Below are 143,249 nucleotides of genomic sequence, written 5' to 3'. Positions count from 1 at the left end.
ACAAACAAGAGTTCATCTGATTCTGAACACCTTAATGGTGTTCAGAGTATGTGTAAGGCAGTGCAGCATAAGCAGAAATTGGTAGTACTGAGGACCCAGTGCTCATGTCAGAATGGGAAACAAACTGAGAAGCCTCAGACCAGCACCCAGCACCTCTGCTGTGCAGTAGACTTCTGTGAGTCGTCAGAGTGCTCTGTGGTCTCTGGAGGAGAACTTTTGGTTTGATTTAACCAAAAATGATCCATGTTTTGTGATGATGCAGCACTCATGGGAAACGTGAAGCAAAATGTCTCTCTTCAGTCCTTGGTTCTATTGGTGCTTCCTAATCATCAGATTACAACTCTCCACAGAAACACAGAACAACTCTGAGGTTGCCTATGCCCTAATGCTGTGTTCGCACCAATGCTGCTTGCTAATTCAATAAGGAGACATAGCCTGATGGGCATTTCCAGATTCCTAATCTTCATTAACAGGGTCAGGAAACCTCATCTCCTCCATCACTTCATAGAATCACAGATTGGCCAAGGTGGGAAGGGATTTTTGTGTCCATCAGGTCCAACCCCTGCTCATGCAGGGATGCCCAGAGCAAGGTGCCCAGGTGGCTTTTGGAGATCTCCAGGGAGGAAACCACAGCCTCTCTGCACAGCCTGTGTCTGTGCTCTGTTACCTGCACAGCTCAGAAGCGTTTCCTCATGGTCAGGCAGAAGATCCTAGCTTATGCCCATTGTTCCATGTTCTGGCACTAGGTAAAACTGAAAAGAGTATTAGCAGTCAGCAGGGCTGCAAGGGACATTTCCACAGGCTTTTAGCATCCCCAGCTGAGGAGGAAACCAGCTCTGGCTCTCTCTTTCTCTGGTTAAATGCTCTAGCTACTAAACACCTATACAAAAAGACAGGCACCCCCATTCCTCCACCAGCAGCTGGGTTTTAAAAGGGAAGACAGATTAACACAGTGCATAGATGAAGTACAAACCTCTGACAAGTACTTGGATCAGAGGGTTTCCTCACAGGAAAAACAGTAGACTTTCTCCTCCTGAGGAATAATTGGAGGCCTGGCAGGTGTGCCTGGTGCTTAAAATAAAATAAAAAATTCCATGACTGCACTTCTCAGTGAAGTCCTCTTTTCCTGGATGAAAATCAATTAACTCTTCACTGTGCCTTGAGGCTAACAGACAGGAAAGAGATTAACAACCGGAAAAGAGACTTCAGATTTATTGTACAGCAGCATAAGGCTCCCCATACTCCATCCACTCCACAAGTCGTCTAAGCCAGGCTCCTGTCTGTACCATGAAAGTCCAAGGAATTTAAGCACATGCTTAACTTCAGGCGTGGGAAGATTTTCAACAACCTGTAAGTCTGGCACTCAGCTCTCCTCCTCCCCTCCCCGTGGCTTTGAATGGGAGTTCCACACCTCGTTGTTTTCTACCCCTTTGAAAATTTCCACTCAATGTGTTTTCCTAAAGAGCATCAAACTGCTGGGCTTACAGAATAACTGCTACAATAGAGAAACTGCTTGTTAGACCTCTGTCATCTAGTGCCTGGCTGGCTTTTGCCTTTGGGTATGAAGGTTTATTTCCATGCTTAAGAACTTAATATTATTATTTCCATTTTAAGGTGATACTTGCCATTCTTTTAGGCTATATCTCCCCTTCTTGGCTAAAATAAGTGTCCATGTCTTGTACACACATGCACACACACACAAAGTTGCCCTTTAATTTTATTGACTACTTTTCATTTTTTAATTAAGACTGATGGTAGACAAAAAGTATCCCACCTTCTTTATACTAGACATGATGCTATATCCTATTATAAGGTGTTAAATAATTCATCTTCTCCAGTCAGAGAGTGGTAAAGCACTCGAACAGGTTGCCCAAGGAGGTTGTGGATGCCCCATCCCTGGAGGCATTCAAGGCCAGGCTGGATGTGGCTTTGGGCAGCCTGGTCTGGTGACCCTGAACATAGCAGGAGGGGTGAGACTAGATGATAATTGAGGTCCTTTTCAACCCAGGCAATTCTATGATTCTATGATTCCATGATTCTATGATTCTGCGATTCTATGATTCTATGATAAAACCTCTCAAAATAAGAAGCTTTTACATACTTATCATTCTTACCATCCTTAGATGTTCCTAAGCTCTCCAGTTTCTGTTATGCCATCTTTGAAATAGGAAAACAAAAGAATCCTGGTAAGATTTATATCATGCCATAGTTCCAGGCTCAGTCTCTATCATTTTTTTGTGGTTTTTTTTTCCTTATACTTCAGGTGGTGATTACTCGGTATTACAGAATAGCTACAGTAAAATCAGATCCAGATAAGTTTGAGTAGTTCAAATTAATCCTTCCTATATGGATTACTTCATATTTTATCACTTTGAATTATTATCAGCATATTGCATTTTCATCTGATTTGGGTAGGGCCTTATGTCTTATTCCTAAATCTTGCAGTCATTTCTGCAGCATTGCTACTTTAATCCTCACCCTTACAAAGAGGGACATTTCTTCCTTCTCTACCTCTGTATAATATCATATGTAGGGAAATATGGTCTTCTACCTTCTCTTTGGTTTCATACTTGATAAGATCGGCTTCCCCAAATAAATGCTGACAAAGCCTGATCCATTATGTGCCCTCATGGTCTTCTTTTGATATACTGATAAACAGTGAAGATTGGAGCAATAAAACATCATCTTAATGAGCTGTTTGCACAGATTTTAGATCCTCACACAGTGATAGGTTGTCTTGGTTCAACTAAAGCACAAATTTTAGTGGACAATCTGATCTCAATTTAGAAACATCAGGTGGTAGGAAACTTCTTCCTCTATTGTTAGCCTGCTGTAGGAGTGCGCTTGTTCACCTCCAAATCTGCACATTTCTAAGTTTCACTTCTGCTTTTGGCTTCTGCAAGTTGGATCTTGATGTGCTTTTATTAACTGAGAAGTGTTATTACTTAGAAATTCTTTCTTTTGATGGATATTAATAAAAATCAGGTTTGAACTTAAATTTTAGCTTCATAAACTAAGTACAACAAATTCCATTTGTAAATCAATCTTTCCAGCTTCAAACTGTTCTTAAAGATGTTCTCTTAACCAATCCTCTAGTATTCTTATTGAGGAAAGACACTAGAAAAGAAACATAGCATAATACAGCTGAACTGATACCATATTTATAGACAATATCACACTCTTATTCTCAGTTATATATCAAAAGAGCACAATCTTATGCTGATAGTTTATACTGAGAAATCACATTTAATTATCTGTCTGCTGTGACCTCTCAGTTCTTTCCAAAACCACATTTCCCAGTGTTAAGACCATATTTTCTCTTTGTGATTTCTTCCTATATATATGACCTTGCAAATGACTATGCTATACTGCATACTTTTGCACTGTTCCAATTCACCACATTATCAGGATCACAAAAGTACCTGACTGCCCATGTCACAGTAAATGAATTCCTCCATCCTCATCAAAGATGCTTCACGATAGTACTTTCTGCATTAAATTAAAAACACAAGTTTCTAGCATACACCCAGTTCCCACAGAACTCTGCCAGAAATGCTCTCATGTGTTCTTCATAATTGAAATAAATTTCTACTTCGAGATAGAACAGTTACATAATATTTAACATGAGATCCACTTTCAAATGTCAAGACTGCAAGAAATGCGGATGGCCTGTATCAAAAAGGTAAAGAAACATATAATGAATTTTTAAAAGGCTGGAATGGGAGGGAAAAGTCGGAAAAGGTACAATAGCAAAAATGTATTGTTTGAGATAAAGTCAGTTTAATAAGAAAGAGAAAATAAATGAAAAGGAATTAAAAGTAAAAAAGTGATTCACAACTCACTACATCACTCACTACCAGCCAGAGAAATCCCAGCCAGTCCCTAAGCAGTAGCAGCCCCCAGCCAACCCCCTCCTTTATTGTTTATTGAACTTTATTGTTCAGCATGACACTATGTGGGATGGGCATGCACAGCCATACTCCACTCTTTCTCTTTCACAGGTGATCCCATGTTGCCATGGAGCCATGAGTTGGACTCAATGATCCTTGTGGGTACCTTCCATCTTGGGATGTTCTATGATTTCATGATTCTTGTCTCTCTTTGCTGCTCCACTCCTGCTTAATGTATTTCCCTCCAGTTTTTTCAAATGGCCTAATTGAGGCAACCTCTTCTTCATCATCTTTATGGTCTATCAAGACACAAAAGCACAGAGATCTTATTTAGTGTAGAATTGGTTTAGATTTACCTTTTCAAAATGTCACCCTGCTTTCTGATGAGAACGGGATGCTTAGACAACCACATCTATCTTAGTTGAACCATTTATCTTTTCATTAAGAAGTATTAGACCACAATCTGTGTGATTGCTTCTAACAACTGCAAGAGAGGTTTGAGGTTTGAGGTGGTTTCCCACTTTGCAACTGGCACTTTATCTTTTGTCTAATAGGCAAAACATCTCATTGCAAAGGCAAATATACTTTCTTGGTATGCACAAGATAATTTGAACCCTGATACCATCTTTTGTGAAACCAGTTTTACAGCCAACACTGTTCAACTGATTGCATATCTCTTTTGTAGTTCCATTCCTCTTAACTGACACAGAATCCAGGCTTAACTAATGTGAAAAGGTAATTTATTGGGGCAAGATCGTTTACTGGTATCTGTCGAGAGGACACTGGGGGTATTGGACCAGGATCAGTGCTGGGAAGGGTGGTTCATCCCCCATGCCTGAGGAATCTCTTCAAGTCTGTGCAAGTAGCACAAGTGCCCATGTTGTGCCCTTCCGGATTTATCTGAACATCATCTGTCTCTTTTCACATACAGAGTGCGTAATTTATACAACATACTGCTTAGCATTACAGTATTTTCTCATTGAAGAGGAAGGTTATATTCAAAACTTTGGTGTGAATGAAAAGTGCGTAATGAATTTCAGTAAGTTGAAAGTTACAGGGAAGAAAAACAACATTTGGCATGTTTCATGAGCTACGAAGGGACAGAGGGACAAGGTGCAAGCTTCCATGCAAAACATTAGTGAACATCATCAGTCTCTGACCTAGAAAAAGGAAGGGCTGCTGACAGAATATCCAAAACTAGAATGTCTCAGAGTCAAAATGTGGTGGCATCTCTAGACTTAGCTCCTGATTTGATCTCACAGTTGCATTTCACCTGTTCACAAAAGGCTTTTTCCTAATCTTTCATGAGACTTCCATCCAACCGTGTATCCTACTCTTATATAATAAAATACAAGTCACATTCTTTAAATGATTTCTAAATTATGCCTCCTTCACTTTGAATTATTAGGCAACACTAGTTACAATATAAAATTTCTTAAGAAAACCCTTATAATATAATTTGACCTCGAATTTTTACATAGCTTACTATTTAACTAGCCCAATTCAAAAAGAATGTGGGAGCAGTATTATTTACAAATGCATATCTTTCTGTTCTGAGATTGGTGCTGCCCATGATCTCTATAGCTGCTCACCATGCTGGGGAAGATCTGTGCCTGCAAACAACTCAGCCAGCCTGGAAAGTTCAGAGTTTACATTTATGTATTCTGAGCTTCTAACTGCACAGCAAGTTGCTTCAGTTGGCTATTTATGAGTAATGAGAAGTCGTTACTCCTTACTGCTTGTCTTTTTCTAACATTGGGTGCCTAGAACAAGAGAGGTCAGAAGTGACTCTTCTCCCTTTAGATCTCCTACAACCTTTGGTTGCATGGGTTACTTACTGTGGCAGATGAAGATCAATTAAAGTGTCATAACCAAGAGGTCAGAGAGAAAAGGTCCCTGAAGAATAAGGACAAAAATTGTTTCTTGGACACATACAGCATATTATAAAAACAGCAATACAACCAGTGTGACCAATATATATACTCCATTATGATAGAGAGCCAGGATTAATATCTGAGGCAATCACTGCAGTGTCTATTCCTGCAATTATTTGTGTATGCATATGTGTAGGAGATAGATCAGGGATAGTGCTGAAATGATGTGCTATGCCTCTTTGCTTCCATAGCTATGTCACACTTGAAATATGAAGCACTCTCAGAGCTGATGGCTTCCTTGTGCTACTTATACATTATCCTGCCTGTGCAACAACCAAGTTCTGTGCAACAGTACTTCATTATTTTAATTAAGCTTATTGCAAGAGTAATCATCATTGCCATCAGTATCAATCACCAGTAATATTTCCAGTGATGTCTGAAAGTGATGAAGGTCCTAATTGACAAAAAATAATAATGTGCCTGGCTTGAGCTGACACCTCATTGGACTTTGCTGAGTTGCACTAAATACTCTAGGGCTTGCTACAAAAAGAACTATTTATCTATGACAAAAGCCTGGTCTACATTATATTTGTTTTGACTTCTCACAGGATGTGTTCTTAAAGTCTGCAGTATTTATCCTTTTGATTATGCCAGCTACCATGTCTAAAACACGTTTTAGAAGGAATTAGAGAGGCCTCACTCCTCTGCTGCAAGCTCCTTTCACATACAGCTTTAATTAATATTAATTCAATTACTTTATTTATTTTCTTGGAGGAAGACAGAATATGAAGTTGTTTGAATTACAAAAATGCTTTTCCAACTGTTAGGGAGAAGTCTGAAGAGATCTTTCCACTCACATCTAAATAATCCCACAACATCAAGATCTGATTGAAATGTGCTGCTTAAATATTTATTGCACACTATCAGTACACTTGCTGATTTTTGTCATTATTCTGCTTTGGTTTAAGCACTCCTCTGGTTTGTGCTATAAATTTTCTTAGTTGGAATAAGATGTTTCCGACATTTTAAAAATGGTTTTCTTATTCTCATTTCTTTGAGTCCTTTTTAATGCTCTGAGGCTGATCATCTGGAATTCTGAAGGAGATACATACAATTGTTCCAGAAACACAGACCTTCAAATGCCAACATAATATTTCCAAGAAGTATCAAAATATTAATATCATGGACAATAAGACCAGATTATCTTTTTATTATCACTCGTTAAAAAGGAAAGAGAAAAAAAAAAATGGAAAAAGAAAACGAAATCAAGGGCTATTCCAGAATGTCCATCTATTTCAGCAATAGCCAAAATCATCTGTAAAGTCGATACCAAGCAGTCCACCCTTCTTTTTTTTCTCTCTATCCTTCTTTCTCTTCTCTATCTTACAAAAGGCAGATGTCACTGGAGTCTGTGCTGGATTTAATGCACCAAGCATTAGGTGAGACTGGCATTATTTCAAATCAGATTCTCAGAAAGTTGAAAGCTTTATAATTTGCACATATTGATGGGTAGCACAGTGTAGAAAGTCTCTTTAATGACGCAAAGCAGCTTTGAACACTATGCAGGCATTTGCAGGACAAGAGACTCCTGTAAATACCCAACTCACAGACTGTGGGGTGGGAAGTAATTATTCAATAAGCTCTAAAATAAAACCTGTTGGAAGCAGTCGCCCAATAGGTCATGTTATACAGCACATAGAGCACAGCCATGGAGCCATCCTCCAGGCAGGGCTGCAGGGGTTCTCCATTCTAATCATACGAACATAATTTCACAAGCTATGTTATGTGAAGCCAAAGATTTCAATGATTTTCAGCATACTTCATGGAAGTAGCTAAGCCAGAGTAGTTCTGAAAAAAAGCTTTTTGAAAGAACAAATAGTATAGAAACAGGAGGTAGACCAATTTAAAGGAATATTATCTTTCCCCTGGATAAAGTGATCTCTTCTTTCTCTGTCACTGCCAAGGGATACATGTTTGCATGAAACATTTACAGCACTGAAAGCAATTCCCACATGTATTCCTCACTCCAACGCTCATTTCATGTATATTTTCCTATGTATATTTTCCTCATCCATTTTTTCTAATGTCAATATTGTGTACCTGGTTAGGAGTCACATCTCTCTGTCTGTCTGTCTGTCTGTCTATCTATCTATCTATCTATCTATCTATCTGTCTGTCTATCTATCTATTCGTCTATCTTTCTCTGTCTGCCCATCTATCTATCCATCTTTCCATCTGTTTATTCACCTTCCTCCTTCCTTCCCTTCCTCCCTACCTATCCATAGCTCTCTCCTTACTGAGTCATTTGAAAACCCCATGTAAAAGTACAAACAGAACTGTTTTACACGGACCTATCTTCACTGCTCTGAATGGGAGTTGCTCCCTTTCTCTCACTCCTGCCTTAGTGCTGCATCCCACCTTCACAAAGATATCACACTCTTCCAGTTTCTTCTCCTTACAGGTGCTAGATACGCCATGAATCACCTTCTATATATCATGTTACGGTAAGCCACGCTCCTAGTGCTTTGGGCTCTTTTTAAAATTACATTTTACACATCAGTAAACTTGTAATGTAGGAATCGCTTTCTTAGTGTTATTTATATCCCTGAATAGCAAAAGAATTTGTCAGGGAGTAATATGAATGTTATTTATCTGGCGGCTCAGCTTTATTGACTGCTACATTTCACATCCTTTGGTACTTTTTGGCAGAAGAGTAAATAACAGTGCTATTAACCTCTAGCACTGGTGTAAAAATAGGCAGTTATTAAGGGGTAAATATTACTTTGATCATTATTGTCCCAGTCTACTTTCTCGGTAAAAAATGAAATCCCTTAACAGATCTAAAAGAAATCCCAAATTTTATTTAAGATGTAGACAGCTATCTGACCACTTGGTTTGGATAGTTTCTGGTACCTTCACTGTTAAATAAGAGTTATATCATGCCTCAACCACCTGACTGGTAGTAGTGAAGTAAGGATATGAGAACAGTGAGAACTGGGCAAGTTAAACCAATGCGCTTAGGGATGTGCTGACATATGTAATGCCTCAGCAGCTGCCTCAAACAAATGCATCTAACCTCAGAAAATTACCATGTAGGTTTAGGAAGGGCCTGGGCTTATTATAATTTAAACAGCAAATGTCCCATACCATATCAGTGGAAAATGAGTTAAGTTCTAAACCCTCAGCCCTTCCAGGAAGAGTTTAAAGACACACAGAGCTCACATCTTCAGCAGTCTTTCTGTATCAAGCTCCCATTGATTTTGGAAATTGGTGGATGTGATATATCTAAATATGCTGGGGATCATGGTCCCAGCACCTCACCACAGGCGTTCAGCACCTGGCAGGATCAAGGCCTTTGCATGTGACCCTCTAAATCCCCCCAGGTGGTAATATTTCATCGCAGACAAGGCAGAACAGTGTAAGTGGCATTTCTGTTTCTATGGCAATTGCAGCAGCAGGAAGCATGGGGTATGTTACCCTAGAGAACTCCATCTTCTGTTGCTTGATGCAACTTTCCTCCTTAAAATCTTGTCTGCTTCACCCACAGAAAAAATAATGACTGGTAGCATTAAGACACTTTCAAATATCTAGTAAATTATGGATTTTGCATATAAAGTATAGACACAAATATTGGGCTATGTTGAAACAACATAAAGAATTGGTGTACATGGTAACCCCTTGATGTCTAGTCTCTATCTCTTCTACTGCTAAGCTTAACTCTTATGCATAAGAGATCAATGCCAAATTGAAAATGCTGTTATTTGAAAGTACAGAACATGCTGGAATTCATCTCAGGGAGAATCTTCAGGTTGATACTTTCATTGTCTTGATTTAATTCCTTATGATTCTTGGGTTACTGACAGTTAAAGACAGTATCTGCCTGGCAGTATGAATCAGCATTGGAAGGCAATTTGGAAATGGTGATTTTGAAAATAACAACATACATAGAATTCTGAAAACTTTAAGGGAGCCCTAAACAGTTGGCTCTACTAACTGACTTTTCTCAAAGAAGTGGAGAAATTTCTGCTCCATGCCCTTCACACAGCCTTTCTCATCATGCAGTTGCTGATCAGATAAAAAGCAGATGGAAAAACAAAATGAACCTTAAGGAAGAAGCAGATAACGCAGAGTGTTCTTTGTACACAAACTTGCTTAATGAGATTATATCTATTATGAGTTTAATTACTAAAAATCAGATCTTCATGCATTCAAAAAAATATTAGTCACCACTAATAAAAGGGTATGAAGTTTGCAGTCTTGCCGAGCCTGTCTCCAGAAACACTTTAGATTTGTTGTCATCCATTTAATCCATTCCAGTTTGCCAGATTATTCTGAAAGGTGATTCCAAGTTTAATTCATATACATTGCTTTAAAAGCACAACATGTTTTTCTCAATGTTAAAAAATAAATAAATAAAAAGAATAATTTTTAAAAATCTATACTAATAAGAATGCAGGAATGCATTCTACAGGATTTATAATGGAAGTCACAATGAAACATACTGTGTCTTCAAACCTGATTTAACTTCTTATTTTTAGACAGGGATCAATAATTCCAGAGTTATATCTGAAATAAAATCAACATCTGTTTCCTAAATAACTGAATCCCTACCAAAATAGATTACAGTGATGATCTGGATAACTGGATTGAGTATAAGGTGTCCCATGTGTGATATTTTTTAATGTTTATAGGTTGGCATACATAGTATAATCCATATTATAATCCAATATTTTTTGTTGTAAATAAATGATGAGATCACACTGAGTGGGGATAGTTTAAAAGCTTAAGAGAACTTTAATTCTTGTAGACTTACAATTATGTGTTTCTCCCTCCCTCTCTCTGTTCCTCTCTGCTTTTTTCTCTCATTTTCAGTGAGATTCAAATCCCAAATGCTACGCATTCTGTATTTTTCTCACTTGCTGCTTATCAGTTATGGTTTTACTCTCAACCCTCTGAATGCTGACTTTTTCAGAAATAATAGGTCATGCAGAATGAGTTACTATGCATGAGCTCATCTCCTGAACAATGGCAAAGAACTGCAGAAGCTCGTATTCAGGAACAGATCACTTTCAGCTCAGGGGACTGCTATGCCCTGACCTCAGGGAAAAGAAAAAAAAACAACAAAAAATAAACCAAAAAGAAGTTACATGTTTTCAGTGCTATGGAAGTCACAGTTTTCCCAAAAGCTTTTTTACCCACATGAAACAATCTGGTGGTTTCCAGTGTCTCACAGATGGATTTTGTGTTCCCATCAAGTTTGAATCTCTCTGTCTGCACTCAGAGAGGCCGTGGCACTGCTGCAGCTGACCCCACTGCCAGCTCCTGTTGCTAGAAATTATTCAGTTTTCTAGCAAGGCAGAGCCAAGCAAAACAACCCTGAAAAGAGACAAAAATCCAATGGTGCAGGAGCTCAGATAAAAGAAATAAGTGACAACTGGGAGTACTGACGGAAGGTATGTGAAAACTTGAGCAACTACTGCAGCTCTATTTCTAAGCATGACAGGTATTCAGAAGAACATCAAACTATGGTCTTGTACACTTTAATGGCCCCCCAATAATACTAATATTCCCCTAAGAGTTTTGACTGTTTATGAAACGCTTTCTAAGAACCTGACAACCCATTTTTGCTCTCCGGAGGCAGCTACAGTCATAGTCTGTCTGGGAGTGTACTGCAAGGACAAGGAGTAACACTTCTTAACTGAAGGAGGGTAGGTTTCACTAAGATACTGGAAAGAGATTCTTAACTATGAAGGTAGAGAAGTTCTGAAGCAGACTGCCCAGAAAAGTTGTGGATATGCCAGATGTTCAAGGCCAGGTTGGAAGGGGCTTTGAGCAACCTGATTTAGTGGCCTATAGCAGGGGAGCTGGGAGTTTATGGTCTTCCTGGTCTCTTACAACTCAAATTATTCTATGTTTTTATGATTCTGGGGCAAGAATGGTTATGGGTGCAGTAGACTCAGCCCTGCATAGAGATTATGGATCTGTGGGTACCAACCACATCTTTGACTCTCAACTCTTCATGGTCAGGGCAAGGAAAACATATACAGGAAAAGTAATTGGGAAGAAAACTTAGTAAGAGGGAGAAATCAAAATAGGGCTAGTGAAGGAATTAGAACAGATTAGAGGCTTTTCTGTACTCAATTATTTTATTATATGGAATTGAGATTTGGTAGTGAAAAGCATCACAGTCTGGATCCAGCAGAGAAAGAGAGATGAAAGGAATTCACAACGGCAGGCAGCTATGCAGAAAATGACCACAGCTTACCTACTAAGCAGAAGGAACATTTCATAAAAATTTATCATATCAGCAAATTAGCCAACAGAAAAGCAAACAAATTTCATAATCACCAATTTCCCAAATGCTCCCTAGTATGTCAGATAAATGAGTTCTTTACATCCCGTCTTACAGTGTGAATAATTTATCTTTTTATCTCAGGAAGCATTGGTTCTAAGAAATGTTCATTTTATTTAAAGGAAAAAGCATCCATCAGCTGCAGGCTTCCCAAGTGCCAAGAGCTCTTCAGAACGATCTTCTCTTTTCAGAGTGCTCTTTTTAGGTATAAATGTAGTGTATAGATACAGGAAATACATCTAATGAAGAATAATGTAGAAGCACATTACTTAAATTTGTATATTGCTTCTACTCTTTTCCTCTTTGCAATTTTATTATTCCCTTTTTTTTATGATACAGACATAGCTACACAACCAGGCCAGTCATTCAGGAAATAAAGTACTGATTGTATTGATACAGTTGATTCAATCTTCAGAATTTTCCATAATAACACAGTCTACACGATGTATTACTTGTGATGAGCAGAGAAAACAATTTAGGCAGTTCATTGTAATTTTAAACTTCTGCATTTATCTGTATTGAAATAGAAAGGTAACCAGCAACGCAATAAAAATACATCATTTACATCTTCCTACATTTAAATATATTATACACGCTGAAAGTAGACATTTATTAAGAGCAAGTTATTTATTTCATACTCAGGGTTTCTGAAGCCTGCAAAATCAGCAGTATGTAAATTAGTAATTTTTGCTCATCTTACATTGTTTAATAGGTTAAACTGAGCATAAACTCTATGGCAGCATTGTGATTTACATCTAAACTAGGCTTTGTTTCTGTTTTGGTGTACTCTTTATTCCTTAAGGGCGTCTCCAATTCCCACTGAAGTCAAAGAGAGCGTTTCCCTTGATGCAAGATTACTGCATGAGATTCTGTACATACATTGTCTGTGATCTCTATTATGGATGTATGTGCCACAGCCCACAGATCTAGGATATGCTTTATTGTCTACTGATTTCAGAAACAAAGGCAAAGGTAGAAACTCCATATGTGGTTATAACTGAAGTATTTTTGTTCTCTGAACTGTGTTGAGTAATTTTGCATCTTTTTAAAAACAGAATAATGTCATTATTTACTTCATTATTTCCGTGTTTTCTAAACTGCTAAGAAATTGATCACTTCAGAAAACATTTTTCATCAAGTGAGTCATTCCTAATGTGAACAAGCCGCTTTGTTTTTGTAAATTACATTAATTGCTGTATTTATTTTCCCTTTGGAAGCTGTAAATACATGTATAATTACTTGAAATGGGTTTGTTTTTCAGTTAGTAGGGAATTACAGCTGGTTCTGCAAGAGGATTTAGTTGCCACAGCTACATTTGGTGCCTCCAGTGCTTTGAGCCCAAGAGGCTGTGAATACATATTATACAAGGACATTTCCTATCTGTCTGTTGACTCTTACAGGGCTCCAGGGTGGGAAAGCTGTTCTTTCTCCTGTTGGGGCTGATTTACATTGCATTTGAATTATATATTATCTAGGATAATAAACTTCAGTCTTCTCCCTACCAGTAAAAGCTGTAATCATCTGTAAACACCTTGGGCTGGTGTCCAGGCAGACTAGAACAGTCTTTCTCCTTCCTTCCTCACCATGCAGATTTGACCATCCTATGCACATCAGAACAGCTTCAACAGAAATGGATGAACTTCTCTCATAGCCTGGGTCAATAGGGATTTTCAGAGAGGACGGATATGCATGGCCCAGGGATCAGGGGAAGGCTTTGGTCCAAAGTCTTTCACTTCTCAGAGGAAAGATGGGTTCCTGAGCAGAAGGGAAGAGCATTATTGCTGGCAGCCCTTGCTGGCTGCACTGGACATACTCAGAAAAATAAATAAATAAATAAATAAATATTTAAAAAAATAAAAATCTGTCTGTATATATGTTGAAGCTTCTCTTCAATTGCAACAGATTTTTTTAATACAGTTTTTCACCCCAATCTAAGCATTATTCTGCTTCATATAGTTTGAATCGCTTCTACATTCTCTTTCTCTTAAAACATGAATCTTACTGTCTTTAACTAGCTGTAAGAAATATCATTACTGAAGAGTGCAATGGATTTCTTCAGAGTTTGCCTCTTTGTATACAAAACCTTTCCACCGAAATAATGGCTCCTTTTTCTACAAATGCAAAGGCAAAAAAGTGGTTCTTTAGATGGATAATCTTTTGAGTATGTATGAACAATGTTAGGAGTTCTGTCTTTCCCTATCTTCTCCACTTCCCTCTTGGTGAGAGTTCAATAACAGAAAAGCTTTTTTTCTTTCCATTGGAGAGTGTAAAGTCAATCATGTCTTTAGTACGGCTATACTTAAATTTAAGCCATGAGTTTTCAGAAAACATAAAAGCAAAAGTTGCAAATTAGCTTTCCCCCCCCCCCCCCCCAGATAAGCCCCTTGGACTTGTTTCTATCCTCTTTTCTTTGTTCACTTCTTCTTTCTTATCTCTGACAGTTAATAATAGGACAAGTAAGAGAAACATCACTCAATGAGGATTTGTTGTTGGGTTTATTTATTGTTTACAGAACTGAGATATGTGGTTAGGAAGAAAAAAAAACAGCTCATCAACATTTAACCTTTCCCACTGCTTTGATATTTTTTAAGCCAGCTTCCTAGAAGCAAATCTAGCTTTTTCTTACCTTCCTGCCTCATGTGAAATGATACCACAGAAAAAGAACACAACACTTTGGTGTCTTATTTTGGTGACAGAATATGAAGGTACAGTGAGGGCTGTCACGTGGGACATAACAGCAAAGGAGAAGACAGCGAATTAAAAAGATGGACACTTGTCTGAGAGTTCATCTTTACTTTTAGCAGCTTGCAGGGTACTAATGCAAGGTTACTGGTTTGGAGAAGACTCAGAAGCCTCAGTATACTTCTAAAGGTGGAACCTTAAATTTCTGTGCAGAATGTAGTAAGTGGTATAAGCCCAACAGCTATAAGTCTACACCACAAGATAGTCAAAAGCAGTGTTACCACAACTTAGTGGTAATATACCTTTCTCTCAGAAGGATTTAATTAGCTAGGGCACTACCCTCCCTGCAGCTACATGGCTGGCAGTCAGCTAAGAAGCTGTTCAGAATGAGCTGACAATGGCTTGTAACACAACAGAGAAATGTGTAGGTGCTTCCTGTAGATGTTCCAAGATCTGTTGGCCAGCAGACTTGAAAGAGATAAACACACAGGCTTTGTCTCGGAGGTGGATCCTTTCTTTCTCATGATCATCAACACTAAAGAACTTTGAGGTCTTGTACTCTGTAGGGTTGTGCGTGTAACCCTTATGATGCTTACACCTAAAAAGCAAATACCCCCATTCCTGCCTTTCGTTTGCAAAGCATGAATGGTGTATTCTTTCTTATGAGCAGTTGAATATAGGAGGCTTTCTGAAAATGAGCACCTGTAGCCACACCATGCTGAGTCACCTTGCAAGGCACAGCCACGTACACAAGAAATGTTAGGCTCATAGCTCTCCCTCAGGCCCCACATCTTGATCCTATTTTTCTAACAATCCAAATCTAAACATCTAAAATCTGGGAAAGTTCAAATCTGGATTCAGATTTTATGTTACAGCCATAAAAAACTAATAATAACGGAGTCATCAGAAACAGGCTGCCTTCCAGAGACCTGGCATAGTGAAAACATTCACAAAATACAAAAGGAACAATTAGAAGATAATCTAAATGAATCCTTTGCATTTGCACTCACTAATTGGAGATCAGTGATGTTCTAACAATAAAGCTGTTCTATGAATTTAAAGATTATTTTTACATTCTGGAGTTAATGACCCAGGCTACAGGAAACTCAATAAATTGAGCAGCAAGAAATTGCCAAAGTCAGACAATATTTAAACAGGAGGTCTAAATGAACTTCAGTATGAAAACTGCTTTAATAATTATTGTACAGGTAACTTACTGATCACGCATACCAAATGGCATCAAGGTCACAAATGTGATGTTAGGAAGGACTGTTGGGTTCATCGTGGGAATTACAGGTTAGCGAGCCTGACTTAATCTGCCAGTCACCCTGTTAAAGATTAGAATCATAGAATCATAGAAAGGCTTAGGTTGAAAGGGACTTCAAAGATTATCTAGTTCCAAACCCCTGCCATGGGAAGAGCTGCCACCCACCAGCTCAGGCTGCCCAGGGCCCCATCCAACCCAGCCTTGAGCATCTCCACAGCTCCTCTGGGCAGCCTGTGCCAGTGCCTCACTACCCTCTGAATAAAAATATTCCTCCTAATTTCTAACCTAAATCTTCCCTCTTTTTGTTTAGTACCATTCTGCCTTGTTCTATAACTATTAGACCGTCGGCATCCCTCCTGTTTATAAGCTCCTTTTAGGTACTGGAAGGCCAGAATGAGGTCTCCCTGGAACTTTCTGTTCTCCAGATTGATTACACCCAACTCTTTCAGCCTGTCTTTGAAGGAGAGATGCTCCAGCCCTCTGATCATCTTCATAGCCATCCTCTGCACCCCCTACAGCAGTTCTAAATCTTTCTTGTGCCAAGGGCTACGGGCCTGGATGAAGTACTCCACATGGGGCCTCGAAACAGCAGAGTAGAGGAGAACAAAGAGATTTTGCTGAAGAAGAGCTGTTAGTATATACTGTGCAGGGGTAAACAAGTATAGGAACTCCATATTTATGTCTGTTTTCAGGACCTACTTGTTTGGAAGTTTTAGCATATCTTCTGTCACTAATGCTCTATTAAACTTCCTCCTCTCCTTCAGTCTCAATCTAGACACGAGGAAAAAGAAAGATGCTTTTAAAATTATGAAGAAAGGAGAAGGATGCTGAAATATAACATGTGTGGTTGTAGACTGTTTGAAGACACCAAGTTTCTGATAAAAATTAAAGTACAAGTATATGCTGGATATTAGCAGAATCCAAAGATGGGCAGTTAGGGTGAGGAAAAATGGGGGGGGAAAATAGATCAACATTTAAACATAAGGAAATAAATAGCAGCATCTCAGAAATTAGTCCTTAAACAATGGATTTAGTAAATTATTCATTTTTCAATCAAAATCCATTCTTTTTAAATTGCTATTTGCAGTCTTTTACAATTTTCTATGAAAAAATACTTTGTGTTTCTGATCAACGGCATTAAATATGAAGTATTCATATAACATAATATGATGTATCCTGCATGGCATTTGTGGTCTCTCCACTTTATTGAAGTTCTAATCAAGACTACGTTTGCTTTATTTAGTTTAACAATATGCTACACACTATTTGCCCTCCAATTACAGTGACACCATGCACAGTTTTTGTACTGGTTTAGGCGCCTGACCCCTTCTCATGCATACACATCACGTCCTCTATTTCTAGAGCCAGACCAAATACAAGTACTTGAGAGTACGCCCACTCTCAAGTGGTGTGGGAGATCATAGAATTGTAGAATCACTTGAGTTGGAAGGGAACTTTAAAGATGATCTACTCCAACAGCTCTGCAATGAACTGGGGTAGCTACAGCCAGATCATGTTGCCCAGAGCTCCACCCAGACTGACCCTGAATGTCTCCAGCAATGGGGCATCCACCACCTCTCCAATTTGTTGCAGTGCTTCACTAAATAAAGGCTCCCAAGCTGGAGATGATGGCTCTTGGGCTGGATTCTGTGTGGGAATGCAGCTCCATGATTATTGCTTCAGCCCACGACTGCTGTGCCTATTCTTTGCTGAAAGATTGGATCAGTAATCACAGACCCGTATGTCCTGACCTGGCACAGTTCCCCTGCTCACATTAGAGCAAACAGTCCCCAACAGGGGTGTATTCTGTGGTTTGTGGGTTACACTGCATGTCTTTTTCTCTCATAGCTGACTTGCCCTTCCTCAAGACTCTTTGCCCCATCACATGATTTGCCCATATGTGCTGGTTCTAAGATCATGTGCAGAATTTATAGTTCTGATGAACATGCACTGTGCTTCCTCCCTCTGAGCTGCCTGCTTTTCAGAGAGGAGAGAAGTGATCTGTTTATATTTATGGGCTGTTACCTTGCCAAAAATATCACAGCAATGAAGGGCAGTTTTAACAGATCCTGAGCCTGTTGATTTGGCACATGAACGCTCCCGCCACTGAACTCGGTGGTTTCACATGGTTCTTTTTTGACTCAAAGCTCTTTTGCTGCCACTGATAGACAGTGAATGCACACACTTGGCCTGTCAGGCAGTGGCCAGATTTTTTGGCCATGGTTTGGGACGTGGTGGGTTACCCGCTTTGTGGCTGTATTTGAGGTGTGCGCAGCACACATCGCACCCCCACCCACCATGAAACTCAAGCTGAGGCCTTTATGATTTGTAAGCAGTAATTCTAGGAGCTGAGCAGCTATCAGCAAGCTAGCCCGAGCTGCGTTAAGCTTTCCTCAGTTGGAAGTTGTTCTATGTTATATATCACTCAACAAATCTATACGCTGTGGAGCTTTAAAGAACAGAGCTCTGCCTTAACTTGTAATCATTTTCTTTGAACTCAGATACTGTGAGAAATGCCAATAAACCCAGCAGAGACTATTTCTTACCGAGAAAGTGGGGTTGTACAGGAATGTGGATTTGAACAACAGCCGTACAGATCCTGTGAGCAGTGGGGTTGCTGGATGAGGTAAAGGGGCACACGCAGCGTTTCAGTGAGAAGCAGACTAATTGCTCTTATCCAGATCACTGGCACTGTGTAAAACAGACATGTAAAAATGGAAATGTGTAACCACTGTGTCGTTGCATTGTGCGAACCTGCCCTCAAATTCTTGGCACAAGGGTATCTACCTGGGAGACACAGAGCGCTATTATATCTATGTCTGGTCTGGTGATACATTTCACCAACAGCACAAGATCGCTGAAGGTTACAAGAAAACCATAGCAGAAGGGATTGGAGAAGTCTAAGCTGCTCTGATTTGCAGATTTGAATGGAAGCACACACGGTGGCAAAGCTGTGCAACTTCAAGAATGGAGAAAAGCCCTGACCTCTGGCTTCATTCCCCCCCTGTATCTCCACTGGATCCCAGCCAGAAACATTACCTCTGATTCTCCTGCAGTCTTTAAAGGGTTTTCTGACTGAACGCAAGTCCAAATGTTGCTTTTCTTGCCTACATTAACGTATGGCTATGCGTGTTTATAGTAAAGCTGCATAGCTGTTCATATTCACATGAGCAATGCCTCTTAGCTGGCTGACAATTTAATGAGACATTCTGAATTTTACCTAAGGCATTCTCACCAGTAGGAAATCCTGTTAGATTTACAAGTGTCCATCTGTTAAAATCCTCCAGAGTCATTTTAGATGCTACGCTGTTTGCTGGGTTTTGACCTCCTTTGCTGTGATTGTTCAATTAGTTCTGTAGTGTTCGCAGCACATTTGTGCTGTGCATCTCAGAAAGCACGGTAGGGAAAGAACAGCCATTTTTAAAGCTCAGCTTTGATGAGATTAAAATGCCAGCCAGGATGTGGCATAAATTCCTGCTTACATTTTTTTTTCTGAGGAAATTCAAACTAATGCTTCCTTATTTTTCATTATGTGGATAGTTTTGTAAGCAGAAAGCTACAGTTGCTAAACTGAGTTTGATAATTTTTTATTACTCTTCTTTCTGTCCCATTAATGCATCTTGTAAACATTAAGTGGAATCAAGTGGATTGAGGTTTCAGGAGTCTTTGAATCTATTCATAGACCTGCGATGGGCTCTATTGACTGTTCACCCTCTGGTTCAGTTAACTTATCCATAAAATGGGCGTCATATGTTGAAGCATGTGGAAAAAAAAACCAACAGTGCAATATTTGAAAATCTTTGAGTGAAACAAATGTCAGATTCCAAAGCTGTCTCCCTTAAAACCTATTCCATTTTCCTTACACATTATTGATACCTACTCCCTTCCTCAGCTTTCCTTGCCTCTGAAAGCACAGGAATGAAATCAAAACCCTGCTCTCCTTTGGCAAAAAACCTCAAGCCTTGCCAACACAAGGCCAAAATGTCTCTGCCTTGTCCTTCGAGGGACCTCTCTGCTACTCTTATCTGCACAGCTCAAGCAAACGCTGAAGCCATAAAATACACCCCTTTTGTATGTTCAGCATGCTCTGCCCAAAAAGTATATTGAGCAAGGGATACAACAATTGCATCATAAGGTCATAAACTTATAATTAACTGTAACTAAATACACAGAGCTGGTTCTTCTCCTTCCCTCTTCTCCGCAGCTGCCGTGCGGTGGCCCAGCAACGCGGCAAGACTCTGGGTCTGGCATGTAATTTTAAATCTTGTGGAAGATGCCTGTGGCTTTTGAGGAAGATATTGTTACGTGCAGTTTTTGTGGGTGGAACAATGAGGCCAGTCCCATGGTGCAAGGAGCTGTACAAGCAGTCCTGCTGATGGCAAAAAATGGGCAGACACAAGTGGGGGAGAAGGAACATACAACGCAGCTGTGTAGAGCATGCCTCAAGACAGCATTTGGCTGCAGAGAATGAAGTGGTTTGGTAAGGATTTAGTGGAGCATCTTCTGTACCTGGAGAAAAATCAGTGAGAAAAGACTGTGGGAAATGTATCCCAATGGGAAGTGGGAATAGGGAGTGCTAGAAAGTGATGTGAAAAAGTGAGCATGTCTTGTGAGGGGGTCTGAAAATGAAAACAGGCAGTGAGTGGGAGGTGGCATAGAAAAGCACAGTGAGCTGTGGAAAAGAACCCGGCAACAGTGTTCTTGATGGCCAGCAACCAGCTACAAATCTGCTGGCCATGGCCAGAAAACAGGACAATCCTGCTTCGGCATCCATGCCCATAGTGTGCATGGAGAGTGTTCAGGACTGAATCAACAACACTGCTGTAATACTCACAAGATATGGATTATAAAGACTGTTGCTTAGATTTTCTCTGCATATAATCTGGATGCAAACACCCAGAGAAATACCTGGTAAGAGTGTCTGAGTCACATTAGAGTGAAGGGTAATGATGTTCGTCACGGTAATTCAGTAAGGAAATGTGGATTCTGGAAATGTACTCAATATTTCTAGGATCCAGGGGTTCTTTTCAGATTGAGAACAGGTTTTCTAGTGGGATACTTCATGATGAGTTTCATATAGGTCATCACAGTGTTGTTTAGCCTTTAAATTACTGTAATATCTGCATGTTCTATTGTGCAAAGCTTTCTTGAGCGTGCTAGGAGTCTGCTCTTGGTCAGTATCTCCTTGCACTGAGAGATACCTCAGATCCAAGACCAATTTATGCTATTTAAAAGGGGCTGGAGACACAATGCCATGCTCAAACTAAGCTCACTGAAAATTAGTGGGGGTGATGGGAGGGATCTTACCAACCTCGATCTTTTTATAAACAATGACACTCTCTCTAGACTTTCTTAAACATATTACCTTTAATCCAGACTACCCTGCCAGCTGTGAACTCTGCTTAGATCTCTGGATATGTGATCTCTGAATTTGGTCCAGTGAATTTAAAAGAGCCTAAGTAGTTACCCAGGCGCCAAAATAGAAGAGTTAAGCAATAAAATACATTAGTAAGTGAACATTAATGCCAATAAGTAACAGGCTACATTTTTATTTCAGATGCAGTCCCCAAGGGAGCACGTTACATAGCCATGCCATTGCAGCAGCAGCCCCCTGAGGCACAGTAACTCAGAGGCACACCTTCTCCTCTCCTATTCCCTCAGGCAGTCATTTACCTCTAACCAAAGCCAGAAATAAAATAATACTCCCCCTTCCTCCCTCAGCCACCTCGAGTGCTGAGCAGCACATTTGAACTGGCAAGGGAGAATGGACCTGAGGCTCTGCTCATTTCCCACCCTCCAATTTCTAATCCCCGGAGAGGAAATAAGCAGATGTGTGGCCCTGCTTGTTTCATGCACCTGGACAGAGGCTGGGTAATCCACGTGGGGCTGTAAGTAGGTTCTCACTCCCTCAGGCAGCAGCATTCTACACATGTGTAAAGCAGAGCATTTGGGTTTTGCCTTCTTCTGGCTCTCTCGCCAGGTTATTCCCTTTCTCCTGTAGCCAAGAGAGGTTTTTTACATATGAATCTGGGTACAACAACTCTTGCTTAAAGATCTTAATCCACAACCCACTATATCACCATCCATGGAATAGTGGGCTTTCCTTCTCCCTCCCCAAATATTTCACTCTGACGCTATGTCCAGGCTCCAAACTGGTCATGTGGCTGCTAAGAAAAGTACTGTCTGCCTGATCTAGGATGCAAGTCCCAGCTGAGAGGGAGTCGCATTCCTGAGGAAACAATAGAAATAATTTGAGCAAAAATAACTCAGTATTAGAAGGAATTTATTGTGGAGGGCAGGTGGAAGGTGGAATTTGATGGAAGTCTCAGGACACCCGTAACAGTAGGGAGGCAGGTGGCAGTGGCCCAGGGCAGCTGGAGCAAAGCTCCCACTCTGGTTAACCGAATTTTTCTTTACTCCTTTCTGATCTGCTCCTTTACCTCTGTGGTGCTTACCCACACTTGGGTCTGGTGTTTGACTCAGGGCATTAGTGCATCAGTTTTGTTATGGCATTTCATTCTGGTACCAGCCCTCACAGGGAAGCACTAATGGCCACAGAGTGCTTTGGTACTCTACCTTGTATCTTCCAGGAAACCTGTATGGGCTGTGCCAGCAAAATAACTCTTCTGTTCGTGTGAGTGGTAGCTCCTGTAAGAACCTCTCTGGGGATGTCAGCATGAGGAAGTTTACTGTGGATAGCTAAAGACGGGAATGAGCCAAAACACATCCAGGAGTAACCTGACTTCAAATGCACTTCCTCTTACCCTAAAAAGCATTAATATGCTTTGTCATCTCATAATTTGTAATCAGGGAAAGCCACTGCAAGGAGAGACTACAGCACACCTAATGGGGAAAAAAAGGCATATTTCTGTCCTCTCGCTGCTCCAGCTGTGACCAGATCTCCCCTTCCTCCCCCACCATACCGTCAAAAGGATACAAGCATTGACTCATAAACTTGGAATCATAGAATCATAGAACAGCTTGGTTTGGAAGGGACTTCAAAGATCATCTAGTTCCAAACACCCTGCCACAGTACAGTAGTACTATGGACCTGCAAGGAAGCCACAATCCTGGGGTGGAGAACTTCTCTTCCTGGGGTCATAGGGAAAGGTAGTGACTGTGTGCCCTGCAACTCTGGCCTCGTAGTAAAATTATAACAAAAAGCTAGTGTGAGCAGTTAAAAATAAATCTTATAAATGTTGTAGGTCTGATTCATGACTCATGGGGTGCTTTGGAGGGCACAGTAAGCCAATGGCTTGTATGAAATCTCAAAACAAGCTTTGCAGTATTTACCGATGGCAAAACTTTAAAGCCAAAATCCATTGGCTGTAGAGCAACTACCCTGGCTTCCACTGGCCGGTGAAGTGGTCATAAGAATTGTTATAAACTTGTATAAAGCCACAATCTTACTGTGATCACTGGAATACCCATTAACTATGATACCTCAATCAGCTTTGCTCTGAAAATGGATTTAACTAACATTAAAAATTAGGCTGATCACTGAAGCAATTTCATTTTAGTTTTAAGAATAACACCGACTGATCCATGCTCAGAAAACCCATTCAATTAATTCATGCCTTTAAATAAACAAGTGAAAATGTCAAAGAAGTGTAATTGACTGATGAAACAAAGATGGTTGCGGATAAATAGCAAATTACAAATGTTCGCTGAAGTTGGAAAAAAAAATACACATGGGGAAAGTCTCTGTAGGTGAAATATAAAAAGAAAATGCAAAATAGGAAACTATCAAAAACATGGGAGAGTAGCTGGTCAATTAAGTACCGTGTAAAGATTTCCAATTTTCTTGTAGTAAATTATTTATTTAGCCCTCGCATGCCATCAATATATTTTACAAGTTTAATACCCAAATTATAGCTACACACCCATTTATGGCCCTGTAAATGAGTCCCGACTTATCAATGTGAATTCTTGTTCTAGGGACTGTCAAATTTAGATTGGATTTGGATGTATTGCTTTTACCCTTATCAAGAAGGTTTGCTAGTGTGGTATTTTATTGCTATATTTAAAATGGAAAGTGCTTTTAAATAGACTTGCCTGGATAGCACAACTGATCACAGCTCAGATATGTCATTTCCCAACCTAAAACCCTGCTCTAATCTAAGCAGGAGGCTTGGAGATGCAGCAGAACCCATTTATACTGAGTGCGTCCCTCTGCAAACGCAATTCTTTTCTATGAAGTGGAAGAGCTATTGTGGCAACAATGATTTTAATCTTAAGTAAGGGTGGCTGAAGCTCTTAAGTAATAAAACGAAATGGTAATCTACATGTTTCCTGATACTTTGTAAGAAAAACAAGCAATAAAGAATGCAAATGAACAAGTGTAATGACTTCCTAAAGTACATTGCATTATATTTGGTTATGCTTAATGGCTCTTATTCATGTTTCACTTTTTAGTAAAGGTAGGAAAATATACAGTAAAGGCAAAGTAATTATCAGTGAAGGAGAATAATATGTAAGTGACCAACTAATCAAAAAGACACATGAAAATAAGAACACTGTTGTGCAAAATGATATCACGCACCACGAGTGCCTGGAAAACAGAAAGAAATCAAGCAGAAACATTACTTGCATTTGATTAACTAAAAGCAGGATGTGCCCCAGTGTAGCAGTCATTTGGAAGGTTAATAAAAAAGACATTTGTATTCATGACATCAAAGCTAGCTAGGATTTGCATCTCTGCACCAAAGGGCGTATCTACCAAGGGGACAAAACAGAAAAGGAGCAAGTAGGCAAAAGGTTTCTAACAGATGAAAGGAGTGGCCATTTTGCTGCCAGCTGCAGCTTAATACTGACCATTCTGGGCCACAGCATTTCTTAGAGAAACTGTTAGGAGTGAAGGACTCTGGAGTAGAAAGTGAAGGGTTGAAGACTGCCTGGCCCACAGCAGCGTGGAAGAAAAGCCCAGAGGAAGACAGGGGGCTGAATAGAGTCACGCTCAAGGGATATGCAGAACTGGAAACTGGGAGAAAGGGACTGAAGGGAACCAGAATGCTCATTGTCAATAACATGCAGGGCTGTCTGCCAGATTTTTGCTCTCTCAAGTCCCATGGCTTTATTCTTATCAGGCTCCTTAGACTAAGCAAAGAAGCACACCTTCAGCAAAGCGTGCTGCATCCCTATACAGAATGATGTTGGGGAAAGAGGGTAACCTACACCAGCACGAACAGCCTTGGTAACAGACCCATCTGCTGATACACAAATGGAGGAAGAGTAAATGATAATTGAAACAGAACAGCACAGGTCTGGCTCAGTAGGGCAAGCAAAGCGGATTGCACACAGCAGTTAAGTGGGCATGAAGATAGCCCAAGTGGGAAAGCAAACAAAGCCAGGAATCTCAGCAGCCCATTGCAGATACAGCTCTCTAGCTGTTCAGGCTCAAGTTATCCATTAACAACATATGGTTGAGGCAGACTAGACAAGCATACACAGCAAAGGAGGTGGGAGCTTCCAGGCAGATACTTTGCAGCCACTGACATTAAAAGCATCTCATGCACTACAAGCAGTCCAATAGCTTGGCACCTCAACTGTCTAGAATCCTGCAGTTGTCCCTTCTTCAGAAGCAAGCTCCTCCAGAGGATATTGCATTATGCATCTTTTCATGTTTGTCTTGCAAGGGGATGAAAGACCATCTTTCTCTCAACTGCCAGCTTAGAACCCAGCTAGACTACAAACCTGCTTTTTTAGGTAGGAGTCATTACCAGATGTGGATCGCATCCCAGCTACATACATCTTTTTTTCTGAAGAGCTCAGGACCAGTAGCAGCAGCAGGCTTCTGGACCTGTGATTAATGTCTCTGTTGCCTTTTCATCACTCAACTGACTTACTTTGAAAGCCCTTTTAATTCAGTGATGGAAGAAGTTGGGAAGACTACTGTCCTCATCTGAAGAATCACAAACATTCAGCTTTTAAAAGAAATACTGAAATGTTTTAATTTTACTGCCTTCAGTAGAAGCACAGCATCACAGGTCCAGCATTTAGTCATTTTAATAACTTCATCCTAATCAAGATTGTATACTGATCACTTGTCCTCCAGCCAACTTGTTATGGGCACTATCTTGTCATATGGATTGCATCAAAACTCCATCATAATTTGCAACATAATTCCACATTGCCATTCAAATTCCATCATAGATGACTGTTCTCCAAACTTGCTCCTGCTCCCATTACATTCAGTCATAATACTGCCGTTGTATTCAGGGTTAGAAAGAATCAGTCATTGACTTAAGCAATTATTTCAAGTTTGGGTTTATTCTGCTGCTCCCATACCACATGATTTTGTTGTGTTTTGGAACTGCTAAACAGTGTATTCCATTTAAAAGATTGTTAGTTAGCACGTTAGTTGTGAAAGCATCATACAAAGTCTTGTCAGGATCTGGTTATCTTAAGTGCAATACATGCTGCATAAATGCAACATATTGTTCACATGTTTTCAGTTAGTCATTTGTGCTTCATAATCAGCTCTTTTTCTTTTTTCTAATTACTTAACATGACTGTATAAGAGTGGTCACGTTAAGACTAAAATTGTGCCATTGATACACTGTAGGGTCAGGAAGGGATGGGGGGGAAATCTCCTACTGAACTATAAATAGCTCTTACAAAGTGAGAACAACCTAATCCTTGTTAATCACAAATTAGGAAGGAGCATGCCAAAAATAGCACAATGACTGTGTGTCAAATCAAATGCCTCTGAGCAGGCAGTTTGTACAATACCAGGTGACGATAACTGTTGTGGGAATACCCTTGCTCAGGAAAGCAGCCCGACTCAGTGCCAAGTAGCCATCAATGACTGACTTTCTCAGCCACTAAAAGGCATCTGTGCAACAAAATAAATGATATGCTCCATTCCTCCTGTGTTGTTTGGTCTCACTGGCAGCACAGTACGGTTGTTGTAATCCTAAATCATGCAGTTGCCTATACAGTAGTTGGTGTAACACGAATCTAACAATGACTGTACCAGATACACAGCTTTGGAGCACTGAGAATATAAGTTTATATTAAACATTCACCCTGTAGGGCCTGCTAAGATGCTTCCTTTCAGTAAGCTATAGGTCTCTTGAGTTTTCAGGCTTTATGACAGAGCCTTCTGGATCATACAGTTTCATCAGTTCTAAAGTCTCAACTACGCTCAAATATTTTATAATAAGAAACTGCATTTTTTCCACTCCTAGACTCCCCTCAGAGTGTTTATTATATTAGATACATTACATAAGCTGGCACTTTAGGTGCTTTATGAGTTTTCCATAAACCCTTATTTACTAATGGCTGGCCTGACTTTGTGAGTCTACTGTAAGATTTGACCTTTCCTAGTAATGGGAACCTGGTTTGAATAATGTTTATAGTAGCTTTAAAAAAGAGGCATCATAGAACTGAAAAAAAAAAAAAAAAAAAAAAAAAATCATCATAATTACCATACAAATATTTCCTCTGTATCATACTTCAGCCAGCTTTCTCCCACAGGGTGACCAGTGTCTTTCCAGAAACTTTTAGTAAGTACCTTTATTTTCCTCTGCTATGAATTCCGGGTTGAAAAGTAAAACCCTGGGAGTAAGACCAGAAATAGACTAAACCTGGCAAGCTCTGCCAAAGGTAAAACTCATTACCTTTGCTAGCAGTTCCACACCCAGCGACCAGGCTTGTTAACTCCATCAGGCTTACTTACTTACAGCCTGCTTTTTCTTAGCTCAGGAGTTTCAAATGTTCAAAATCTCTTGCTACCTTTGTAAGCCAGTAGCCCTGCTTTCCAAAGATGCTGGCACTAGCAGACCCAGGGAAGCTGCCAGGATTTTAGTTTGTAAGTAATCCGCTCCAGCTGGTTAGGAAGATCTTGAAACTGATTTTCAGTCCAAAGTGTCCCACCCTGAACAAAAGAGGTTCAACCAACGCTATCACCCCCATGAGAAGTTTATTTTGGTGAGTGAGGTGGCAGGATTACATCACTGCTGTAATGTGCTGATGTCCTTGGGATTTATTTTCTGGGGTAAGAGGTTTAAATTAATTCTGATGACAACCAACTGGAAGAACTTTTGCTGGCACACCTGAAGAATGGAAGAAGTATTTAGAAACAAACTAAATAAAAGTTTTCCATCTCACAAACAAGTGTATTTACTAGGTAGGCCTGCACCTTAACGCACTTGCAGCTACTCTACAAAGATGCACTACAAGGAGATCTGCTCTTAATTACCTTAAAATACAGCCACAGGAAATGGCAGAAGGCTGTGATAGGCGTTGCAACCTCAGATTCCTACTTTTAATCGGCATTAGTCATTTTAAATTCAGCTTTTTAAAAGTCTTTGTAAAACTGACCTTAGGGAACAATAAAACAGCAATTGCATATGACAAAGGTATGGAGCAGAAACTATTTGTTATTACCTCAATAAAAGGAAAAAAATGATGGGACTGTGAACCTACCAGCCAACATCCAAGGAACAGCATAGGCTGTTTGACCTTAACGAAAGACAAACAAACAAATATTTGGAGTAGATGTTTCGATGTATCTCTCTAAGTAAATTGTTTCTTTTTTTGTTTTAATCACCCAATTTACCACTGATCCTGCTTTATATTAATTTGATGGTTTTGATCAGTCACTTTGATAAATCATCGTTTATTTGTTTGCATTACAAATCTCCTACTACATCATCTGAAAAGGAAGCGGTTGTGCTGAACGCACTGTGGTGTACCTTGGATAGTCACCAGCTGGTAACACGTGCAGACTGCAGCACACTTGGCCAAATCTTGTACATTCCAAAGTAACACACATCCACACTAGAGTGGTTCAGTCCACCTGATGGGGTTATGTGTAGTTTTATGGTGTCTCATAACACTTGATGGAATGGAAACTCAATAGGTGACTACATGTTTGATGGAGCTCAACAGATGACTACAGTAAGGAGAGTAGCTCTTTTTCACACTGCTCTGAGGATTCTTGCAGCCATGATCACCTCCGTGTCTGTCTGTAAAGCCCAGTCTGTGGAAATCCCTATGAATCTTGATAGGAGAGTTCAGAGAGATATTTGTTTTCTATTAAATGCAATCAGCCTTTCCCAGAAGCATAAAGAGGCTGCGGTTTGCAAGGTTCTGCCCTGGTGCTTTTGATATATGCACTGTGAGTTTCCTGCTGGTACAGGGCAAGGTTGCCCAATGCACCCACGCGAGGAATAAGGAAGTGAGAGTCTCCCTGGGTGGCCCCCATACATCCCGGCTATGCCTGATGAGCAGAACTGGCTGCCAGGGAGCCTGGAGCCCCAGCCCAGCACACCACAGGAGGCAATTTACTGGTGATCTGGGCCAGGAGCAGCCTGCTCTGCTCTTTCATTAATGGGAGAACCACAGGGGAAAGTACTGCTGCCCAGCTCCTGCTGCCTGAGGAGGGAGCGCGCTACCTCACAAGCAGAGTGAGACTGATCTAGACAGAGCCATGCAACAGGGGCATAAAATCTCTGTGCTCTTTTTTGGGGCTGTTGGTCCTTTCTGTGTGCTCTTTGTGAAAGCGTGTAACAGCTTTCCAGTGAAACAGAAATAAATAGGAGAGAGACAGAAAGACTTGGGATTGGCAAAGAAGCTGCATGATGTCCCAAATAAAGGTATCAGGATAGAGAGAGGTCAATTCCCAAATTTTCTTCTGCGCAGAGCTAGAAGGATTTCTCCTTTTAAGTGCACAGCACTACCTTGAACCTTGGTTTACCATTTCTGAGTTAATAAGCCTGCCCTGAGGAAAGAGAGGTGACTGGAACAAGAGCATGTGGGCTTTATATGGGTTGTCCCAGCTCCTGAGCCTGCCCTGCAGCTCCCTGAATGATTGGCACATTAATTAAAAAAAATAAATAAATCTCCAGACATTTCTAAAACAAACACTCTGTTGTTTCTCCTATTTCTTTGGGATGTTTGTTACCCTTCCAACACACTTTGTGAATGAACCGCAGAAATGATAATCCTGAAAACTCTTTGCTTACCTTCACTGCGTACACGTGTTTTGCCTAATACAGCAAAGCATGAATGGTGTTTCCTTAGCTGTCAGAAGCAACACACAAAACAGAGCATGCAGAAAAGGAATATGAGGATCAGTGGGATTTAAGTCTGTATTTTGTCTTCTGCCAGCCCTTGGTATACATAAGAATATAGCAAATGCTATTTCACTCATTGTCTTGGTCTGCGGTGGGAGCATTGTCTGCAATGCAAATGGCGTAATAGAAGAGTGAATCAAAAACAACAAACAGATCCTCACAGCAGTTTTATGTTACTATGACTTCATATAGACTATGTTGACAAGTCTTTGATAGACTCTTTTTCATGCTGAATTTCTCTGGCTTCTTTTTGTGGCACTGTTTCTTAAGAATGATGAGATTTTTTTAAAAAATTAAATTACAATTATGATGCGGCATGGTTATTCAGTAACAAATATGGTGGTTTAAGAAAGTATTGACAGCCCATTTGTGAAGATTAGAACAATCTGAGCAAGTAGGAAAGAAAATGCTGTCCTTGAGAAATTCATCTTGAAAAGCTATAATGTCTGGTTCTGTTGTGTAGTCTAAACCATCTTCACTGTGGTTTAGGCCCAACACTCACTGATTTATCACCAGTGGACACAGGAAATATCATTTCCTTTCTGTCAGAGATACCTTTTACATTTTCGAGTACTGCTAGCAGTGATTTAGAGCTGAAAAGAGGGAAAAAAGAATAGATACAGTGGCAATGTAAGATTTTATTGAATCTTTAGCAGGACAAATCCTGAAATAGTTGTTCAGGATAAACTCGAAGAGATTCCAGGGAGTACCTGGAAATGACAGTACCCAAGAGTAGCTGCCAGACAACAAAGTGAAGGTTCTGCAGACATGGCCGTGGCTGCTCCTGGGCCACAAAGTAGTGAGAAGGAGGAGAACAAAGACAGCTCTAAGGATGCCCTGCCAGTTCCCCCAGCATGGGAAGAGCTCTACACTCCTGAGACACTTGAGAATATGTAGAAGTGACTGGGACAGGGTCCCAGCTAGCCTGGAAGCCCTGCACATCTGATGGTGAGGGAGAAGGACACATGGAAGAGGGAGGCTAGGAGAAAGGATATGTATGACATGCTGGTCACATTTTCAGGACCCAAAATTGAATGAATTCAGGATGATTTATGTGATTCAGATCTAAACCTTTTCTAGTTCATACACTATGGATTTGTAAAAGTAAGTCGGCACTTGTCCTAGTGAGATAGAGAGAGAGCTATGTGTGACTACAAAACATATTCTGTTTTAATGGTAAGGGATCTTAGGACATCATTTCCAATTGGTGGTTTCTAGATCATATCTGTTCCTTCACATGAAAAGTGTTCCTTTAACAAGCTTTAAGCAAGAGCCAAACAAACCAAGATGGTGGTCTTGATTCTTCTTGTCCATGCTAAAGGAAGTTAACATAGATATCCATTTTTAAGTAATTTTTTTAAAATGACCCTGTAATTCTCCCTTACAGATAACTACACAACATCATTGCACTTGATTTTGTTTGTTTTCCAGATAATATTAGGAGACATTCTAATTGTTCCTATTTATTCGCTCTCAAGTCTACATGACAAGCTCCATCCCTAGGAATGAGGGTTCATCTGGAGTGATAACCTAAGCCTGTATCCTTATTTGGCTGATAGAGAGGGAGGCAAATCAGTTTCTTTTGCCACAGTACTTCACCCCCACCTCCTTTTATTTTCTTCATTTTCTTTATTTTCTCATCTCTCTTTGATTTATACAGTCTCTGGTCTACTGTTTTGAGAAGCCGCTGTTGTGGAATCTTTAAGTCATCTGTGACCTAGGTCACTACAGACAGGAGCAATTTAGTAAAAGTATTAATTGAAACTCTTCTGGCAAGCCCTGCTTCTGCAGATGAAGTTACACATCAAACCTACACAGACTGCAACTCCACTTCTGAACAGAGTAAGATTTTCAATATCTCATAAACAGGCTCCTCAATCACCAGAATCTAATAAGGCTATAATCATCATTGACACTATAATGATTAAAATGAATAAAACCCATTAAGAAAAGTCATGTTGAGTTATTAAAAGTTTCGCTCTGTGTGATATGTAATCTTTTATCCATTTTTTATGATGAAATCTGTAACCATCTATCCACAAAAGACCATTAATTTACTGCTCTGTGGATGTTACCATGCTCTTTAGTTTAACAGCTTATCATTGATTTCTTGAGGGAGATATTATATTTGGAGAAATACACATGGAACAAAAGCCAGTATGTTGCTGTAAATTTGCCACTGACAGGATGATCAAAGTATTTTGGTCTGCTCAAAGAGGAGGGCCGGTGAGTATGTTCAGAAGAGCCCATGGTCATATCCCTGCTGTTGTAAGCAGACCCCGAGGCAAGGCAGCAGATACATGTTTTCAAGAATCACAAACTCTTGTAAGAAAAGGTCATGTGCACTGCAGGGGGAAAAACAATAAAATTTCCATTAACTAGAGCCTAGTTAACCGGCTTATTGGCATCTATTAGAAACAAATTGCAAACAAAACTGATCCTATTATAAACTTCCCCTTGTTCCCTCAGTAAAATAAAGTCACTGAATGGCCCACAAAAGGCTAGAGGAATACAGTTTGTCAGATGACTTGCTTCATTTTCAAGGAAGTATTAAGTTTCACCCACTGAAGGGTCTACAATCGTGACTGGCAGAAAATTACACAGTTCTGGGAAATACGTGGATCGGTGCATCTAGAGTAACCTGGAGAGGGGAGGCAAATCACTCCCACTCACATTCTTTTACAGCGACTTCTTTTCTAGGCAAACAGCAATAAAAAAATGTGAATGGAAGGATGTGTACACAAACTTTCAGGCTAAGTGGAGGGAGAGCACTCTTTCTGAAGTGTACTTTTTCTCATAATAAACTCCTCTCCAATATCTTTATTGCTCATCTGCTTTTTAATCTTATTAACAATAAAGACTCAAAATGTTTTGAAGAAGTCAAATAAAGGGTGTTGTCTTTCATTTCTGAGCATTCTTTCCATTTACCTGAGATGACTAATAAACTGGCTTTCCCAGAATCTTTAATGTATGGGTTGAAGCTTCAGCTGGTGCAAGTTCACTCAAAAGCAGTGAGAATATGACAACTTTACTTGCCAAGAATCTGACCCCATCCCCATATTCCATCTTTTTCTTTTTTTCCCTTTAGGCACCACTTAGCACTTCAGACATAGCTATGATTCTAATAGCATTACTTTTGTCTTTATACAACAAAGAATATTTGCTTTTCAGATACATTTTGGCAAGCAAGGTGTAAAAGTCAAATATCACCTTCCCTTCATCAAGAGGTTAGGAGATGGAAGTTTGGGAAACCATCTAAAAAGGTTAGTATCATTTTCCAAAGTAACAACCATCCCTTATTTGCATTTAGTAACATATCTGACATAATGACCTAATCAAGTGCAACAACTACGTGCACTACTGCCAAAAAAAAAGAGAAAGGGAGCCCCATGCTCTGACATCAGGAGTTCTTGAAGCCAGGATCCCAGATTTACAAAGATATACATGCTGAGTTCTACTGTGGCTTTTCTTCAGTCTCTCTGACGATATTTTTCTTCCCTTGCAAATATAAATGAGAGATTAAAATTCTGTTGCACAAATCCCCCTGATTCAGAGCCTGTTGCCACGGGGGATTTTTTGCACTGTTCAGCCTGACCTTTTGCAGAGCTCAAGCCAAGCAGTTTAGTACAGTCGTTGACAGATTGAGTCCAATGGCTTAGGTGAATCTGAAGGATTTCAGTTCATCAGTCATACACTGATTGTACCCCATAAGTAGAAAACAGGTAGTCTGAGGTATTTATGGTGAACTATCCAACCATTTATCTGCTGAAGAGCACTAATTTACTGCTCTGCAGATATGGCCATACTCTTCAGTGTAACAGTTTGTCTTGCTGAAGGGCAGGGAATTTGTTTGAATCAGATTGTTCTGACAGGTGACCTATATTCAGTGTTGGAAAAAAACATCAAGGATTCTGCCAGATCTTTCCTCGTTCCAACTTTGGTCACTCATTTGTCTAACACCGTGTGCCAGGGAACATCTGAGAAGGGAGGCTCAGAGTGCAGTGCCATCCTTCTTAACATCTTGACCCAGCTGCCATCAGAGCAAATGCCTAGACTGGGGCAGGGGACAAGGAGAAGGGTCCAAACTCCAGTTACATTCCATAGCACTGGGCATTCTTTCCTGATCCTTGCAACTAATTCACTAAAACCCCGAAGCATGACTTGACTACAGTCCTGTATTAATACAGAGCTACAGCTGTAGCTACTACAAAAGCAAAGATTGCTCTCCTGTTTCTGGACTAAGCACTGGAGGGAATAAATAGGAAAATTTTTGACTTCACAGATGTTTGGCTCCTTAATAGTTCATAGTGGAAGATGTCTGTTACCACAAGATCTAATAGAGAAAAGTTGTCAGGTAAATGAGAACATTTTACAAAGCATTGTGGAGTAGGGAATGAGGAAAAACAGAGGAAACTCTGTCTTTAAAGGAATGTTTATTTTACTACATCTTAGATAAAAGGTTAATTGACTGTCATAATGCCTATAACTTTTTTTAAATATTAATGAATTTTAATTTATCTTCACATTACTAAAATATACACAGGTTGCTCCGAAATTAATGCCTCCTATTTATTTTTGTGGAAACTACAACAGCTACAAACAGAATAATAACACTCTTTGATAGAGAAAATTCACACCTACAAAACACTCTTTTGCAACATAATCACCACTATTAGCTGTGCACTTCTGCCAGTGATAGACAAGTGACTGCATGCCACGCTCATCAAAATCTGCACCACTTCACCGTGCTGACATCTACCATTTAGTTTCCATAAATGTTCAGCAAGTGTTGATGAATGTCAGCATGTGCCTGTTTTTTTCTGCATGGAAGAACTTAATGGCACACCTTTTCTTCATCCACGCTTCCATTCAGACACCATTTTGTCAGACTGCCCCTCTGCTGCCATCTGTCATGTGGAAAGAGCATGTAATGGAATATCTGTGGGAAGATTCAACCTCTACTGCCCTACCACCACCAACTGCCTCTGACATCATGGACTGACACTGTGAAATAGGAGACACTGCTTTGAGAGCAGCTCTCGTACATCTTTCTGCTGAACAAGGCAGTGAAGAGCTTGTCACATGGGTGTTCCCCCAGTGTTAATCTGAACTGTTATTAACTATAACCTTTTGAGTAAGGGGCTTGCATCTGAGAGGAATTCTAAGAAAATCAGTCCCTTCAAGAACTTCAGCGAAGCAGTTCATTGGCAAGAGGTGATTATGGACTGATGAGTCAGCACTCCCACAATTATAAGTGGAGAGAGCAATAAAATCTTGCTGAGTTTGGCTATTGAAATTACATGGTTTCATAAATAGTGTAATGTAATTCCCAGCAGGTAAATGTTATGTCTTAAGGATGGCCGCCTTAACACACATAGAACTATCCAGTGGCTGAAGGTCAATGTACCACCTGCTAAATGATAGTGTAAACCCACAGAATTACTTGATAGGAAAGTAATTACAGCAGTTTTGTTGCTGTGAAATTACAGTTTACTGAACAGGCAGCACTTTTCTTCCCAACTCAATGAGCTCTCCTCAACTTGCCTAAAATCCGCACTGTTGATTCTTACTCGTAAGAAATAACAACATGGATATGAGCTGGCCGGATCTGGCCAACTTCCTTGGCCCCAGTCACAAGTTGTGCAGTAGCTCTTGACCCTTGCCTGGTGGGACACTCTCCTCCCTACCTCTGAAGCAATATTTGGAGGCAGAAGCAGCTGTGCTAGTTTCACAGACAGCCCAGTGAATATGGAGAAGTCACTCAGAGAGCTGGTGACTCTGCACAGAGGATTGGCTTGCCACACTCCTGCCCACAGAAGCCAAAAGATGACTTCCCTTGAGGGATATACCCTCAAACAAAGGCCCTTAGAAGCCCAGACTACACTCCTTCCAGACCAAAAATCAGTAAGATCTTCTGGGGACTAATCTGTAAGACTACTTTTGTTTCAGAGTGGTCTGAGAAGTTGTCTACGTTTGTTACATCATGAAAACAACCTTTTTTCTGCAAGTCCAATTGAAAGTTAATTATCTCCTTCTCTGGTAGTAAGTTTAGTTAAACTGAGCACTATGCTATTACATTCATCAAAGTATGAATGTTTTGTTCTCATAGAGAGTGCAAGAGAAGTCCAAAAAAATTCTCAAATAAATCCAGATATTGCAAGATCTAATGCAAATGTAACTGCCCCAAATCTATATGTCTGTGTGCATGTATATAATGATTAAACAAAAGACCGTGTAACGGAAAGTCAAATGTTCAAATGATTGTTTGCCCCTATGTAAATCACACAAGCATTCAAAGGAACTATTAGTAAGTTTCTAGGTATAATTAAAATGCAGTAATTAACAAATAATAGATCCCTTTACTCAGTTAAACCCCTTTCTAATTATACATCAGTGCTTAAATAATACTTGACACTGGTATGTTGTCTCAGTACCTAGGTCTTCATGTATTTTTGTTTAGAGCGCACATAACTGGTATCTTAATTGCATTCAGGTACCTTCCTCACATACAATAAAATATAAAGAACCTAAAATAAGCTGTCTGTATCATTATCTCGGTAATGAAAAGTAGGTATGTTTGAAGGTGCTAGGGGAGAAGGTAAGAAAAGCATCAAGGTCTCAGCCAGGGCTTCTATTTCAGTTTGATATTAGACCTTAAAATGTGGGTCTAAAAGGTATAAGGAAGAGTGCTACAGGGTGGCTTTCATGATGATCTATGGCACATCTAGTCACCAAGTTATAATAACTGCCTGTATAACTCCAATGGAGATCAGTATTATTATTAAGTGAGTAAATAACCAGGAATCGTTGCTTTTTTCTTGTGAAGGTTCATTTTGCATAGGCAAAAGGAATTAATAGCAACTGATACTTAGAATCCAGTTTGTTTTCAGTTATCTGAAATTGTCTACCTCTGCTTATAAGCATATACAGCCTTCACATTCCCTGCATTTAACATAGAAAATTCTCCCTCATAAACAGCTTTTCTATTTACCCAGCTTACAAAAACAACAGCAAATATTCAGAATAATTCTGTTTCCTTCTAACTTGTTCTAAATCATGATGTAATACTTCTGAGGGACTTAAAGCCCCACATGAAAAAAACACTTCAGTTTCTTTCCATGCTAATCATCATAGCCATCACATGCTATCTGTACACAGCAAAGTATGTGCCCTCCCTCTGAACCTCAAACACATGCTTATAATTTGAAAGGAAACACTGTAAATGGCTTTACAGCGACTCTAGTTCTGCAAAGACAAGACCTCTGCTTGAAGAATGTAAGATGTTTTCTATTTTTTTTCCATACAGTAAGGGGAAAAGCATTCACAACACATTAGTACCCACACCTTTGGCTTCATTTATCAACTTTTTTTACTTTCATCTTTCACTAAAAAATGACAAGGTTTTACAAGGGAAATCCTAGATGATATCTTTTTAATATATTTCAGAAAGATCACTATTTGCAACTGTTTAAATAAAATTTTATTTGAGCAAACTTCAGCTTGGCTGACTTCGGGCACCAGTATAAACATTGAGATAGAAATGCCATTATTAGTAAAAGCAACAACAGCAAGGTAAGAGTAATGATGTACTTTTAAAACTTCTGATATCACTATTGTGTATAATTCCAAAATCAAGAGTTAAACCTTAAAAATCATGCAATTATAGATTCGTCTGAGTTGAAAGGGATCATTAATGGTTATCTAGTCCAACTCCCCTGCAATGAACCAGGACACCTACAGACAAAAGAGATTGCTCAGAGCTCTGTCCAACCTGATCTTGAGTGACTGCATGGATGGGGCACACACTACAACTCTAGGCAACCTGTCCCAGTGCCTCGCCACCCTTATTGTAAACAACGACTTCTTTACATCCAGTCTAAATATCCCCTCTTTTAGTTTGAAATCATTTCCCCTTCTCCTACCACAACAGACCCTGCTAAAGAATCTGTTCCCTTCTTTCTTACAGCCCCCCTTCCGATACCAAAAGGCTGCTCTCAGGTCTCCTCAGAGCCTTCTCTTCTCCAGGCTGAACAGCTCCAGGTTTTTGAAATATAGGGCATTCTGTTTAGAGCCTGTGGTGTTTTGAAACAAAAATTTTAGTCTTAATCCATATGCTTCAATGTATGCATCTCTGTTACAACTTGAAGCTTTCTTTCACAAAGAAGAGGACTGGAAACTCATTTTCTTCAAAGAAAAGCCAACATCCTCTTAAGCCTAGTGCCTGGGGCTTTACATTAATAAAAAATAGGACATAACAAGAATCACAGCATAGTCAGGAAAGCTGTCAGCCTTGTGGCACCATGAAACCATTACATCTATTTGTTTTATCTCCAGTACACCACAAGGAGGAACCTGGCTGCCCAGGAGAGCTATGAGCATGCCCAGAGCCTCACGTTGAGTCCTTCTGCTGCCATCACCTCCATATGGAAAATGTTAGAGCACCCAAATTACTAAAGCAGACAAAAGGAATAAAAAGAGAGCAACAATGACTTTCACGTGTCCCATAAATATACCTTGGCAGTGAATCCATTTGCAAGCACTGCAAAACTAGACAATTAGGGGGAAATTTTCAAACGTGTTCCCTTAACTTTTCATGCAGTGTTGCATGTCTGTTTTTCATATGATGGTTTTGGCCTGTGTAAAACTCATGTTTTTGTTTTGAGATGCACGTGAAGGCTGGCGTGTGACCATTCCTCGTGTAATTTCAGAGGCCTTTGAAAACTGAATCTGCTAGTTGCCATTCTAGTGCAGAGATAAAACATCATTTCTTTCCCTTGATCTCGCAGGGTTTTCACAAGCTTCAAATGAAAATAAGTGTTAACTTCTCTAAGTAATTTTCACAAGATGTCTCTGGTAAATTACGCGCAAGATATAAGTGGGTTCATCTGAGAGCCTGAGACCCTTAAAGTGTCTATTAGAAAACTATACCAATGAAAGACTTTCTTATTGATTGCAATCATTATTAGCTCAACTGGTCTGAGACAGAGAATAAATATGCGTTATATCTCTTGAGAAAACAAGTTTCACAATTACACAGATTTTATTAGATAAACAGGGTAAAATAATATGGATGGTCTGCTCCTCTTCTGAGATGCCTGTCCAGCTTGGAATTATTATGAGAGCTAACAGCAGCTCTCCACATTGTATGATTCATCTGTCCCTATAGATAGCCCTATATATCACTGCAAAGCATGCTGATTAGAAGGGATGTTACTAGGACCCAGAGGCCTAGATTGCTGTTTGATACTGCATTAACATTTCACATTTATTAACTCAACATACAAGCTATTGATCAGAAAATAAAATTAGTGGTTGCTGTAGCACAGTAGTGAAGAATAGCTCTCTGAAACAGAAGAAATTCTCATTCTTGATTGCATAACAGTAACCATTAAATTTCCTTATTATAAAGGTGTCTAATTAGCAAAGATTTTCATTTTTTCTCTATACCACAGGGGGCCAATCACTATTCTGAGCACACATCACTTAGGTGCATAAAAATTTGCATTGTGCTGTTGGTTTTCCTTTTGAGAGAATGCCTGAGAATATAACAGGGTATTGATATGGCACAACTGTTTCCTACATGGCACTGAAGTTTATTTCAGCAGAAAGTGTGTAGGAAGAAAATGTGTTTGAACATTCTATCTTGTTCTTCGGTACTTCCAGCTCTGAAAACTTTGCTGTGGATATTGTTACCACAAAAGAAAAATGATGATTTTGTGGTTTGATATAAAATTTCCCTGCAAAACAAAGAAAGATTTTAAATGGAGCTCTTTATTTTTTTCTTTTTTTCTTTACTTTTTTTTTAATATATACTCTTGCCTCACATAGAATACAGATGTTGTTTAAAACTGTAGTTCTTGCATGTCAAGGATAACTCCATCAGAAGCCATGGCTCAATTTACTTCAGTAGTCTCCCTTCCATGCAGTCCAAAGCTGTGAAACAGAAATGAGTAATGGGAAATAAATATGTGTATACATCAAAAGTATGAATCCAACAGACTCTGACGTTTTCTTCCTGACTACTTGTGCTGTGTACACGCTTACACTGTACTACCTACAAGGCTTGGCGGACTGATGGTTACAGCTGGCTTCTTGGCCTAATTCTGAGAGGCCACTACCAGTATGGAGGAGTGACAGGAAGTAGTAATATCCTGTTCTAGTTCTGTACATTTTTATCTATGTACAAATCACTGTCCATCCTCAGAAGAACAGTCTTGATGCATTGGCCATGCATGAAATAGTAATTGTAATTTAAAAGCATGATACCATTTGGTACCTGCTGTTTTGACTATGCCTCTCAGGTACTGTGTCTGACACTGAGTTTTCAGCTCCTTCTGAAGCCCATAAATCACCTATTGTAGACTCCTCTATTTCTTTCCATTCCTGGCCCCTGTTTGAAAAGGTGTGAAAATGCAGGTTTTCTCTCCATCTATTTGTGTAGCAAACCCACACCCAAACTGAAGAAAGGGTCAAACTGGTGGTTAGATATATTGTCTTTCATTCTGAGGCTTCATATCAAAGTGCGGCTTGGACAGCTGTGGTGGAATCAGACTGCAAAGAACTTCTTCTAACACAAGGACAGAACCAACTGGTTTATATAACATTAATTCAAGCAGCACAACTAATGATAGTGATATGCTACAGTATTATTATGTCAGGAATGTATGAAATCAAGAGAGAACATTTCATTTTAAACTTTGCTGATTTTTCACATTTGCATAGTGTTTTCTCTAATGATTTCTTGCACCGTTTTTATGCCACCTCAGATAAAATGTCATCATACATGATATTTGCACCATTAGGCACAAAGTAAGCGTTAGTTATGATTAGAAGCAATGCTGTGAAGCATTAAAAAATGTAAAGGAAATGGTTTTCTAACATACTCATAGAGACTCAGAAGCTTGAGTATCATTTGCTTTCCCTGTGCCAGCTGGGTGATGTTCTGCATTTCAACAAAGCTGGCTACCATTTCCAAGCAGATCCATACAAGCTTCACAGCATTCATATTTGTGTGAGAGGTCCAGAAAAAAGTGCATTCATACGCACACATATGCAGCAGAAATCCAATAAGCCCATCTAGGGGGAATAAAGTGAAACAAACACAATAATTACAATTAATCATCTCTGAACATGACCATAATGACATCCTTTTCAAGGGAAGGAAACCATTTTCTGTCATAAACTGCATCTTGTCAAACAACACCTCTCCTCTAGTATTTGGATTTTATGAATACTCTTTGTGGAGTATAACAGTGATTTTCACTAACTGCATAGATAAGGGGTGGATAATGTAATTAGACTGAATTAATAACACTCATGCTTTTGCACTCTTCTCATGTAAGTAGGGGAAATTTTCCCAGCTATTTCCTGATGCTGGAATCTAATGGAGTACAGTTCCACAGGATTAAGCCTCTACAATTATTCTGTTCATCCTCTGGGTTGTGAAGAAGAAAGAACAAGACTAATTTTGAGCTGTGTGAACAGTACTTTCAGCATTTGGCTAGGTCACTTAGAGTGCAGTAAGTAAAAAACATGAAAGAAGCCAAGATCAGATGAAATCAAGTCCCTTGTTGTACATGTACCCAGACTTTTTCATGTTCTTATCCCATATAAATTATTAAAATTTTCTTCAAGTACATGTTTTCTCAATGTACTTGCACAGAAAACCTAGCGTAAGTTCTTCAGTCTAACTATCAGTGAGGTCAGTGTTTGTGACACCATAGTAACTCTTTTTGAGCAAATAGAGACATAAAAGGCATTTGAATGATTAACTGAAGTGAATTACACTGCCAACACCTGTCCTGATCTGAATTATATGCATGAGTCCACCACAGTAAATGAGCATTTATACAACAGCACTCAAATTCTGAAGAAAAAATACTGTTTGTGTAAGAAACATTAAGGTCCCTGATATTCACTTTCACTGTGCAAGAGACATTTACTCCTTGACATGAAAGGTTAAACAACAAACTTAGAATGAAGATAAAATATTTTTCAGATTCAAATGATTGGTAGTCCTCAAACTGAAGGTGATTTTGTAAGGTAGTACTGGAATCTCAAATTAGATCTGTATAAAACAAGTACACTTATGCCAAAATCTCTTCATGGAATGGCTGAGGTTGGCAGGAATTTCTGGGTCCATCTGTCCGATCGCAGCTCCAGCACACACAGAGTAGGGTGCCCAGGCTCATGTCCAGGTGGTTTTCGGAGATCTCCAACAGGAGACCCCACAGCTTCTGTGCAACCTGTGTCAGTGCTCTGTCACCTGCACAGTGAAAAAAGCATTTCCTGAAATTCAGCTACAAGCTCAGATTGCTTTTTGTCTGATTCCTCTGAACAACAAGAAGCATAGAGCTCACAAAAGCTCATAGAAGCTGTGTAACTCAGTGCTTCTGAGAGAAGGAAGCATGAAAATTGAGCATTCCTGTTTCCACATCAGTATCAGGTATCTTTTTACTTTCATAACTGGCTTTTTAATAACATAGCTGCTTTACAAGACACCTGGAAAAGGATCTTACAAGCTACCAGCACAAGATAAACCACACCAAATTGGCAATATGATTCATGCATCTCCCTCTGCTTTGAGTTTCTCCTCTCAAAAAATAAAACTAAATTAAAATCTTAAAATAAAAAAATAAAATAAAATAAAATTTTATTTTAATTTCCTTGAGAGACAGGGATGCTTACCTGGTTGAAAACAGGGCCTAGAAGAATGAAGAAAAATGTCATCACAAGCAAAGAGCATAGAGTCTGGAGTAGCTATCTGCTTTCAGTAGGCTGCTGTTATGTCATCTAAGAAAGAATCCAACCCCCAAGTGCTTGATGAAATTCAGATGCAGGTCTCCCTCTATTTGTGCTGCTATAAAGCTGGAAATTAGATTATTTGGTCATGAGTTTCAAACAGATCTTTTAATTGGTCACTAATCAACAGCAAAATAAATCAGTAGAAGCTGGAACACTCACCAACTGTTTTCAGTCTCAGAGGTTGTAGCAGCATAATAGAGTCAATGTCTCAAACTTCAAGCACAGTTCTAAAGAATGTAAGTCATCAGAACAGGCTACACTTGGAGGAAACAGGATGTTATCAACAATTAAGTCAGCTAACATCTCAGGTAGGTCCTATGAGTACATGCTGCAAATCAGTTTAATCTATTTGGGACTGAAATCACAAATCTGCCTTGCTCATAACTGTTTCTTTGTTCTATCATGTTCCATCCTTTAGGACAGAGCAGAGCTACCGTTACTTCAACTTATATTTACAAATCTTCATGTTTTGCATTGCTTTGGAGCACCTTTTAACCATATATTTCCTATCCAGGCTTTGTGTGTTCTTTTCTCGGGCTCATCTATCATCAGTGCATGTTTTTAAATGTCACTAATTCTAACATTTTTTTACCCCAAAAGACTATTCGGAAAGGAAGTGTGAAATAAGCAGAGATTAAGGCCTTTGTACACTTAACATATCAACCTGAGACTTTTCTCACTCTCATGACATATTCAACGATGTCAATACAGATACTGTTTAATGGCATTTGATGCTGTGTCATGCTTTTGTCTTTCAGTCTGGTATGCACTGGTTCCAACCAGAAGTCAAAATGACCATGTCGGCTATGAGTCAGGCAGGTCACCAAGAGTAAAGGAGCACTGGATTATCTTCAGGTCACTGGAAGCATCGGCCTTCATAAAACGTCCATTGTGTTTTTCACATGCCAGTCTGCTGGTAATCTAAGAGAAAGCTGTGTTTGGAGGCACCACCCACTGCATTACCAGGATAAAAATGACCTGTAAGCATCAAACCTGAAATGGATACTCTGAATTTCAGCACAGATTAGGGATTAGGCAGTGGGGTGCTATTTTGCATCTGAAGAGTCTGACACCGGTACAAAGTGAAAAACAGAGAGCTCGGTATTTGCCACTTGTGTTTGAAGCACAAATGTATTATCTATGGGGAAAAACACAGGCATTTCCCAGGAGCACGGGTTCATCTAAGTTATGTGTTGAAATTGTTTTTCTGTGGAGACATTCTTACATGTTACTTTATTTTAAACACTAATATTTGAATTACTTCTAAAGACTCTAAATTTATCTGCTTACTCTGTGCTTACCAGAATTCAGTCCAAGATATTTCATTTTGACCCAGGAAATGTATTTTGCTTTTTTTTTTTTTTTTTTGCTTTTTTTTTTTTTTAAGAGTGGAGATAAAAACATACCAGCTCTCGGTTTCCTAAACATGGAATTAGTGTCAGATAAGTGATGGTCAAAATCACCCCCTATCTGAGATTCTGGAATGAGAAGATGTTCTTCAGGCTTTAAGAAAGCCACAGCATCCAGTGGAAATTAAGGTTATTTGGGTTTTGTTTTTTTCTTCAGACAGAAGTTGTCATATGCAGAAGGAACAGCTGTTCCATATATCTTTCAAATCTACAAAACATTTGCATTGAATCACAAATGAAGCTCTAAGAAGTAACTTCAGAAAAGCCTGAATTCCTCCCTTTCAGGATACACAATCTAATCAGCACCCAGGGAGAGGAGGAATGGATTAGAAATAGCAGGCTCTGTTTATTTTTGTCTGGGAACTATGGAATGCACATTTATGGCTTTGTTCAAGAGTTCAGGATTTAAGTGTATGGTCTATAACTCAGTATTATTGAATCTGTACTCCCCAAATTGCTTACATCACCAAAAGAACCATTTATATAGAAACTGGTCTGAGACAGAAATTCGAAACGAAGTTCATCTGTGTTTCCAGGAGTTGAGACATTTCACTTGCAAACTTTCAGGTACAGAGCAACTGGTTCTGCTTCAGTTCTGAATCGTGTTTTCATGTTCAGATTTAGGTACTCCTACTACCCTTCAGTAAAAATGGATTTTGTGAGATTCCTGCCATCTTAAGCAGAAGTCTCAGAAATGCACTGTAAAACTAAAAGCCCACTTCACACTTCAAACATATCTGACTGGTGCCCAAGCCAGAATACACTGCTCTTTTCAAGGTTGCCTTCATATAAACCTTTCTTTAAGTAAACTTCCAGTAATGTGACCAGTTGATAAGCATGGCTCAACTAGCATTCTGACCTGTCCAAAGAAATCAAAGGTACTCCAGAGTTTTCTCTTCCCTGATAAGAAAGGGAAGAGGGAATATGCCTAATTCCTTGAAGAACCTAGTAATTTTGGTAGTGAAGTCTTAATTGAATAACCTGCATTGACACCACCATGCTGACATGGGCAGTGGATGAGACTGTCTGCACAGCTGTGACATATCAGTAGCTCTAGGGATCCCACTTGTGAATGTGCTCAAATACACCCTCCCTGGCCACAGAGAACTGATGCTCTGTGTATGCTTCCCATATCTGTTTCTAATCCAACTCAAGGCAAATGGCAGAGCTTTTGCAACATCACTAGTGCCTGAGCTTAGACTGACTGTTGCTTCATCAGGGTGGGGGAAAAGGGTAAGACCAAGGCCACCAGGAAGCTCTGTCACAAGGGCTGCAAGTTTTGCTCCTCCAGGTTCTTCTTTCTTCTCCTTTTTTGCCAGCAGAGGCAGGGCTCCAGCCTTGTGTTTTCAGATATCAGCTCCTGCCTGACAAACTGCCTTCACCCCTACACATCAAATCACACATGGGCCATGTGGAAAGAAAGTATCCCCAAGTGCAAATAGAAAGATTGCTCTTGAGTAGACTTCAGAGAAGGATAATTAGTGCATTGTACTTGTCATACAGAGGATCAAGACAAAGAATGAGTCTAAAATGCAAACTTCTGCAACTAGGACCAATGTCATCTATCAAAGAGATTGCCTTAAGCTGACTTACAGCTATTCTTATTCCTAATCAGATGATTCCTTCCAATAGCAATGTTCCTCTTCCCACACGGCTTTCCAGTAGAAAGCATATTATATTTATACATCTCGTGTGAAAAATAGTAGCTTTTATTTTGCTTTCAGAAAATTAGCCAGAGCTAAAATCAGGCTTCAGATGGAAATTATCCCACAAATTGAATTAGATATACATTTTACTGGCAAACTCTTGAATGCTCCTTTTACACATTTTAAAAAAATTCTCTGAAGATAACATTCAGTCCAAGGGTGGCTGGAACAAATGATGGGAAAAGTCTGATCAGCTGTTGCTGGCCCACCGATCACCATGAAACATGAGCCGTCTTTATCACTGTAGAGAGCAATGTGGGGAGACTAACAATTGGACATGGATGCCATTCATCCATGCACATGGAGCCAGCACCAGGCCAATGTACCGTATGAATTCCACATAATCCCTCTTCTGTAAGCTTCAGGGGTATACAGGCCTTGTCCAGACCATAGAGAGCCAAGAATTTTACCCATGGGAAGTAAAATAAAAACAATTCAAGACAAACTGTGAGGAAAATGTCACTGATAACGGATTGAAGGAGCATGTTTGGAGAATGCCCCTAATTCATTGAGCACTGGGGAGTTGAAATGTCAGTACAGGACAGAGCTGGACCACTTAACAAACGTTGGGTCTCAGCCTTCAAACAATTACTTGTGTGAGTGATCATCAGCAGAAGTAATTGCATGAAACTCATATATAAACATTTGCAAAAAATGCCCCCAAACTGCTTTTCAATTATCAAAGGGAAGGATGTCCCCAGTACCATCTGAGGGCAGCAGACATTGTATAGGCAGTCTGAGTTGGTACTTTTTAGTTTGTCCTATCTAAAAGGCATTTTAAACTGTGATGTTTCCTCAACAGTAGAGGAAATAATAGAGGAAAAGGCAGAGTGTAGGAGAAGGCTCACATTCAGAGAAATCTTTCATATAAATTTGCTGCTAATTGCTTCCTTCTTCTTTAGAAACCAAATGATCCCATTGATCATTCGCAAGTGCTGAGGACAGCACAAGGGTGGTTAAATATATCAGTAAAGAAGTGTTCTTAATGAGACAGAAAGCAGGGTAAATCTTGACCAGCAAATTTCCCTACTTTGTAATTTAAAGGAATATTGACTGTATAATTAACTTTACTGTTTTTTACCTTAGAATTTGAAAAATTAGTTAAAATCATATGATTGTAGAGAGCTGAGAGTTGCTGTCATTTGTTTATTTAAGTAATCCTTATTATAACAGTTAAAATTCCAATCAACAAAAGGATGATCTAGGGTAGTTGTGGCTTTTTTTGCTGTTTCACAATATCATGCTGTGAAAGTTTAGTGAAGTCATCAAACATTCACAATTTTAAAAGTGTTCAAAATAACAAAGACAGATTTAGTCCAAAAAGTGTCCGTGCATATATTTTAATTCCTGTTTTGTCAAGCTGCTTTTAACAGCCAACCCTTGTTGCAAGAATATGCTAATATGTAATTAAACTGCACTCACGTCATGCCATATGGTACATTTGAAACATAAAACACTGTGTTCTATTATTTGGGTAGGGTCGTTTGAAAAGGAAAGGAAAAAGAAAAAGAGGGAGCCCAGGGGAAAAGACAGTTTATCTGTCCTCCCACACTTTATAAGCCAGCTTTAGTATTAGGCACTGTTTTTCTGGATGAGATTTAACAGTTCTTGGGTTAATGGATCTTAATCTTTTATTAAAGAGAATAGCACGTGCTGAGATGCAACAAAGACTTTCTAATGATTGCCTTTTTGTTTTCTTGAAGTTAGACATAATTGAATTTTAAAGAAAGTAGTTCTCTTTACCACAAAGCTATGAGCAGGTAAGCATGTATGTATGGGGAAGTAAGCTTTTGAGCCAGTGGGAGTTTTGCCACTGATTTCTGTGAGAGCAGACACTGGTTCTCTGCCATTTTCCAATCTGATATTAACATGCAAGTCAGGATGGGTGAGAGTGAGAGATAAAGAGTGAAATGCTGGAGTCAGAAAGAGAGTTTGGCAGTTAGGTGCTTAATTACATAGTGGCATGCAGACAATGTTTAAGCAGGAGTGCAGACGCAGGCAAAAATGATAAATCTCTTGTTTTAATTATACTTGATCGTTTGATTGCATGGTCATTATTGGAAATGACCTGTTATTTCATTTGGGAACTTCATAGTATGCTGTGAAGAGCTGCTGTAGTCTAAGGCGTCAGCTTCTTACTGGTAGATGTTTGTATTTTAATGTGCTTGACAGGTCACAAGTGAATGAGTGATGGGCTCAACCTAACCTTTGCCAGATGATCACCTACATTAAAAAAAAGCCTGCATAATTCATTAAAATCATTCAAATACCTATCTCAGTAGAGCATTCATTGTCTGTGTTTCTCTTTAACAATAACAGTCAATAATGCTACCATTGGACAGCTATTCAAAAGAACGTACGTGAAATTTGTCAGCCAGTGTTTTCAGCATAGCTCCCAGAACAGAAGGCCACAGGTCCTCAGTGTCATTGAAGTATCTAGCCCTCCACCTCAATGCTTCTCAGGATTTGGATACAGCTGCCTTCAAAATCTAACCCAATTTGAATCTGGTAGGTTCTAGCAGAGAGGCAAAAACTCATCAATATTATGCTCAGTGATGCGGTGACAAAACAGCGCTTCTTGAAGTGAATCCTTCAAGGCAAGATTGTGGCAAGAAGCCTAAGCTGCTATAGCGAGACTTAGTTTTCAGAGCTGGCAGGCAGTAGCCTTTCAACACAGGGTTAGTGCACTCAGAAATGTGTTTCTGGCTGCATGGGAAGAAATACATCGAGTTAAATTCTGCTGCAGCATGAAAGGGTTGAAAGGTTTCTTTCTCATGATGTAACCTCTCAGGAAATCCAACCTGTAAAACAAAAGAAAAATACTGTCTCCCCTCCTTCACTGACAAGACAATAACCATCTTCTTAGCAAGCTGAGAGTGTTGTATGTTTTACCTCAGCTCTACAAAGTACTTGCTTATCTTAAAGCACATATCAAAACTCATTCTTGTTGTGCAAAGCAAGAAAACTCTGTGTGTTGCTGAAAATATTTAAAGCCATCATGTCACTTGATAAACCAGCACTAGTGAGAACCATGCAAAATTGTTGTTGGCACAAGACCACCTTAGGACTTTTTGGAGCATGGGATCTACCAGTGGCCAGCAAGTAACAACTGACAAAGGGAAGTTTGGCTGTTTGTTCATAGCTACAGTTTCTCATATACATCCAGGTTAAACTCTTGACCCCAATGGAATTGGAAGTTTGCTGGAACATTGGCAGGCCTTCAAACATAGACTGTACAGATAATAGCCATCTTGTCTCATGGTCAGTTGGGGGGACTCATCTGGGTACTGAAATAAGAGATGTTGAGGAAAGAAGAGTGTGAAATGAGACAGAATTGAAGATACACACAAGGACTCTGTAAATGAGAGTAAGGAGTTCAAATTGGAAATGGAAAATGGAAGGAAGACAATGACCAATGGAAGGAAGGAAATTTTTCTCTGGTGCATGTTCCCAGAAGATGATGGTTTTCACTGAGATTTTTTTAAAATCACAAAGAAAAGTAAAAAGGAAAAGATTAATGCACAGCTAGTAAGGCTGAAAACAAAATTAGCCAAGACAGGAGAGGAGAGAGTGGAAACAAGGAAACTTTGGGATATATTAGTGAGAACAGAAAGTGTTAGAATGCACAAGGCTTTTTAAGACACAGAACAGTCATAAAAGAGAGATGAGCTTAGGCAAGAGAAGGAGCTTGGTCTAGAGACAGAGTTCACACATGTAGATATTAACAGCTAAAGCTTCAGGAGTTGTACCAGCTCAAAGAAGCATCCCTACTTCCTCAGCGAAAGGGGAATGGGAAAATAAGGAGTGATCCAAGGAGGCAACAAAAGCACAATAAAAGAAAATGCAGGAAAGATGGGTGTTATTGAATATAGTAAGCAGGAATGTAAAGGTTGATGAGAAAAAAAAATTTAAAAAATGAAGAAACCTAAAAAAATCCTCATTTTGTGGGAAATAACGTTCCTGGACAAGATGGTTTCTTTACAGAAAAGTTGATTACCGAGTGATTTGGAGAGGATTTAGAAGATAGAAAGTGTATATAATTGGAATCTGAAGGGTAAAGCTAATTTTGTTGACCTTAATATTATCAGCATTTTAGACAGATAAACTTTTGCCCAGATAAAGAAAATAGTTATCTATTTTTTCCGTCATGCTCCTTACTGTTTTGCTGACCAAGAAAAAATGAAGTCTGTTATGAAACAGGATCTGAGTGGAAGGGCATAACTATAATACACTATAACTCATTCTTCCAAAATTTCTATCAAGTCTCAGCTCTGAAGAGGCAAAGAAATGCTTATTTGTCATTTAGCATCGTAAAAGGGTTTGAAAGCTTCCAAAAACACAATGAAAAGGTGTAAGCAGGAGAAAATAAATCTATTTAGGGATTAATTGGCTTATTTATCCTAAGGATTACGTTACCAAACAGTCTCATCTCTATATATTGTATGACCTACAAATACGGACCTACAGCAGGTGAAGCTGGTGATGTTCTCTATGAATGCATGATGTTTACAGGATAGTTCTGTAGGCAAAGTACTTATTCAATAAGAACAATTTTAATAATTTGATCTGGCTGGAACTTGAATTAATAAACCTTAGAAATTTTGTCAAGAGCGCTGGAAGAGAGTGCTCTCTCTGTTACTTAAGCACTTTTGAAATATGTAAACTGTAAGTCGATTCTTAAACACTATCAAAATATCTTCACAGCACATTAAAAAACATAATTACAGAAAGGGTTGTGAAACTCTGGAACAGGCTCCCTGGAGAGGTGGTTGAGTCACCATCCCTGAATGTGTTTTAAAACCATTTGGATGTGGTACTCACGGACGTGATTTAGCAGAGGGTTGTTAGAGTTAGGGTAGTATGGTTAGGCTGCAGTTGGACTTGGTAAATCTTGAGCCACTTTCGTTTTCCAACCTGAGGAATTCTATAATTGTATGATTAATGTGTACTATGAAGCCAAATCTGATTTGAAAAAAAAGAACCTCCTCTGTGTATCTGTCTAGGGGCATTTCATGAAATGTAACAATGCAAACCATTCTACAAAGCAAATTCTTTGGGGCTGAGAGCCTTTAGGCCATCATAAAGGTCCAACCAATGCAGGAATGTCCTCAAAGGGTTAATAAATGCTTAGTCTAGTCTAGTTTTTGCTTGATAGGACAATGATAGACCTAGGGCTTCCCCTGAGAGATGTATTCATGTAATATCAATTCACTGCAAGTCATTTCTGTTTCTCATTCTGCTGCCCCATAAAACTTTCTGGGGGACAAGGGGAAAATAATCAAAATGGATGAGTAAGACTGCATCACATTTAATTTAAAATATTTTTGCCTTTGGAATGAAAAGGTATGGTGATAACTGGAGTCACCAGGGAGTCCTCCCTAAAAAGCGATGGCATCATACCATCTTATTTCAGTACAGATGCAAAACTGAACAAAATGCGCAATTAGGTCTTAAAGAAAAATGTGTTATAGACATCAAAAAACATGTAGCTGAAGCAACATATGAACACATGGCATCTTTGCTAAGTAATTTGCTCTTAATTGTCAGTACATTTAGTACTGGCATTTTTAGATACATTTTTGGTTCATTCTCTAACAAATGACTCTACACTAATTGTTTCTCCCAGCAATTTATTGCACAGCTGGGAGACCAAGTTGCAGAATTGCACACACACTATCTTATATTGAATTCATTTCTTGAAAATGTTTAAAATTCCGTGAGGTAGTCAAGAATTATTTTAATTGCAGTGTCTACAATGAGAGTGTGGAATTAATTAAATGTCTTGCAGGGCAGGTAAAGTACTGCTTTCAGAACCTGTTGCTTAGCAATGTTTCAACAACTGTAATAACATAAATCAAGATATCTTTTAATAATGGGGATAACTGTGACACTTCAGAGGGTCTCTTAAAAGCACATTTTTATTTAAAAGGTGAACATCTGCTAAGGTAGCAAACTCATCTGTATGCTAAAGACTCATCTTTCTGAGAATCTTTCCATTATGAGATACCTGTCATGATTGTCTTATACAAATCTGTTAGATCTCACAAATCTTTCTATCATGCCTCTCCTAGGGGACACTTATCTTCCCCGATGAGAGATAAATGTTCATAACTCAAAAAAAAAGGAAGTTTTAATCTTAAGCAGACTGAAATCTAAAGGCTTACTGAGGAATATTATCTGTAATGGTAAAAATACTGATAGACCTTCAGAAAATGAGATGCTTCCTGTATGCTGGATTAGCTTTCAAGAATAGCTGATGTCCCATTATAAGTTGGGAATAAATTACTAAAAGTTCTTCTGTCTTAACTCATGCTCATACCTTTGTGGAGTCAAATCACATCAAGTGTGATCAGTCAAATCACCTCCCAACATCATGAATTGTTCAGTGTATTCTTTTTTTATTATTCCAGAGGAAAACAATCTTATAGCTTTTCAGCTTTGCACTGGAAGAAATAACTTCAGACATCCAAGAAGTGTTTCCGTGAAGCTGAAATATACGTGGAGTCTGATATGGGTGAAATCCTGTCAAATACTTCAAAGCTTTGCTTTCTAGAGAGTTATCCTAAGAACCTTTTGTCAATGTTAAATTATATTTATTATTGAAAGTGCTACATACTTTTAGTAGTCTATAAAATGTAATTACCATGCATTACTGCAAAGACTTAACATCATCGGTATATCTTTGAATGTGGTACTCCAGTGAACCCTTTGAAATATTGACCTCATTTAGAAGACTCATCTTGCAAGCTGTAATTTCTCAGTAAGTGTTAAGGTAAACTCAAGAACTTGGCTGTAGGGGAATGAATTCACCTCCTTGTGTTTGATCTTTGGCAACTGAGAAGGTTCGTACCTGTGAAACTCTTGGACTGGAAATCTCTTCTATTGTCAGCATAAGCCAAGGCCCTTTGTCAAACTGGTGGCAAACACAAGGTCACAGAAGTTGGAGTGGGAACTGAAATTGGGAACTGGAGCTGAAGTTGGAGATGGAATTGGAGTTGGAAACCTCTGCGTTTTTCACAACAGGACTGAGATGATGGATGGGGAAAAAGATGGGTGGCTGAGGAACCCATCCATGATTTCATGATCTGGTGGAGGGAGATGCCATGAAACATCCACAAAAAAAGTTAAGTCCTATTTATACACAGCTCCTTGGGGAAAAAAAAAAAAAAAAAGAAAAAAAAGTTTTCTAGAAAATGCCATGTATACAGACATATATACATGGCTAAATTCTATGTTCTGTTTCCAAGATGGTGCATCGTGTAAAGTCTGGATAAGCAAAGCCATAGCAAATCTATTATTTGCACATGCAACTCCTGATTGTATGCACATTCAGAGTAAATATGTGTGCAAGTTCTGATCTTTGTTTTTATTACTTAATTTCATATTCACTTATATAAAATCTCAGCAAGTCTAATCAGTTATCTGCACTCTTATAAGCTATTTATAGCTTCCCGAATGTAATGTTTCTTCCCTTTTTAGCCTGTTAACAAAGTGGTAGCTGGTATGTATTTTACATTTTGTTTCAATTTGACTGTTTTCTCTGTGTATTGTCTTTTTTTGTTTGTTTGTTTTTAATAAAACAAAGGCAACCCTTTTGATTTTAGCTAAGAGGGGCAGAGAGCATTGTAATTTAACAGAATGGATGCAGCCCAAGCTAAATTGGAATGACTGTCAGTATTACTGAGTGGTGTCTCCTTAACCTAGAGTTGAATTTCCATTGATTTCAATTGAAGAAGGGCCAAGGTCCTTAATGAAAAAGAAGTAAAATGAAATAGTCCTTAGCCAAACAGTGCGGTGTTGGGTGCTTTTTTTTCCCACAAATTTACCAGCTGAAATCCTAAATCGTGTAGATTGGTTATCAGATTGTATTATCTGCTGATGTTCAGCCTCTGCTAGCTAAATCAACATTCCTGAACAGAAAGACTGCAACTTTCTATAAATCACAGTCTAGTTGGAGGTGCCTGTTTGTGATCTGCATGCTACTGGGACAAGAGCAGCACCTGACCAAGCAGAAGGGGGAGATTTGGGGCTGGGTAGACATGTGTTGGTGGTGGTATCGTATGATAGAGTACACACTATTAAGGAAGGATTCAGTACCCTTTGCCTCCCCAGTGTTGCTCTTCCATGAGAGCAGAGAAGTTAAAATACCTCATACAATTTTTAGTTTAAAAGATTTTAAATTACTTCAGCTGACAGAATAAATAATTCACTGCCTTGATGAAAAATCACTTTCCTTTTTCCGGCCGTATCACCTGGTTCAGTAAAAGACCCAATCTGCTCCTACCAAACTTATCTCCCTGATCCTCAGAGCAGCACAGCTACTTTAATTAATAAAGGCACTGCCAAAGCTGGTAAGCAGATTTTAGTGGCAAGTACATTATTGACTCAGTTCATTTAAGCAGTCTACAAGCAACAGCCAACCAAAAAGTTAGCACCTGCTCTGAGCATGTTCACTCTTAAAGCATCCTGTCAGGAAAAATCCCATGATTTGCACAACTGTCAGAATGAAAGGAGGAATATGGGTAACTAAAGGGTTACTAATGGGTAACTGCTTTTGCCTGCAGCCCAACCCAGATAGGGAAGCTGCAGTAGGACCAAGGCTTAACCCAGAGACTGCTGTTAAATGTATTTTCTTCTGGAAATTAGTGCACAGTAGCTGGTATTTTAGTTAACCTTTGCAATGTCATATTTATTCTGGTATATCCAATAATTTCTTATCACATAATTTTTTCCACATGGAAACTTCAGACATTTCTATTTCCAGAAACAGGCTTGTGAGGATTCTGTTCCCGTTTCTCTGTAGAAGTGTGATTATATTTGTAACAATTAAAAACACGGTTCCCCTTGGGGAAATGTCAGTGGTAATTAGCACTCTGATGTTTCAGAGAACACTTCCTTCTACAACTGGCTTTTGATAAATTGCTAGTACTCGTTTGACACTCTCAGTTCTCCTGTTTGATTAAATAATCATCAGGAAAATATCTACATCATCATTTCATAGTCAGATGTCAGTTTCCTTTCATGCTGAAGCACACCACTCTTGCTGTTAAAATCCACAACCACAACACTATGTGAAAGCCAAAAACTATCCAAGAACCCACATATGTGCCAGCAATAGCTAGGAGAGCTGAGTGCCTACACCGACATCTAAACAAATACCATCTGTGGGGGAAGTGCAGGAGGAAAAAGGAGGTACTACCCATTTGACCATTGTCAAGCAACTGTTTTACATGGAAATGTGAGTGGACTGTCTTTTCTAAATGTCTTCTAGCAGCAGCAGTTCTGGGTTATGGACTTCTTTGAACTCTTGATCCATCGTATCCAATGTGCTGTGTCACCCCACAGTTTCAAATCAGTATGTAATTGAGCAGAAGCTACCTAAACATTTGGCCATACAACTCACATGAGCAGATGTGAGGTGACCCAAACAAGGTACATAAATTATGTGTTTGGGACCAGATTCAGTTGCCTGCTGTGCTAGATGCCATGTAGACACTAATTAAAAAGGCAGTCCTCATTCTAAGAGTCTTCAGCACTGCAATGGAAGAAGGAAGGCAACCCTCAGGAGGTGGAATAATGAATGGCAAAGTAAGCATAAAACAATGTTTGGAAGCTAAGAGAATTAAAGAATGTTGAAGAAATGTCTTTGAAATTGCAAGATCGTATAAGCAAAGTTACAAGGCAAAAATCAGACTGACTTCAATCTGCATCTCCTTATAAGATTATGTGTTGGAGTTTTCTTCAGCAGAAATATAGTGTCATTCAGTTAAGAGGTTACTGACCTAGAGATCCATCACACACATTAGGAAGACATGGATCTTGCTAATACCTGGACTAGATCAATGGACAAGGAGCAAGAGCTTGGCTCAGCCTACTGCTAATGCCGGGGAATATTCATGACCTTAGGAAAACATTCCTGGCATGGGCATTATAGAAGACCATTGCATAGAGTATGAGATGTCTTTGGTGGAAGAGTGGAATCAGTGTCTATGTGTATCACAGCGTATTACACAGTAGAAAAGCCTACAAGATGAAGAAGATATCTGAGGCCAATCACATGCAAGGAGAATCTTTGTGAAAATTATAGCCAAATCCAATGAAGTATGCTGGATGTTGAAGAAAAGGTTAGCCAGAACCTAAGCAGTAATGTCCAAAACTGCAATTGTAAAAACCTCTTTGCAAAGCTGTCAACTTCTAAGCTCTGGATATTTTCCCAGTTTTTACTGTAAATCTTCCCAGGCATCTAAGTTGTACTTGCTGTCCTAGGACTATCACAAGGCTACGGCTCTGAAAATTTTGTTAACTATCTGACTTCAAATCTAGAGCAGAAACTAGAAATTATCCATCCCTGCATTCTCCAAGAGGCTCAGGAAACTTGTAGGTGCATTCTGCCACCACCTACAGGATGTGACTCCATCTAAAATGAAATAATCCATTTCAAAATTTAGCTGAAAAGGTAGGACTGCCCGCTTTTGTACATAAAGACAAGCATGTAGGTATATAGATGTCTATGCTCAACTTGGTCATAAGAGGATTTATACCAACCGTCTTACACTTCTCATAGTAGTAACTTAATCCCCAACCTACAGGATATTCTGATATCCTACCTATGGAATAATTCATGATTCAGTGGGTCAAAAGCTGAGAATAATAGATAAATGATGACTTTGTAGTCCAATCAGTCTTAAAATAATCCTACCAAGCTCTTGAGAGCCATAATTTTTCAAGGGCTTATATGATGGCAGGTTTGGGGAGCGTCTCAAAGGGATGGTAAAAGGCATGTCCTTGAATAAAGGCCACACACGAATAAGCGCTGCCAGATTTTAAGATGGGGAGAGATGACCTATGTTTTTCCAAATAAAAGGTCAGCAGAAATTTTTAGCATGGGAAGAACACCATGGTTTTCTTCACACTCCTTCTTAGAAGTGGTAGTTTATTTTCTGCTTAAATATATGCGTGCGTCTATGCATATATGTTCACCACGGACTGTACACCCAACATAGAAAATTTCTATGGTGTTTGGCAAAATTGAAAGTTACTCAAAGGATTATATCATGGGAAACATCAGACAACCACAATAATAGGGAGGGTTGTCATACTTGCATATAACAAAATGTGGGTGGAGAGCATCTTGCACTGGCAAATTTTCTGATTCACATCTTTAACCATCTTTAACTCCTTTACTTCAGCAAGGAGCTCGTGAGAAAAAGTAAGTTGAGGAAAGCAAGACTAAAGCAGAACTTTAGTCCTTAGAATTTTACTCCTGTAATAAGTATTGCAATTACGTGTGAGAAAATCTGACCATGGACTAGCAACCTGACTTCCAAGAAGAGGACGTTTTCCCTAGGTTTAAGATACGGTCTGGGACAAAAATCTCAGACCTGGGAGCAAATAATATGGAATGGGGTTTTTTACCCATTTGGTGTCCCTTTTGCCTTTCTCAGCTAATTTTGTGGCACACAATTGGCGAAGTCCGCTTGCACTAACTGGGAGGGGGCAGAGTAGGCTTTAGCTCAGCAGCTTGCACAATGATGAAGCCCAGATGAAATTCTGTATAAAATTTGTGGAGATACATGATCAACCATTAAGTAAAATGCAGACCATTGTAAAGAGAAGCTGCCAGGAGAACTGCAGTTTCCTCCAGCCTGGTTTAAGGCGATAGGGTAGATCTGTCAAGGAGATGCTACACCTGATAGCTGTTTGTAAATTCTGAAGTTGGTTAGCTGCTAACAATTTAGACAAAATTATGTCTGAGCTTTTATTGGCAGGTATAGAAATGGTGAGACATCAAATTATGTAACAGGACATCTCTCAATCCAGTAGTGCAGGTTGGCATTGTGTTGTGCAAGCATCTTCCAACTGGACTGCATAATTACCATACAGAACCTTACTGAGTTACCCAAATGGAAGCGTGACACATGTTGAACCTAGTTACAGTAATCCTCTCTGGTTTAACCTCTCTTCTGAGGAGATTTTGGGATCTGAAAGTGTTCTTCCTCAGCACTTGAAACATGAAAGCTAAATATTGTATCCACCAAAGCTACGTTTGAGCTTAAAAATAGCTTTTCTGAAGTTTTAAATTCTTATGAATCCTACTGTTATCTGTGTTCTCTACATAGAGAAAAGGGAGCCTACATATACTTAATTTGGCAGCTGCTCTCACAGACATGCTGTATAGACTAATATGCACATGCAACCATCTTTGAATAAGTAACATCTGTATGTTATATCTACTCTGGTTAATGAATAGAAAGGCATTCGATCTCCTGAGTCCTTTAATACTGCCATTATGTCACAGCTGATCTTCATTGTTTCAACTGAATATTTTTCTCATTTTCTCATGATTGTCTTAAGCTGGTTTCTTTATAAATTAGATCTTGCTATTAACAAGAGTCATTAATTACCCTTACAGAAGGCATGTGTCTGCAGAGGGAGATATTGCACTTGTAAGTTCTGCTTTATCCAACTTTTTCTAAAATGGTTTGCTTCTGCCATTCCAGAGCAAGATCCAAGGATGATCCAGAAACTACTATTTTTATCAACAGTATTTCAGAACTTATGTGCATTGCCAAAGTTTGCATGCAGGCTATTAAAAGCACATCATTTAAATTGCAATTATTTTCAGAAATTAGAAGAAAACTGTTCTAGACCCAACAATTTGGAATACAAACTTAGTGTCTCTTCTAGAGAGATAAATGAATATTGTACAGAACAGACCAATTATGATGAAAAGTGTACTAAATTCCAAAGTATGAATCGACTTCCAGCCTCCCAGCCACAGGCATGGCTGCCACCCACCAGCTCAGGCTGCCCAGGGACCTATCCAACCTGGCCTTGAATGCATCCAAGGATGGGGCACCCACAGCTTCTCTGGGCAGCTGTGGCACAGCCACTCTCTAAGTAAAGAATTTCCACCTAACATCTAACCTAAGTCTTCTCTCTTAGTTTAAAGCCATTCCCCCTTGTCCTATCACTATCAAATTGTGTAAAAAGCCAGTTCCTTTAATGCTTGTGAGCTCCCTGACTGGATGGTCACAATGAGGTCTCCCCAGAGCCTTCTCTTGTCCAAGGTCAACAAAACCTGCTCCCTCAGCCTTTCTTCATAGAAGAGCTGCTCCAGCCCTTTGATCATCATGATCCTCCTCTGGACTTTCTCTAACAGATCTGCAGTCATCTTTGGCCAGCAGCCCTGTGCCTGGACTCACTACTGGAGATGGGAACTTACAAGGGCAGAAAGGATTATAAAAATTATAACACTGGAAATGTTACAACAGGAAAAAGAAGCAGTAGTGTGTCCTTACCTGCAATACTGCAACTGAAGGCAAAAGCAATGAAATAAATGCAAGTCTTTCATAGATCGGGATTTTCTAAGTGAAGATAATTGGAAGGGAATGTAACTTCTTGCACAAAGCAGCAAGAAGAAGATCCATGCAAAAGACAACTCTTTTAAAGAAAGAAATTCTATTCAGCAGAAAGTACTTCGTTGTTGAAATGCTTGACCCATTAAGTCATCAGTCTGTGCAGTGAAGCCAAATCACATGGATGTTAACAGACTAACAGACTAAACAAAGCTATCTGTGACAAAATAAAGGATAAGTAGGCTTCTGCAATTCTAATGTGAGAGACAAATTCAAAGTTGCAGAGGTATTTAAAACACAGCAGAAAGCGTGTTTTCCTAATCCAAGTATCTAATAAGTGCAGGAAGAATGAAGCATGCAATTGAAAACGCGTGCCCAAACTGAATGTAAGGCTGCAAGGGAAAGCACGCTGTAGCAACCAGTGTTTGCAGTAATGCTAGAGAAAACTGACGCAGCACAAAGATGCTGGCACTGCTCTTCAATAGCAAATTTCACATGTGAAAATGCAGCTGGAAGATGAAGTTCTGCTAATGAAACAAATGTTTTTCTAAGTCTTAATTCAGTCTACACTGGCAGCTTCTATGGCAGATTGGTTTCAGGCATTGGAAACAAATGGATAAAAGGTGTATTACAAGTAGATACTGGAGCTGCATACAACAAAACCATAGCAAGCTCTGTGCCCAAAGTTAAAATTTGAGGCTCTGCACATTTTGAATAGCAAGATCAAAACGAATGCATTTGGCAAACCCACACTGGCCTGCCTGCTAAGAGATAGAAGTGTTTGAAATCATGGAATGAAAAGTCCAAAGTGTGCTTGATTGAAGGGCAGCCTGTGAATGTAGATGGTCAAATCGAGTAGATGACCTATCTATGGGACTGAATTCTAGACTTCCTTTCAAAGAATCACCACCCAACATTGAAGAGTACAGGGTGTATTAAAGACATGTAGAAATCCTTATAATACCAAAGCAGTTTCGAGGAGCTTGGGGGAAAAAAAAAAAAAAAAAAAAAAAAAAAAAAAAAAAAAAAAGGCCAAAGTTAAAATGAATAGTTGCTTCCAAGCCATAGAAGAACTAATATAAGATGTAACCAGCAAAGAATGAGAAGATGACAAAATAACTTACTGCCATCAAATGTATTTTTTTGGTCTGCTTAATTAAGGAGGAATAAGTTCTGTTAAAAGGATGTGCCCTTTTGTTTTAATGATAACATACTTGGTTGGCAAAGATTTCTGCATTTTTTCAGCAGACGCAAAATGCCTTTTGGTTTTATTCAGATTCTGATGTAAAAAGCAATATTATTTGAATGTAACACATACTAAATGGGCAGAGAACCAGAGAACTAATAGATCAGCATGGAGACAGTCCTGACCTAAAGGGAAAACTATCACAGAACCTCCAGCCACTTTCCTATGGATTACCACTGCTCATTACTTTTATCACTATTTTGAAGAGGGGGAATGATGGAAAAGAATGCACATATATTTGAGTATAAACAAATTGCAAGGATGTCTCACTTTGACAAAATTAACAAGGTCATAATGGCCACACACCTAATTCTGCAGTTGATTTTATCACAGAATATGGATGTGGGGCAGCCTGTGTTGGGAAAGGTTTAAATCTCCAAAGGATTAGGAGAATCACTGACCATGAATTCCCAAGGCGAAGCGGTGGCTCATTGGAGCAATTCAAATGGATGTAGCAAGTACAGAGATATTCTTAAATGCTATTTAGTACAAGTTGAATAATAAAGTATAATCTTTACGTGTAAACAATACGTACAAATTGTGAAAATGGTTGGAAAAGTATTAAAAAAGGAAACTGTTTAGATTCAAAGATTCCATTTAAGATTTGTTTTATTGCATTTGTATACCATTGCTTCTAATCAGTCATTGCTAAGCGTTGTACTGAAAGTCTCCATGATGACACAGGGTGACATAACATGACATGACACGACACAACACGACACGACACAACATGACATGACATGACTAAAAGCTTTGGAAATTGGAAAAATTGCCAGAAAATGGCTTGAACTGAAATAGACCGAGATCAACAAATTACATGGGGTTGTAGCTAAACCAGATGCTTAATGCTGTGGGATTTCCAAAGCACGCAAAGGTTTTAAAAATCGCAACTTGGTATCTGCTGGGTTGCAAACAGCCAGTACAACAAGGAAGTCGCCAAAGTGGATGTGTTAAAAAACAAGACTTAATGCATGATACAAGCAAAAATGTTTGTGAAATCATCCAGGAAGCGTTTGGCCTGATACTGACTACAACTAGTGGCAGGAGGTTAAAGAAGGGCTCTGGGGCCATGAGAGGGAAGCAAGTGAAAAGGCCAGATAGATGAATACCGATACAAAACTTTTGGAGATCTTTCCACACTTACACATTACAAAAAGCAGAATATTTGAAGTCAGCTCAGGATTTTGCTTCCGGTCTGAAGCTGAACATTTGCTTTGGTGGTGGTGTGACATGCCAGTAAAAGAGAGACTGTGTGAATAATGTGTCCCATCCATGAGTAAGTGAGTGGTTGGATATTAGCTAGGACAGACGGAGTGAATTAGTACAGTGACTCCAGGGAAGGCAGCTGAAGATACAAACATGTTTCCAGCTGCAAATATGGTTTAATAAATGACAAACCTTGAAGCAATGTAACAAAGAATGTGAAGAAAATGAATGTTTCAGATTCCTGTTCCAAAGCTGAAGAGTGTGTGGATAACATAGGAGAGGAACAGGAAATTCTCACCTGGGAAAAGCATCATTAGTGTGATGTGCATGTGAACAGATCTTCACTCTCAGATTATGGCCTGGATAAGCAGATGGAGAAGAAAAGAATAGTGAGTGGGAGGAGGGAAGACAATTTGATAATTATAACTCAGGACTGGAAGGGCTCAAATACACATGGACTGATATACTAACTAAAAGAGACCAATAATGCTGACGGGAGTGAGTCACAAAGTGCCAAATCAAACCTGAGAATGGGATGAATTACCTCTTAAATGGGGAAAAAAAAAAAAAAAAGAAAAAGAAAAAAAAAGTATTTTTTGAACCTTGTTAAGATAGATACATTTTTAGACTGGAAACAGGTGGGTGGCTGGAGACTGGAAATTACCTTGAATGTGAACAACTCTGAGCAATATCTCTAGGCAGAGCAGCTTTTGGAGTACAGAACAGTGACAGGAGAGAACAAAGTGGTAGCAGATAGTTTAAGGAAATGTGCAGCATGCAGAAAAACCTGCAGTAAATAGCAATTAGCATAGATTGAAAATTCTAAAATATAGAAAGTTGAGAAGGGAAGCTAAAGAGAAGAGGAAAAATTCAAGGGTGATATGCATAAAAGCAGTAAGAAAAAGGTTGAATTTATACCAAAAACAGAATAAATCCGCTCAACTGATACTAGCTGGAAGTTTTAATCTGTATTTGGAAAGCAGAGAGTTGTAAAAAAAAATGAAGACATTAAATGAAGAGGGTGTTAAACAATGCCTAATGGGATAGAGAGATAATAATCAGCAAATTTGCAGTTTTTAAAGTGACTGGGGAGAAACCTGATGTTTATTTACAAGAAATCTTGGAATACTGGTGGAATTCCAGAAGGGGTAATGTTTTGCTTCTATTCAGAAGGATAGGAAGAGGTGACCTAGTAACTGGGCTGATTAGCATGAGGTCAATATGAAAGAGAATAAAAGCAAAGCTATCATGGTATTAGTCTTAATAGAGAACATGGGAAAGGTGTATAAGTGATGTGAGTCAACAAGCTTTAAGAAAAAATAGGTCTTGACATTGTATATTTGACTTACTTTGATGAGATTATGTGTTGAGTTTATAGATGTCTCAGCATAGGCTTTGTAAGGAAGTTACCACACAAAGTTCAAATCTTACTGTACATTGTCACTTTATTATACAGCATCCCTGATTAGTAGGCTTGTCAAACAAAGAATTGAATTAAAGATCACTAAGAAGAGTTGCCAGTATTGAAAGCATTGTGACATGGGACTGCTGCAAACAAGAAGTTTGTTCATGCCCGCTGTAGGCCAAATGTGTGTCAAGGGTTTGTGTATGTAGCACCTTATAGACCTTGCAGACTGGGGAACATGTCCTAGAAGACAGAGACGTAGAAAAGTAAGATCATATTGGAGAAATGTGAGAACACGAGGTCCCATTGCAGTGCTGCAGAACTGCTTTCAGACGAGCGCAATTCTTGGCTGCCTGTACAGGAAATGTTAAATAGAAATAAAAGACGAAACATGAATGACAGACTACTGCTGGAACATATGCTAAGTACTCTCATACATGCTTAAAAAGGAGACTGTAAAATTGGGGATGGTGTAGAGGAAAGCCTCACTCGGAGATCAGTGACTGTACAAAGTGCCTCTCACTGACAGGCCACACAAATCTGGTTCGCTCAGGTTGTCAGAGTGAAGGCAGCATGGTGGTTTACTGCAGCATGCAAAATTCTTCCATGAAAAATACAGGGCAATAAATGTTCAGTCATTTAGCAAGCAGAACAGAAGGATGAATTGCTAAATGTTCTTTTTTACCAGAGCAAAAGCAAGGTGGGGTCTCTTCTTCCTGAACTCTTCTGTTTGCGTTTGCCATTGAGAGTGAATCGTGGTTGGCATATACCACCAATATTCCCCACATGCTGGTGTGTCAAATCACATCGGGCACCTATTTCAAAACTCTTTTACTGTCAAATGCACCATAATAAACAAGTGGGGGAAAATCTAACAGTTTGTGATGTACAGACAAAGCTGTAGGTTTTTCTCTATTTAAACTGGCAGTTCATGAAACAAAATTGTAGTGAGTATGGGAAACGGTGTATTGGAGGCATACTTTAAAAGCATCAGTATGAGAAAATAACTCTGATTGCTGATGGTATGGAAGATTGCAGTAGACATGACTCAAGTAGCATCCCTTGCTGAAGTTATGCCGAAGTGAAATGATGTGCACACAGATGCTCAGCTTTACAACTTCTTTCAAAGAATCATGTTCCTGAATAAAAAGTTATTAGAGCAATTGGAGTTGATATTTTTGCCCTTGCTGGAGTAATACAGTGGAGATATGGTGTTGCCATGTCACCCTGAAGCCATGTGCTGCAGTGTAGAAGTGTTACCCTAGCCAACTACTTAGATATTGAGAAGTATAAAATCAGACCTAGGAGTACCTTTTGTCTGGCAAAGTGCCTGGACACAAACTTTGTAAGGCATGGGCATCTTATGAGCTTCTGGATGTTCCAAAATTGCATGATGCTGCTGATCATCATTTGCTCCAAATCTCAGCTGAGATTTGGGTTTGGCTGAAGAATGCTGGGCAGGAGATTACCACTGGATGTTCCTCACAATACCAGGAAACTCAACAATGGGAATCAGTACAGTACCAACATCTCTCCTTCCCACACACAGACCTTAAGATCCCACACCAAATTCCCATAGATGGATGTGAAGCAGCTTTAGAAAATGAAGGTCGTGTTGCTCTTTTTCCTGCCCATCTTGCACTACCAGCCTAGAAATACTTGGGTACATTATTTGAGATATAAGGTGATAACTGGAAGCCATTGTAGTACAAAAATCAGTAGCTGTGTCAAAAACATAGATACAAACTGCCCTGTTGACTTCAAGTAGGGAACTATAACTAATGATGCTATTGCATTTTATCCTGGGGGATAGAAGTTAGATTTGTTAAAATGTGCTTAATAGCCGCAGGAGTTAAGTGTCTTGTTATCAGATTCAGTTGCTCAGTACTGCAGTAGAGTTGTTGTAAAAGCTTGCCTTTATGACACAAATGGCATGCAGGCTTGCAGGTGGGAAGCTGAGCACCAAAAGAGAGGGAGAAGGGAATGGGATCGTGCACTCTGTGTTCTCATAGCTTGTAAGCAAGCATTAGTTGGCAGCAACGTACTGCTCAGGGCTGAGAACGGCTGAGAGACTCAGGCTTCTCTTCTCATCCAAATCCGCAGTGCCACCAAACAAGGAATGTGTTAGGAACATCATTTGGAGCCAAACCAGCCTCATCATCTGTCTGAGCACTCTCCTGCCTCTGGAATAGGTCCCAGCCCACATTACAGCTGGCTGCAAGGGAAGTATAAACATTGACAAACCGAGGTTTTTCCCCTCTTTCTTTTTTTCCTTCTCTTTTCTGTATGATTTTCTACTTAATTTGTAGCTGTCAGAGGAGGTGAGTCTGTGCCCCTCTCTAGCTGAAGGTTTAGTAAACCAGACCTTCTGGTTTTGGATTAAATTTTATTTCAGGTCAGGTCATTTGTGGAAAGTGGTTTTGGAACCTATGACTCAATGTCTCCACATTAGAGAAAACTTCCCTCCCTAAAGTACACAGGCTTGAGTAAATGTTAGAATAATTGTAATTCATTCCCAGGAGTGATTCACAGTCTATGTGAGTACAAGGCCACATATTAATTGTGTGGACCTCGTAATAGTTACTTTATTTGCTCTGCAATTCATCTTGAATCCTGCAGCGCAACAGCAGTAAGCAAACCTAAGGAAGGAAAAATGTTTTTGGGGGTTAGTTAGGATTTTCAGAATCTGGTCAGAAGCAAATAAGGTGGAAAGTGTAACTGTAGCAGGGTGAAATCAAGTGGCATTTTCAGGCTGTGACTTCTGGTGGCAATGCATGACATCTCTGGGTCTGCTTCTGGGGGCCAACTGTAAATGATATCCCTGCTGTAATATCATATTGCTGCTCAAGATGCACGTGGCAAAAAGGCAGTACTTCGATGCAGAAAAACAAAGTGCAGAAGAGGAAATAAAACAGTTCAGCTTACAAACGTCGATCAGAAAAGTTACCCTGCAGAAATCTGCCGACTGTGCTTTGAGGTGAATCGGGGCACTGGGGATGGATGGCAGCAGAGGCAGCCTAGGGCCGGCCATCTTCCCTTGAGACACCAATGTTAATGTTGGTGCTGAGAAGTCAGCACCACTTTCAATTGTACCTAATTTATTTCCTTATGCATCAAAAGCCTCATCTTCCTCTGCCTTCATATGATTTCTTTTTCCTTAAAAAGCTTTATGGGTATTCGGGGGGGAAAAAAAGGAAAAAGAAAAAGAAAGAAAAACAGTTGCATCGAGGTGAGCCTACGGTGACAGCTGTCTTTTATTCCTCCTGTTTTTCCTAACACAGCCCTTCTGAGGGTGCTTGTCAAGAACGAACTTCCTCCCCCCTGACTCTCCGTTTCTCTTTCTGAGCGACTTCTGATCTCAGAAATGTATTTTATACGTTTGATGGATGAAGCGATCAATTTCTTTTTCCACTGAGCTTTTTTGGTTCGGAATAAATTGTCGGCGGTTCTTTCTCCCTGTCCGACTGTGTGTTTGTTTTGTTTTCTCCTCCCCCAAGGTAAATCCAGAGCGTCGTAATGGGATCTATATATACAGTACGTGGCATTTAAATGAAACGTTTTATCAAGCATCTTTAAATCTGCACTCAGCCTCATTTAACCTCTAAAATTACCCCTAACAGACGACCTTCATTAGCCAAATTGGAAGGAACGTGCGCTCTGCTTTAAACAGTGCCGATGAACACCCTTCCTCCTCTGGAGCAGAAGAGGTATTTGATGCTGTGGGCAGCCATCCCCGCACCCCCGCACTGTTCGGGCACAGTGTGTCCGTTAGCAAATGGCCCCGAGGGACGGCTTACAGCCGTGGATCCGCTCGGAGGGGTGCGGGATCCGTGCTCCCATTCGAGAGATGCTCTCGTTGCCTCGTGAGCGGGCAGAGCTTGCTGAGCGAGCGCTCGCCGTCCACGCTCCCGGGTTGCCTGTCCCAGAGGACACCAATTAAAGGCACTAATTGGACAGCAATACATCAAAGTCGGCGGCTGAGATCGGCTTCTCCGAGCTCCGGGGGTCCTGCGGGCAGGCTTTTGTTGTAGAGAGCAGCGCTGCTCCGGGTTCCCGTGCACGGACCACGGTCACTCGTGCACACACCCGCCCCAAATCCCTGTGTCTTCCCCAAGGGTGGATGGCCCGCTCCGGCCCCTCTCCCCTTTGGGACAAGGTACGGGAAACCCCCACCCCTGAGCCGGCTCTGCACACACACTCCCTGGGAAGAGAGGTGCGGGGCCAAAGCGGTCCCTCTCACAGCCGAGACACACCACAGTGCTGCCTTCCCCATGTATTGGCAGCGGGTGTCCCTATGAGCCCGCTGTCCTCTCCAGGCTTTGGGCAGCAGCCTGGAGCCCTCATTCCGAAGGCTTTTAAGGTTTCAGGCTCATCTCTATAAGTCTTCAAACGTGCAGAAGGGAAAAACGACAGAGCTCTCGATGAGGAGCTGGCGGTCGCTGCTGAGGGGATGGAGTTGGGCGGTTGTTCCCTTTCCGCCCTCTCTACAGCTCCCTTCCTCCCTCCGAGGATGTGCCGGGAGCGAGGAGGCGGCTCATCATTTACTGCCCACGGAGGCATTTGTTTTTCATTTTGCGAACGCTTCCCTTTAAGTAATTGTTCCTGTTAAGAGCGTGTACCTTTCACTGGGCTCCGCCGCACTATAAATAATCCCGATGAAGATGCAAGGATATGACTTTCACAAGATTGGACAATTGATTAAAACTGTGACCTGCAATTGCGAATAATCTTGGAAGGCTATTTAAACAGATGAAGGCCTAAATTGTCTTGCTTGTATCTGAATTAATTTCTCATTCATCATCATTATGGAGTGATTGGTTCTATTCAGGCTCCGCAGCCTGCTGGAACGAAACTGGATTTAAATGAGACTGTAACACAATTTAAATGCTCTCCGGCTTTAACGAGGCCAATCGAGCAGCTGCAATAAATACAAATATTTTTCTAAACAGCCTTGTTTTAAATAATTACTTAATACTTTCATGTGATGCTCTTAAGTGGCAATTTCTGTCCCTCAAATCCCAGGCACTCCTTCGCAGGAAGGGCAGAGGAGAAAAGCACTTTGCCCGCTTGCTTTGTGTCTATATACGTTCACGCAATGCACCGATGGTGATTCTTTAAAGCGGGTTGTGTAAATATTGGTGTCAGCCTGGGTTGGGTGGGGGCACACTCTGTTTGACTGGGGGTGGGGGGAGGAATAAAGAAAAGGAAAAAAGCAGGAAAAATGAAGCAGCAGATTGTGATTTCTTGTTTGAAAGGAGGGAATGAAAGAATTAGAGAAAGAAAAAAAACTTTGCGAAGACGGGGAGCTGCCCTACTCAGGATCTGCCCATCCCCAGAACAGCGCTCAGAGCTTCCACGGAGGGGACGAGAAAATGAACAGCGAAAGGGGAACATGTAACAAACGGGGGGCTCGGGAATGAAGGATGCAGAGAAAGGACGTGGGAGTCGCGTCCTACGCAGGAACCTGATGCGCCCGAACGGAGTCGTTTGTGGTAGGGAGGCTCCGACTCACCCCGGCGGTGCCGCTACCCAGGGTGACAGCATTGTGAGCTGCGGGACCCGGAATCGGGGTGACATATGGCAGAGGGTGCTAGGAGGGGTAGTAAAATTAAGTGGCCGTGCGAGCAGGGGAAGAATAGGAAACAAAAGGATCCTTCGGATACACGAGTCAAAAGCTGAGGGAGCCGCATGCCTTGCTGCAGGTGCTGGCAAACGACCTAACAGCCGAGCAGAAAATGGGAAAGATGGAGAGCCGATTTTCTAATGATTTGGGCGCTGGAGGAAAGAATAGTGCTGGGAAAGCAGATCCGGTCCCGTTTAATCATACAGCCTTAATAAAAACGTATGGTCTGAGACGGGGACGTAAGCGGCAGTCTCGGCGCTATCTCACTTAATGGCACAGAAGGTGACATAAAACACAACAGAGATGGGCTGAGAGGAGCCGAAAGGGGCTGAGTGATTTGATGGTAACCGAGCAATTTAATGCGCGAGTTACAGCATCGCTCCCCGGGATCGTTTAGGCTTAACCCGTTCTCCAGAGCTCATCTTCTTCCTCTCGTGGTCCTTTTTTTATTGGTATTATTATTATTCAGTTGTTTAAAATGAGCATTATCCCAAACATATGCATCGTAATCAGTTCGGTCACACTTACAAGAACACGCTTTAATAAGGCAATCAATCAAACGCTAACAAGGCGGGGAAGGCCTTTCGGAGCCGAATTGGGCTGGCTGGGGAGCGGAGCCCGTGCGGCACATGAGGCACCCGAAGGCAGCCCAGTGCCCGCCGGTGACACTGGGGTGGGCACCTCCCTCAGGGCCCGGCTCCGCCCAGGACCTCAGCGACTGGGGGTCTCACCCCCGGCCACCGGAGGAGCCGAGAGGCGGCGTGGGGGACGAGGGGGGTTGGAGGGAGGAAGGGTAGCGAGGCAGAGCCGCTGCCCTCCCGGTGGGTGCCCCGCGTGTGGCCGAGAGCGATGGCCCTCAAAGGACCGTGGGCACCCCCTCCGGCGATGAAGGCGTTAATGGCCCCGGCCCCACGCAGCAAAAGGAAAATTTCATTATGAAGTAATGAGTAATTCCTCCCGGCGAGATGTATTGTTATATCTTCCACTTCAATTTAGGAGCACAGCGGCTCAATTACCTAGAAAATACAGTCAATTAAAGGCTGCTGATTGGACACGAGGACGGATCATCGATCTTGTACTTTCCAATATCGCTCCAGACACCTCATTTTCCCTCCCCTATTAACTGAAAATACTCTCGGCATTACTGCGACCCGGAGCCTATTTACCTGTCGCAGGCAATCTCTGCCCTGTGACCGAGCCGCAGAGAAATTCACTGCCACCCTCTGTGCCTCAGCCCCCTCCGGGCAGGGCGGCCGGGGGGTGCAGGAGCTGCGGGTCTGGGGTGACCGTGCCCGGTGCTTGCCCCAGCACAGAGACTGTCCCCTTTATCGACGGAGGTGGTGCGGTGTGGTTACGTTCCCACTCACAAGCACATCACGCACCCCCATGTATATAAAACATGCGTTTTTGTCTCACATATATACGCGTGTATATATATATATATGTTTTAATATGGAGATTTGTATGTATATATATATAGCCCCCTAGCCCACTGCGCATTGCAACTCGCCGCATCCCATAAGGGGCGACCGAGCCCCGTGATGGCAGCAGGTGCCTCTGCCCGGCCGGGATGGTATCGCAGCCACCCAGGACCGCTCCGGTTTTACTGTGCGGCACCCCCGACTCATCCGATGCCGCCTGTCCCCAGCGTTGCCAGAGCTTCTAGATCGCTCCTTAGCTTCTGCTTTACTGGACTTCTTTTTTTTCTCTAGCGTGCTAAAAGACAAAGTCGGGGGGGAGGGAAGCCAAGATTTTCCCTAGCTCTGCCCTTGGACGCTGTTTACAGTTGTTATTTCCAGAGAGTGGGGGGAGGGGAGTCTATTTGCGAGTGTCCAAAAAGGGCCATCAGTTTCCATGTCCATGAGGACATCTCGCTCAGAAAGGGAGGAACAATCTGCCCTTAATGATTTAAAGATGGTGACTTTGGATCCGTTTTATAAGAAAAGGCTCTAATAAACAAATTCTGATTGGAAAAATATATCCTGGCACGCCCGTGTCTCTCTCCTGCTTTCCATCCACTGCAGCGAAGCGCTGCTATGTGCTCCTTGCTCTGAGGACAGAACGACAACAAACAGGAGGGTCCTCAGCAGCTGATCGCACAGTGGATAGCGGAGGTGTCAGCCCGACTCGGTTCGGCCAGCACTTGTTCTGCTTGGCGAACCGCAACTGTTATTAACCGCACGGAGGTGAAATTCGTCTTAAGCAACGCTTTGATTTTTGGTTTTGTTTTTCTTGTCTTGTCTTTTGTTTTTAAACAAGCGCAATAAAAACATATGTGGATGATGTGCTGTTAAAATGTGCCTGTCAGCATTGCAGTTGGCGGTGGTGGTACTGTGGTGGTACTGTGTTTTGTTCCGATATGGTAACAGATGATGACGGTCTTTGGGCTATTTAAAAATAGAGTCATATAAACAAATTCTGTTTTGGAAGGAACTTCAGCCCAGCTCGGTGTAAGTGTTCGCTTTTAGAACATTAGGCTGACGGAAACCCGAGCTAAAGCGATGGCGCTACCTCCTTCCGAAATACCTGAAGGGGAAAGGGGAGGGGATGCGGAAGAAATCCTCCTCCAGAAGGAAGAGAGCAGTGTGAAGGGCACATACAGATGCAAAGAGCAGGGGTGGGGAAGGAGATAAAAAACAGCACTTGAAATGTAAAAGAAAAAAACGAGGGGTGGGGAGGGGGGTGGAGGGGGGGGCTTGGGAAAGAGCCGCATCCAAGAGAAGTCAATGAGAGAACTGAAGGCTGCAGTACAAAGGAAGGGAAATCGCCTTTGCTCCAATTTACAGACTGGTGATTGTCTGAAGGAGTGCTGCTCCCTGTCACCTAATCTCTTCCCTTGGCGGCTTGTTAGCGTTTGGCACGGGGGCTCTGCTCACGGAGCATTATACATTCGATATTCAAAAACCCTCCTTACATATACATCACTTGCTAATTTCATCGGTGTGTGCACATTTCAGCGACTGATAATAGGACGTTGTTATTTAAAGGACAAATAGCTCTGACCCGTAGAGAAGCAGCAGCTCGTGGTTTTTTTTTCCCTGCCAATTCCAGTCTACCTCTTAAAACTAAAAGTTGGGATGAAAGAGGAGACGCGGTGCTGCAATTCTGCTCAAAGCGAAGGAGGAGACAAGGGACAGTAAAGAATGCAATTAAACCACGATAGCAATGTACAGAATGTCAGGGTTTTTTTCTTTATGGTAAAGCATTGTTTCTCTCTATAGAAATTACTGGATAATACTATTGAGTTGCAATCCTGAAACCTTTTGGTTTTGCTGTTTGATCGTTGGTTTTATTTTCTGAACGCCCCGGTAGTTCACAGCTTTGCTTTCTTCGTGAGCACCAGCCATTTCGTTATCGAGATAATGTTTCTTTCAAGTATTTCAGATTTCCCCTCTCAGTCCCATAGGTCTGTGCATAAGATCGGTTGGTGTAACCCGCAGAAGTTCTGGCTCCGGTAGGAAGTCCGTCAATTGACAAGAAAGTCCCCGCTCATCTCTGTGCATTACTGAAATGTGTTTAATTCAGGTGGATTTTGTTTCTCCTCCGTGCCTAAAGCCCTCTCCGAGATAAATCACTGCTCATTCTTGTTTGGTTGGTTCTTTTTTTTTCCCTTGGAATGTAAATCCTTTCAAGACTGAGTTATTTTTAGTCTTTTTTTTCCTTTTTTCATTTTTTTTTCTTTTTTTTTTTTTTTTTTAAATCTATTTTTTTTCCCCCATAGGTGTCCACTTCGGGGGAGAGAACACGATTAAATAAACATCGGCAGTACGTACATTAACTCAAAGAGCTCTCGGGAAAGGGGCGAATTTTTTAACAACCCTGAGACGAAGCTTTATCTCGTTAAAGGTACTTCTTCCCGCTGGTCCATGGAAACCGAAGTGGCTTTGCTCAACACCGAGGGGGTGAAAGTGAGGAAAGAGTCCGTCCTGGTGGTGGCCGAGCAGGTAAAGTCTGACCCGGTGGGTCTCTGTGCCAGTCCGTTGGACTGGCTGCCGTGACACGCCAGGCACGAGCAGGGGCTGCCACCGGCGCTGCCGAGTCCATGGCTCGGGGCTGGGTACAGAGAGGGGTGCCTGAAGGCGCAGAGCAGCTCCGGCCGCGGGTACGGGTGGGACAAGACTCGGAAGGTGTCCAGAGGCCGCAGGGGGCTGCTGAAGGGAGCGGCGGTCGAGGCCGAGGTGGCCCCGATGCCCATGTGGGAGTAGTAGGGCAGGGGCAGGTGGGATGGGAAGGGGTAGGGCAGGTTGCCGGTGGCGGCCGCGTGGCTCATCATGTAGGTGTAGAACGCCGGGTCCGCCGGGTGCGGCCAGGTCATGGCCAGGCGCTGCCGTTTGTCCTTCATCCGCCGGTTCTGGAACCACACCTGCAAAGAGAGGGGAGGCCACAGCCGTCACCCGCCGCCGCCGCGCATCTCCCGGCTCCGTGCGTGGCCGAGCCCTGGGACCGCTCCCCATGGCCGAGGCGACACCGGCGCCAGCCCCCGCTCCCTGAAGGGATCGATTAAAGCGCTGTAAATCCTGAGACCCACTGGGTTCGCCTCGTTAGGGTCCTTATCTCTCTTTCTTCCTGCTGGGGCTCGTCCCAGGGAACCCTCCGGCAAACCCGACAACTCTGCCTCTTGCAGACAGAATTACCTGGGATTCCTTTTTTTATTATTTTTATTATTATTATTATTATGTTGTGCAAATGGTATAACAAATAGTAAAGCAGAGAGGGGAAAAAAGAGATTTGAAGCTCCTACTGCCTTCCTATTCCCTCCCTCGACAGCCGACAGAGTTTTGGATAGGACTGAAGGGAGGATTAGCAATAATCCAGTGGGGAGAGACCGGATTAGCGGTGCTGGCTGGGATGGCCCTGGAGCCGCGTCGTCCCCCTCCCCCGCAATGCCGCATGCTGCGGGGTGCGGGCAGAGCCGGGATAGGGGCGGGGGGTGGGGATTGAGAGAGGGCTGCGCTGGTGAAGTGCTTTCCCGAGTTTTGCAAGGAAGTTTGGCTATATAGATTTATATCGTGCTAATTGGAAACATGTCCGAGCCGTGTGTACCTTGATGGTGGTTTCTGGCAGATTTAGAGCAGCCGCCAGCTCACATCTCCGGGGCCTGGACACGTAGTTCTCCCGGTAAAACTCCTTCTCCAACCGGGCGATCTGCTCGCGGGTGAAGGCGGTGCGGTACCGGCGCATCTGGTCGCTGGCGCTGCAGCTCAGCGGGCCCTGGGAGCCGCCGCCGCCGCCGCCCTTGGGGTGATCCCCGCCGCCGCCGGGGCTGCCGGCCCGAGCCTCGGAGCACGGCCCTAAGAGAGGAGCCCGCGGAAGGGACACGTGCTTGGAGACGGGTGGGCACGAGGGAATGCTCCCCGTCCGCCGCCCCATCGAACTGCCCTCTCCCCCCCCCCGCGCCTCCCCATTCGTGTCTTTTCTATGCCTGCTCCCCAAGAGTAGGAATGCTTGGGAGATATTCATGAGGAGAAGGGCTGGAGAAAGGGGTGATGCCCCAAAGCACCACACGACACCCCGGCAGTGTCCTCTGGGCCACCCGTTCAATCCCCGCGCTGTGAAGCCGGAGCATCCCCGGCCCCCAGGGCTGGGAAGGGCAGGTGTGCCCACGGCCTTCCCGCAGCCCATTGAGGGCCGGGGAGCGGAGCAGTGGGCAGACAGGAGCCCAGCCCCCATCCCGAGGAGGGTGTCAAGCTCTGTGAGCCCTCTGCTTAGCCTCCAGAGCTCGAGGTGGGATGTTTTCCAAGAGCCCCTAAAGGATGGAATGGGGGCAGACATCGCCGTCCGCACTTCCCGGCTTCTTCTTCAAGTGATGGAGGAGCGGGCAGCAGATCGTTGTCAGGGCGGGGGGGGGGGGTCTGCCGGGATGGGAAGGTGGGAATAGGGAGTGGGGGCAGGGGGAGATGGGGCCTGGCCGCTGCGTTTGCTTTCAAATGCAACTCTTTCTCATTGTGCCCGAGACCAAAGGCAATTAATTCATTGGGACCATTTCCGAGCTGGCGCCATCGAGACACAGAAGTGACAAGGTAATTTGGACCTCTCCCTTTTTTTTTTTCTTCTTTCCCCCCCCCTCCATCCCCCCCCTCTCCATCCCCCCCAACGTGCAAACAAGGACCTCTCCACCGCACTTGGGGCAGGCAGGAGTGATTTTACGGTCTTTACGGGCGCTTCCGCACTCGCCCGGGCACATTTCATCCTGCAAAACCACAAACAGCTCTCGGCCAGAAAACCCGTTTGATGTTGCTCCCCCGTGCCCACCCTCTTCGCCCTCACAACCGCGCCGCTGGGGACGATCCGAAGGGGTTTCCTGGACCATGCACCGTTCGCGTAGTGGGGAAGGATGAAAATAAAATGAAAGGATCGGTGTGGGGGGCTCTTGGCCAAGGGGCCCTGCGGGACTGGCTGCAGACTCGGTGCTCAGGGAAACCTGGCTGCCCTCCAGGGACGCGGCGGCTGCCCGCTGTCGTGCCCTCCGGCTCCTCAGTTAGCCGCCCGATGCCAGGAAGCCGGGGGCCGAGGGATGGAATGGAGAAGGGAATCCCCCCGCTACCCCCGCCCCGGCTTCGAGGGGAAGCCCCCCTCCGGCAGCCCCCCGCCCCCCCGGTGCTGCCCCCCGGCCCGGGAGCGGGAGGGGGCTGCAGGAATGGGAAGGAGTTGGGTACCTTTGCTGTGCTGATACTCGGCGCTCCCCGTGGCGCAGTCCGGGGTGCAGCTCACCTCGATTTCCTCATAGAAATCCGACTCGGTGTCCGAGCTGCTCTGCTGCCCTTTGCTGGAGGGGGGCTCCGAGCCGGGGGGCTGCTGTCCGGCCCCGAGTAGCGCTGCCGCCGCCGAGCGGCTTTCCGGCACCGTCCCTGTCCCCGGCAGCACCTCCACCTCCTCTTCGTCTTCTCCTCCGCCACCTCCTCCTCCTCTCTCCCGGGACGACAAGGGGCCAGGTCTGGGGCTGAGGCAGTTCCGAGGGATCATCTTCTCCTGCGGCTCCGGAGCGGGGCTCCTCACTGTTTCGGTCAAATTAGGCACCCTCTTGCCAACCAGAGCGCCAAGTTGAGTCCCTTCCAGAAACATCACCATCTCCTTCCTGCTTTCCATCGTAGCTTCTCTTAAGGGAGGGGGGAAACAAATCCAGATCTCGTCCCCCCCCTCCCCGCCGCTCTCGCCCCAACCCCGTGCGCAGCCCGCGACCCGCTGCCGGCGGTGCGGAGGAGCAGCGGGGAGATGGGGTGACCTTGTGATGCGAGCGCTGCTCTGTGCCGTGCTGCTCTGGGAGGGATCACCATTGCCCTCTTCTTTCTAAGCTGTCATCCTCAATGGTGCAGTCGTCATTACAGTACCACTGGTGACGCCACACATTGATTGCCAGCGGATAAATAGAAACGTCTGCCATGGGGAAGATGAAAGGAAGAGTCGGAGCTAATGGGCTCAACGCGTGATGCACCAGGTGTAGGAGCCGCGATGGAGAGGGAAGTGTGAAAAGGAGATGCATATGGAGCGGAGCTGCAAAGAGGTTGTAACATGCGGGCAGAGTTCCGCGGGGGGAAGCCTCGCTTGGCCATTAAACAGAGCCTTTTGATTGCTTTAAGCCACCGCCTTGATGTAAAACCGATGCGAAGAGCCCTAGCCGCATCCTGGGAGTGAGAAGACGGGTACCGAAACCTCTTCCTTCGATGCATTATTTATTGCTGGCAATCGGCTTCCGCAGAGCTGCATGGATGAGGCTTTAGGAAACCTTTGCAAACTCGAGGATAAGGAAACGCGTTACTGACATTTGAATGTAGAAACAGCCTTTGCTTCTCGTTCTGATTCAGAACCGGTGCCTGTTCAAAGAATTTTGATTGAGATTAAACGATTGTTGAAAATTCGGAAATGTGGTTAGAAATTTATTGCGTTTTTACAGCGGAAAAGATAGAACCGACTTCACTTTTCGTAATTATAACTGATATTTATCACTTTCTCTCATTTCTTCCTTCATTTCTCACACTTTCGATGAACGTTGCGTTTTTAGGAGCGTTTTCCTCCTCCTCCCCTTTCTACTTTTTAATTAATTGTTTTGAGCGCATTTTTATCTACTTTCAGTAGGAACGACTGCAAGAAGAAGCTCTGCCATGAGCAATACAGAGAGAAATTCGCATTGTCAAGGCCAGAGCTTGTGCCCACCAGCAGATGCTGCAAACCAGCGATGACGGGGGCAGCCACTCAGACGGCACTTGTCTGAAAATCAGAGACCTCGCACCCCAAATATGTATTCTCCTTGGTGTATTTCTAATGAGTGCAGCAAGGATCTCAACTCGAGTTCATATTGACTCGCACGTGTAGTGTCAGGTCATTTTCACCATCTGCCGTAACGAGATTGTTCTAATTTTTTTTTCTCGGAGCGTTATTGGCTAGTCGGGTTACAGAAAACATTCAGCCAATTACGTTCCCAACCCGGTAAGGATTTTACTGGCATATTTGAGGTGACGTTGCTTTGGTAGGGAACGGGCAGCGCAATGGGAAACACGCTGGGATTTTCTGTAGAGCCCCGTGAACAGGGAGCGAGGAGGCAGACAGGCAGACAAACAAACAGATTCCCGATCACCTCGGTCCATGGGTGAAGATGTGCTGCAGCAATACGCATGCTGATTTCAGGGGGATAAAGCAGGAATTTTTACAGGGTACCGCCACCAATCTCTCTCTCTGCCTGTGTGACACGCGTACTTGTTCACGGGCACACACACCCTGCTCAGACCGCACCTATTTCATCACACGTGTGTTGCCTATGTATAGAAAACTCCCCTCCCGCTTCCCTTCCCCTTCTTTTCCCTTGCCAGCCTCAGACCCGGTGTGCGCCCTTCGTGCTCCGGATGAGGACCCGCCTCATTCCGTCTCCCGGGAGCGGACAGGGACAGGGGACCCTCAAAAGCGGGATGCAGAATCGGGCCCAGCTACTGGAGGAGGGATAGATGGAGTGACGGAGCAGCCCGTCTCCACCGCCTCCTGCTCCCAAAGGCCGGAGCTGCGACGGGGAGAGGTGCAAGTGGATGAGGGTAGTGCGGAGCGGAGCAGGCGGGCCAGGCAGACGGGGCGGCTCGGGCAGCTCCACGCCCGTGGGGCTCCGGTGGCCGCTATCCACGCCTGGTGGCATCGCTTCTCTTCCCTACGGGCTGCTTTTGTGTCACCATCTCCTCTGAGGACTACGTGAAGGGTCCGCCTCCCCCGAGGCCCCGCTTAGAGCCGGTCTCACGGGGAAGCTCTCCTTCGGACTCCCTCCTGGCTCAGGCAGGTGGTCGAGGAGGTCGATTGTGTCTGTGCAACTCCCCATAACTGAGTTTTGGGGCGTCTAGGGGAGGGACGTTCGTGTCTCTTTCTGAATAGAACAGTAACAGGGAGCTGAATGCAGAACGCATGGGAGCTCCCGCAGACCGGCCGATGTACACTATGACTGCCGGGAAGTTTGCAGGAAATCTTCATATCTGCATCAGTCTGGAGCCCTCGCGACGGTCCCCATGGGTTATGCCGGCCTATCCACACCGATGTGATCATTTTCGTTTATGATCCATTGCTGCTTCCTTCCTCACCCCGCTCTCAGCCCGATCCCACGGGGACACCACCCCCCATGTTTGTTGCTCCCGTACTGCTGGCTGTTGTGAGGGGTGGCGTGAGTCAGCGGCAGCACGGGCTGCAAAACACACTCTGACACACGGACAGGCAGAGAGACACCCACACGTACACGCAGATCTATTTGCCAAGAGTAAACACAGAGCTCAAGGCCCGAATGGAGTCTAAGGGAATTCAAATAGTAATAATAATAGTAATAATAAAGGCTCTATTGGGCTCAAAGTGCATTAGCACGGAGCTTCGTACACTGCCTTTATTTTCACACCCCCGAGTAGGATGCACGGCCAGCACAGCCCCTTCCCGTCCAGCCGGTCCCGTCCTTCTCCCCTCTCTCTGCCCGGTGCTGCTGCGTCGGGAACGGCTCCGGCTGTGCCTCTGCCTTGTGTTTCCCACAGATCTGTCAAGTCCGATTTGGAAGGAGACTCCCTCATTTGGGATTAATTTCCAGGCAGATTGGAAAGTATATCTCTACGGGGTTTTCTTTCTTTCTTCCTTCTTTTTCTTCTTCTTTTTTTTTTTTTTTTCTTTTCTCTTTTTCCTACAGAGATTTTAATGAACTCTCCCTCGTTCTGTTGGTCACAATCAAGACGTCAAAACTATCCTCAAAACTTTCCAAACTGATTTATTCCTTCGACCTTTCAGTTCTCCTCGCTGAAATACGGCCGAGGGGAGAGTGGGGAGACAGCAACCAGAATGCACAGATAGCAGCAGAAGGGACTCCCGATGTACAAATAGGCAACGAACACATTCCCATCCCAAACCAAAGAAATACAGAGGGGCATTCAAACATTTCCTGAGTAACACAGTCATAAATCAGAGGTGTCCCTCTGAAGTGTGGAGCCCTGAGAAAGAAAAATCCATCACATATTTCTTAGCCAAGGGAGATTTCTTTTCTCTTGTCGGTCATCGGGTATGAAAACTCCGGGTCGCTGCTGTCTAGTGATGGCTGTGATCCCACTGTGCCCCATCATCCCGTCTGAAACACAGCCCCTGTCGTCTCCCTAAGGGGGGGAAAGCACTGTCATATCGCATAACAATTTAGTGCCAAAAAAGGCTGATACGCAGCGCAAAACGGTGACGAAACCCGTTAGACAGCTTATTTTTACATTTTTAATGGATACTGTTAACAATAATGGAGTAATTATCACTGTTTTATTAAAGGTATTTTTTACGACCCGGTTAGAGGTGGAAGCTTTGGAAAGAAGAGAATGATGGGTGCATGATGCTGGGTGTAAATACAAGCTGATACACTGACAGCAAACAACACGTAAGTGGCGTTGAGGAGAGGACAGAGCTGCGAGTGGGATGTGCCCAAGAGAGCGTGTAATGGCATTTACAGGATCCCATCCAGGACACATCTCTGCCTCTGTGCAACTCTGAATATAGGATCCAGGCATCTGTACACAGGGCATCTGCCTTTTCTTTTTATTGTTATTTTCCTTGCAGCAATTGCCTGCCATCACCAAAGGCTTCAGAGATCATAGCTTACTCCATCAAAACCTGAAGAAGAAGGGCCTTAATCTGCTCCTAGAACAACCAGGGCAGTTTGCTTGTGGAAACCAGATCTGCCGTTTCACTGTTGTCAGTGAGTACATTGTGAAGGAATTTGGGCTTTCGATTTCACTTGCTATCACTTCCAGACTCGTCGAGAGCCATAAAACTGCGGCATCTTTTTAATGTTACCAGGAACTGTAAAAACACGATCTGCGTGGCAAACTCACTGATTTGAAAACACAAGAATATATATAGTGTGAATTTAATACAGCAGGAGGCACAGGTAAGTGAAAATCGACAGCATTATAATGGCTCCATGGATTTTTTATTTTTGGTTTTGATTTTTTTTCAGATTAAACTAAAGGAGAACTCAGCCCCCACCTCTTCGTGCTGTGCACTTCCAGAACCCCCACCATATGTGTCTGTGCCCCAAGAGGAATGGCTGAATAAGGGACATTCGTCACACATTGTGTCATTGGTGTTTGCCTCATCGCATAGCGTGCAGATACAGCTGGCAGTTGTCTGTACCCTCTTGTAGCCCTTCTTTTCCCAGCCATTGTGCAGCTTTAGGCCTGATTCTGCTCTGTATGGGCCCAATTGACCCTGAGCTGGAGCAAAGCTACTTTTACACAGTCTTATCAAGATAGGGCAGAGAGGTATAGCTGAAGCTCAAAGCACTGGGGACAGACCAAAGAGATAGAAGTGGAATCCACATCTGCTCTGGCCAGGGAGAACGGGTGCAGAGAAGCTGTGGATACCCCATTCCTGGAGGCACTCAGGGTCAGATTGGATGGGGTACTGTGCAGCCTGAGTTGGTGGCAGCCCTGGCCATTGCAGGAGGGTTGGAACTGGATGGGCCCTAAGGTCCTTTACAGCCCAAGTTATTCTATGCTTCTGTGATTCCAAAAGTCCCAGCTCGTATACTTGGATCCTGGGGACCCTTTTCTTCCCCAGGAAAGGAACAAGAAATCTCTATGGAAGGTTTCTCTGAAGAGCTGAGGGACCTCTCACAATCAGGGGATTGGTTGCTCAAGCATTTTCCGAAGTGGAAACTCCAGAGACACAACTGTACATCACTTGGAAAGAAGGGGAATTTTCCTTTTGATTCACATAGGAGTAAAAATGACCTAATGGGAACAAACTACAGATACATATAAAGACTACCTAGCACAACCATCTCAATGGAAATTTCTTCACTCTGTGTTAAGGGTTCTGAGAAAAGTGGTTGGACTGAGACAGAAGTTTTTGGCCATCTCTGTCTCATTCAAGTTCTACACAGAGGAAAATAATCAAACAAAAAGACAAAGAAACAAACCTCAAATATGGACCAGGGACACTGTGTCTGAAATTCTCACCCAATATCTACTATCATGAGTCAAAAGTCAAACATCCAGTCATGAATTCAGTAAAATTTGACTACAGGTATTCAAGCTGAAATAATACCAAATTACCAGGGTGCACCCTGACAGCAGCTGTGGCTGCCCAGTTTATTTTTGCACCAATATGTGCATGCAGAGCTCTCAGGCATAGTGCATCCATAGGCTGGGTTTGTCTAACAAAAGCAGAGCATCCATCAGAGTTCTGGCTGAGTACTTAAAGTTGATTCACTCAGCTCTGCCCAGGGCTTGCATCCTGTGTGCACCAATGCCTTCCCACCACCTCTCCTTCCCCTGTCTGGTCAACCTATGGTACACTGGCCAGGGACAGGGGTGTCTCCTGTGGCAGGTGAGCGTGGAGCACTGTCCTAAGCACTGCTGACAGCACAGATGAATTGTGCTGATGGGGATCAAGCTTGCACACCCATGCTTGTCTCCGTGCTCTCAGAGCTCAGCTTTGCTTCAGAAGCAAATCATGCTTCTCTCATCGTGCTTCGGAAGACTATTGAGCTTATGAGATAACAAAATAAGACAAAAGCAGAGGAGTAGAAAACTTTCACAGTACGTAACACACTTTTGCCAGTGGACACTGAGTTCAGCTAGGAACAAACAGGGAATCTTGAAAGCTGAGGTAGGAAGCCTGCAGCTGAGAGACTGACCATCTCTGGGATGTATTGGCATTGTGTGGGAGAGAGAAATCAGGGCACGTTCATGCAACCGCCCTGACTGAAAGTGGGCGTGAGAAAGGCTAATGTTAGAAGCAAAGCTCAAGTGCCTGTGTGTTTGCTGTTTCTGAAAGAGGAAATGAGCACATACTGGGAAGCCCTGGCAGGGAAAGGCAGGGGTTGTTTCTCAGGAAGGGCAGAACTGCCCGAGGCACTGCTAATAGCATGAAGGCTGCAGACGTGGTTAACTGCTCTCTTCAGGGCTGTCCTGCAGTGCTGTTCCGTGCTGTCCAGATCTGGTTCTCTGTCGGCTCGGAGCACACGCCTTTAGAGACTCATCTCCCGGGAACAAATCCCGAAGTCCCTGGCACCCATGAAGGATTCGAGGAGGGAACACGGCCCAGCCCTGGCTCTGCGGGGCTCTGGCCGAAGCCGAGATTCCTGTTTCCAGTCCAGCTCAGCCCTGCGCATGCCTCCCTCTCTCCTCCGTGCGCAGCATCCCTTCTCCCTCAGCGCCAATCGTCGCATCCCACCTCCTCCTCCCTCCCGGCCGGCGGTCCCCGGCTGTGATCACCGCGACTCTACACAAACTGCTGTCTTCTTGCGCCCCCCACTGCTGATGGGCCGCAGAGATGAAAGGAGCCTTGCCAGGTGCTCGCCCATTCTTTTTTTTCCCCCCTTGCCAGAGAAGCCCTTCTAGGAATAGAAGCGGGCGGACGGGCGGCACCCCGTCCAGGGCAGGAGACAGAGAGACCGCGGCATCCCCAGCGACTGGGGGGCACCTGCACCTCGCGATGCTTCCTTCTGAGTGTCACAATCCAGGACAAATTCTCAGATTCTTTCCAAGTTGACATTAGCATCGTTTTTCCAGGCCAATAACATTTTGCTCAGACCAACGTAAAAGTGCTGGCAATGCGGCTAGAGAGAGAAAGCGTTACAGGTTGCATCTGAACTGGAACGAGTCCTTCCAGAATAACATCTTGACAATGTCGTGGCACATGGCCTCAGTTTGGCCTCAGCTGTCCATCTTTCCCTGTCACACTCCTTCGGGTACCCAAAATATTACAGGTGGCTGAGGACTAGATGTGCAGAGTGTGAGTGCAATGGAATAAACACCCCCCTGTGCTTTAGCTGGCTTCACTGGTTTCTCCCAAGACATAACATACACTCTCCACTTAGATCTATGTTGTGTACCTTATCTCACATCTTCTCTGATACTCATATCCACATATATACATAGAAACATACACATACACGCATTATTTATTACACTTACACATACAGATATATTCTTTTTGCTGTTGTTCTTTTGTTAAGATCCAGTTGCAAAAAATCTGCTCAAAACCTGAAGGACCACACCATTGTGCCAGCACATTCCTCCTTGCCATGGGTACACAGCAATAGATGAGTCCTTCATTTCCAATCCACAAAGCCCATTTTGAATGTTTTTGGTCTTGCTTCCAATCAAAAAAATAAGAGAATATAAAGTGAAAGTCTGCAGACACATCCCACGTGCTGCTCCTTTCTTGTTCATTGCTCAGGTACGCCTCGATTGCCGATTTTCCATTTAACCCCAACTCGTGCTGGGTAGGAAACACGAATGACCTGATCTTAATCTTCTTCCCCTCTGGCACCAACACAGCAAGACGGTCCCGTAGGGAAAGCTCTGAAACTTTTTTCCATTCACGGTTTTCCCCATTCCAGCCCTTCTCTCTCCATTCCCCTAGAGGATTATCACGGGGTTCAGCCCCCGATGGGAGCCGCCGCCCGCAGCTCTCGGCCCGGCCCGGCCCGCAGCCGGAGCTCTGTCCCCTCTGCAGAGCCGGACACCAGAAAACGCGAGAGGAGGCACACATGCTTTAAACACGTTTTCACTCTGTTTTGCCTAGCAGCAGGTTGCCGGGCCCTTGAGACGCATGAAGTGCACTTTACGGGGAGCCACGCTTTGCTAAGGCATCCCCGACCCCCTCCCTGCTCCCATTTCCCTTATGGCAAATAAGGACTCCTTGGAGAAGGGAAAAATCTGAGCAGGTTAGTTCTACTTTGTCATGGTTTTAGATGTTTAATGCAGTCACCACAGTGATTAAGAAAAAAATCATTATGAAAATCCATCCATATAAATTAAAAAAGAATCATAAATAAAACAAAACCCTTCCAACTCAGATACATATAGTGTGAAAGAGGAAATGCTCTTTGGCACCCAGGCTGGGTACAAAAGATGCACTAGAAATAGGATAAAGCCAAGAGCGTGTGCTGCCAAACTGCCTCCCAGTTGGGGGAAGGAGCAAGCCTGGGGGCTGCAGGGGAAGCTGCGCAGTGAGAGCTGACTACCCATCCCATCGTAGGTGACTGCACACATGTGGATTTCCTGTGGAGGAGACAAATCCAACAACCCAGTCCAACAGAGCAGCATGGGCTGAGCTCACTGCACACTGCACCCTGAAGAGCATCTTCTGTTGAGATGGTGGGAGACAGGATACCCAACTTTGTGGCAGTCAGAACATTTTTAATTGCATGAAGCTTATACTTTTACCCTACAGCAGGGGCAAGGAGATGGTTCAGATCCCTTTGAGGTCGTCTGGAGGCTGGCCTCAGTGACGGCAGCTTGGAATGTAGCAATGGGAATGACCTCTCTCCCCTACAAGCCTTTCCCCTAGTGCCAAAGTCACCAAACCAACTCTGTCTTGCTTTATACTGGCCCAGAAGGGGCTGATTTCCAATCAGGTGGTGGGACTGGAAAACTTTCTGCCCTTGAGTTGGCAGCTCCCAGCAGAACACAGAGTGGGCATACTAAAACCATGTGTCCTAAGTGGCTGCCACACACAGCACACAGCCAAACAGCCATCCTTCCATTTCTTTTCTTTTTTTTTTTCCTTTTTAATGACAACATCGCCGTGTGTGCTTGTATAAATCCTCGGTGATTTCACAGCTCCCCGTGGTAATATCACCAGGCTGACTCTTATGATTTCCTCCACGCCTGCACAGTTTTGGATTTATAGGTCTCTTACATACTCATTCACAGAAATAAAAAGGGTGGGAGTGGAGACGACTTGAATTCTGGCTGTTTTCTGAAGTTTCCATGCCAGATCCATGCAAGACCTAGTGCTTTGGAAATGTGGGTTTGTAAACCAATCCCTTAACTTGCACCCACATTAGGGGGTTAGGCACACACTCACATGCACACATACACACAAAGTCACGCCAAAAGAAGGGTTAAAATATTCTTCAAGCATGTACTGTGACAGAAAAAATAAGAGAAAGACACCCAACCCCACCCCCACCCCCCAAAAAAAACCCAAAAAACACAAATAGTCTTGAAGGAATCTTTGTATAGCAGATGCATTAATCCCATATAATAACCACTCTGGTGCCTGCTGGGTCAGAATTCTCCAAGCACTGAGAAATCCGAACTTTGTGTGGATTAGGATGAAATCAAATGGATACCTCAGCATGAAAATTGGACAGTGGAAGAGCAGCTGCTGGGAGAGCCGAAGGGTCTGTGTTTGCAGTAGGTTAGGGCTGAAGCCAGTCATCACCAGCTCAAGAGAAGCAAATGCAAGTGGCAATGATGACAGGAATCAGGAAAGTAGTGTTCTAAACCTGATAGCTCTTTGCGTAGGGGGGAATTCTCAGCTCGTCTCCCCATACAGGGATGTTATTCCACTCTCCTTACTTCTGTGCTCTGCGTTTGCCAAGTGTTTTCCTGATGATAGCGCAACCTTTAGAGAGAGCCATCTCTACCTCCCCTGCAAGAAACGGCTCTGCAGGAGAGCTCCACAGTGTAAATGCCAAGAAAGGCAACACGTGGGTCTTCGTCAGAGCTCTGGCAGATTACAGGAGATCTGTATGTGCCTCATTGAAAGCAGTCTAGAATAGAAGCCAGCTCTTCACTCTTAGGACAGGCGCTCATGTATGAGTTAAGGATATTCTCAATGAAAACATAGTTGCTTTCAACCGCTTCAGAGAGACCAGTGGTCCATGAAGAGCACTTGGGCTTCTAGCAAAGTGTTGAATGTGGTATCTCCTAGCAGGAAAAACATATCCTAAAAGAATTGTAAAAGCGAGCCAGGAGAAAGAAGGCAGCCCTTCTGCCAAGTTCCTGTGGGCTTCTCACTCCAGTGCAAGAAAAAGGCACCATCTCTACATGAATGGCAGATGTGCTGCCCATAGACTATACTTTCCATCAAGCCTTTACACTCATACATGAGATACTTCCTAAGGAGTGGCAGTCTCCCACCAACACCCACAAACTAGAGTTTCCTGCATGCAAATACTTGAATTCAGATACATCTTGGATGTACTAAGGGAATATGTCTTTCTTCCCTCTTTGCCTTCTACTGGGAGGATTTTACACACTCTCTGTATGGCAGAAGTTAATTTGCACAATTCAGAGGATTTGTGTATCACAGAGTTAAAAGTGGTAGAGATTTGTTTTGAGCCAATGAACACTTTTCAGTGGGTGCTAGCTTTCGGATGCCTATCTGCTTCCTACAGAACAGAGAGGTGGATCTGACCTAAGTACCAGGCAAGTTCATTGAGTAATTTGTAATCTGTAGAGTGACACAGCTCCAGATACAGAACTGTTATTAAAGAAGTCTGTGACTGGAGGCTAAAGACTTGTTCACACATGGAAATGGCTGCGAACATCCGTGCAGAACTTGCTACTCCACCTCAGATCCACACCCAGTCTCAGCCTGGGTGAATTTCCTTGCTAGACAAACCCAAGTTTGCAATGGAGATAAGGGAGAACACAGGATCTCATTAAGAACAAGAATGTTCACCTATGGAAGTACTTGAGGAGGCCCATTGTATTTTAGACTCAGATCCTATCTTAATAGTAGATGCTAATTAGCATGGTATAATCCTTTCACTAACTTCCTAGTTCAACACGAGTGTCCTGTGATGGTTTGCACCAAATTCATCTCATCTAAGTGTAATCAAATTAAACTCGGATGAGACAAAGGGCTCCCATAAGTCTCCATGTAGATTTTAAATTGAAACCACAATGCAGGGCACTTAAATTCTGGACAGAGGTTGGGTAGAATTTCTCTGGAAATGGAGGAGGCCTTGTTTGAGCAGAGTAGACCCGCTCACCCCCATTGTGCCTGACGGAACACTTGAGAAATAATGATGCACTCAGATGCAATTTAGCACCTCACAGCTATGACAGCACAGCTGATGGACACAGCATCTCATAGTCCACCACAGTGAGATGGAAAATAGGTTTATAGAAACCACTGCTGGAACACATTAATTAGAATCTCTGACTCCTGAGCCCTGACAGCTTTGCTGACAGGGCAGAAGAGATCTCTACCTTCAGCTGCTTCATTCACAGCTACTGTTATTAATTAACCTAACATGATTTCAGTTTAAATTAACACACCGGACACGGTGGCTGAGGAGCAGACATCCCCCTTTTACAGCTGGAGCAAAAACAGCAGTAACCTCTTCAGCTACATCAGCTAAATCAAAGATGAATCATCAATCATGGCCCTCAGCTAAATGCTATGCTACCCGGATACCCTACTTATGTATTTACTCCTGCTTAAGCTTCTCATTTCTGTATGAGCAGCATTTTAGTCAGCAAGACGACAACCAGCCAGCATGTTAAAATAGTAATGACTCAGGAATGGGGATGTCATCTATGGAAACGTCACCTATAGAACAGTTTAACCAAACATTACTTCTTCGGCAGCCTATGTAAATGGGTGCACGGACATAACTCTAGCTAAAGTGACAGGATATTTTTTGCTGCATACAAGCCCTGAATCCTCAACAATGAACTTTCCTTGGTGTTATCCATGCTCATGTGGGCTTGTTCTGACCCACACTGCTGCTCTCCTGTCCGGACCACTCTGCTCAGCTCAAACCACTGAGACTGTGGCCATATTTACACAGCACTCACATGCCATGTACTGTTGTATGGGATATATCCAAAGCAGCATCTCCAAACTGTGCTAAATCACATTCCAGCCCTGATTCCATGGCAGAGATTTGGGACCGAACCTCGTGACGCAGTTTAACCAGTTGGAAAGGCTTTTCTTTTTTTTTAATCTCAGAAAAAAAAGTCTGTTTAGAAGGCACTGAAGTGTGGATGATGAATTTAGGAGGAGAGTGGGAGCCAGGAAATCTGGAGCTCCTTTCCTGCCTGACTGCTGGCTCTGTGGCCTTGGGCAAGCCCTAATCTTTCCGACTCCACTTCCCGGCCTGTAAAATATCAGTTACTTTGTGGTAATGGCTGCAGTAGTGACCGGTTGGCAGTTTTTTCTATGGTAAAGAAAACTTTGAACATTATTGCCAGTAGTATTTTAAAGAGGAACAACATCTTCATTGTTCATATTGATATTTAAGGACAATAAGCTCAGAAAACCCACCCGCTCACCCCGTTCATTAGGATCACTTTACAGCACTCCTCCACAAGTCTGTATCTGGAAAAGGGACAAATCCAGTTTGTAATCCAATTCATCTGCTTAGGGGCATCCCAGCTGCTGTGCAACATCTGAAATGGAAACAGCCCGATTTTCATCAGAGCAGATTTTGACTGGAAGGAATTTCTCTTGAATGGCAATCTTCACGCTTTTCTCTCAGGCTTCTATCCTGTACCACTCTCCCTTTTTACCCATTTTGATCATGCAAAAACATCTCCCATTTCCCTCTCAGGAAAAGAAAAATGGCTGCTTGCTGTCAGCTCTTTTTCAAGCCACCTAAGTTCCCAATCCATTTCCAGGGCAGACTATGGCCAAGCAAGCTGCTGCTATCTTGTGTTTCCTAGCTGTCCCCAGTGCTTATCCACCACCTCTTTTCCCAGAGATAGAAAACTCACTAGGGTAGGGGACATATCTGTTTTCCACTGTCTCCAAATTGAGTCCTGTTTAATGGTGCTAAGCAGCAGTGGCAGTAGGAGCAGCAATGAAGAGTTACAATGAAGGATTCATTAGCCCCAGTAATTCCACACTGCTGGAGCAATCCCAAAGGCCATTCTTAGTCTATCTGACCCATGAAGAGCAGGCACAGGCAAGTGTTCCTGGCCATCCTTGCCTCAGGACTTTGGAGGGGTGGAAAGCTGAATCAAAGGACCTATCCTTGGTTCGGGCTCTTTAGAGGTGGCAAATATATTCCATCTGCCACACCACTGCTTGGTTCTGTAAGCACTAAGTAAATCTGAAATATAGCCCAAACCCTCTATAAAAGTAATGTAAACCTCCAAGATCTATAACCAATGCATTACACTCTCTTATGTTCTGTTGTAGATTTTATTGCAAGAATGTTTAATAGAAAGTCATTTACCTACACCCACATCCTGGGTAGGACAGTGTTGTCTGACAAGTGTCTGTCTGGAGGAAACCACAGCAAAGCCATCATAACCAACTTCTTGTGGAAAACAGCCTTTCTTATTAATTCTGTAGTCTCTGGTTATTTCCCTTCTATTTCCCTGATTCCAGGCCTCCCTTGTCCTTGCCCCTGTTGTGCCTATACGCACTGCTTAGGAAGCCATAACAGAGTATGCATCTCTCTCATGACAAAAAATTACGTGACAAGGAATGGCCCAAGTCTTTGTCTAGATTTCACACAGAAATCCTGGCACTAATTTCACACTCATGAGAGGACTGGCACTGCAATACCCAGGCATAAACATCACATATTTCCCAAAGTATGTAGGCATACAAGTGTAGAGGGATTGGCTTGGAAGACACTGAACGACTCCCTTGAAGAAGCATTCTTCCACCAGCTGGGAGAAGGAGTGAAGTGTGAGGTGGGTGAAAAAAGGTGCTCAGCCTTTGGCTCTGAGCTGGCTGCTGTTCCAGGGGCAGTGGGTATTTCTCACCTGTATGGCTGTAGCTGAATTGGGGTGGGTGGATTTCCATTTTTAACAGATGCTCACATGAGCTGAAATGAAAAGAAAATGAGAAGGAGGCAGGAGAAGTAGCTGCTCTGCCTGATGGCCACTGATCCTTTCCATGTGAGGGGTAACCTTTGGTAACCCTGGCCCCATGTCATGTGACAGGGCCAGGAAATAAACCCTGGGCTCTTACCAGCACTCCTGTGTGTTACACCTTTATTGCAGTGATGACAGGTTGATGGCTCCACTGAAAGGTTCTTTTCCTTCAGGGAGTCCTGTCCAATGTTCAGCTTTATCCTTCCATAAATGCTGTCTAAGTAGTGTAGGGTCCGAGAAAAAGGTTCCTGCTCCCCCCCTGACCCTCCCACCAAAGGCTGGCTGGGAAAGGGGCCCCTCACCTGCCTGTCAAAGCCACTAACTCACTGTCACCACAGCCAGCTTTCTCCCCTTCATAAATGGAGGGCACCTACCTCCGTGGAAGCCTTTCGTAAGGATCCTCCTTCCCCCCTCCCTGTCCCATCCCATCCCAAACCAGTGATCTAAAAGAGCAGGCAATCCCCTCGTGCTTTTCTTGGATCTAAGAAGGATTAGGAAAAGAAGCTCTTGGTTTAGATAACTCCCCTGATAGATCAGAGAAAGACATAGAGGATTCCCTCCCTTACAGTTTTATTTCTCCATTTTCCTTTCTGACAATGATTAGGGGAGCTTGAAATACTGCAGGGTTGCCCCATGTTCAGAGCTGCTGTGGAGATACTGAGAACAATATTAATAATCAACTGTATAAATGAATGAAGTAGGGAGGCTGCTGATCACAATTTGTGAACTCCCGGTATTTGAATGCAATTATTCCTCGTTTTATTCCTCCCCACATACCCCCCAGCTCTCTGTTAATTACCACTCGTGGGAAAGGTAAGCTGACCGGTTTGATAATTCCCAGCACCACAACAAGTGGTAGGAACGAGTTTAAACTGGAGATCCTGAAAGCTTTCTCTTTGCATAAGACGAATTTATAGCTTGGAAACTAAATATTTGTTCAAAGAACTTTTGGAGGTGTTTGAGCACACAGGAGAGATGAAATGGCAGATTAAATATTTCATTTACATGCGATAAGCACGGCATTAAGTCCTATCTTAATTCTTCACCTGTTTTCTGAAATCCTTTGACAAACACGAGGGGTTTCAGCTCTCTCTAGAAGCTCTGGGGCTCTCGGGGCAGTGCTGTGTTTCTGGCCGGGAGCACAGGGGAGGACTCCGGTCCTTAACGGGATCCTGAGGCTCGGGCTGGCTCCTTTTTAGCAGGAGGCATTTGCAGCGCGTTGCTGCTGGGTAAGGATGGGGCTGCGCCCAGGAAACCAGATCTCGCTGCAGCGGGCACGCTCCGGGGGAGAGTTCAGGAGAAACTCTATAAATAGAAGAAACAAGCCGACAGAGGGATCCGCAGCTCCCGGAGCTGTAGGTGCTCGGAGCGGTGGTCCCTGCCATCTCGCTGTGTATAAACCTGAAAGTCTGCAGAGGTGCTAGACGGAGCCCCTCCCGCACACACGCTTCTACACAGGCTCTGCTCTCTCTCCTCGCCAGCAGAGATGCAGAAGAGGAAAGAGAAAAAAAGTAACTCCTCTGCTGATTATTCCTCTCCCTCAGGCTGCTTTCAGGGAAAAAGGAATAAAAAATAAACCACGTGTTTATCCATAGATTTAGGGGATCGTTCCAGCGTCGAAAGTATGTGTAAACATGCAAATTTGTACTCCATCTAGAGTTTACTGGAACAAAAGATATTCCTTCCTTGTCCTTCTAATAGGGAAGATTAAAACAGTACCAAATGTGAGCATTAGCGGCTTTGGAAAAGGGGTTTGCTCTTTATGCCCTAAATGCCTAAACCTAATATTTGGAGGTGGCACACAAGCTGTGATCATAAAACGGGTTTTACTGGGAAGCCATGTTTACTTCTTGTTTATCAGACTTATTTTAATTCATTCTGGGTAGGTTCCAAGTGCTGTGTTGGAGATTAAAGGCAACTGCACACCCCAATTAGCAGCCAGTCCTTTCTAAGCAAAAGTATTTCTGAGGGGCGAGATGAAAGTGGGATCATTCTGTTCATTAAGAGTTCGGCGCTGGGGCGGGTTACTTATCTCTAGACAGCTCTCTCTACCTTGGGCTTGAGCCTCTCAAGATTTAGAACGAGTGTCCGTATGGGAGTGAAAACCCGTGTGAAAATGGCCCTCCGAGAGTGGCAGTCTGTACAGCACACGAGCTGTGCGGTATGAGGGCACTGACCGGCACAACACCGGCTCTGCACAGGGCTCTGAGCTCCCCAGCGGAAAAAGTAGCTCTGGGGCACTGATCTCCGCATCTCTCAAGTGAAACTCTTCAACTGGAGTCGCGGTGGAGGCCATAAAAATCTTTGCTTCCATTCAACCAAGGCAGCAGAATACTCACAGTGTTCAGGGGGGACGGGGAGGTGCGGGGATCAGCAGAGAGTATCCAAAAGGACCTCACTGCTCCGCCGTCTCTTTTGGAAGGGTAAGCGGGTGCAAAGCAAGATTTATAGGCCTCTGTGAAGACGTGAGAATTCAGTCTTTGGGATATAAAATACGCTCCAGAATAACGTTTATTTGCTCGCTTTTTAGTCGATAAATTCCATATTACTCCGAAGGGAAACGCTCCTCTGGTTCACCGCACGCACAAGACGAGTTTTACCCCCGCACAGAGGCTTTGCGCCCGCTTACCCTCCCGAAAAACACTCGTTGGCCGCGGCCGAGCAGCGCGCTGAAAGCAGCCCACTCCCAGCCGCCCGACGCGGCGGTGATGCCCCCTCCGAGCCCCTCGGAGCGGAGCGGGAGAGCCCCGGTGCTCACGGACGGCCCCGCCGAGGCGGAGCTGCTTTGACCAGACGGCTGTTAGCAGAGCCCCCAGTGCCGCGGGCTTGGCAGCCCGGTCCCCCCGCTGTTACCCCCGGGTAAGTCTCCGGCGCCTCTTATTAACCTTCTAATGAGTAGGAGAGCCTGGGAAGCCAAGCTACCGAGCCGGGTTGAAACCCCCGGGATCCCGACGGGGACCCCGACGACTGATTTATTTTCTGTCATTGTTTTACCAGACAATGCTCGCTTCCCGAGGAACTTCGGGAGGTTCGGCCGAGTATTGTTTGGAAATATCTTTGCAGATACCCCGTGTGCCCCTCGTTTCAGCCAATCGCAACACCTCTTTGATTCGAACGAGAGAAAGCTCGGATCCTGCCTTTTATTGAAACCAGCGGAGGACCTCGGGAGGAGTGGGCGAGAGGGGAGGAGAAAAGGGGAGGGGGAGAGGGGTCGGGGGGAGCTGTCCGCCGGTATTAATCACGGGTCCACTTTGTCGAGAGGAGACAGCGCCGGTGTGTGCAGCGCACATGTGCCGACGGCCGCTCTCACCTCTCCTCCTGGGCCGGGAACCCGACGGGACGGTACCGCCGCCCCCACCTCGCCTGCGGCGGGTGTCCAGGTCCTACGAGGGGCCCCGCAGAGCTCGGCGAAGGCAACGCGGGCGCGGAACCCCGGCACCTGCGCGGCCCGAGGCCCGCCAGCAGCCGCTCCCGCAGCTCCCCGTCGGGTGCCCTCGCCCCGACACCTCGTCGGGGTTTCCCCCTGTTCCCTTCGCTCTCTCTCCCCCTCCCTGCCCTCGCCGCACCTTTCTGTGAAGCACACGGTGACAGGCTTGAAGTAGGTTCGTCTCCTCTTTGCTAGGGCGGGTCCTCTCTCTGACAGCCGGCTGGAAGCACGGCGCTGCGGCTCGGCTGCTGGGCACAACGCCTGGCTGCACGGTTCTATGTGCCACGCTGGCCACCCTCCTCGCGAGCCCTTCGAAACACTATTGCATAAAACATCATTTCAAACATGCTGTCCAGCACATCGACAAACACATCTGTGGTGTATCGGACTGTAGATGTGAGTGCGATGTGCATCGTTCCCTCATGTAAGTGACCCGTTGGATATTTAGGGAATTTTCCTTCTTCTCTTTGCCCGTCTGACATGTATTTGCCTTCATCAATCGGGTTTTTCGGGGCGATCTCTGCAGGAGAAACATTTATTCATCTGAAGGAGCCCCATTTCCCCTGCTAGGAAAATAACATAATATATTCAGTGCAGGACTGCGTTTTCGACGTAAACGAGCCTAGAGAGCAGCCCACATCCTGGTCCTTATTTCCCGTGAATCGGGCGTTTGTATGCACCGATGTGAGTGCTACTTATTCCGGGCTGAACAAAAGTCCCCATCAGCTCCCGGAGGCGGAACCCCTGTGGGAACGGGGAGAGCAACTCGCGGTGGGCTCACATGGCATGAAGGGCGAACGGACTGCAGGAGCGGGGAGCGGGTCGGCGTGCGAACACACACTCCCTCTCGCAGATGCTCCCTGCTCCCAGTACCCACGTGAGGAACGTTTCTCTCGTGGGGAAATCACGTCCTTTCCTGGGGCTGACCGTCGCCCATGCCCAGAAGGATGGGTACATGTCTTAGCCCATTCGAATTCGCCCTGCCCCGCTCCTCTGCTCGGAGATGTAGCTGGAGGAGTTCGGTAATCGGTATCATCATTATTATTGTTATGAGAGGTCCCACCACCCTGGCCAGTTAGTATAGAAACCCTCCCGTATACATACATTCATTCCTTTCCCAGGTTTTGGGATGGGAAGAAGTGTTTTGGCTGTGTTATAAATGATGCTTTCCCAGCCAGCTCCTATTCCAGCGCTGTATCCGCGACGGTATGACCCTTCCATAGAGAGGGTAATATTTCATTTCTTCTCCGTTCACAACCTTTCTGGTGTCCCTCCTTGCAGATGAAACAACCGGCTGCTGAAAGAAAAAAGGCGGGGGGGGGGAGGGAAGAAAAAAAAGAAAAGAAAAAGGGAAAAAATGTTAAAAAGGGAAAAATAAAAATAATAATAATAAAAAAAATCACAAGACTGTGAAAGGAATAAAACCCAAAGTCCATAAAGATGAAATGTAACGAGAATGTTGGATACATAACGCTGCCATATAACAGTTTCAATTAGTTGAGTAAGTCCTCTGCAACGTCTTGTAAAGGTGTAAGGACACGTTTACAGTATAAGCAACATAATGTTCTCAACTGTACGAGTTAATTATTTCCAGATTTACTTCTTTTTAAAGAAGTGAGTTTCACAAGTAAAGGCTCTGTCCGGGTATAAAACAACCGATGTATTTTTCCAACATTAAACGTCTCGGGTTCGTAATTATAAACGGAGGACAGGAGCGGACAGCTAAATAAACCGACTTGGGGATTTTAGGGAGAGTTTTCCGGGGACCGTTCAGAAATAAGCGAGCACTTTATTGTCTAACGTTGAGCTGCGGTTATGGCGACCGTGTATCCTTAGAGCAGAGGTATGAACACAGAGAGGCGCCGATACAGAGGGCGGTAATGCTGCCTGTACGGCAGCGGAGGTAACGCGCTCTGCGCAGCGCCCGACTGCCGGGGAGTGCGGAGCAGAGATCTGGGCTCCTCCACCCGCAGCTCTAACAAAAGAAGCTGAGCGAAGAGGTTTGATTTCTTCTTGAACGCCTCCGAACGCCACGAAACCACCGCCGTAAGGTCCCCGGGGTTCTACAAGGTCGGTGCACAGCCTCGGCTCTTCCTGGTGATCGCGTTAGGCTTCTTCCCCTCTATGCCCCATTGCACCCAGGGGGACCCGTGGGGCACCACTCAGCCAGCGGGACTAGGGGGCAGAGTCCAGCAGGAAGGCGCCGATGCCCTTTTTGCTTTCCTCCCGCCGCGCCTCCAAGGCGGCTGTTCTCTCATCTCCCTTTGTGTGCCGTGAAGGTCGCCGGGCTGCGAGCGTTCAGTGTCCGAGGAATTGAACTTGCCCCCTCTCCACTGCGGGGACCAATTTTCACCTTTCCTCCCCGTGCGACTGCGCTGCCCGCTGGAGCCTTCTGTTTGCAGCCTGAGCCCACCTCCCTCCTGCCGGTTCTCCTATAATTTCCCCGGTATTTCTTCACATTTTAATTTCCTTCAGAGTGCGTGTAAAGCCTCGGTGGGTCAAACCGGCGATGAGAACGTTTTTATTCTTCTTAAAGGATGAGATTTCCCATGCTTGGGCCTTTCCTTCAACACAGCCCAGGACCTAAAGCTCCGTGTGAAAGTTTGGCTTTAATTCCCTGTGCTCCACGGCTTCCAAGCATACGTCAAGGCGAAGCAAGGATTCATTAGTAAAAATCAGCACAAAAATTAGCTGTCACCGATTGATTGCCAATAAAAAAGGCCCACAAATCCCCCTCACTTGTACGTGTTAACCAAAAGTTGTCTGATTTAAAACCAGGTGCTAGCGGCGTAGCAAATAAAGAGTTCCAGATTTCTATTAAACAGACATCATTTGCTGCGCTTTTTGTTCGCGAGGAGCAGCTCACCTTGGGCTCAAGTGCCGTGTCCTCATTGCAGGGACCAGAAGGAAACCCTGCAGAGGATTTTGAGGGGGGTTTAAGCACTGAGCTCGGACGGAGCTGGTCAGAGGCAAGGCTTTCTGATAAGGAAACGCGCAGGGTCGTTGGCCAACTTGAAATGTTTAAGTTTAAAACGATCGCAATTTTATGCATCTGTACGTACACACAAACATCCGAAAGCCTTCACTAGGTTCCTATATGGGTCACTGTACGCACACACGCTGAGGGAGGCAGAGCGGTGCTTAACAGCGAGGAAGGCTTTCCCAGCCCTTTGAGGAGTCTGAAGGTACGCTACGGAACTAGAAACCTGGGAGCCATGACTCTTGGTTCAGTTTTGTTTTCTTTATTTCTGTTATGATCATTGTTTTCAGGGAGCTCGTTGTTTTTGTTTTGTTTTGTAATAAGGTAACAGGAGCAACGAGTTTCTAATCTCTATTGGCAAAAGCATTATTTGCACTTCTGAGGGTGAGAAGAACGGGAACGTCTCTCTGACCTGCGCCGGGATCATATATTGTTCTAAAGTAGAAATGTCAAAGTAAAGTCATTTACCACCTGGACGTCCTTGACTTCGGATGATTAAAGTTTAATCCGAGGTGTGTGCACAGCTTTACCGTGTTATTTAAACACATCAAAGGTCATAAAGGGATTCCAATAGCATGAATCGTGCAGCAGAACGCGCTCTCTGTGGAGAAATCGGTGTTTCATTCGAGATTAAGCTGCACAGAGCTCGTTAAAGAACGAGAAAATAAAGAGAAAGAAAAGGGGTTGGAAGGGGGAAAAGAAGTTTCATATGAACCAGGGATGGCAGACTTCAAAGCGGCCGGAGGGTCGCCCTCTCGGGGGCTACACTCGGGCAGGGCAGAGCCCTCCGCAATCATTAGCTGCGCAGACATCTAGCGGGAAAGCCTCGCCACTGCAGCCCGCCCTCCCCCGGCCCACGGGCAGGCGCTTACCGGCTCTCGGCAGCCCGGCTCCGTCTTCTTCTCCGGCCGCTTCTCTCCTCCGCTGCCTCCCGCCGAGAGCCGCCGAGCAGAGCGGAGCAGGTAGCGGGCAGCGGGTAACGGGCAGCGGGAAGCGGGCATCCCCACAGAGCGGCCCCCTTTAGCCCCCATTGGAGGCCGCCGCCACCACCCGGCCCCGCCCGGGACCTGCCCCGACGGGACGGGCCCCCCCCAGATCAGTCTGGGCTCGGCCCCGCGCCCGCGACCCCTCCGCCCGCTGCTCTCCGTGCGGCTCTGCCCGCCGCAGCGCTCGCTGTGCCACGGGTGGTGCTCCCGAGGCAGACAAGGCTTTTCCCCCTCCTTCCCTCCCTCCCTCGCCTGTGCCGCCGGCTCTGTCGCTGTTTACCCTTGCAAATAGCCGATGGTTATCGATGAGAGGCTCGGGAGCAGCCGGGGCGGGCAGGGAGCTGCCCCGGGAGGGGCGAGAGATTGTCTGGAGACCCTCCTGCTGCTCCCTGAGCGGTGGATGTGGCCGGGAGCGGGCAGAGGAGGCGGGGAGGACTCTAAATCGCGGTTAGCGTCTGCCTCTACCGCGGGTCCGGGGAGAGGACGGGGTGTCCCAGCAGGCAGAGGACATTAGACTCTCCCAGAGAGCGGTGACACGTTTTGGCACCTGAGCCACCGACCCCTTGCTGGGGGGATCCCAGATGACCCCATCTGACAGGTGACCTATTGGTCTCGACGAGCGTTGCCAACTTGCAGCGAGTCCCTCTGACGCTAGAAACGGTCTCATTTTCTTCTTAGCTACGTGGGTACAAATTTAGGGATCTCCTCCCGCTCCACCTTTCCCCCTTCAGGATGTTCGGCTCACCTCCGGTCTCCCAACCAATACCTCATTGTGCAGCAGCTGAGACACGGGTAGCCCCACCGCCTGCCCAGCTAATGAAGATGCTCAGGAGTAGGCTTGGAGATTACCTGGAAGGACTCACACTAATGCTCTTCGATCCCACACATTCAGCTCCTGGTTTTGGGGTTTTTGGTTGTCCCCGTAGTCTGGTTCCTTCAGTGATTTATGCAGAGATCCCATTTTAATCCACACCTTACCTATCAGAATCCACTTCAAAACCCAAATAGCCTCCATCCTCTTTCCTTTCTCCTACCTCTTGCCCTTCCCTCACCTGCAAACCCCAGAGGCCGCAGGGACCTGCAGGGATGCTCCACACCTCAGAAAGTAAAACCATCCCTTCGGTACCCAGATAGGGGCAGAGACATCTTGTTGTGAGCACACAGGTTTGAATTATTAGGCTATAAATTTCGTACCGTGATAAAAGCTTCAGCTGTGTTGTTCAATATTAAAGGTTTTGGCAATAGCATCACTTGGGTTGTTTTCTTTTTTTAACTTCCTTTTACCTCCGCCTCAGACTACATTCCCCTTTCACAGATTTCAGAGAAAATCTTTCATGTTTTGTTTTAATATCGCATGTATACGTTTCAGGTTTCTCAGCCGGCATACAAATAAGAACGGACATATGGCAGGAACATTTGATGTTTGCAAACGGGCAGAAGATACTTGCTAACTGATTTCCGCTGCGGAGTTATATGGGATTCTCTTTTTCTATATAGGCAACTTTCATGTTAGCTGGGGTATTCTTGCTCACAGTTTTTAAGGTTTCCATCCTGTGGTCATAGTAAAAAGTATATATAGTACAATCTGTTGTTCCTTCTCTCCTCTCCCGGTAAATGCAACTTCATCTTAACTCTCTCACTAGAGCATTGTATGCCTAGTGATTTCTTCCCCGATAGCAGCTAATTATTGGGTTTTGGTTTTGGTTTGGTTTGTTTTTTTCCCTTCTGCCGTGGTTTTGCCATTCTCTGGAGGATGCGAACTTGATTCAAAGCTGTTCATGTAATGCCACAAACAACGTGGCTTTTGGACACGGTGGTGTCCAAACTTCAGGGGAACCTCAGCAAACTTCTGACCTCCCTTTTAGTGACCCCCGGGGTAGTTACAGACCCGGAAACACACTCCCTCCAGCCTCCCACTAAAGTTAATGGGTCAAACAAGCTCCCTCTCCTTTATTTGCCAAATATTTACATCATCCAAAGTACAGATGACGTGTCTGTTCGTGCCTTCATCACCTCACCGCCAAATTATTCCTTTTAGGCAACGCTTTCCAAAGTGTTACAGGAACTCCCCATGCAGCAGGTGGACACCAGGTAGGGCTCCGGGGATGCCCCATCTGCTTCCGAGGCTCTCCCACCCTTGGCCTTGCCCCTCCACTCACCACTTCCCTGCCCACCCTGCCCTCACCCCGGGTTTCCCCAGCTAATCCCCATAGCCGGGGTTGTCAGAGAGGGAGAACTCGCACCTGGTGAACAAGGACACCTCTGCTGGGCAAAGGCACATCACTCTGCACTTTTCCTTTGCAACACGACCTACGAGATGTAGCTTTACGTTAGAACCAGCTGTTATTATTTTCTTTCATTTCTTTTTTTACTCGTTATTTATTCAGTTAGTTTCAGGTTTGGCAGAGGGCTGCGCCAGGAGATGGTAGACGATTTCACATCGCAAACCAGCATGGCGTTGTGAGAGTGGATGACAATCCGTAATTACTGGCAGGCTGCGGGGATCTTCCTCGCTCACAATGGGAAGGAAGCGACTCGGAACGGGGACACGGAGCTGGCACAGCGGCAGGAAAACGGCCTCGAGTTGCGTGCAAGAGTCGGCGGAATTTCTTCCTTTAGGTATCAGCGCTTAGGACCAGGGGGCACGCTCAGCTAGAGACGGACCTTCATTGTTCGGCCGCTCGTTGTTCTGCATGTCACAGAGGTTGCTACGAGACCACTCCCTTTTCTCTGTGCCACTATTGCACTAAATACACTTTGGCTCCCGGGACGTTGCGAATTGTCTTCAGAGCGTGGGAACCCCGGCGTGTGCCCTCAGCTCCGCTCAGCAGCTTGGCACCGCCGTCGCTCCTTCTCCTCGGGTATCTCGGGCTGCTCCTGCCGGGCTGGGGCTGCTCCTCCTGCCCGGGAGACAATGGGAGCCCCCGGCCCATTGTCTGGGCTCAGCGCAGTGCCGTGCGTGGGTCCGGGAACACGGGTGGCTGTGCCCAGGTGGGAGTCGCCGTGTGAGGGGTCATCAGGGACCGGCTCACCCCAGCAACGTCCTGGATAACAGCAGGGCTCAAACGCAGAGATCTGGGTCGCTTCCAGAGTAAAGAACGTATTGGAAGAGCAGTCAGCTGTCGGGTATTTAAGAATGGGATTTAGCCCGCAACAGGGCCACATATGTAAGTGCTTATCTAAAGAAGACATAAAATACAATAAGCTTTGGGAAAAAAATTCATGATTCAGCAAAAATAAAGGGAGTAATATATTTACCCAGAGATGCAAGTTATCGGCTAGCATGCATTTGGCACGCTTTGTTTAAAGGAAAATACTGTATAATTCCTGCTTGGAGAACGTGTTCACGGTATGGGTGGAAAAACATTAGTTCCATCTAATATGAAAAGTAGCAAATGCCTGTTGTTATTAAAGGCAGCACGTAATATATATACCTGAGAAATGTACTCTAGGCGCTAGATTGCATTTTCTAGACTCCGGTTTTACTAGTGTTTTACCGAATAAAATTTTTAACAGAAATGCGTGTGCATGGTGAAATGTAAAGCTAATTGGAGAACACGGGATCGTATCGCGGTATCGGGTAACTTTCTGCTCGGAGGTGGCTGAAGCCGGGAGCACCCAGGGCTTGAGCCGAGGGCACGTAGACGCTGCAGAGCTCTCAGCCGAGGCCAGCTGGCCACCCACGCGTGAAGCAGTGGGACACATAGGGGGTGATGGGAACCCCATCCTGGGACCAAGGGGTGCCTCCTCTCCCTTGCTCTGGGGGAACGTAACATCTCTAAAGGTGAGAGGCACACACACACGCTGACACTGGGGAGAAACTCTTCGGTGTGGGGCTGGCTGGTGCTCGGTGTGAGAAGGGAAGCACTGGTCCGTGGACACGGCACGGCGGCTGGGCACAGGTGTAATAGGGTCGGGGCCGCCTCCCAGCTCCAGGTGGCCATACAGGGCCTTGACCGTCGCCCCTCGAGACCACAGGGCAGCTCGACGGGGCCCGACGGGGTGCGGAGCTCCGGCTATGCCTGGCAACAGAGTCCACCGTCTCCCAGTCGGGGAAGAGTTGGGGATGGAGACGGGCACGAGGCCGGGCAGGGAGAGCCGTGGTCCCCGAGCTGCCTTCTCCGCAGCCACCCGACCCCTTGGAGGCGTCACTGAGACAGGAGATGAGTACTGCCAGCTACTGAGGGGAAGGGCAGCCCCTTCCATCCATCCTCCTTCCCTCGGTCTCCCAACCTGCAGTAAACTTGCGAGGTTTTGCTGGACGCAGAGGTTTATTTGTGGGGTTTGTTTTCCTCTCCGTGGAGACCTCCACTCGTGGCCCAAGCAAGCAGTCACTGCCCTCAGTGCTCTGAGCCCCCGTATCTCATGGGATATTTCTTAAGACAGCCGCGATGAGAGCCCCGCGTATGTGAAGCTTCATCGGAGCAAGGGACTGCAAAAGTGAGGAAAAAGAGCTGTTAGACAGACCCAGACATTAGAGATAAACTGCCTCCATCAAGTCAACATTTTAATCACTAAAACCACTTCTGAAAAGGCAACAAAAAAAAAAAACACAACCTCTTGGAGAATGTACTCAAACAGCTGTCTTCCAGTAAAGGCAAACATGTCCAATATTTCCTGTATGATTTCTTCTTTTTTTTTTCACTCCCCTTTCTTTCTGTATAGATTACACACAGCCGCCCTCAGCACTGCGAGCCTCGCTGCTTTTCCTTAGGTGAAAGTACAGCTCTGGAGTCCGTATCAAGAAATAAAGACCCCGCAACGTCTGCAGCCACTGAGTGCTGCTGTGGGAATGTCACAGTACTGCGGGAATGCGGGGGGGCACTTTGGGGAAGCGCTCTCTCCTACACTGTTAAGGAAGGGGCGACTTCAGCTCGTCCCCGACAGCCGCTGGAAGGGAAAGAGGACGGCACATAGTGGGCCTGAAGCTCAGGAATAATTTCTTCCTCGTCTTTTAAAATCTGGTAATGAAAAAGGTGGAAGGATATGTTTAATTGCAATCAGGCTGCAACAATACACCATGTGATCGTGTGGTTGCAATTATTACACGCTTCCAGCAGAAATAGAGGCTACACCATTGCAGCTCGCTGTACACAGGGCTTGTTTTCTTTTTCAATAGACGTGATAAGGCAAAAATGAAGACAGTCTCCAAACTCTAAATCCTGAAAATCGGAGGTTAGTCCAACAATTACCAAGGCACGTTAATTTGAGTGTATTTATCCACTGTTCCTTCCCGTTCGTACTGAAGCATTTCCAAAGGCAGATGTAACCGACCTGATAAACTGCTGCGGTGGGTGTCCGCCTCCTCGCTTATCGCCATTCGCAAAGGCTAAAATGAAAATGTTCCCGGCTCCCTTTGTGCGGACGGGAAGAGCCGGTTGCGGTGGAATCCGTCTCGGTTTGCATGGCGAGACAACGTGGATGGAGGTGGTAGGTGAGATTTATCACTGCGTTCGGCCAGCCCGCGGCCGACACAGAGGCAGGGAGGGCTGCAGGGCCGTGCCTGCACACGGCAGCCACAGGGAAATCCTTTCTGCTCTCTGCCAACGTGGAGAGACGGATTTCTGTGCTTCCAGCCGCCGAATATGAACAGAAAGCGATCGCACCCGCTGGAAACACATTGGTGAAAAGATCACAGAATAATAATAATAATAATAGTAAAGCAAACCTAACCCAACCCAGCATATAGACCTTGTGCTTGAGAAAGAAATCAGGCTTGTTGCATTTTCGCTTTAATTGCGTGGAACACCTCCTGCGTGTTTCCTAGGGAAAAAAAAATCAAACAATACAAAGAGAGGTGATCTGAGATTCTGTGCTCTGCGGAGATCACTCCCGTGTCCCGCATTCCCCGTGATCGGCATTCGGCTCTTTTCAAGCACACCTGATTTATAGGAGGTGGCAGCCTAAGAGTTTGAGTTGACAACATAGGTGGGTCCGCACCGAACGTGCGCCCAAAGTGCGGTGGGACGCCTATTTTTACCTAAGAAAAATGCGGGATTAAGTCCTCAAATCTTCCCGCTATTCCTTACCCCCCCCCCCACACACCCCTTCCCAGTCTGCCTTTTCATTTACGAATTCTCCCTAATTTGCAGCTCTCATCTCCACCCACCCCCCCCAACACGCGGTGGGAGGGAGAGAGTTAAGATGTCCTGCGAACCCCGCTCGTAAAGCTGCTCACTTCCATTAGAAACACATGAATATACTGAAATACAGAGTGTCTTTTAAGACGGGTTCAGGAATGTTTATCTCCATCCGTGATGCTCTAGAAATTGTAGAAGAAAACAGCGGTGACAGCTCTCCTCCCAATTGCCCTTCTGGCAGGTAAACTTCGCTCGCTCATGAAAATCAGATTCGATTAAGAATCTCTCCTGCCATCACTTGATTCCCGTGTCTCCCCAGGGCTCCTGGGCTCCGGGACACGGAGATTCGTATTAGTAACGAAGATCACGCTCAATAATCAGCTCAGCTCTTTCAGCAGGTTTGCAGACATTTAGCTCTGGGTTAAACACATATTTTCAGCCATCAGCCCCGATTATTATTTTTTTCCCCAATGCTCATTAATTAGCTCGAAACAATGGAACGGAAAGTAAGAGTGAATTTCCTCTGACTACAGCTTTTCTTCCGTCTCCGTCCGCCTTTGATTAGCCCCCAAGAAGTCCGGCTCCCCTCGGTGGGGCACTCCGAGTGCTGTCACACAAAGGGACGGAGCTTAAAAAGCCTCCCAGGTAATACGTGCTGACAAACACGGGGTTGTTTTTCGGTTTGCTTTTTGTTGTTGTTGTTTTGGGTTGTTTTTGTTTTGTTTTGTTTTGTTTTTTCTTGGTTTTGGGGTTGGTTTTTTTTTTGTCCAAGTCTGACATTCAGCTGAAAGCACTTCTTGCTACTCGAAGCGCAGGGACGTTGCAAGGCCTCTTCAGAAAAACGAGTGGCTCTGTACGTACCGCAGGGAGAGATTTACAAATCATTTCTAATTTCCCGTTTGAGGCCAAAATCCTGCAGCCCTCGGCGGGACAAGGCTGTATCTTCGCCTTCACGGCGTCAAGGGCGCACAGTGGCTGCGTTCAGAGAGCTTATAGGGGGCAAATTCTGCCCTCGGCTTACACCTGCGGATTGGGTGACGGGAGTGTGACCCCAGCGCAGCCAGGGGACGCATCTGCCACCGCAACCAGTTGCGATATCTGCCGCAGGGATGGCTGCGCGCTGAGACGAGTGTGAAAATCGCATGAAAACGGTCCGGTTCCGAGGGGATCCAGCGCCTTTTAACCCCCCCCCTAGTGATCAAGGCTGTCCATCCCCTCGCCCCCCAAAATATTAATGCTCGTCTTAGAGGAAACGACTTCACGGATGTGTTTCTCTCCAAGATGTTTTGCGCGCTATGTAAATGAAAAGCGGTTTGGAGGTTTGCAACAGAGCTCCTGGAAAATGCTGGCTCTCTGTCATAGGAGCGTGGTTGGTGTATCTTAGCCTTACTTCCTACGAGAAGAAAAAAATATATATACTGAAAAAAATATAGCATTTAAGATTTACGTGGTCTTTCGGATGCCATTTCATTCTGCTCTCGAATCCAATTCCCACAGTTAAGCGTTTGTAGAGAATGGCCAAAACCCATTGGTGGCTTCAAGTAAACTCTTGCTTACTCTTGATTAATTTAATTAGCACGTCCTAAAACTCGTTTTATAAAAATAAAATAAAATAAAATAGGAGCTCCCCTAGAATTGGTAAGGAATGAAGCACAATAGTATCATAAATACACCGCTGTCATGGCGAGGGGATAGGCTCAAGCCTATTTTATCCCTGGTGTTCATTACAGGGTCCACGATTTTCGGAGAACATCTGTTCTGCCCGATGCCTTCAGCCCTCACGGTTCTTTTCTGATATTTAATGGCAGATCCCCATTAAGGCAGGAAGGAATTACAACCCCATAGCTGGGGAATTCAACTAGTTATTGGGGAGGGGGGTTGGGGGATGAAATAGCTCCCCTCTCGGTGTCAGTAATTTATTAAAAGTGAGTCCTGACAAAATTCGGAAGCAAAACAAACGCATCAGGTCCCGTGTCCGACAATAGATTCTTTTTGGTGCCGAACACGTACCCGTAATTTTGGATATTTTGAGGGAACGGTACCATTGCAGGGCTCCCACCCGCGTCACAACAACAGGGGAAGGGTACGGCTGCATCTCCGCTCTTATCAGCGCTGAAAAGCACGGCCCTCTTTCCTAGCGATAAATAGAGCCCTGGAGTTGGGAAGAGATACACGGAAGAGGGGAAAGAGATCTCTTTAATCTGATCTCCCTTCTCCCTTTTGCACACAGAGCTGGAACGGGTCCAAGTGGGTAAACAAAACAAAAAAACAACCACCAAAACTCAGCAGACCGGATGCCCCATCCCCCCCCCAACCTCCTCCCCCCGCTCCCCCTCTCCACCACTTGTACAGTTCGCACCGGGGCTCAGAGCTGCAGTTTCACATGGCTTCTCCTTCCCGATGGAAGAGGCTGGAAGAGCCGGGGCAGATAAGCGAGCAGCGGAGCTGAGAGAGAAGAGAGAAGGGCGAATGGGGGCGGGCTGGGGGAGGCGAGCTGGGGAGATCGTTTTTCTCATGGCTCCCCGCTTTGAACAAATCAGACACATCTTCGGGCTGTGAATGACACTTCTCACATTGGCTAGGCTGCAGCTTTCAACTTGACCTTGGCCTCTAGCCGTGTCTAACCCGTATGGAAAGCAGCGCTGCCCCACGGAGCTGCCGCCCCTTCGCCTTCCCCTGCCCCCCCCCCCCACCTCCACCCCGTCCCCGTCCCGCCGCAGGGCGATGCGGGGAAGCGGCTCGGGAAGCGGAGGAAAACAAACCGGCCCGGTTCGTGCCAGCCGAGCTCCGTTTGCTCGGAGGAAATCCACAGGTTTCAGAGCTGGAGCCTGGAAGAAAAGGAAAAATATGCGGGGAATAAATATTTGCTTTTGGCCACGAGGAAGAATGCGGAAAGGAGTACGCTAAGTCAAAATGGGATCCGTTTATTGGCTACAATGAAGGAAGAAAAGGGGCTAAAGCGTTGCCAAATTAGCAGGGGGAATGACAGCGACTTCAGGTATCCCGGCCCATCGCACGTAAAAATCACCTTGAAAGATAGATGGGCTCCGAAGGGCTATTTCCCAGGGCCGGCAGCGATGGGCGAAGCTCAGCCCTCGCGGCCACGACGAGGACGTCCCAGGGACCGCTCCGCGCTGGTAACGATGAGGGAAAAAAACAATGCTCCAACGTCAATGGGAAGCACAATAGCATCATAAATACGCCGAGCTGTCAGGGGTAAAACAAAGCGACATGCAACAGAAAAAATAAATAAATACAAAAGAATAATAAAATAAAAAAAAAAAAGATACAAAAAAAACCTTAAATAAGTTTAAAAAAGAAAAGAGTTTTTCAGGATGGGAGGATCCGGAGATTCTCTTCCGCACACGGGAGGGCCGGGAGCTGATGGGGATGGGATGATCGACTCTTTGGGTCAAGTTTATGGGTAGTGCAGTGGTTCAAGGTTGTGAGCGGATATCTGGAGGTCGGGGAAAAGCATCCGCATCTCTGGGAGGTGCAGAGGGCATTAAAAGTGGAAATTATTTCTCCCTATATATATATATATATATATGTATGTATATTAAAAAAATAACAACCCAAGGTTTACCGCGAAAGAAGAAGGTAATTTCTTTTTCTAGGGATCACTCGCATTAGAAGTATGACCTTAAATATATATATACATAAAACAGCCAATAAAGCATTTTTCCCAGCACAAAAAGGCGCCGTGGCTGCGTGTGCACACTGTGCAATCCGACGTGAGATTTTACGGCCAAAGACGATTCAAGCGGAATTGTAGGCCCCGGCTTTTATTATCACAGTAACAAATAATACAGCAGAATTACGACGGAGATCCAGTTAACCCTCCCGCTTCCCGAGCCCCATCCTAAAACAAATCAATACACGAAGCGAATCTGGATTTCCCAGTCAGTTCCTCTTATCTGGCTTTGGAAGCTTTGTGGAGAGAGGAGCGGAGCGGCTCTCGGGCGGTCGACGGGCAGGAAGGAAGAGAGAAAACACCCGAAAGGCCCCCGGGAGGCTCTGCTGGAGCCTTATCTGGGGCTCCGGCAGCGCTGTTCAGCCCGGTCCTCGCGGCGGGGTCCCCGCAGCACCTGGACGGGGGGGGCCGGGCCCTCCCCGGGGAGAGGCGGCAGCGCAGCGCGGAGCTCCGGGACACCGGAGCGGGTGAGGGGAGAAGCTCTACCCCTCCAGAAGGCCGGAGGGGGCCTCTCGGGTTTCCGCGGCCCCCGGGGAGGGGAGGACCGGGGGGGAATCGGCGCGGGGGCGAAGCGGCCGCGTTCCGGGGGGGAGCTCCGCACCTCGGGGAGCTCTCCGCGGCGACAACAGGGCCGAGCGGCTCACGCCTCGGTGGCGAGGGGAGGAGGGAGGGAGGAAGGAGGGAGAAAGGGAGGGAGGAGACGGGGCCCCCTCGGCCCCCCCCGGCCGCGCCCGTGCCCCGCGCTGCGGCCGCCGGGCTTCGCCGTGCCCGCGCCCGTGTCCGCGCCCCCGGGCCGGGACCCGGCCCCGCGCGGTTATTGCATTATTTAATTATCTCCACTTTATTCCTTCAGATGTTTATCAGCTGCTTTGCATATCACGTGGGGGCGGGCGGCCCAATGAGGACCCGCCTGGCGCGACACTGGCGCGTCAGCCTTGGTCAAGTCCCGGAGATTTAGTATCTCTTTTTTCAGTCTTTGGGGCTTTTAAAAAAGAGCCACTAGTCTCAATGCGGAGCGGGCTATGACAGCCTCCGTGCTCCTCCACCCCCGCTGGATCGAGCCCGTCATGTTCCTCTACGACAACAGCCTGGATGAGATCAATAAGAACATGGACGGGTTTCACGCCGGCAGCAACTTCGCGGCGGCTGCGGCGGCCAACCCGTGCCGCAACCTGATGGCTCACCCCGCACCCCTGGCCGCCCCCAGCGCCGCCGCCTACACGTCGAGCGAGGCCCCCGCCGCCGGCATGGCCGAGCCCGCTGTCAAGCAGTGCAGCCCCTGCTCCGCCGCCGTGCAGAGCTCCTCCGGCGCCGCGCTTCCCTACGGCTACTTCGGCAGCGGCTACTACCCGTGCCGCATGACCCACCACAACGCCATCAAGTCCTGCGCCCAGCCCGCCTCCACCTTCGCCGACAAGTACATGGACACGTCGGTCTCCGGCGAGGAGTTCACGTCGCGGGCCAAGGAGTTCGCCTTCTACCAGGGCTACGCGGCCGGGCCCTACCAGCCGGTGCCCGGCTACCTGGACATGCCCGTGGTGCCCACCATCGGCGGCCCCGGCGAGCCGCGCCACGACTCCCTGCTCCCCATGGACAGCTACCAGCCGTGGGCCATCACCAACGGGTGGAACGGCCAAGTGTACTGCCCCAAGGAGCAGAGCCAGCCGCCTCACCTCTGGAAGTCCACCCTCCCGGGTAATCCACCTGCGCTCCTCTCGGCCCCCACCCGCTCGCCCCCTCCCCGCTCCCTCGTCCGGGGCCCCCCCCCCCCCCCCGGCCCCCCCCCGGGCTGCCCCGTCCCCGCCCCGCCCGCGCTCCCCGTCCCCAGCCCGCCCCGGCGCCGCGGGGATGGCACCGGTGCCGCCCCCTCCCCCGCGCCCGACGCATCGCGCCTCGCCCGCCCGGGGCTGCGGGAGAGGAAACAGCTGAGAGGGACTGCCGGGACCGGAGCCTGCGGGGGAAGCGACACGGAGCAGAATTTTCCATAAGAGTTGAGGCCGGGACTGCCCCTCGCTCCGTGCTCCGGGACCCCCCGTACTCCGGAGCTGAGCCCCGAGAGAGGAGCGGAGCCGTGTCGGGACCGGGGTGGGGGGAGGGAGGCGGCCGGAGGAGCCGGCACCGAGCTCTGGGCCGCCGGAGGATGAACAGAGAGGTCGTTGCGATTTTCTAACTCTCGTCTCTCGGTTTTTGCGTTGCAGACGTCGTTTCGCATCCCTCGGATGCGAATTCGTACAGACGTGGGAGGAAGAAGCGAGTGCCCTACACAAAGGTGCAGTTAAAAGAACTCGAAAGGGAATACGCTACAAATAAATTCATAACCAAAGACAAAAGGCGAAGGATATCGGCGACCACGAATCTGTCAGAGCGACAGGTCACAATCTGGTTCCAGAACAGAAGGGTCAAAGAGAAAAAAGTCATCAACAAATTGAAGACGACCAGTTAATGGATTAACCGCGGAGAAGCGGCAGCTCGGAAATATCCGAACTTTTTTTGTTTTTCTTTTTCTTTCTCTTTTTTTTTTTCCCTTTTTTTTTTTTTTTTTTTTTTGGTGTTCAGATTAAAATAATTATTAATAATAATTAAAAAGAAAAAAAAAAGAAAGAAAAGAAAGAAAAGACAATGAACTTCTTCTCTCAGAACGAGCGATCTGTATCTTTGGAATTATAGCTTTTTTTGTTTGTCGAGAAAAAAAAGATTGCTGTAGCGAATGGTAAAGGCTGACAGTTCTCCTGCAATCCCAAAGCAGAACAGTGTAACTGCCAAACTGTAAAGCCCACATCCCCCGCCCGAGAGACGCGCTTGCAGTTCAGACACACCGTTTTCCGAGCGACTTGTAAGTACTTCGGTGACCTTCCTGTTTGAGAACGCTCTTCGTGGCCACGATGGGAGCCGGTGAACGTCAGGAGCTCGATGCGTACACATAAGCTTGTTTTCTTCCATTGCAATCCAAACTGTTTGTTGAATGACTGCTCAGGTAAACCATAGTGAAAAAAAATAAATAAAGAAGTACAATTACTGTATGTTTGAAAGCGATGCATTTAGTGTTAAAAAGAATAAGGGGGGAAAAAAAAGGAAATTAAAAGTAATAATAAACCTTGAAGGTACTGGATAAGACATCAGTAATGAAGGAAGCTCTGTGGAGGATCTACCCTGATAGCAAATTAGAACCATCGCACGTAGTGGGGATAAGAAAGGGAATTATTTGCTTGGAGATATCTGTTGGTTTCATTATTTTTATTTCCATAAGATGATTTCTTGTCATCTGTTTTGTTGTTTTATCCCCCCCCCCCCCTCCTTAAGACCATACAATAGATACGTTGTAAAGGACTCTGCCTGTTTGAAACCTCAAATGGTCTTCTAGAATTAATACTTTAAGTCCCCGGAAATCTGTAATTGTTTGACTCCGGGTGGATACCAAACCAGCACCATTGGCATTCCTGCATAGCCAAAACATCATAATCCCTCTGTGGGAAAAAGAAATACCGGAGAACTCCGAACTGAAATGCATTTTTCCCCCCTCCGGGAGTATTTTGATTTATATAATCTCTATTTTGATCTATAAGTAATTAGTCGTTTCTCCTCGTTTATTGTCTGTTATGAGGCCGCAGTAGGACGTTTAGGGATTCTTTTTACAGCACCTTTTAATCCAATCAGTTATTTCAACCAGCACGTTATCTTGTTTTTATTCACTATAAGAAGCTATCGTGTAAATAAAAGACAAAAATCAGCGCACTGTGAAAATGTATTTGTGCACCCTCCTTTTTTTTATTTTTATTTTTATTTTATTTGATATTTCTACTGAAAAAAAACGAAAATCCGAGACGTGTAGATAGGCATAGTAGTATTAATACTGTTATAATAAAATAGTCACTGTAATAAAGCCTGCAAGAAACGCTCTTTTATTTTTCGATACCTACATGCATTCCATAAGAAAGTTAAAATATATATATATATATAATGTACGACCTGTCATGGCATTGTAATATTGTTGCCTTCCATTGTGTAGCTTATATACATATATGTGTGCGTAGAGATGTATCGGTGGCTTTTTTATTTTATTGATGGAGGGTGTTTCTGTGGCCTGGTAGCCAGCACTCCTAAGGATGTTCAGTGATGTCTAGGAGAGCTTTGCAGAGGGTTTGGAGCCAGGGGAGGAAGAGGAGGATGGCACCAGCACTGCAAAGAAGGGCCTCAGGGAAATGGAAGCCGGTGGGCAGCCTTCGGGCCGCGGGGGAAGAGGCGGAGGGGAAGATGGGGGCACTGCTGCGAGGCCGGGCCGGGGAAGGCCCAAACCTTGACCTTGAGTGGAAAAACGCCGATTTGTGACCTTGACTTTTGACAGCTCCCAGCGCAGCCGCCGCTGCCGTCGTCGCCATTTGCGGGACGATGGCGCCACCTCGTGGCCGCGCCGCGCCCGCACCTGGCCGCGCCCGCGCAGCATCCCCCGAGCGACCCTCCGCGTCTCCGCGCTCGCGTATCTCCCCTTGTCTACGGTGCGAGAGGGTGGGAGAAAGAAGGTGCAGCAGTTGTGATCGGCTCACCCTTCTCTGGAGGTGGTGGGGGAGCGGCAGGCCAGGAACGGCGTTGAAAATCGATGTCTGTGCGTTGCGCGGGGTGCACCGCATGTTTGGTCGGGTACAAAGGCAGAGCCGCTTTCTCCTCCTGTCTCCTTCGGTGGTCTGGAGCTCTAATTAGAGTTATCGAGGAACGTTTACGGTACGTTTAGAGGGTATCGGATGCCGCTTGCAGTGCAGACTTCTAGACTTACATTTCTGAAATTCAAAGGGCCGTACCTCTGCCGAGGGCTTGCTGGCATTCAGACTGTAGTGTAATGCATCCGTGTCATAACTTACATGGAAAGTACCTGCAGGAAAGCTCTCTGTTCTCCAGGAAGCGGCTGTGCTCGAGGCCTGTTAGAATGGCAGGTCCTGGAGTGCTTGGGGGCAGCTCGGGTGGTGCCAAGCCTTGGGCACCCCACAGTATCGAGGCACCCGTGTGGGGGACGCTCTACTCTCTTAGTGAGTTTTCCCCAACCCCAAAGCGGGGATGGCAGGGGAGAACTGGCCATATTGTCTGCAGGTCTCGCCATCGGTCTCAGTTTCGGGGTGACAGCGTTATCCCAGGAGGGGTCTTGAGGCAGTCCCCATGGCAAGGCTGAGAGGGAGAGGAGGCCACAGAGCTGCAGGGCCTTTGGCTGACAGGGCCGAATGGATGCCAGCAACATCCACGGCCCTACCGAAGTGCAGCGGCCTGCCCGGCCTCGGGCTGATTTTCAGACAGGGAGCTCCACAAAAATACCGTTCTGGGTCCATTTGGACCATGGGAATGTGCTCTCCTCGGCTGCACCATATGTGGAGGTCTGGCGATAGCTGCTCATACAGAGCGTACCTGCAGCCAACAGGCAGGTACCTGAAACAGGCAGCAAGCGGGAAAGCTCATTGCAAAGCTTTCTCCTAAAGGAACCGAATGGCCCGCAGAAAGGCACTTGTGAATTGCACTTGTTCTCGATTCGAGAGGATAATTCTATTTATTCCGTTATATTTCGCAACCTGTGTAATTATGGAATGAGGCACGCCGCAAATTGCATGTAGTTCAGGTCGGAGCTGAGGGCGATAGGCACGACTTGAGCCCGCGGTGATTGTGTATCTGAGGCGAGAGCTTTTCTTTTCACACCGTGCCCCGGAGCGATAGGATTCAGGAGAGCTTGAAAGAAAAGCTCAACGAGAATATGGCCGACTTTAGTACAATAACAGCTCAAGGGAAAAAAAAAAAAAAAAGAAGAAGAAAAAGAAAAAGAAAAATGGGGGAAAAAAAAGGGGGAAAAGGGGAGGGAAAAAAAAGTAACTTTGAACCGGAGTTACCGCTCGGAGATTACGTTTTCACACTGCAGCGCTTACCGTTCAAATCTGCTAAGCATTTTTAGACCGTGGATTAGCGAACTCAAATTCCCACTACCGTTCAAATAGCTGAGCCGCAGATCCATTTCACAGAGTAAAAAGGGGAGCGCTTGACTTGTGACCGCTGGCAGGAGTAAGGTGACATTTTGGACCGGACCCCCGCTCCCGTGTGAGGCAGCCCGAGAGCTTCAGGAAGAGCGGGGAGGTCTCGTTTCCCCTCGCAGCTCAGGATCAGGCCCGATGGCGACGGCGAGGAGCATCCCCGGGCCCGGTGCGACCCGCAGGGCTGCGGTGACCCCGCTGACTTCCCTCGGGTTGCAAGATACGGCCCCGGAGAGCGGCGGTTCGCTCAGGTGAGTGACGGCCGGGACTGCGGGGCAGCGGGCGATGCGCGGAGCTGCGGATATTACTCGTGTGCGGGGTAAAACACCGCTGCCCCGTTCCCAGCTCTGTCCGCAGCCCGCACCCATCGCCCCGTCCCTCCGCCGCGTGTTCAGGGCCTCGGGTGAAGGTGTGTGTGTGTGTGTTCGCGTTATTTATTGCCTTCATTTAGCGTCCAAAAGCTGTTGGCAAGTATATTTTCAAGTACAAATTGCTGTTGTAGTACGTGTTCCCCTCTCACAAATCTACCGGCAGTGTCCAAAAAATGCATCCTTAATATGTTAAATGAGAAAATATTCGCCATTGAAAATAATTAAGCCCCGCGACGCATCTCTTCACGACTTCTGTTCATATACGCGGCTCGGAAGGAATTAGTATTTATATTCCTCGCGTTACCGGCAATGTTTTAAGGCTTTGGTGGGGAGTTCATTGTCCTGCCTTGTTTGTGGAGTTAGACGAGTGAAGGTTTTTGTTGAAGGCATGGAAAAATATACGTATATACCGGAAGAGAGATTTGAAAACAAAACGAACGCAAAATTAGGAACCCTGTCGCTCACAAACCCAATATTTCCTCGGCTCCCCCAGAAATAGAAGCGTTGCCCATAGAATTCGATGTGCGGAGGGACACTGAGGGACAGAGAAGGGCATTACTGCTCCGTATTGAGCTCCTTTATTGCAACGGCAAGGTCAGAGCGATATTTCATTGGCGGAGTAAAACGCGAAACGCAATTCAAGATTTACTTTTAATTACTTCACTTTCACTTCAAAGAATTCACGCAAGTTTCGGCGGCTGAGAATCGAATTCCGAGTGTCGGGGTTTGGGGTGTATTATCACCCAGTTCTTGGGGTCTTTGGTCCCTGCAATTGGGAATTCCCATGGACAGAAGTGGCCCTACGGCTGCGATGCGGGCAGAGGGCACGGAGAACGTTTTGTCTTCTTTCTTTCTTTTTTTCCCACCGAGAAAAGGATCCGTATTGAATCTATCCGTTCCTCGAGCTCTTGGCAGAAGCGAAGGTGGTTTGCTGTGGGAAATAAAGCCTGACAGGAGCATATTTCCGAAAGAGAAAAAAAAAAAAAAAAAAGAAAGAAGAAGAAAAGGAAGAGGAGAACTGCGAAGATGTCTCTTTTTCCGCCTTCTTTATCTAAGGAAGACTTCCGCTTAAGAACGAGGAGCCCCTTCTGAAGCGAAGGAGGAAAATGTGGTTCTCAACACTGAAGTAATTAAAGTAAAATCGCCCCGTTCTTCCATGAGCGGGGGCTTCATTTTGTACAGGAACGAGCGGGTAAGTATCTCGGCCTTCAGCCTGTAAACTAAAGTTTAAGAGTGAGGGGGGGGGAGAAACGACTAAGGCTTAAATGAAACCCCACTCCTCGAGCATTTCAGCATTCTCCGTGGGCAGTGTGAGCAGTAAAAGCAAGACAGCGTTTAATACGGCAAAGAAAATTAATAATAATAATAATAAAATGATTTGGCAGGCGCTAAAAGGCCGGTTGTTGCCATTCATAACTTTTTTTGATGCTTTTTAATGCACTTTAATGATGATTTGGAGAGATGGCCTCGTGCGTCCTTGGCCGGTGAAGGAGTCGAAAGAGAAGAGGGGGTCCATAGGGGTGTCCCGTGTGTCGCGGAGGGGTCGTGGGGTTGTGGGTGCCGCCCGCGGGGCTTTAACCGCACCGCGGGCCCTTCCCTACCCCCGCCTCACTGCCGACCCCCCTCCCCCGTGAATGCAGTTGATTCATGAACTAGGGGACGAAATGCAAATGTTCATTAAGTCTTTCTTCCCTCCCTCCTCCCTCCCTCCTCCCCTCCCCCCCCCCCCCCCCCCCCCCCCCCCCCCCCCCCCCCCCCAACCCTTAGGGAAAAAAAAATCTTTTTTTTCCTTTTTCTTTTTTTTTTTTTCCTTTTTTGCTCCAGTGAATGGCTTCAACATGGCGTGCTGAAAGGCAGGAGGCTTTGCCCGCTCCTAGATCTGAATTGTGATTAAACATCCCCAAAGAGAGCATCTCCCTTCCTCCCGCGCTCCCCCGCCCTCCCCTCCCCGTGGCGAGGAGAAAAGCGCCCTCTGCTACGTAGGAAAGGTCAAGTCCTACAGCGCTCAACCCACGGTCATTACTGTACTGTGACCCGGGGTGTACTGGGGAGGAACGGACGGGTGTCCCGTGATCAAAAACACTTGGACTTTTTTTTTCTGTTGTTTTTTTTTTCCCCTCTCCTTCTCCTGCGGTGGGATTCGATGGAATTAGACAGCGTTTTAGCCTCCTGCCATCACCCTGTGTGTGTGCAAATCGCCATCGGAAAGCATAGGGAACCGGGAGAGACAGAGAGAGGGGAAATAAACAGCTCTGACAGCAGTGATAATAACGGCAACGATCCTAATTAACCCGAGGTATCGCTGCGTTTTGCAATCAGCCCGGAGCTGGCAGGAAGGACGCTGTGCCCTAATGGCTACACTTCTCTTCGTTCAAAGGCAGGCAAACAGCAACTAGAGCAACAAAATAAATATATCTATATATATATAAAAACCCAAATCAACAGAGACCCGAGTCAATGAGAGACCGAGAAGGAATGTTTTGTGGACCGGGGATATTTAAACAGTAGGGGAGGAAACCAAAAAATGTGCGCTCCATCCTCACTGCCACGGAGGTCTCCAGCCCAGCGCAGGATCCTCGCTGTCAGCTTCCACGGGGATTGCTCTTTGCTCAGGAGAGACAAGTCGGGATGCCGGGGTAAGATTTTCCTGCTCTTCCTGGAAGTGAATGTTTGTCCTCTCCCCGTGCTCGGTGGTGAACGAAGCCACGAAGCCATCAATAAACCCACCCGCACAGCCCCTTGCGTGACTCGGAAGGCCTTTTGCGGAGGGTTTTGAAGGGGCCCTCTCCCCCCGCGCCCACCCACCCGCCCGGCTCCCTGAGTCCCACGCTCAAGGGGAGAGGGGTGCGGAGGCTGCGGGGTGATGCTGATAAGCACGGGGAGCCGCTCCCAAATGGAAGCTCTTTTCTCCAGCTGGCTCCATCTTTCCCAGAGCTGCCGCTTCGCAGCCCAGCATAGGTGAAAGAAGGGAAGGCTCCCCGCAGCCGGGGGGGCAGAGAAGAGAGGAGGGTGCGGGAGGGCTCGCAGTCGGGTCTGCGGCTCTCTGGGCTTTGTACGCCGGTAGCGTTGGGTCGAGCAGCCCTACGTAGCGGCTCCCGGCTGTTATTCATCCCCGGTCGTCTGTGCGTGGTCGCCTCTGAAATTATTGCACTCTTTGATGAGACGGGGAGGAGGGTCGGACGCTCTGTGTGGGATGATGCGGGGAAGGATGTGAGAGGCGGGTTAACCTGTCTGCTGGTGGCCAGGGCTTGGGCGTGTGTATGGGGAAGGAAACGCGGGCCGGGCACTGCAACCTGCCGGCTTACAGCGATCCGAGGGCGTCGGAGCCGCTCTGGGCTGAACACACTTGGCGATGCCCGTGTATTTATTCCTGATAGCATAAATTAGCCTCGGCCGTCGGCTTGAGTTAGCAGTAATTGTCGATTACTACTAAGGTGCTTGCAATGCTCTGTTCTTACACCTCGGTGTGCCCTCGGGCACGAGGAAAAAATGATAGATTCGAATACAAGGCCAAACCGGCTGCGGCTAGTGGTCGGCTACCATTGAAATACTACAGGTTTTGCAAAATGGAAACACCGCGTCGTGTGAGAGCTTGGAAGTGGGGAGTAAAGCGAAAGGGAAAGGATGAGCACGGCACTGCCGGGGCGGCCTCGGCTCCGCTCTGTGCTCTCGGAGCTGCTCTGCCCGCACCTCCCGTAGCAGCCATGTTAGAGGCACAGGGAGCTCTGCCCGTGCGGGTGTCTTTGCGTGACACAGAGGGGAGGACAGACAGAGAGCGGTCCTCGCAGAGCCGGCCTGGCCGTGAGGGGCAGAGGGTTCCGTGTAGAAGTGAATGAGTGTTTTCAGCTCTTTTTAGACCAATAGATTGCTGTGAAGATCGTTATCCGAGTACAGGTACCTCCATTATAGAGCAGCTCTGAGAAGCCATCAAAATATGAAGTTCGGGCTTTCAAGTCGTTGATTTGACAGCCCCGGCACTGGGATACTTCCTGTGCCCGCCCCCTGAACTATCCTTGAGGAAGAAGAGTTCTTAGTCCGGTGGGTTTCACGATATGTGAAAAAGCCTCTCCCATAAAGTTAGCGGTGTGGTACAGTAAAATCCTCTGTGTTTCTTGGCGAGTTGGGCAAGAAAAAAAATAAGGAAAAAAAAAAACCAAAAAACTAACGACTTTATAAATCACTGTTAAAAACCAGCGTGCGTTAGAGAAAGCCTCATATCCTATAAAATTCAACGCAGCTGAGAATCCCGGTCGATTACCTCGACTCGAATCGCTGTACCGAGTGCGGTAAAGTTGCACCACGGCATCACGGAACGGTGTGACCGTGAGCAGAGCGTCCCGGCGTTGAGGCGTTTCCATCTCTGTAGTTTTCTGCTCCTGATGCGGAGGGCACGTTCTATATAGCTCGTATTTTGTGTGTGTTGTTCGCTCGGAGGGTGAAGGATTCCCGTTTGTCAAATGCACCGCGGCTGGATATTTTTTCTCTCTCTCTCTCTCTCGCCGAATATATTTCCTGGATTAACAAACCTAAGGTCAAGTTCAAGGCATCCGTTGTAGCGACACTTTTAAATGTAAGGCGACGTGGGAATGTTTGGGAGGACTATTTTTTTTTCCCTTCTATGCGTAGGGAAGCGGCTGCGGGGGAACTTTGCACGGGAACAGCGTCAGGCTGTGGTCGTGTGCGGGGATCTCCGCGTTTTGTGACAGCCCCTCACTTCCCAGGGCTCGCAGGGGACGCTCGGATTAATCCCACGTAAAGCTATTGGGCGTGAAAGGTGGCTGGAAGCTGCCAGCAGCCCCCGGCGCCGGTGTCCTAGTTTTTATTGTGAATTTGGGTGGGAACCGGTGGGAAGAGGCTGGGTTCGGTATGGGGGGGAGATAACGGAGGGAGCTGCCTTTCCGACTCGCTCTCGAGCCCGCCGCTTTGTGCGGACTCCCCTCCCAGAGCCCTTTTCTTTTGTCAGAGCACTCCTGCACCTGTAGTTGGCTCCATAGGGGGAGGAAAGACTGGTTGTGCCTTTTCACGCGTCGAGGAGGTATCGCAAAGCTTTCAGGTGCAGAAAAGGAGACAGCGACGGCAGCATCCCCAGTCAATCAAACTCCGAAATACGTGACCGTCTACGATAGTGCCTCCTTATGCCCTCTTTGTTGCCAGACCCTGCCTGTATTTTCTATCGGAAGCAAACCGCGAACAGTAAACAGAACCTAAAATTTAGAGGGTCTTAAGAGAGACAGAGGTGGGGGGGGTGGGGGCACAATGCTGGGGAGGCGGGCTGTGGGGCACACGGCCATGAGAAACCCTCCGCGCTTGTAAAGATGCTGGGTGTGCATGACGACAACAAATTGTTCGGCTGCAAAAGGGCAAGAAAATAGTTCTCGGGAAAGGAAAGAGTTCTCGCCGCAATAAGCTTCCTGTTCTGAAAACCGTGCTCAGTGTTTGTGCTTGCTGAAACGATAGAAGTCAGGGTGAGTTCAGAAGGAAGAGGTCCATCCTAGCAAAGGGACGCAAAATATCGTGCTTGGTGGCCAGAGACGGGCAGACCTTTTTAGGTCCGGAGCACAAGCTGAGAGGTGGAAAAAAAATACCCCCCTGCAACCTCCATCTCTGCGACTAAAAAGAGAACGTGACAGAGCAAAGGAAAGAATCTCGGTAATTGATATTAAAAATCAATCTAAATTTTTCTATTCCTTCACGAGTACAGCCCTTCGAGAAGTTCACGTCTCTTAAATCACGCCGTGAGATTAAATGCAACAAACAAGGCAGAATCACCTTGCCTAGGTTCCTGTTTACCTCTGCTCTTTTCTAGTTCCACATAGTCTACAGTTTCCTAAGCAAAATCAGAACCATACTGCTCGGGTTCGGGACACAAATAGCTGCTCTGTGTCACAGCATGGGGCTTCCCTCTCGCCGCTATCAAAAATCACTTCAGACTATGGGGTAAACCAATATTCGAAAAAAATTATATAATATTGTAGCGCTTCTCTCCATCGCGGCGTTAAAGGGGATGAATTTAGGTTTTTGTTGGTGATGGTGGTGTTTTGGGTTTGATTTTAATAGTCGGATGCGTGCAGCTCCTTTCCCTAACGGACAAAAGGCAAATAGAAAAGAACAAACGCCGGTTAAGACCTTCTGAGCTCGAAATACTTCAAATCCAAACAATAACCACTCTTTTCTGAAGCTGCATTCCTGGCCAATTTTGAGAAGAATTATCGCCTTCTGGCATTATTTTCATTGGAAAAGAGGGAAGGGGATGTGGCAAGAGAGCCGTGAATTCCCTCATCCTACATGTTTCTAATAAGACTTTGCACGCTGTCATCAGCCTGCACGTTTACAAAGCGCTGTCCTAATTCCCGAGCTACTTTCCCGTGGCAGAGTCAGAACGAGCCCCGCCGTGCCTACGAGAAAGAGCCTCCGAGACTCAAACCAGCAATCGGGAATATTTCAATTAGCTCTACTCGACAACGAATGCCTTTTAGCACACGTTGCTGCTTCGCTGCTGTTAATTGCAGGCACCCACCCTACCGGCAAGGTAAACGCTCGGCTTACCGGTTGTTTTTTTAAAGCAAAACACAGCCGAGAAAAAAAAAAGAAAGAAAGAAAGAAAAAAAAAAGACAACAATTTGGATACTATAGAACTTGACCTTTCGGAGAACAGCGGTAGTAAGTTAAACAGTCCCCTTTGCACGCGATGTGTATACATAGAGCCGCGCTATCGAGGCGTCCCGGCTCTGTTTATATTCCTCCAAAGAAGAGCTGTAGCTTTCCCCCGCTTTGTTTAGCTTAGCTAACCGGGTGACCGTGCTCCCAGCCTCTCCGCCTCTTGGCCACGTCCGTCCTTTGCAAAACGTTCTTGCAGCAGCAGAGCTGCAAAATTCGCAGCGTTTTGAGCCTCCCTAATCCGGCCGAAATACACGGGGAGGCGGAACGAATGCATTTTGCTTCTCCAAACGCAATGCCTCCCTTTGTTGATGTTGTTTTCGTCGAGCTTAGGAAAGGGAAGGCTCGATTTTCCCCCTTCCTCGACGCGGAAGTCCCAATTACTGTATTAAAAGAGCAATTCAACGTTAGACCAAATAATCGACATTGATAATTGTGCTGAGCGCAGCAACCTAACAGCAGGCTCCCTGCAATTACCCACACATTCCGGGGCTTTAGGCGAACATTATCTCTGTTTCACTTAACAGCAAATAAAGCAGAGAACAGTCCGTGCCGGGCGTGTTTTCTCGCTCCCTGCCTTCCCCGGAACTCTGCCGATTGCTGGGAGAGGCGTTTTGGGGTCCCCCCCCCCGCCTTGGAAACTGGATGGAACCAATATACTGCTTGAGCGGGTGTTGGGTTTTTATTCTGTTCTTATTTTTACTTTCGGGAGCGAGCAGCGGGGAGGAGCAGTCTCAAAGTAGGCATCGGGGCCGCACGTGTGCGCGCTGTGCCCGCGCACACACGCGCCCGGTTCGCAGGGGGTGGCCTGGCTGCAGCCTCCCCCCCATACCGAACCCCCCCACAGGCCTCCCCCTTGCCTCGATTTCCCTTTGTGTGCTGGAGCTGCCTCGACCTCGGGCACGTACAGCCTTGAGCCAGCGCTGCCCCAGCTCTGCCATGGGATGAGTGAGGGGGGGGGGGAGCAGCCGGGCCAAGTAGGTGGCGTCCCGGGGCCGGGCAGCCCTGTCGTGTCTGCTCTGACACAAGCTGAAGTTGACTGCCAAAGTGCTATAAAACCGCAGGTCAGTCTAGAACTGTTTTCGGCTCTCCTAGACGCGCCGCGTTCAATTATAGCCTTAAAAGCCCTAATACAAGTGCAAGAATTTGTTTGCCATCACCCAGAGGCGGGGCGAGGCTCTGCAATGGTGGCGCCTTTGTTATCTCAAAGTCACCGAAATCCCAACGCTGCCTCTCTGTGCACGGGGAGGGGCGGCACTGAGGGGGGACGGGGGGGCACAGTCCGTGCTGGGTGCCCAAAGAGGGCTCCCACCCCTCAACCCCCCCCCTACCCAACCGAAGAACTGGGGGAGAAATGAGATGCGAGCGCGGCTATGAGCGTTAAAGAAAAAGCCAACCAGGTCTCTTGCACCCCCCCACCCCAAGTTAGAGGAGGGGGGAGAGAGGGAGAATCCCCAAGCGCTTTTACAATCCCCAAACGACAATGCCAGTCTTTTCTGCTAGCGGTTTTGACGACATGCGATCCCTTTCCATCCACTTTCTAGCAAACACGTCAAGCCTGAAGATTAATTCACTAATTTCAAGTTCAGCTCGCAGACACGCAGCGAGCATAAGAAGTTCTAGCAGCAAACCAAAATAAAGAGTTCATTACGGGGATACGTCCGGAGAGTTTGATTTGTGAACGGTAACCCTTGTAAAATAAGAAAAAGGCATATAAACATTAATGCTAATAAATTAGTTTACTCCGCTACAAAGTAATTACTTGATAATGTTGAATTTACAGCTCGAATTCAAATGTAACAGTTAACTATAATGTAGGGAAAATGCATAATGAGAATATATATATATTTTTCCGCAAGCCACATGATTAGATTTGTTATCGAGTCGGTTACGATAAGCTGAGCAATAAATAAACAAATCGATGTTGATATTTAAATACCGAAGATCTCCAGAATTTACTATAGAACTTTCTCCGGATATATAAATACTTCCACAGAGCCGGAGAGGAAAAGGGGAGGAAATCCAAATATTATTTCTCCAGCATTTCGGTCCCCTTTCCATCAGCCTCCCCACTCCGTGGGGGCACAGACCTCGAGCTCCGTCTGATTTCATCAGAGCACCGACACCACAACAGCCTTTTGCCTCTCTGTTTTTCTGTTATGATTAAATCCAGCCGGAACCCAAATATTTCTTTTCTGAAATCGAGCATCGGAACAGCAAAAAAACATTTCTTTTTTTTTTCCCAACAGCCGAGGGATGTCCGTGCCTCAAAAGGTGCTGTATTCTTTGGCGTATTTCTCTGTTTTCTTTGGCTGAGCTCGTTCGGTGGGGTGTGCATTTTTATTGGCAGAGAAGTACTTTTTAGTCTCTGCCCTGTACAATCCGCTTTCTATATCATCCCTTTCATGCAACAATAGTAAAAATTTAACCACGTTTTTCAAATAGGTCTCCCTGGGTCTCAGGCTTCGGCGACGGTACGAGGCAGAAAGGAAAGGATCTCGGGACGGCGAGTTTGTTCCTAGGGGTTAACAGTATGTCAAATAATTTTAACTGGGCTTCTGGCAATTAAAGCCGGAGTATTTGTCGAAGCGGGGCAGCCCTACATCCACCGGTTTTCCGAGCTTTTAGCGGCGGTGCGGAGGCGAAGAGATCAGCAAACACTTTTTTTCGCCCAGTGCTCTGCAGTTTAAAGGGCTTTTCTGGCGTGGCAAATAGGCAGGCTACGGTTCAGGGAGGTGGGGGTGGCGGTGAGGAAAGCGAACCTGCGCTCTGGGAATCCAATATTGCTAAGTACCTCTAGTGAGGCTTGGCTGGAGCCGCACGGGGTATTTGAGGTTAATATGTAAGGGAGGGAAGGAAGACACTAAGCGCTTCGGAAGTGAACATGAATGCAAGCATGTAATCTATTCACCATGAAAATCAGTGCAGACTTGACCCTGGCACATTCTTGCTAGGAAGGTTTCCAGCAAAACCCTGCAAGGCGAGGGGGCTTTAAATATATATATAAACTTTTTTTTTTTTTTTTTTGGGGGGGGCAGGAGCTTGGGGGGGGGGCATTGAAGAGGCATGGGGTGAACCTGCAAGACCAATCAAGGGCAATAAAAAATGAATAAATAAAAAGGGAAAGGATAAAAGTGGGGGGAAGCCAGCAACCCTAAACTGACCGCTTTCCCAAGGAGAGCTTCCTGCTAGGAAGCAGCTTTCTAGAAGGAGTCGTTCCTTCATTTCTCCTTGCTCCCTTCCTTTCGGAGCCTGCCAACGAGCCGCCACACACCCCAACAAGCGAACAAACAAACAGAGATCTCTCACCTAACCCTGTGGGCATTGCTAAGTGCTGCAGAGCCAGGGGGTGCGAGGGGCCGGGCGCTAAAGTGTGGGGCAGCGCCGAGCGGTGCCTTTGTGTCCTGCAATGTAACCGGGGCCAACCTGCGCGCTGCTGCGCGGTGCTGCGCTGGGCTGGGCGGGGGCGGGCGGCTCGGGGCCGCGCGATGCGGGTGCGGGTGCGGGGCCGAGCCGATGTGTTGCTTCCCCCCGAGATGGCTACAAAGAGGCGCGGGCCCGCAGCCGCCGCTTGTCAATTTGCACGGCGCGTCACGTGGCCGCACCTCCCCGCCGAGGCCCGGAGGCTCTCCACGTCAGCTTACGTCTCCCAATTTCTTACTTCACGGATCCGCTTCAAAGGGGGCAGCTGCGCTAGAGAATCATGTTAAGCTCAGCTAATGCGGAGAAGCCGAGGTAGCCCTAATGATGGATTTTGATGAGCGTGTTCCTTGTTCCTCTAACATGTATTTGCCAAGTTGTACGTACTACGTCTCGGGTCCTGATTTCTCCAGCCTCCCTTCTTTTCTGCCCCAGACCCCGTCTTCTCGCCCTATGACATACTCCTACTCCTCCAACCTGCCCCAGGTCCAACCCGTCAGAGAAGTGACCTTCAGGGAATATGCCATTGATCCCTCCAGTAAATGGCACCCCCGGAACAACCTGCCCCACTGCTACTCCGCAGAGGAGATCATGCACAGAGACTGCTTGCCTTCCACCACCACCGCCAGCATGGGCGAGGTGTTCGGCAAAAGCACCGCGAACGTCTACCACCACCCCAGCGCCAACGTCTCCTCCAATTTCTATAGCACGGTGGGCAGGAACGGGGTCCTGCCTCAGGCTTTCGACCAGTTTTTCGAGACGGCGTACGGCACGGCGGAGAACCCTTCCTCCGCGGACTATCCGCCGGACAAGAGCGGAGACAAGGCGCCCGCGGCCGCCGGGGCGACGGCGGCAACTTCAAGTTCGGAGGGCGGCTGCGGAGGGGCGGCGGCGGCGGGGAAGGAGAGGAGGAGGCGGCCGGAGAGCGGCAGCAGCCCCGAGTCATCTTCCGGCAACAATGAGGAGAAATCCGGCAGCTCCAGTACGTATAAAGGCAGCGCCCGAGCGCTTTTCGGAGAGGGACTTGGAAATGTAGCGCACCGCCGCTGTTAAATTTTTATATGCTGTTTTATAAGCATATAAGGTTTATGAAGGGCCTTTAGATTTCCCCCAACAAAACTTTGTTATAAAAGGCGAGATCACGTGTTTAGTGCTGAAATTGGCCGTGAAATACCCACCGGGCGACGGATGCCTTTAAAAAATTTTCTTTCTCCTTCCTTTTTCTTTCTTTCTTTTTTTTTTTTTTTCTTCCTTTTTTTTTTCTCTTCGGGAATCGTAATAAAAGGGAGATCTGCGGTCGGCTCTCGAATATATAATAACGTGCGTCGGGCGCCTGTAAATTCGGCAGAGAAGGGCGATCCCGGCTCCTTTGATACCGATGTAATCCCGTGATTTTATAAAAGCCATGTGTTGCACCGGGAGCCTAGTTAGGAGCCGCATTCAAAGCCATCGCCGCTTTAACGATTGCGCTCGAGCCGCGTTGAGCAGATAAAGTAGCCGCCTGAACTGTAGCAATATATTAAAAGAAACAAATTAACCTAAAGCTGGCCTTTTTGTCTAAAGGAAGCCATTTTACTCGGGCGCTGTGGCAATTACGCGTTGCCTTCTGTCCAACAGTTTGTTACTTACAATTGTTATTCAATCTGTCAAAGGCTGATTTTTTTATGTGGGCTTTTTAAAAGGCAACGCCAGTAATACAGCTCGGGGAAAAATACCTCGACAATGAACTGTACCAGAAAAGGAAGTTTTTAAAGGGGTAGCGGCTAGATTGAATGCAAAGGGCTTCTGAGCCTCGAGCCCTTTTCTATTGCTCTTAATGAACTTTAAAACCGCGGCGGCTAAGAGCGAGGAGAACACCCCGAGATGGTGGCCGAGCGTGTTAGAAAGCTGAAGCCGGAGCGTGTGGCGGCCGCGGGGCTGAGCCGTGCCGGGGCCGTGCGGTCTCTTCGACCTCTGGAGAGGGGGAACGGAGCGCCGCGGGGTGCCCGGCTGCTGCGGGGGCAGCGGGGGGCGGCCGCTGCCCACTCTCAGCGCGTCCGGCTCCGGCCGAGCCGCCTCCGGGGGCTTCCTCCCGACCGCTCGCCCCTTCCTCCCTCGGAGAGAGGCCGCAGCTCCGCTTGCCGGCGGGGTTCCGCCCTGCCCGGGGCCGGAGTCTTCCCGGTGGGTCCCGGCTCCCTGCAGCCCCCCGTGCGCTCAGCCCTGCGGCTGCCGAGGGCGGTCGCGGAGGAAGCGGAACGCTCGTCGTAGCGTGTCGAGGTGCTTCGCCCCTCTGTGTGTCCCCCCCCCCCCCGGCCCCGCCGTGACAAACCCTTCTGCCTTTTCTCGCTCCACAGGTGGACAACGGACCCGTAAAAAGAGATGCCCCTACACCAAATATCAGATTAGAGAGCTAGAAAGGGAATTCTTCTTCAATGTCTACATAAACAAAGAGAAAAGCCTCCAGTTGTCCCGAATGCTCAATCTGACCGACCGCCAAGTAAAAATATGGTTTCAGAACAGAAGAATGAAAGAAAAAAAAATTAACAGGGACCGATTACAGTATTACTCAGCTAATCCACTACTTTAAAACTCGTAGCGTTTTTCAAGACGAGATTAAATTCAGATTTCGCCCTTGACAAGGTCAAGCCACGAGGTTACGTGAAGGAAGGAGGTGTGTATCTGACGGAACTCGAAGAACCCGAGGTTTTCCATACATGTAAATCTGCTCTGGACCTTCCATGACGGTTTATTGGTTTGTCTATATATTTACGTACCAACTGGAATCGGTTTGATTTTGCCACACGTGGCGTCCATCCATTTCCACCCCACGAGTCACCTCCGAGAGCCCGGCCCACGCCTCTCACCTTCCCGGGCACCGCCGCTCCGGGAGGGGGCCGGGGTGTCCCCGTGTCCCGCTGCCCCCTCGGAGCGTGGCGTGGGCACCGGCACCGCGAGTGGCCTCAGCCAGGATGCGAACTTTGGGATATGATCTCTCGTCCTTCACGGAGGAAAAATGCGGTTGAGGCAGTGCGCCATTGCCCATGGATTTGAAAGGGGGAATTAAAGGGAGGGGGGAGAGAGGTAAAGGGCGGGGGGTGACATGCCTACACCTTCACGAGGCCGTCTACGAGCAGTTGTAACGTGGATGTAGCGATGGGTACAATAGCGTTTCCTTTGGGGTGGGAGGAAGAGGGGAAGGGGGTGGGAAGAGAATGAAAGACTGAAATATTTACTTAAAAAAAAAAAAAAAAGAAAGAAAGAAAGAAAAATCAGGTATAAATTTGCCATACATCGCAAAGAAACAATCACTGAAAAGAGAAAAGAACAACAACAAAGCAAAAAGATTTCTCACATTGTTTATTTATGACAACGGCCCGCTCGTTGCCATCTTTTCGGAGACAAATCATATTTAAATGCTAAAAATAAAGCGTCCAAACAAGAAAGAGAGAGAGAAAAAAAGGGGTGGGGGGTGGGGGGTGAATTTCAGCTTTTTAACAGGAAAAAAAAAAAATACGGAGAGGAAACCAACCTTCTGGCTTCTGGCTCGCAAACTTTCTTCAGGAAATACCTGTGGAGAACGACAGTTTAGCAAATACCACACAACACTTAATTGAAACTTGGAGTTGTGCAATGCGCTCACGTTGGATCATTAAAATAACTCAATCGCATGCTCTTGTAAAGGTGACCAGTGAGGAGTTGAATCAGAAGCCAAACAGTGTAAATACGGTCATTTTGTTGTCGTCTACTTTAAATGTCACGAGTTCTACTTTGTCGCTCAGCCGACGTATGCAAAGAACGGAGAGTTGTTCGGAGTTATTTTAAGTATCTATAAATATATATATTGCCCTGCAGGAACCAAAGCGTGAAAAAAAAAAGAAAAGAAAAAAAAAAAAGAAAAAAAATGCAATTTAAAAAAGAAAAAGAGGGGAAAAAAATAGGAGAATATTTAAAATTCTATATCAGTTTACAAAATCTACGGAGTTCTATCGTTAAGGTAATTTGCTGTTGAGAATATCTGAATGTATATTTCATACAGGAGCGATGTTTTACAAGACTTGTAAATAATAAAAAGAGGAACCCATGACCTATTTTGTTCGAATGCCTTTTTTCTTTTCTTTTATTCCCTGATTATTTTTTTTCCTCCTTTGGGGTTGAAGGGTGTGGGGTTTCTTTCCATGTGCAACAAAGTGGTGGTAAGGAAGTTTTCTGATGAGTACATTTACCAAATGGATGTAAGTTCTTTGTCACGGTTCACCAAAAACAGTATCTTTATACGACGTCACTTGTTTTCCATATGTATCGACTATGTGTATATACCGTTTTCTTTTAATATGCGAAAGTACTTGGTTGCATGTATACAGTGGAACAACGCACAAGGCAAATAAAAACAATGGAAACTTGATATTTTTCATTCTGGCGTCGTGTTCCTGCATGTCGCTTTGCCTGATGTGGCTTTGGTACCCGAAATTCCTCACGACCTTGTGGGGTCATATGGGGAGAAATGAATGTCCTTTCATAGATCTCGGCTGTTAAGTCTTCTGCCCTGGTCTGACCAAACAGACTGGGCTGGTTAGGAAAGGAACGTGGTGAAGGCTCCGTGTTAGGCCGTGTCCTTGTCCTGTGGAGTGAGGTCCCTCCCGTGTTACACCGGGATGTGACACCACAGTGTGCTCCTACACGTGTGGCAACATAAGCGGTGCCGGGAGTGCTTGGGGCTCATTTTAGAGACCCATCCCCAAAGAAAAGGGACGGAAGAGCCCTCTGTGGACGTGCTCAGGAGGGTGAGGGCCCTAGGAAAACCGTTGCCTCCTTCGAGAAAAAAAAAAAGCGCCTGGCAGCGCTGTGGAAATGGGCCGGCTGGGGTTGTCCTTGATCTCCAGGGCAGGGAGGGGTGGGATGGGGCGGGGGGAGGGATGCAAGGAGAAAATAGATTGGGGGGGAGGGGGGGGACACCAAACCATAACAATGTCTGGGATAAGAACGTGTTTTGGGAAGAGCATCTGAATCTCGAGTGTTGACCCCAGTCTTGATCAGGAGGGAAAAAAAGTACATTCTGTTTTCTCATTGTTTTCTGGCTTTGAACTTCTGTATTGCTTGGACATCACCCATAACCTTGAGGTGAAGCACTCCCACTGACGCGGGCCTCGCTGACAACCGCCGCCGGACAGACAGCGCCTCGGTGGAGGGAACGCTGAAAAGCGAAGGGAAGGGAGGCTCTGGTGTTTGTTTGTCTGTTTGTTCGTCTGTCTGTCTGCGGGGAACGCGAGCCGAGAGGAGACGGATGGATGGACGGGCGGCAGACAGGGAGAGAGGGACGGATGGAGAGCTGACGGGCAATGAAAGTTGAGCGAGAAAGCTTCCTTTCCTGGTTAAAAATTAACTGGCATTCACGGCCAATCCCAGAGACAGTTAAACCACGGAGTTTCTCCGCTCGGGGTTTGATTTCCTAGCCCAATAAAATCGCATCCTCTGTGTTGCTGTGACAATGAGGCCATAAAAAGTGTCCGTGACTTGTCCGCTCGCAGATGCGGAATGCACCGCTATAAAGGCGGCGGCTGCCGTGCCGGGCGGAGCGGGGAGGTGAGCGGCCGGCGGCCCGCGGCGGGGCCCGGGGCTGTGCGGGGCGGTGCGGCCGCCAGATGGCGATCGTCAGATCAATGTCAAAGCCGAGGGCCGAGGGGAGCAGCCCGGCGGAATCTTGGCCTTTGTTCACTTCGCGGCCGCACGCTCAATTAGCGCGAAGGAGCCGGCGGAGGTCGGGCCGCAGGGCTCCGGTGTAGGCAATGCGAGGAGGTAAGTGCTCTCTGCGTGCCCAGCGAGGAGAGGGGACGGTGGATGCGGTGTCACCGCGGGGCTCGGGGAGGGCCGGCCTTAGCACTGGCAGTGGAAGCGGCGCTCGAAAGTTGGTGATTAAAGCGGTGAATGAACGTCGCAGGGACTTTCTGAGGCACTGTTGACCTTTTTCTGTCTCTTGGCAAAGTATTGGCCGGCGGTGTGGAAAATCCACGGTATCTGGAAATATTTCTTTTTGCAGAAAAACTTGTAGATTTCTTCCAGTTATAAAAATTACAGCGCTGGAAATATTATGAAACTTGACATTTATGTGGGGAACAGTAGGTGTCTTCAATCAACCAGATCTATGGCAACCCAGACTACAAATGACAGACAATTCTGACGATCTTATTGGACTTGAACTATAGTTTAGTTAGGGTCGCTTGGTAACTTAAAAGGAGAGCCTGCTTCCTCGCAGCTGGACGCAGCCTGTGGTAAACAAGTTTTGACACACTTCTGCTCAAAACTAAGCATGTGGTTGCACATTAAGCCAGCATATATATGGGACCAGATTGGCCATCCATCCATCCATCCATCCATCCATCCATCCATCCATCCATCCATCCATCCACCTATCTATCCATCCATCTATCTATCCCAGCTAGAACATGTGCCGTAAACAACCAGCAGTCTCACATTCTCATGTGCTCAGGGCTGCTCGGGGTTGTAGCTTTGAAACTCTATCCCGGCTACGAGTATCCCTAACTCCAGGTTACTTTTCTCGCCCATAAAAGTTTCACATGTTTTTGTTATGTCTCCATTTGAGAAGGGGCGGGGGGGGGGGGGGGGGGGGGGGGGGGGGGGGGGGAGGAAATGTGGTATTGTATAGAGATACTGGTTTGGCTACATATTTCAACCCGCTTGTATATTAACAGAGGCTATGCTCTATTTAAATGTCTATCTCAGGAAAAAATAATTGTGTTGTCTTTGCTCCCCTAAGAGTCTTTGTATGTAAACTAGTGCGAGTTGCCTCTATTTTAAAGACAGCGGCCTTTAAAACCGTGCTCCTGGGGAGCTGTTGCAAGCCTAGTTAAAAGCACATGTTGAGCCGGCAGAGAGCATTTCTCAGATGATTATCGGAACCTATCGATTTCATCAAAGATGCTCCGTTAAAAGCTCGGGACCCGATCTCTCCCGACCTCCCCTCGGAAACGTCGGGCCCTAAGAAGTCACGTCCCGTGGAGGAGCGGGGCAGTCGCCGAGGGTCCCTTTGCAACGTTTCATTTTACACCAGCCGAGTTAAACTCAGCATATTTGATCAAATATTTATTTTTCCCCTTGTTGTTTCCCTGCTCCATTCAATGCTCCGCTGAATAAATCAAAGGGACCCCAGCAGCAGTTAAAGCGCCCTCTGGTTACGAATTGTTTACTGACGGCCGCGGTCATAGGATAATATTTAAAAAAAACAAGCTCGTTTCTTACAATAACTGTTTATTATTTCACATGATTTGGGTTTGCGTGTTTCGGAGGGAAGAGGCGAAGCCAACTCAGTGTCTACACTGTGTTTAATTAATCGTGTACTCGACTTCAGTGCACATACCACATCCAAACCCCTGGGAGGCTTTTTCATGAGCTCTTTGGGTTTGTGTTTTGTCGTCGTCTTTTTTTTCTACTAGTGTGTGTGTGTGTGTGTGTGTGTGTCATAATCTTTTCATTAAACGCTCCGAATCGAAGCGTCGGGCCAACGTGTGTTTGTGAGAGCTGCACCGCAAGCGAAAAGATATTTGTATGCGCACCCAGATCTTAAGGGCAGCTACAAAAAGGGGAGAGGGGATACAGTTTCAAACGCTCCATACAGCTGTGCGGCCCATCTCTCTCAATAAAAAGGGTGAGCTTATAAAGGCGGATTTGCATGTTTACGGTTCTACCGTCGCCCGCATAACCCGATACCGCTGTTACTTCCGCGCGGTGTTGGGGCTCAGCAGACAATAGGACCCCCTTGTTGGGAGTGCGGCCGGGGAATGGCGATGGGATGGAGCCGGAATGAATCGGTCGGGGCGCGTTTTGTTCCGCCGCACGCCAGAATTCGGAGCTCGTCAGACTCACTAGCAAAATATGTTCCTAATCCAAATGAGTAAACCGATCCGCGCAGCCTCCGAAATATATTTAGGAGAACGAGCCCCCGGATGGCGGAGTAAAATTAAATCTCACCCTAATTTTTAACAGCATAATCCGCCACAACAAGCCAAGCTCCCCCCCTTCTCCCCCCCCCGCCCACCCCAACACTCAGCGTGAAAGTATTTCTAGGCAAGATAAAATTAGTGGGGCCGTCATTTGTCACCTAACTTGGCACGGCCGCAGTTCCTAAACCTCCTGTTTGAAATCCGCCTTCTTTGGAGCAATTCCAGCAAGAAAAGAAAAGGGGGGTAAGGGGGTGTGGGGGGGTGTGGGGAGAAGAAGGGAGAGTAAATAAATAAATAAAGGAGAATCTGGTGCGCACACACGCACGTTCCTGACGACTGACAGTTCCAATATTCAAGAACTATCCCCTGATTGCATTCATTTGGGGAAGGGAGCACGACGCACTGCTCGGCCCACTCCTCAGCCAGGCGGCGCATTGCACTCCTCGGTGCTCTGCGAGGCCCTCCGCCTTTCCGCAAGTTGCACTTCTCCCCGTGTCTACAAATAAAAACATATTTTAATTAGCTCGCAAAATGGGTCTCCGGATTAACGGCGCTGATCTTTTGCTTTATACGGCCTAATAATAAAAAAGCAAAGATAAATCACGGTTTAACGTGACGCGTTTTGAAATTTCCAGTCAGGAGTTCGCTGGGGCTGAGCTGTCGGGTTTTATTTATTCCCTTTTTTGTTTTTAATTTTAGGCCAACCAATAAAACGGCTTAACGACGCTATTAATGCATCTATTATATTTTTCTTAGATCAATAAAGTTTTATTTTGATAGCGTTGTCTACGCACGCCGCGAATTCAGATTCTCCACGAAATCGCCGGCTTTGATATTTATCAGACTTTTATTTGCTCGGTTTTATGGACCCTGGGACGGCTTTCCTTACGGAAGCGGAATTAGAAAGAAAGCGTTTCTCGTCCCCCGGCGTCCACAATATTCTTTAAAATTTCTTTTAAACGGGGGTTAAGCTCCAAGGGACACATTGTTAAGCGCTGGCAATGCGGTAGCTACACCCAACGCATGCCAAATTAGCTCACTTTAGTCGGAATTGACCATTATCTTTTATAGTTAAGAACCAAGCGCGCGTTATTAGTTTTACTTCAGTGGGTTTGATGATGCCGGTTACTATTTGCCTTGGCCTTGTTAGCGATTAAAGAAAGCGGAGATAATGCAGCACCGAGCGGAGTTCACGATCGAGGCGGAGTGCCCCGGCCGCCACCCGGCGCAGAGCTGTGGACCAAACGAGCGGCCCCGACCGGCGTTCCCGACGGCAGATCCCGCTCTACCGGACCGCAGCCTTCGGGCAGAGCCACCCAGGGCCCAGCCCCGGTCCCTGCGCCATCAAACCCACGGGGGCCTGGGTGAGGGGAGAAAGAGGAGTAAGGCTAAAATCTGGCTTTCTTCGTCCGAATCGTCTCTGTCCTCCGCGCCTTTTGTCTGATGTAGTCCTCATTAGCTCTCGAGGAGGTGGAAGCAGCCAACTCACGTTTGTTGCGATGCATTTTGAACCCTTTTCATTCAGGAGGATCGCAGTGTTTTTGTTTTTTGTTTTTGTTTTTTTTTTACGGGCCTTTACCCGCTTTAATCCAATTTTTTAAAGGGAGCTGCTTATTTTAAAAACAGCTTTGGAAGGATTTCAAGTGTTACTCCTCGATTCCACACGGTTTTCAGGTTTGCAATCCATTCCTATTTAATTTGGCAAATGCAAAACAAACATACCGCAAGAGCTGACTTCCCCGGAGTAATTTTTATACCTGACTTGTGCAGGGAAATATATACTGGGAGCGTGGAGCTGGGGCTCACGTTTCACTTTATTCAGATCTGCATTTATAACGCTAAGCCTATTGATAATAGTCTTCCTGTATAGGAACCAATAAAACGGTTCCTTGCATGGTATTAATTTTGTTAGCGGTGATACGACCCTCATAGGAATCTGATAAGGGTTTGTCCATCACGCGTTAACACATCTCGCATTTGGGAAACACAAACGGTATTACAGGAGGAAACGTGGGGACAACCTCGGAGGGTTTCCGCAGCCTGTCGGGCCCCCTCATATCCCCCATCCTACAGGCGGTCCCGCTCGGCACTCAAGGGTAAGCTCGAGAACACTGGGAATATAGGGCGCCTTTCCATCAAGGTTTTATGGCGACTGTGAAGTTGTAACGACCTCTCCCTGCCGCAGCCTTCCAGTTGAAGAGGACGGAGGCTCGGGAGGGACCCAGCAGCGCGGCTTGCTTACTTGTGTCCCGTTGCCCCAGAATTACACGTCCGGAGCAATGGCAAAATAGGGGGGAAAAAAAATAAAATAGTAATTTCCCATTCGCAGGCGACCGTTCACCCCGGAGACCACGTGAGGCGTGTCAGAGCCGGGGGCGGGGGGCAGCCCTTCCCGTGGGCCCTCCGGGGTTCTCTGAACGCCAAGGGTAGGGCCGGGACGCGACACTCCTCACGGCTCCGGCGGGGGCAGCGGGCACAGCCTCCGCATCTCTAATGCCCGGCCCCTGGGAGCGGGGCCGCAGTCTCTGCTTCCCCGGGAGAAGATGTCCGCGGGGGTGAGGAGCGAGCTTTGATGCTCTCGAGTGGGCAGAGAGAGCTGGAAAGCCTCGAGTAGCCCCAGGCTCCGCTCGGGCCGGAGAAGCCTTAATTCCTCGGGCCAGGCAGGCAGGCGACTTCAAAATGGCCTAAGCGAAAGATGATGGAAGTGAAAGCAAGCGATCATTAAGCGATTCATTAGAAAATCTATGTGTCTCTCTGTCTGCGTGCCTGTCTGTCTGCTATCTGTCTGCTCCCTCCGCCACAATTACAAATTGGCAGGACAGAGCTGTCTCCTATCTCGGGATTCATCTGCGTATCCTTCTCTCTATTATTTAATGCGGTGCTTGCGACAGAGCCGGTGCTTCTGGAGAGGAGAAAAGTGAATGACCCAAAAGGAGGGGAGGGGAGGGAAGGGGGGGGGGGTATAAAAATGATCGCCCAAATATAAACACGCCAATAAACAGGGTGCGCAGCACCGTGCGAGCATCCATCTGAGCTGCTCACGTCTGGATTCTTTCTGTGGCATATGTCTGGCTTTGGATTTTAAATGGCAATCAGACCTCGGGAAGAATCCAGCGTTAACTACAGCATTAGAAGCTGCAACCGCACAATTAATCCTCCCGGAGTGGCATTGCTCCCTCCGAGATTCCTAAGCGCAGCAGCCAGCTCTTTATCTCTAGGAAATGTAAGCTGGGGGAGATGCGGGGCTGGAAGGGCTCCCTCCCTCCTCGGGTCTTGAATGAAAGGAGACACCAGGGCCCTTTACGGTTCCCGATGATCTGTGATAAACAATAACCCGTCTATTATTTCTTTAAAAACCACCCCAACAACAAGGAGACAATCAAATAAAACGAGCAGAGCCCTGGCATTAAACACGGGGAAGGGCATTGGCTTTATTAATTTCGTGACACACACACACACACGGGCTGCTCGGGGAGGTGAGCACGCATCGCTTCCGGAGAGTCCGACCGCGGGGAAAGAGGAGCGATAATAAAAGCTTCATCTGGCCGCTGCCGCAGCCGGGGTGTCATAAACACCGCCGTGCAGAGCGGTGCGTGGGGCAGAACGGAGAGAGCCGGGAGCAGCCGCCTGCCCCTCTCCGGCCCTGCCCCGCCGCGCCGCTCCGCACGTGTGCGTGTGGCTGGAAATCCATATCGCACATTAATATCCATCCATATCCCAAATTCAGAGGTCGACCTGAGAGCAGCTCGGTGCATACGAAACCAGACGGGGAGGGGTTGCTGGGGAGGCCCGGGCTTCCATTGGCTGCAAGCGTTCGCCGTGGTGCGGGGGTATCTCTAATCATATTCAGCATGTTTTGCACAAGAAATGTCAGCCAGGAAGGGCTATCCGCTCCCTTCGCCAAATTATTCCACGACAATGTCATGCTCCGAGAGCCCGGCTGCAAACTCTTTCCTGGTGGACTCGTTGATCAACGCGGGCAGAGGGGACGCGGCGGGATCAGGAGGCGGAGGCGGAGGAGGAGGCGGCTACTACCCGGGCAGCGGGCTCTACCTGCCACAGGCGTCCGAGCTGTCCTACGGGCTGCAGGGCTGCGGACTGTTCCCCGTCCTGGGCAAACGCAATGAAGGTACTTCGCAAAGCATGGTCCCCACCACGCACCCCTACGTGTCGGGGATGGAAGTGTGGCTAGACCCGCCCCGCTCCTGTCGCATGGAAGAGCCGGAGAGCCAGCAGGCCACCTCGTGCTCCTTCGCTCAAAACATTAAGGAGGAGAGCTCCTACTGCCTCTATGACTCAGAGAAATGCCCCAAGGGCTCGGCCGCCGCCGAACTCGCTCCCTTTCCGCGGCTGAGCTCCGAGGTCAGCCCCTCCGCCAACGGCACCGGGGTGCCGGTCCCGGGTTACTTCCGCCTCTCCCAGGCTTACGGCACCTCCAAGGGCTACGGCGCGGGGCCGGCCGGGGCAGCTCCCTTCGCTCCGCAGCCCCCCGGTCGCTTCCAGCCGCCGCCTTCGGGGCCGCCCGTGCCGGAGGCGGGCAGGAGGGAGGACGAGGAGCGCTCCCCCAGCCCCTCGGCGTGCGGCTCCCAGCGGGAGGACGAGACGAGAGCTTCGTCCTCCACCGCCGAGGAGCTCTCCCCCGCGCCGTCGGAGGGCAGCAAGGCCTCTCCCGAGAAGGAGCCCGTAGGTAAGCGAACCACGGCGGGGTGAGGCTTAGGAAACGGTGATAACGGTAATAAAAAAGGAAACGCGGGCGAGGAGCGTCACGACGCGAAAGGAGGATCCCGGCTGCCCCGCAGGGCTGCCAAGAAGCGCTGCTCGCGGTGACCTTCTGAACTTTGTAATATTCGGGCACGGGGTTGCCGTAAAAATTAACGTCCGTCCTATAGCTTAAAACCCCGAGAGCCTTCGCTCTGGGCAACTTTCGCCTGCGTGCGGCTTAAACGTATAGAAAAACGAGCTCAATCTTTCCCCTGCGACGGGAAGGTGCCTACCAGATAACAGAGATGTTTGTATGGCATCCAAAATAAGCAATAGGCAGTGCCAATAAATAAACCTATTAACGCGGTAAGTTATATTTTACGATCCAGAATGCTTTTCGGAATAACAGCCGCGCTGAAATGTGCCATCTATGAACTGCTATCAAATTAGACTGATGAATGCACCGCGAATATCCTTCAGCGTCTACACTAGATAACAGGGTTGTTATTTATTCATTCGCCTATTTATTTCCCTCTCTGGTCCCCACGGCGAAAGCCTAGCTCCCCTTCCGTGGGCTGCAGGCTTTCTAGGCACTCTTCTCTGGCTGCATTTCAGACGCCCTGTTATTCCTTCAGGCGCCCCGTTGGAAAATAATAATAATATATATATATATAATTTAAAGATCAAAACGAAAAGCAAGCGAAGGAAAGCTCCTAGAGAGTCAGCCCCACGCCTGCGAGCCACCCCGAGCCATCGAGGGATCGGTGTTACTTCTTTCCCGTATGGTTCCAGCGATAGGAATCCCCCCTTCCCTGAAAGGGGGTGATTTCCCCCCTCCCCTCCTTTATTATTATTATTATTATTATTTTCCTCCCTATTTGTGGAAGAACAGAGGGCCATGGCGAGGCAGCCCGGGGCTGGAGGCAGGGGGCTCCGGCCCTTGCAGCTCACCTTGTTTTCAGCCTCCAGAGCACGCTCATAAAGCTCAGATCCGCACGTTTTGGGTGGCTTTTGTTTTTGGAAGCAGGTGTCTCGGGAGGGCTGAAAGGCTTCAGGCCCCGCGCGGAACCAACCCCCAGGAACGGCGGGGTAGGTGCGGGGAGAAGCCCATTTTAGGGAGTCAGAATTGGATTCCCTTCCGAGCATCCCAGCAGAGTAAAGGCTGCCCCGTGGGCAGCCCCAGGGCCTTCAGGAGAGAGCTTGGGGGCTCTAGGAGGGCCCCCACATCCCAGCTCTGGAGGAGCCAGCCCCTGTATGCGCACACACCCATACATCCTTTCCACCCTCTCCCCCAGCTATTTGCCTCCTACCCGCTGGTAATGTCCCTCTTTTACTTTCTCAAAACTAGGCAATTCAAAAGGAGAAAATGCAGCAAACTGGCTAACCGCAAAAAGTGGCCGAAAGAAACGGTGCCCCTATACCAAGCATCAAACTCTCGAGCTGGAAAAGGAGTTTCTGTTCAATATGTACCTGACCCGTGAGCGCCGCCTAGAGATCAGTAAGAGCAGTCAACCTCACAGACAGACAAGTCAAAATCTGGTTTCAGAACCGCAGAATGAAACTGAAGAAAATGAACAGAGAGAATAGGATTCGGGAGCTCACAGCCAACTTTAATTTCTCTTGATGAACCTATAAACACATCTTTATGGTTTAAAGAGCCAGTATCATTTTCCTAGGCTGTAGTCATCCGCACCTGTATGGATTAACGATTTTAGACGTTCTCAGTATGTCCTTAAACTCTTAATAGCTGCTTCGGGGCTGCGGGGGGAGCGGAAGAAAGCCATGCTAATGTTGAGGGCCATGTGTGAGCCTCCTCGGTTCCTGCAGCCTTTCCCGGGCCCGCTTTGCTCTTTCAAGCTTTGAAAACCCAGAAATAGGATTTCAGGAGCTGCAAATATTCCCCCCTCCCCCCCCCCCCCCGTGTCTCTCCGAAAAGTAAACGAGCTCGGTTAAAGGCGCATTCTTTTAAAATATAGGCGGTGTAACTCGGACTGTAAGTAGCTTCGGAATGAATTATTTAAGCCGTGCCATATTTCTATATATTGGGAGCTCAGCTTTTTCCCTCTCTGTTTTCCTTGTCTCCCCCCTCCCCCTTTATCCTTCCCAAAGCAGGACTTGCAATAATGAAATGCAGGCATCCTTTAAAAGGGCTTCATGGGAACCGGTGTTAAGAGCGATTTTTTGTTCTTTACCTTGAAAGTCAATATTACGGCTTTGAAATTGGCCAGGAAAATGAAATCTCTTCTCTTTAAAGATATAAAACTAAGTTCGTCTCGCTCATGGACTAAATTATGACACTTACCTCTGAATTTCTCTCTCTCATTCTGGTTGTAGATATTTACGTAACGTAGTTTTGCTTAAAGACGTGGAATTAGTGATATTTTTGTTGGTCGAGAAATAGCGTTACCGTTGGTAACACGGGATAAGCACACAACGATTCCCCCTTGAGTAAAGAGAAAAAAAAAAGCCGTCACTTTTTCCTCACTAATTTCACTGCAAAGTGTACATCCTGAACATCAAAAGGACTTTCTGAGCCAGAGCCTGAGATAGCGAGGGAGAGTTCGTCCGCCTTCCTTTATACTGTGAAGTTACGTGCATCAAAGGGTCAAGCGTATAGGTGAAAAAGATTAGAAAGAGAATTTAAAAAGAAGAAAGAAAGAAAGAAGGGGAAAAACTATAAATACAGATATGTATAAATGTCTATTATTATTAAAACGCCGATACCGTTTTAAGCAAATGCATTCTATCGTTATTATAAATGTTAGTTCTAGCTATATCTAGTTCTTACCTTAAATCGGAATAAATTAATACTGTAATGCTGCTGTGCGTGAAAAAAAAAAAGACGATGTTTATGTTCTCATAGAAGAATAAAAAACGTGGAATGAATCCTTTTAATTTTACCTCTTTTTGTGACTGTTTATCCTCAGGTTCTACTTTATGTCTTCGAGAACTTTTACAACAGGAATAGTTGCCTAAACCCCCTGCAATTACTTTAGGAATCTATTTAAATATTACCTAGACGGTCGTAATTTGTCTGGGCCATATAGCGATGGTGCTCTAAGGTTTGTCGGCTTTTGTTCAGTTTTATGACTTGCTAGTATATCTGGATTGTTGCTGTCTTGAACGAGTGGTTTCAGTTGACTGAGGAGCTGCACAGACTGAGGAAGCAAATTACTATTTCTTGAGGGTAGGGAAGAGATTTTATTTTTCTCCCCCCTCCCCCTTTTAATCACACACCTACGAGCTTGCGGAGATCTTTAGCTGCCGAGGACGGTGACAAATCGTAGCTTTATCTCAGGGCTCGGAAGAAACCGTGAAGGTGAGCGCATGGGGAGGGGGGAGGTGAGAGCCGCCTCCGTGCCACCGGGCCCCCTCGGACAGGGCTGTTCCCTACCTGGCTGCATGCGGGAGAGCTTATTCCCCCCGGGCCGCCTTTGCATCCTCCCTCCTTCGCTGCATGCTTAGCTAGCGAGGGCTCGCACAAAGGGAAGGCACAACGAGGGCTGGCAGAGGAGCGACAGCTCCAGCTTTCTTCCCGGGTATGTGTGTGCTGGGAGGAGGAGGGGGTGGGGATGGGGGGGAGAGACTTTGAACCCGGGCTTAGAGGGAGCCGTTAGCTTTTTATGATGTAACATTGCAGCGGACGGCCTTCCCATCTGCATGGAGAGGAGAAAGCCGCCCTCGGGGAGGGGGGGGGTTCTGATGCTATTTCTCTGTTTCCCTGAACCCGGTCGGGGGGCGCGGGGGGCCCGGCGGGGTGCGCGGGGGGCGAGAGGGACGACGGGGTCACGTTTCTGGTTTTATTTCCGTAGCGGGATCCTTGCGTTAAAGACCACGGCTATGGGGAAAGTAATTATTAGCGCCTGAGAACTGCTCTGTGGTTTAGGTAGTTTCATGTTGTTGGGGCTCCACCTTTCTCTCTACAGCACGAAACTGCCTTAATTACTTCAGTTGATATCATCACCAGGTATGCTTGGTGCGAGGGTCCTTTGTGCCCGAAGAAATCTTAGCGCCGAAGTTATCTGTAGGCGTCAAGTCCCAATGCCATTGTTCCCCATCTGCAACGGAGGCTCCTTTGATTCCTCAGATAAACACGGCAGCCGAGGGGGGAAGCTTGACAAGTTCTTCAAGGTTAGCTAGCTCCTAAGCGAGTCCCTGCCTGCTTGCGGGATTTTCATATCTCTCGTAGGCTGCATTCAAGGTCAGGTGCGTTTTTGCATTCCGCTCGGCGTGGGTAGAGCTCGGGCGGAGGGACCGGGGGGTGGGTGGGGGGGTAGGGGCGCTTTTATTTTTTCCGTCTGGATTTATTCAAAGCCGGAGGGCGAAAAGCTCTCGGTCGCCCGGGGAGAGACCGAGCCGGGCAGCCCCTCTCCAGGAGCGCACCGACACACGGTGACCGGGGGCTGCGCTCCCCGCCAGCCTCTCTCTATTCCACGTGCTTCCCGGGGAGCGACCGCTGAACCCCGAGCCCCCGCCGTCGGGCCGCTACCCCGGGCTCAGCTCCACGCGGCCCACAAGGCCTCGGTTACGATCACGATTGCGGCTCGCTCGGGGCCGCTCTCCGCGGCGGCGGAACGGGCAACAGCGACCTCTCCGGGCTCTCCGCAGCCGCCGCCGCTCCGCCGCGCCGCGCCCGCCGCCTTTTGTGTCCACGGCGCCCGCGGCGGGGGCGGCCTCCCACCGGGCTCTGAGCCCACAGCACGGGGAGGGCAGCGAGATCCGAGCCGGCTGCCCCGCAGCAGAAAGGCGGGCACAGGAACGAGCAGAGAAAGGCACTCCTGTGGGGTTGGGTTTGGCTTTCTATATATATTTTTTCCCTTCTCTTTTTTTTGTCCTCTAAATGACCGTTCGATTATTCCTGCTTAAAAAAAAAAAAAAAAAAAAAAAAAAGAGAGAGAAAGAAAGAAAAAGAAAAAGAAAAAACTTTTATTTCTGAAGCTCCAGATAGGGCTGCAGAAACGGAGAGCGGTTAGATAGCGGATTTGAGGCAGACCTACCCTAAGCTGGATCTTCGCAGGAGACGCCTCGGCTGGGCCAGGAGCAGATAGATGTGTGCACACCGCGGTCCGACAGCAGTGCTCGTGTCTGCTTGTGAGCACCGTGCTGCTGTCGGGCTGCCCTGTTCTGTGTACATACCGGCGGTGTATTTACAGTGTGTGCGTGCCTCTGTAGCCTTCATGCACAGCTTCGCCTCTGTGCTTTATATCCCGTTGCATTCACATCGCTCCGCTTTTGGACCGCTTCCCCTAAACTCTGAGTCATTCTTTCTGCCCGCTGTGCCAAAGCATCTCTCCGCGCCGGTGGGTTCCGTCCGAATCGTTCGCGGGGGCAGGAAAAGTCGAGGCGGATTCCAGCTCAAAACCCGCTCAAAGCCCGCGGCCGCGGAGCTCTGCCCCTCGCAGAGACGCGCTTCCTGCCGCAGCAAGCGGGATGGGAGCGCTGCGGGTTTCACTGTGCCGGGATGGAGGCCTGGAGGGGTTTTATTCGGCCACGAGAGCGGTGCTTCGTGCCTGGAAATTCCCATTTAGTACCGCGGTACGATGGCCGGTCGGTCCTTCCCGGGATCTGCTGCCCCCAAATCCTGCAATAACGGGCAAGGCAAACCGTACGAAACCGGTATAGCCTCCCACGAGCTCTCGTGGTTCGTATGAAAAAGTTACTTTAGTGAAAACTGTGCCTTAAAGATCGAAAATAGAGGCGAACGCTCGAGCGCTATTAGCAGCGCCGTGACCGCGTGGAAAACGCCTGCAAGTATTCGCCCTATTTTCACTCGCTCTTTCTGCTCACCCTCTCCTGCCGCTCGGGTGTTGGCAGCGAACGCGTTCCGAATTTTACAGGGAAATAAAAACGCAGGCGCGTTCTTTTAAACGTTATTGTTATTGTTATTCATTTACTATTATTTTTGGTGAGGAACCAACCAAATGGAAACCCCGCCGCAAGTTGAGAACCCAAATTCGAATATAAACATCCAGGACTCCTGCAGTTAAGGTTATTTTTTTTCTGAATGGAAAAAGGAAGTTCTACAATCACATTTCACCACAGCTGACTCTTAATAATAAATATAAATGACGTCGAGTTCCGTCTTTCCAGGAAAGAAATACAATTATTTTTCGCTACTACGGCGCGTCTATACAACGGCCACAAAAAATAGCGGAGATCTTTATGTGCATATTCCGAATTGCTCGGAACTAACGGGCTCCCCGTTTGCGGGGTTCCTGTATGTGTTTTATAATTTTCTTGCTCTAATAAGGGATAATAGTTTCATTATGGGCCATTGTAATCCTGAATGGGGAGAGAGCGTCGTTAAAATGGGGTCTCGGCGCGATTTCTGACTAAACTGTTGGGAGGACATGAAAAGAAAAAGCGAGAAACAGAGAGGGGAGAGAGAGGGAGAGAAGCGGCCCACACAGCCATGTAAAACTAATTAGAACCACACTTTGTGCACGCACGATATTTACACGTGATTTTAATTCTTCCTCGGCCTTGCCTTCCGTTTGCTCGGCTCTGTTTTCACCACGGCACACCCCGAACACCCCGAGCCTCCTGCGGGGATTTCGGGGCTCCCCCCGCACACCGCTCTACAGCGCGTCCGCCAGAGGGACGGGGACCGGCGGCTGAGCGGGCGCTCAGAGCAGCCCCGTTTAATCCCTAACACTGGCCTTGGATCTGGCCGCTCCTCGCTTTCCCCCCTCTCCCTCCCCTTCTTCCGCGGAGGACCGTAACCCTCTGCTCGGTTTCCAGCGCGAGTCCTGCTGCCAAATCAATAACTCCACTCTGTTCCGCGGGGCGGCCGAAAGCGAGATCCCATCTTCTATCCTCCCTTCCGAGCGCGGTGCCTCTCTGCAGCGGGCACAAGGAGCTTTTTCTCCCCTTCCCCCTTTCCCCCCCCCCCCTTTCCTCCGCCGCTTGGCTGCATAGTTAAGAATAAATCGGAGCCAGCGACGCTGCTGCCCGCCGCTGCCCGGCTCTCGGCGGCCCCTCTGCCGGGGGAGGGGGGGGTCCAAGGGCAGGGCCGGGCGAGGAGGGGGCTTCGGT

General features: G+C 45.9%; 4 protein-coding genes and 3 long non-coding RNA genes across 7 annotated transcripts; 3 read left to right on the top strand and 4 right to left on the bottom strand.

The window, feature by feature from the left end:
- Window positions 1–37,654: 37,654 nt before the first annotated feature.
- LOC107309140 lies at window positions 37,655–59,516 on the bottom strand. Its single transcript, XR_001553090.2, has 4 exons — window positions 59,367–59,516; window positions 42,231–42,411; window positions 41,030–41,222; window positions 37,655–40,079 (listed from the first exon to the last, which is right to left on the bottom strand). It is a non-coding gene; the product is annotated as an uncharacterized LOC107309140 (long non-coding RNA).
- A 12,209-nt stretch (window positions 59,517–71,725) lies between these two features.
- On the bottom strand, window positions 71,726–76,574 carry EVX1 (even-skipped homeobox 1). Its single transcript, XM_015853674.2, has 3 exons — window positions 75,560–76,574; window positions 73,947–74,194; window positions 71,726–73,266 (listed from the first exon to the last, which is right to left on the bottom strand). The coding sequence occupies exons 1-3, from the start codon at window positions 75,987–75,989 to the stop codon at window positions 72,736–72,738; spliced, it is 1,209 nt and encodes a 402-aa protein (XP_015709160.1). The 5' UTR covers window positions 75,990–76,574; the 3' UTR covers window positions 71,726–72,735.
- Window positions 76,575–93,121: 16,547 nt separating this feature from the next.
- Window positions 93,122–97,761, bottom strand: LOC107309137. The gene is made up of 3 exons (XR_001553085.2): window positions 97,245–97,761; window positions 94,497–94,689; window positions 93,122–93,912 (listed from the first exon to the last, which is right to left on the bottom strand). It is a non-coding gene; the product is annotated as an uncharacterized LOC107309137 (long non-coding RNA).
- Window positions 97,762–107,929: 10,168 nt separating this feature from the next.
- HOXA13 (homeobox A13) lies at window positions 107,930–111,020 on the top strand. The gene is made up of 2 exons (XM_015853892.2): window positions 107,930–108,827; window positions 109,331–111,020. Exons 1-2 carry the CDS (start codon window positions 108,155–108,157, stop codon window positions 109,573–109,575), a joined length of 918 nt encoding a protein of 305 aa, XP_015709378.1. The 5' UTR covers window positions 107,930–108,154; the 3' UTR covers window positions 109,576–111,020.
- A 12,850-nt stretch (window positions 111,021–123,870) lies between these two features.
- On the top strand, window positions 123,871–127,960 carry HOXA11 (homeobox A11). Its single transcript, XM_015853846.2, has 2 exons — window positions 123,871–124,561; window positions 125,913–127,960. Exons 1-2 carry the CDS (start codon window positions 123,904–123,906, stop codon window positions 126,143–126,145), a joined length of 891 nt encoding a protein of 296 aa, XP_015709332.1. The 5' UTR covers window positions 123,871–123,903; the 3' UTR covers window positions 126,146–127,960.
- A 6,532-nt stretch (window positions 127,961–134,492) lies between these two features.
- On the top strand, window positions 134,493–139,109 carry HOXA10 (homeobox A10). The gene is given in 3 exon segments (XM_015853845.2): window positions 134,493–136,200; window positions 137,563–137,714; window positions 137,716–139,109. Coding segments are annotated over 3 exon segments (1,095 nt in total). The 5' UTR covers window positions 134,493–135,380; the 3' UTR covers window positions 137,839–139,109.
- Window positions 138,565–139,804, bottom strand: LOC107309224. The gene is made up of 3 exons (XR_004306443.1): window positions 139,452–139,804; window positions 139,230–139,372; window positions 138,565–138,657 (listed from the first exon to the last, which is right to left on the bottom strand). It is a non-coding gene; the product is annotated as an uncharacterized LOC107309224 (long non-coding RNA).
- Window positions 139,805–143,249: the final 3,445 nt, after the last annotated feature.

This window comes from Coturnix japonica, chromosome 2 (assembly GCF_001577835.2).
Source record: "Coturnix japonica isolate 7356 chromosome 2, Coturnix japonica 2.1, whole genome shotgun sequence".
Classification (NCBI taxonomy): Eukaryota; Metazoa; Chordata; class Aves; order Galliformes; family Phasianidae; genus Coturnix; species Coturnix japonica.
The sequence above is the reverse complement of the archived record's forward strand: the minus strand, read 5'-3'. Positions and strand labels throughout refer to the sequence as shown.

Excerpts from the sequence above, each read along its gene's own strand:
- EVX1 (XM_015853674.2), bottom strand. The coding sequence starts at position 75,989 with ATGGAAAGCAGGAAGGAGATGGTGATGTTTCTGGAAGGGACTCAACTT. Across the intron at positions 74,195-75,559 it reads CGAGTATCAGCACAGCAAAG|GGCCGTGCTCCGAGGCTCGG; the intron begins GTACCCAACTCC and ends CTCCTCTCTTAG. Across the intron at positions 73,267-73,946 it reads TGCCAGAAACCACCATCAAG|GTGTGGTTCCAGAACCGGCG; the intron begins GTACACACGGCT and ends CTCTCTTTGCAG.
- HOXA13 (XM_015853892.2), top strand. The coding sequence starts at position 108,155 with ATGACAGCCTCCGTGCTCCTCCACCCCCGCTGGATCGAGCCCGTCATG. Across the intron at positions 108,828-109,330 it reads CTGGAAGTCCACCCTCCCGG|ACGTCGTTTCGCATCCCTCG; the intron begins GTAATCCACCTG and ends TTTGCGTTGCAG.
- HOXA11 (XM_015853846.2), top strand. The coding sequence starts at position 123,904 with ATGATGGATTTTGATGAGCGTGTTCCTTGTTCCTCTAACATGTATTTG. Across the intron at positions 124,562-125,912 it reads GGAGAAATCCGGCAGCTCCA|GTGGACAACGGACCCGTAAA; the intron begins GTACGTATAAAG and ends CTCGCTCCACAG.